Below are 142939 nucleotides of genomic sequence, written 5' to 3' on the forward strand. Positions count from 1 at the left end.
CAGATGGTAACTGAGGCCATGAAATTAAAAGACACTTGCTCCTTGGAAGAAAAGTTATGACCAACCTAGACAACATATTAAAAAGCAGAGACATTACTTTGCCAACAAAGGTCTGTCTAGTCAAGGCTATGGTTTTTCCAGTGGTCATGTATGGATGTGAGAGTTGGACTATAAGAAAGCTGAATGCTGAAGAAATCAATGTTTTTGAACTGTGGTGTTGGAAAAGACTCTTGAGAGTCCCTTGGACAGCAAGGAATCCAACCAGTCCATCCTAAAGGAAATCAGTCCTGAATACTCATTGGAAGGACTGATGCTGAAGCTGAAACTCCAATACTTTGGCCACCTGATGTGAACACACACTGGAAGACCCTGATGTTAGGGAAGATTGAAGATGGGAAGAGAAGGGGACGACAGAGAATGAGATGGTTGGATGGCATTACAGAATCGATGGACATGAGTTTGAGCAAGTGCTGGGAGTTGGTGATGGACAGGGAGGCCTGGCGTACTGTAGTCCATAGGGTCGCAGAGTTGGACACAACTGAGCAACTGAACGGAACTGAATAGATCAACACTCCCTTCTTGTAATGACCATGTATTGTACCCACTTTTACAGTCCTAAGGTCATTATAAATAATCTAAATTCATTTTTTGGCTGCACGGGTGTTCCCGGCTATGCACAGGCTTTCTCCAGTTGCAGTGAGCAGGGGCTACTCTTTTCGGTGTGCGGGCTTCTTGCTGCAGTGGCTTCTCTTGTGGAGTGCAGGCTCTAGGTACGTGTGCTTCGGTAGTCGCAGCAAGAGGGCTCAGCAGTTGAGGCTCGCAGGCCCTAGAACACGGGCTCAGTTGTAGCACACAGACTTAGTTGCCTTGCAGCTTATGGAATCTTCCTGGAGCATGGATTAAACCAGTGTCCCCTGCACTGGCAGGCAGATTTTCAACCACTGGACCACCAGGGAAGTTCCAGACATAAGTTTAAAGGATCTACTTAATTCCCTATAGGTAATGTAAAGGAGACGTAAAATGAAATTTATAATAAAAAATTTACCTTAATCTGTAAATCTCAAGCCTAACTATAAGAATAAAGACTTACTGAAGCAGTCAGATGCTCATGGCTGTATACAGATCCCCAGGAAGACAGGATCACAGAATGAAAAGGGTATAATACACTTGGAAGCCAAACACATGAGTACTGAGACACTCCATCAGGTCCAGTAAAAATGAACCAACTGCTGCACTTCAAACAAATGTTTGGAGACTCAAGCTGTTAATGACTAAGTACAAAAACTTAAATGTGGTTTGGTTTCAGGCACCCCAGCACATGAGATACAGAAAACCGCCTTTATGTGAAACATCACAGGTTGTCATATCAGCTTCTTTGATGACCACCCTTTCCCATTACTCTCAAGTTTGGGGACGGAAATACTATCAGTGGTGGCCATCTGGATCTGGGGGACTTTGACCGCCTCCCTCATGTTATCAACATAATGCCTCTCATCCAGAAAGTAAAGACGACCAACGAGGCCTCGAGGAAGCGGATGGCTTAGGGGTCAAAGACGGGCGCTACTACCAAGCTAACTGCTTCATACTGCAGTGTCTCCTTCCCGAACTCAGAGGGTTCCCTGCTGCTGTGGACACCTCTTCTGAACATTCATTGTTTTGATATGGAAAATACTCAAGCAGATTTCAGACCCAAGCCTGGCTGACATAGCAGGCCAGGTGGGAAACTGCAGAGCTCGGAGGGCAGGCCTCCTAGAGTCCAGCAGAGCCAAGAACTTCCAGCTGTTCCGACGATGCCTGGTGCCCCACCCCACCTTCTGCTTCTTTACGAAGTGGCTGCGTGGGTCTGGGAAACAGGCTGTGATGCATTGGGTGTCAGTTAAGAGCAAGAGGGGCCCTCAGAGGAATAAGCAAGCAGAAGGGTACTGAGGGTGAGTTTGGGGACTACCTAGAGAAGACAGCTGGGCACTCAAGTCCAGAGATCCAGGAGTCTTCGTTTCACCCCTGAACACCAGGGGACTCTGAATTTCTGAGCTTCCATTTTCTCACATGTAAAGTGAGGATGGCTCTAGCAATACTTACCTTACCAATCTCAGGAGACTGTTCAGTGGAGGGATTCGATGACTTACTGTAGATGAAGCCATTCTGTAGAGCACCTTGGGAGTGTTGTTCTTATGACTGTCACTACTATTCATAAGAACAGCAGACCCGTGGAGAAGGTGAACCTCGAGCCCCTGAGGGCCTGGGGCAGTCAAACAACAAGTGGGTGCACACTTCCTACAGATGAGTCACGTTTCCTAACCTGCTCCCTGGCAGGAAACATAAGGATCGATGACCACTTGCAAGAGCAAGTGACTGTTTTGGATCTAGAAGGAATAGGTGGAAAAACCTATAAGGCTGGGAGGTGTTTCTGAGAAATACTATGTTTCCAAAAATATCCCCAAAATGTGTTCCACTAAAAATTACCAAAAAGGACTGGATGCTGAGATGAGTGTGGGAACCGACTTCCTCCCCCAGGCCTTCTCTGAGATCTTAACAATGAACTTCCAGTGAGGATATGGGATGCAAGATGTGCCAGATTTATTTAACAACAGAACCTCCTTTCCACAGAGCATCTACCAAAGGGTTTCATGAAACATACTTTGGGAATTAAACCCTCCAGCTGGGCATGTAATATGGGGACATGGATTATAAGAAAGGAAACAAGAACACTTTGTTAACATTCAGTCAATGGTAGGCAGCTGCTGGACATTTTGGAAAAAGGAGAAATCTGTTTTTTACCATGGCACTGACACAGTATCACCTGTTCCCTGAACCCCCTAATTCCAGCCCCTCGAGATCCACCAGCTATGCAACCCCACATTTTACAGTCACATACATTAAATCTATGTTTATTTTTTGTTCTAAAATGTGCTTTTTCTCTCTTTAGTATCAGCCCAGGACCTCCACCTCCCCTTAAAAAAAAAGCCAACAAACACCACCACACGCACACATACACACACACCACCCTCCAACCAGGTGAAAATCCCCGGCGATTAGTCTATAACAAATATTGACACGAGGGGGAAAAAAAGCATGTTGAAATGTATTAGAATCAGAACCTGTACAAAAAAAAAAAAAAATTAAAATATAACCTGAAACTGTTCAAGTTCAGAAAGGCTACTAGTCAAGTCCTTTTCTCTTGCCAGGAGAATGCCATCATCAGAGGGCTCTGGGTCACCAGCCAGGGAGGGTGGGAAGAAAGAAACAGAAGCAGCAACAAATCCTTCACCAGAGGGACCACGACACACCATCCCCACCACAGATGCAGCCGGGAGGAATTAAAGACCTCGGGAGAGCGAATGTTGGCAGACAGCCTCTGTGGGCAGCCGGGGCCTTCACACCAAAGGCCAGTCTGAGTAGTCAAAAGGCAGCAGGGAGCGAAGCCAGCAGAGAACACCAAGCCAGAAGAGACTTCTGCCACCCAGCAGACCCATGGCAACCCAGCACTGGTGCTCAGATACCAGGGGTAAAGACAGCCCAGTGCTCCCAGCTAATGAGAGATTGGAGCTGGGCATTAAGAGGCTGAAAACCCGCAGGTTTAGTAAACACAGCCCAGCGTCGGCATCCCTCCATGGCCTGATCGGAGCTGCCAACAAGGGGTAAGGCAGGAGAGGGAAAAAGAAGCATTTTGATACCTGGCTACTAGAGAGCGCCCACACCTCTGTGGGTACTGTGTACAAGGGGCTGGAGAAGGAAGGCGCCCCCCTCACTCAGAGAGCACCCATCCCGGTGGGCCGGTTAAAGCTGCTTCCGGCTTATGAACAGCCTGACAAAATGACACGAAGCAAAAGGAAAACTGGGAGACAAGCCCTTAGACAGGAACGAGAACCTCCTGGAGGGAAGCTGGGCAGTGTCGGCCCTGTTGGGATGGCATCCATGGAGCCCCTGAGTCTGAAGGGAGCAACTGGGGACAGGGGCGGTGGGCTGGTGGGGAGGGACTTAACGGTTCTTCTGGAACAGTACCAACGAGGGGGGAGGCGCTGGTGAGGGGACGGGCAGGTCTGGAACTCACGGAAGGTGGAGAGGGGAGGAAGAAGGCCCTCGGTGTCCCCTCCCCACCTGACCCAGGCCTGGTGAGTGCCAGCTGCCCCAGCCTGCCCTAGTGGCGGCTGGAGACCAGACCTTTCACTTTGGACATCTTCTTAGTGGGCTGCCTCTGCTCGGCGTGAGGGGGACACTCTCGTTCGGCCAACTGCTGTTCCATCTCCTGAGCCGAGGAGGACGCGGTAGCTTTGAGGGTCTTCTTAATGTTGGTAACCTGGAGGGAGACAGAGAATTGGCGTGCTCAGCCCGTACGTGCCAGAAACTCACAAGTTGCTCCTGCAACAACGGGGGCCACTCAGCGAAGAAACCAGAGCCCTCTGCAAGACGACCTGAGATTATCTTCAGAAACCCACGCGAGGGGAGAATGAGCAGGGGCTACTCAGAGAAGATTATGTGGAAGTGAGTGGAGCAGAAAAGCGGAACGAATGACGCTTTCTTGGTTGAAAATGGGAAACAAGCCAAGTGGTAGTGGACCATTTGGCAAAAAGGTACAACAGAGCAGGTGAGAGAAAGCACTGACTAAAATGGCCACAGAAAAAGAAAGGGCGACACGAGATGCTATACTCAGCTGACCGCTTTCAGGTATGAAACCGCAGACTACTTTCACAAGAACTTTGGAATACAATTGCATGAGCCTTTATTTCGGCTTCCCTGGTGGCTCTGATGGTAAAGAATCAGCCTGCAATGCAGGAGACCTGGGTTCAATTCCTGGGTTGGGAAGATCCCCTGGAGAAGGGAATGGCAACCCACTCCAGTATTCTTGCCTGGAGAATTCCATGGACACAGGAGCCTGGTGTGCTGCATTCCGTGGGGTCCAAAGAACACGACTGAGCAACTAATATTTTCTTTCTTGAATAAGCAACTAGAAGGTAAACTTCAGCCAACTAAGTGACCAATGGCAAAAAATGTAGTCAAAGAAAAATGAAATCACAGTACTGTTTTCAGCAGACCTTTCTTAATGGATATTTAAGCACCTCCTCCTGAACATATCCTATACAGTAACATGGGTGTACTGTTCTATGAATGTTCTGCTAAGTCGCTTCAGTCGTGTCCAACTCTGTGCGACCCCGTAGACGGCAGCCCACCAGGCTCCCCGGTCCCTGGGATTCCCCAGGCAAGAACACTGGAGTGGGTTGCCATTTCCTTCTCCAATGAATGTTCTACCATTTCTTAATTAGTTCCTAGCTTGCTTTCCACTTATGTATGGTGCTTCAATGAACAGCCTTGGCATACTTTTGTGAACACCTGTGGAGCTTTCCAGATCAAAGGGTTTACACATTTTACTTTAGTAACTACTGCTATACTGCCTTCTGAAACATGACTGTACCAACTTGTCCTACAAACTATGAGCTCCTATGCCCATATTATACACATTTCCCAACGCCAGTTCTAAAGGATCATTCATACCTTTGCCCTTCAGCTAGCTGAGAATAATAATAAAGGGAAGAAAAACAGAAGAGGAAATATCAACTTTTTCCCCCAATCATTAGAAGGAAGAAAGAGGAGAAAGCTGGTGCAGAGAAAGGTGTATGCTTGTTAGTAAGAGTAAGCAGCTTCCCCTGTTTGGTGGCTTCTGTGTTCTCTGGGAAGAAGCCCTGGTTTCTTATAGAACAAGAAGGGAGCTATTACTGTCAACACTTCTCAACAGGCAGAGTATCAGGAGCTTGAGTAAGAGACAGTCCAAATGCAGAAAGGAAAGCAACATAAAAATTAGGTTCCTGGAGGAGAGCTGTCATCTGCGGAATGGGCCTAGACTAGACTGCAGGTCATTTTGTTTTTTGTTGTTCTGAGATGTAGGAACAGCCACGCCTCAACACTGCTGTCCCCTCAGTCATCTCAATGGCATTTCTAAGAGGAGCATCAACAGAGGACTGTGGACGGGGACAGTGGACACGGAGGGCCACCGAATCCAAGGCTGGGTGCATCCGGTGTCGGCCAGGCCCAGACATGCCATCTCAGGACCCCGGGCATCCCACGTTCCCGGGCTCACTGCTGCTCTGTTATCTCCTGTTCAGGAGAGTTACCTGGTGAGGTAGTGAGCAAAGAATGTGAAGCAAGTGGACAGCCTGCCACTCTTTCTCTTACTTCAAGGCGTATTTGATGGCCGTGGAGGAGAGATTAAGAAATGTGACTTCTCAGTTATCACTGCTTTATAAAACAATACTCCAAGTGCCTATTTACCTCTTCAGTTTCTTATAGAAACTTATCTCCCAATAAGCTGATATTTTGGGTGCTCAGTGACACTGGCATGCCACATGAAGAAATGAGACCTACCTCAAGGACAAATCTGGCTTGTTCTCCATTTCTGACATGCCACTCAAGACCTTGTACCATCCTTCCCTTCGCAACACATGCCCCCCATTCGAGCCACACCAAGTCCCCAGCCACACACGCAGGAGCAGTCATTTCCCTCTACCTGGCTACCTGTCCTGCACACCCTGTCATTCCAGCCTGGGCAAGCCTCCTCCTTCACTAGCCCCCTCCAACCCCACCTCTTCCACAAACCCACCCTGACCACTCGCCCACGCTGACCTGTCTCCCCTCAATTACACTGCCTGGCAGCGCCGCTCACTGTCAGATGGCGGCCTCCTACATGCTATGTCTCCTCTGTTTCAGGGGTTCACATCTAGCTTCCTACAGTGAGACTACACGCTGACAAAGCTGAGCCCTCCACAGTCGGGTAAACAAACCTAGGTGAAAAGAGGGCTTCCTGAAGAAATGAGGCCCTTTATCCTCACAAGGCCTCAGCTGGATGGGGTGGGGGTGGGAGTGGGGTCATGACATGGCTCACAGTGGGTCGTTATGCATATACCATGCTCAATCAGTTTGACTGTTGGCATTTAAAACACACGGAACTTACAAAGGAGACTGCTGAGCCAGTTACAGACTCTTAGAGTTGAAGGGAGAGTCAACCAGCTTTCTGTAATAACTCCCCAGGTCTAACCATAGACACCTCCTTTTAGAACCCAAGACTGGCCACTCAGGCAGGTCCGTCAATTAAGCCTGTCTCAGCTCCATGGAACAATCCTGAGAAGTCTAACTCTGCCTTCACAGAGCCACTCTTGAAACAATGACTGATATCCCGCAGGCTGGACCTCTTTGGCCTCAATGTCGTGCTGCCTTCTAATTTTCTTCCTTGAGCAGTCTGGCTTGCAGGCCAGAACCATCCCATTACCCCAGATGACCTAGAGTTTGTCAGGTCCCTCAGATTATGAGCGCCGGATTCTCACATGGGACTGCACGTGCTGACACAATCACAGCCTAGCTCTACTAGAGACTTTAGATACTCAGGTGAAAGGGGAATCGAGACAGCTCAGGGCAGGAAGACACCTTTGAGCTGTGGGGCCGAGCAAAGGCAGACAACATGAGTAGAGCGCATAGTGGGGAAAGGGCCACACAGAAAAAGGAGACCAGGGAGACGGCAAGAAGCCTCTCAGGAGGCACGGGAAGTACACGCTAACAGCCAACGAGCTCAAGGTCTGTCACTAACTCAGCTTCTGGAGGATTTTCCATATTGAAAGAAAAGAGTGTACTTTGTCCAGTTATGCTGTATTACCTACCTGACTGGAAAATGGCTTATCTTGTAAACGCAGCAAGAGCTATATATTGACGTTCCACAGAACATCAGACTTATAAGCACATTCAAATATGAAGAAGAATACATTCCAAAATCAAATATAAGTGATGAGGTACTTTGTGGAGGTGACCAATACCTCCCTCCAGAGCATTTGCTCAGGGATGACAAACAGTTCGTGACATCACTGCTTTATCTCCTGCAGGTATGCTGGCATTGTGACTAATTAGTTTGTGTTATTTCTGTGAAAGACTAAAATGAGAGAATATTCTTAGGCAGTTTGCATGGGACTGACTTCACTAAGAGGGAAAGCTCTTAAAGCTAATAGCCACCAGAAGTTTGCTGTTATAAGATTTGAGGGAAAAAAAACATGGAAGTTTTCCCCTCTGAGAACACCAATCTAACTTAAAAATAAATAAAGATCAACTTAGTTGAGAAGATGACTAAAAAAGTTAAGAGTAACAGAAGCATAAATACAAGCAGAATAGAACAAAATTACAACTTGGTGGTAGATCTGTTTTCAAGTCAACAAATACTTAGTGAGCTACATGCAGCAGCCAGGTCATGCATTTAGAAAAACTGACAAGGCTCTGGGCTTTGACCACGCTCCTACTCTTCTCAGAGTTGTCTGCTCTAGATTTCCTAGAAGAGTATCAAATTAGTGAAAAGTTAAAGTGTTAGTTGCTCAGTCATGTCCAACTCTTTGCGACCCCATGGACTGTGGCCCGCCAGGCTCCTCTGTCCATGGGATATTTCCCAGGCAAGAATACTGGAGAGGGCTTCCATGCCCTTTTCCACGGTATCCTCTCGGCCCAGGGATCAAACCCAGGTCTCCTGCATTACAAGCAGATTCTTCACTGTCTGAGACACCAGGAAAGACCAAATTAGAAGGCTGCCTTAATCGGTAGTGGAGGTGATCTTGGTTATTGTTGTCGATGTTCAATTGCTAAGTTGTGTCCAATTCTTTGTGACCCCATGGACTACAGCACGCCAGGCTTCCCTGTCCTCTGCTGCTGCTGCTGCTAAGTCGCTTCAGTCGTGTCCGACTCTGTGCGACCCCATAGATGGCAGCCCACCAGGCTCCGCTGTCCCTGGGATTCTCCAGGCAAGAACACTGGAGTGGGTTGCCTTTTCCTTCTCCAATGCGTGAAAGGTGAAAGGGAAGTCGCTCAGTTGTGTCCAACTCTTAGCGACCGCATGGACTGCAGCCCACCAGGCTCCTCCGTCCATGGGATTTTCCAGGCAAGAGTCCTCTGCTGCTACTGTTAAGTCACTTCAGTCATGTCCGACTCTGTGCGACCCCATAGACGGCAGCCCACTAGGCTCCTCCGTCCCTGGAATTCTCCAGGCAAGAATCCAGGCAAGTGGGTTGCCATTTCCTTCTCCAAAGAGTCCTCTAGTTGGCTCAAATTTCTTTCTCTTGGCACTTAAGCAAGCCCTTACTGCCACCTGGTGGCAGCATCAGGCCCTGCCAGCTGGAGCAGCTGTGTTTTCCAGTAGAGGACTGCTGACAGCCAAGTCCACACGTGCTGGCTCTCTCGTTTAATAACCGTACTTTAAGGAGTCCACACTGTTGTCTAAGTACTGGTCGGGCTTCCACATTAGGCAATCAGTGTCTTCTTTCATGAGATGCCATTTATTATGGAAATAAACTGGAGCCATTCAAAGTTCTACGACTAGTATCATTCATGTTGGCAAACCACCACAATCAAGCCCACCACCTGACACACAATTAGCAGCAGTCCAATCACCCTGGTTCGATTCCTGAGTTGGGAAGATCTGCTGGAGAAGGGATAGGCTACCCACTCCAGTATTCTTGGGCTTCCCTTGTGGCTCAGCTGGTAAAGAATCGCTTGCAAGGAGGGAGGGGGGTTCAGGATGGGGAACACGTGTATACCTGTGGCGGATTCATATTGATGTATGGCAAAACCAATACAATATTGTAAAGTAATTAACCTCCAATTAAAATAAATAAATTTATATTAAAAAAAAAAACAAAGAAAGAATCACCTGCAATGCAGGAGACCTGGATTCAATCCCTGGGTTGGGAAGATCCCCTGGAGAAGGGAAAGGCTATCCACTCCAGAATTCTGGCCTGGAGAATTCCATGGCCTGTATCACAGGGTCACAAAGAGTCGGACACGATTCAGTGACTTTCACTTCACTTCACTCCAACCACACTGGGGCAGCCGGCAGCTATCAGGCTCCTCCTGGGCGACCAACCAGGTTAAAGAGCGTTTCAGGTGATCCCAGGTCAAGTGAGCATTTTGCCTCTAAATCTCCTATTTCTGGGGTCTGATTTACAGGGAACAGTCAGTGAAGAGGAGAGAGGCTAGCCTTTGCTACTTCGCTCAGACATCAATCCCAGGTCAAAGAAGAAACTACAATCTTCAACAGGGGATCACAGAGCTCACTAGAGGAGCAGCAGGCTTACTTTCCTAATTGCTTCTGTCTTTGACTAATGCTAAATTGAATATAGATCACACTTCTCCTGCAAGAAGTAGGGTTAAAAATTTACAACAGGTGGAACATTCCCAAAGTAGGTGTGCCTGTGTAGTACACATGGGTGTTTGTGCACATAAATTCTCTCTGGTTTGTGAAAAGCAGACTTCAGCAGTTCACTGAAACAGGGTGTGCCTGAAATATACAATAATCATGTGAGCACTTATTATGCGTAAGGCACGGGGCAAAGAGCTGATCTTACAAAGATCAGGTTTTAATTTAAGTAAGACACAGGTTTTATTTTTAAGAAATACATACAACAGAGTAGGGGAAATCTTCAAATTTCACAAATCCCCCTTTGAAAGGCATGACCACCTATTTCTTATGTTCCTTACCTCTAACTCTGGGTTCCAGTCTGCCATACTCTAGGACACCTGACTTTTAAAATTCATTAAATATCATTAATGCCTCAAGCTCCATCATACCAGAACAGAACTTTCAGTGCTAAAATTCTGATCTTCAGGGCTCCAAACAAATTGGGAGATGACTCACACGGGTGTCCAGGCTACAGTCTCACAAATGCCCATTCACTCCAGGGCTGGAGCCTGCATCTCCCCAGAGGCTAAAAGTGTCCTGAATAACCAGGTGTCTAATACCACAATCACAAATTTTACCTTCACTTGTGTTTCATTCATCGAATCTTTTCCCTTTCTTCCTTGTTCAGGATAAAACATATGATGCATTTTCAAAGGTTATGACAAACACGCACAGATTAGAGAATAAAACGAACATAGCGTACCCACCACACAGCCGAGGAGCAGAGCAGCATTAGGCCTGGATGCCAGGTGCCTCAGCCCAGCCTCACCCCGCCATCCACCCAGCCTAGTAACCATCAACCTTCCATCCACCCTGAAGGCCATCCCTAAACTCGTTTCTTGTGCTCTGCAGCTGCAAAGTGTGTGTGAGCTGAGCAATTACAACATGCTGGTCTCCAAGCCCACTCACCCTCTGGCGACCAGGAATCAGAAAGGAGACGGAGAGCACCAAGCCCAGGGATGGGTCACACTGTCCTCTACCTGAGCACCTTGCCCAGGGCCTGCTCGTGAGCGCTTCATCTACGCCAAGATTCACGAGAAAAGGAACAGGGATACCTGGGAGTGGGGACAGACACCCCCTGCCTTACCTCGGCCTCTACTTGCTGCTGAGTTCGGCTGTGGTTCTCCTTGTACTGGTTGGCTCTCAGAACTTGCTGCTCGATGCCCAGCAGGACAGCCTCGCAGCCATCACACCTACACAGGAGAGAACCAGCCCTGAGCTGCAGAGAAGCCTGGGAGTCCACCAGTCTCCCAAATCTCCCTCCCCAACTCCATAGACGCTTGCTGGAACATTCCGTCTGCAGGGGCTCTTGCCCCTTCAATCCTGCCACAGGACAGGCTGTTACTAAATACATAAGACAAGGCATATGGAAACAAACACAGAGGATATGGAGCAGTTTCCTAAGAGTTTATTTTTGACCATGGCATGCAGAATGCAAGCTCTTAGTTCCCCAACCAGGGATCAAACCCGCGCCCCCAGCAGTGGGAGCACGGAGTCTTAACCACAGGACCACCAAGGAAGTCCCTGGGGTGGTTTCTTAGAATACAGCTTCAATTTCCAACCTATGTGTCCCACGGGAAAGTGGCACAGACCATGCAATTAAAGGAATTAGGAGAGACTGCACAGGTGGCAATGACTGATCAGTTTTCTCATCAGAAAAAATTATTTTCTAAAAGCATTCTATTTTGAAGATTGCCCTTTTTCTTAGAAGTGTGTTACTTCCTGGTTGCCACCCACCTCCTCATTATTTCATTTTCCACACTTTTTATTTTGAAAATTTTTAAATGTAAAAAAAAAACAGTTGGGAGAAGGAAATGGCAACCCACTCGAGTATTCTTGCCTGGAGAATCCCATAGACAGAGGAGCCTGGCAGGCTACAGTCCATGGGGTCGCAAGAGTCGGACACGAATTAGTGCACTGTCTCACCCCAGAGATCCTGCCACATATACCACAAAAACCAAACATCCCCCAGTGACCTTGGCCCCACTGCTCCAATCACTCCCAGGTGGGAATCCAGGCACATGTCCACAGAGGTCACAGACAACACACATACGGTTCTGTTATGTCCCATATATTATCCTTTCATGTCCCAAGGAAGACATTTTCTCTTAGAGATTTTCATTTAGTGTTATCTTTAAAAAATCTTGTGTTAAACTTGCCTCCATCTTTTCCTTGGGTAAGGACAACCCAGAAATGGCCCTTTTGTGTCTGTGATGTTGCCATTCACAGCTTTCTTGACAGGCCTAGTAAAATCTTGAGAACAGGGCTGCTGTATGCTGAATGTCAGACGGTAGCTCTTAGCTTTGCCTATCGTAGGGAGTTATGCTGTGCATTTTTATTGGTGTACCATGTTTGATTTGTCCCTAGTACCTTTGAAGTTTTTCTGAGAAATGAAATAATGCAACCTAAACTTATTAAAATACATTTTAAGCCTTAAAAAAAAAAACAGTTGAAGCTGTAGTACAGTAAATACCCACCTCCCCTCCATTTCAGAGTCAGTAGTTGTGAACATCCTGCCATACCTGTGGAACCACTCTACGTACCAGCTTTGTTTCAAATCTGATTCCAATGCCTAAAAACAAGGGGTAAGAATTCGTAGACACCCTGGGATGGGAGCTAGGAGAGCCCTGAGTGCAAATATGTTGACGCCAGATGTTGGAGGTGAAAACTGTGTCGGTCATCTCAAAGACAGAAACAGACAGCCAACTTCAGCAGGACTAGATACCGAAAGCTTCTCTTCCAGACCATGTTCATGTTAGGGGTATATTATAAGTTTCTTTCCCATCTATTCTGACTTAACAGTTTTACAATCTTTTGAAAGCTCCTGTATGTGTCACATGTTGTAAAGGGAAGATGTATGGAGTCACACCTAGGACGGAACCCTGGGTGAAGTGTGGGCAGCAACAGCCTGGGGGTCTGACAGGAGCTGCAGCGAGGGAAGCCTCTAGAAGGTCAAAGCCGGGCTGTACCTCCCCGATATGCACCTCCTGCGGCTAAGCCGGAGAGTCAGTCTGTTTAAAGACAGTTTTCACCCCCACCCCCACCCCTTGCCCAAAGTCTACCTGCCCTGTTTCATGATCTCAAACATGACATGAGCCCACCTGCAACTGTACTCTTCTCACCTCCAACTATACTCTCATCCTGGCCCTCCTTCACAACTCGGTTTTTAATAACTATAACAAATTCTTATAAAATGTGCAACAGCTTTCACAAGCATCCAATTCCATTAAAATAGTTTATGTGCAAATGTCCCACTCCTTTTTATATACCAGAATACGGTTATCAAATATTCTATACCTGGGTCTATGTCCCAATTTAGAATAACCCATTCCTTGTCTTCAATATCCCTCATGGGGTTTTACAACAATGGCACCCCACTCCAGTACTCTTGCCTGGAAAATCCCATGGACGGAGGAGCCTGGTAGGCTGCAATCCATGGGGTCGCTGAGTCGGACACAACTGAGCGACTTCATTTCACTTTTCACTTTCATGAATTGGAGAAGGCAATGGCAACCCACTCCAGTGTTCTTGCCTGGAGAATCCCAGGGACGGGGGAGCCTAGTGGGCTGCCGTCTGTGGGGTCACACAGAGTCGGACACGACTGAAGCAACTTAGCAGCAGTAGCAGCCCAATGTTACTGATGCTGAATATGGTTCTCTTATCCACAAAATCTTACTGACACAAATTCCCCAGCTTAGTTGAAGGCTGAGGGTGAGTCTGTGAAGCAATAGGATCAGTGTCAGGCTTAAAAGACTCCACCTACCAACCCTGGGCATTTCACAGCCTGCTGCTAAATAGCCCCCAGTTGCACAGGACAAGAACAATTTTACAACTATGACATTAGGCAGCCTGAAGTGATTCTTGCTGTCACACAGATATAGTCACAAATGCAGCTCACACCCTGCTTGCTATCCCAAGGTCCCAGCACCCAGGCAACCCCCGCTGATACCTGAAGACCACATTTCCCCAAACAGAAGCCCAAAGGCCAGGCTAGATATCCCCTTCCTAAAGGCGGGCGGCAGGGGGCAGTTGGCTTCCCTGGTGGCTCAGTGGTCAAGAATCCGCCTGCAGTGCAGGAGATGTGGGTTCGAGCCCTGGGTCAGGAAAATCCCCTGGAGAAGGAAATGGCAACCCACTCTAGGATTCTCATCTGGGAAATCCCATGGACAGAGGAGCCTGGCAGGCTACAGCCCTTGGGGTCACGAAAGAGTCAGACACAACCTAGCGACTAAACAACAACAAAGGTGGGGGTGCCCCCTTCTTGGAGCCTCACCATTCATGCAAGGTCTTGACAATATTATTGATATCTTTCTTTCGGATGTCACGGCCAATGCAGAAATCCACTTCCAGCAGCTGGTTTCGCTGGTCCAGCTTGCCCTGGATGATGTCAGTGTAGACTGCCTCAATGATGAGGTCCTCCAGTTCCCGGAGGTTCCGCATCTCCAGGTCCTTCAGCAGCACGGAGTAAGGGATACACTGTGCAGAAGGTATGCATCATACTTACAAAACCACTGGTAAACATTCAAGAAAATTCAAGTTATTACCCAGATAGCCAATGTCTGCCTCAGGGCTTTGGGAAGTGCGGTCCAGTGGTAATTATTAACATTTATAGTGCGGTGAGATCTGGGCTTCCCCAGTGGCTCAGCTGGTAAAGAATCTGCCTGCAATGCAGGAGGTCTGGGTTCCAATCCTGGGTTGGGAAGATCCCCTAAAGAGGGGAAAGGCTACCCACTCCAGTAATTCTGGTCTAGAGAATTCCATGGACTGTATAGTCCATGGGATCACAAAGAGTTGGACACGACTGAGTGACTTTCACTCATGGCAACAAGAGATGGATAAAAGAGCTGTGAGACCGGTGGGATCCAAACCAGACCCACAGTATCTAGGAATGCATTCTCCTCCATCCTCTGCCTAGTGGACGTTGCTCACCTTTCAGCTAAGAAGAGAGAAATACTCAGTATCTGGCACTGTGCTGCCTTCTGGAAGCTTGCAGAATTTGTGTAACATGCTAGGTCATCAAAAAACTCCAAACAATCTCAGACACCAGAGAGACAAACTGGCTGCTTGCCCAGCAGAGCAAAAATTTTAAAAACTTACAGGCTAACACACCCACCTACAGGTGGCCACTGGGTACTGCCGGCTCAGGGGTCATCCTGAAATTTACATTTGCTTTCTTAGTCTCTTACCCAACAAAGTCAACTCCCCAATAGTAGTCCTGTAATGGGCTGTACCAAAATTCTGCATGACTCCAAGGAAAATGGATATTTAAATACCCAGTTTTCTGCAATTCCTCTGACACATCACTATTTGCTTGAAAATTAACAGAGCAATCAAATCTGCAGAAACAGACAGGAGGAAGATGTATGCAGAGAATATGACAAACCTACCTGAGGGGTGTTCTATGACTAAAGGTCTGAAATCCAGAGTTGGTACATGGGCTTACAATGAGAGGTTGCAAAAATGAGGTAAAGAGTCACTACTACTCTTTGCTATACTTGAGAAGTCCATGACCAGGACAAAAGGAAAAAAAAAGTTCAGGTCCTCATTTCCTAACAAATTAGGCCTCCCACCTGTAATGCCCAGCTGAGAATCAGAAATCTGTGATTAGACCAGATAAAATAATATTAATAAGTGAAAACAACAATCCAAGAACAAATATACATCTTTCTGGCTCAATCACAGAAGGAAAATGCAAAAAGCAAACTTTTTCAAAGGCACATCTTCATGAAAACTTAAGACATTTAGGTTAGGATTGAGCAGAGAGCCAAAACCCAACTATAAATTGACTGAACCTGGATCTTCTTTGTTAATGGCTATGAGCAGATGGTTGCATGTCACCTAAACTGAGTGGGGCAAAGACCTCAGAGACACAATGGTGTGGTATTTTACAGGAGGTTAGGGTCAGAAGTTAGCATATAAGGCAAAAAATTCCAATCAGTATATTCAACCTTGAAAATCCCCAGAGGAAGGCAGCCTATTAAAAAATCAACCTCTCAGTAAGTCCAACATACAGGTTATTCCTCCAGCACAGAACAGTTCACTGTGTATTGAGTAACAGCTGAAGTGGTTAACTTGCCTTCAGATGCCTTGCTGTTTGAAAAATCTGCATCTTAAAACAGCAGTCTCCTTTAAGCATGGCAAATGCTTGAGCACGTGGGGTACCACGGCATGCCAGAGCTGAGACCTGCTGATTCACATCACTCCTGGGCATACTTTTCCTAAATGGAATCATAAGTAATTATCTACACTATTTTAACTGCTATCTTATTCTCTTTTGTCCTTTGCCAGACAAATTTTATGCATTTATGATGCAACTCTACCATGTGCAGCTGGGAGTTTCCACACTGATGCCAACGAGACACCTGCCTCGAGGTGAGGAAGAAGACAGGAAAGGGCTGGGGCCATACCTTCATCCTCGACGCCAAGCTCACGATGGTAAGGTGTTTCAGCTTGTTCTGCTGAGCTGTGCTCAGTTCTGGCAGGCTCTCCTTGTTGGCTGCTCAGTCCCACCCACCACAAAAATCAAGACACAAAACAAAATTAGGATTTCTTCACGGAATAAGCACACAAACTCCCCACATCAAACCTACTACTGAATCACTGTCATGACTCTGCACTTACTCATGAGGCAAATGTTCAATAAGCGCCTCCTGTCTTCACTCAAAGACCATGTGCTTCCAAAGAAGAAAAAAACTGTATCTCTACACCTAAGAAGCTGGGTCTCCTAAGAAGCCAGGCATGACTGCACAAAATGATATGAAAATTATCTTAATGAAATACTATTTTCAATGTCTTCCCAGAGTACCTGTTATGTGCAATGCACTATCTTAAGTGATTCAAGGGGAATAAGATGGGCCTTATCAGGGCTGCTGCACTCCACAACTCCAGAAGCACCAACCACCACCCACAGTTGGGCAATTCAATGGCCCTGGACTTGTCCTCAGTTGTCATCTGACATTTCAACAGCTACAAATGCAGGAGAACTACCAGAAGAAAGGTACAAGTTACCAGAAAACGACAAGAGGGTGAGAAGAAGAAAGGGAAAAAGAGAGCGCACAAGTGAGTGCAATCACACTGGGGAGATAGGAGAGAAAAAGAAAAAAAGGTGGAGCTTTGGATGACTGTGGAAGGACAGGCACAATGTGAGCAATGGCAATAATGAAAACAACTGCGATGGCAGCAGCCAAGGGAACAGACGGCAAGTTGTACTTAGTGCAAGTGCACACACAGATCCACACGTACACACACACAACCAGGGAGTCCTCACAACCACCCCACAAATCAGATTCCAAATGTCTTCGGTTCCTTACTCATAATTCTAGATTCCAACTGGTGAATCCAAACTGCCTTTTTTTCCCCTTGAGCACCCTGCTGAAATTCACGTGATGGCAATTCCTGACCTAAACTGAGTTAGGCTTTTTAATCCCATTTGTTGTCAACAGTCATTTGTTTTGCTGCAAAACTTGAATGCATGTGACTACTGGTTTTGCCCACATCTCTCAAGGGTGTTACATAAAAAAGTATATGCATCATACAACTTTTTAAAATCATATAACCTTTTTAGAATCCCTAAAATTCTAAATGATGAGACATCCAGCCCAAGAAGTGCAAATAAAGGATTGTGGACCTTTTTATTACTCCCCTCTGACAGATGAGGGGACTGAGGTACAGAAGATCACTTAATTTGCCAAAGGACACACAACTGGTGGAAGTGGAGACAGAGTATAAAAGCCAAGAATCCTGGTTCCAGAGTCTGTAAAATGCTGCTCTCTAGTGAGGACAGAAACAAAGGATTCACTCATTGGAACAAAGTGAAGGTCAGAAAAAACTAGCAAGTGGCAAACTGTCCAGTGTGATGGCAGCAAAGAGTTAAGTAAAAGTGACCAGGGAGAAAGAAAGTGAGAGAAAAAGCAGTCAGGGATACCACAGTGAAGACCTTGAGTCATACCACTGAAATAAACTGCCAGGTCTATGTCATACCACTAAAATAAACTAGGAAAGCCAGACAAAAAAGCCTTGAGTGGAATATGAGTTAGTGTATGGACATGCATGTACCTCATTCCTGACAGTTACAATGACGATGCTGTACAATAACTTACAATGACTCAAATGATCTAGAAAAGAGAACTAGGTAAGTAGATTATGGAGTATTAGATTATAGAATATTAAAAATGACTATAAAGACGTATAGTAAAGTAATGCTCAAAATTCTCCAAGCCAGGCTTCAGCAATATGTGAACTGTGAACTTCCTGATGTTCAAGCTGGTTTTAGAAAAGGCAGAGGAACCAGAGATCAAATTGCCAACATCCACTGGATCATGGAAAAAGCAAGAGAGTTCCAGAAAAACATCTATTTCTGCTGTGTGGATCACAATAAACTGTGGAAAATTCTTAAAGAGATGGGAATACCAGACCACCTGACCTGCCTCTTGAGAAATCTGTATGCAGGTCAGGAAGCAACAGTTAGAACTGGACATGGAACAATCAGGAAGCAACAGTTAGAACTGGACATGGAACCACAGACTGGTTCCAAATAGGAAAAGGAGTTCGTCAAGGCTGTATATTGTCACCCTGTTTATTTAACTTATATGCAGAGTACATCATGAGAAACGCTGGACTGGAAGAAACACAAGCTGGAATCAAGATTGCCAGGAGAAATATCAATAACCTCAGATATGCAGATGACACCATCCTTATGGCAGAAAGTGAAGAGGAACTCAAAAGCCTCTTGATGAAAGTTAAAGTGGAGAGTGAAAAAGTTGGCTTAAAGCTCAACATTCAGAAAACGAAGATCATGGCATCCGGTCCCACCACTTCATGGGAAATAGATGGGGAAACAGTGGAAACAGTGTCAGACTTTATTTTTCTGGGCTTCAAAATCACTACAGGTGATGACTGCAGCCATGAAATTAAAAGACACTTACTCCTTGGAAGGAAAGTTATGACCAACCTAGATAGCATATTAAAAAGCAGAGACATTACTTTGCCAACAAAGGTCCATCTAGTCAAGGCTATGGTTTTTCCTGTGGTCATGTATGGATGTGAGAGTTGGACTGTGAAGAAGGCTGAGCCCCGAAGAACTGATGCTTTGGAACTGTGGTGTTGGAGAAGAATCTTGAGAGTCCCTTGGACTGCAAGGAGATCCAACCAGTCCATTCTGAAGATCAGCCCTGGGATTTCTTTGGAAGGAATGATGCTAAAGCTGGAACTCCAGTACTTTGGCCACCTCATGTGAAGAGTTGACTCATTGGAAAAGACTCTGATGCTGGGAGGGATTGGGGGCAGGAGGAGAAGGGGACGACAGAGGATGAAATGGCTGGATGGCATCACTGACTCGATGGATGTGAGTCTGAGTGCACTCCGGGAGTTGGTGATGGACAGGGAAGCCTGGCGTGCTGCGATTCATGGGGTCGCAAAGAGTCGGACACGACTGAGCGACTGATCTGATCTGATAAAGGCGTAAAACAGGGATAAACGCCTATGAAATAAGTGAATAAAGCCAGATATAAAATTGTACACGTAATCTAATTACACCTACAGAAATCATAAGCACAAGGGAGAAAAAGCCCAGGACCATAAAATGAACAGTGGTTATGGGTGGTACAACTACAAGTGACTTTTTTCCCTATTTTCCAAACCTTCTTCAATATGGTGATGGTATTTAGATAATATTTAACACTTAAAGACTTTCCAAATGGTATTCTGACATTTCACAACACTCCAAGTGCTCTACCAATACCAGTCCTCAAGAACCTCATCTGAAAAAAAACAAGGGCTGTATTTATGGATGAGCATAAACACAGCCCCCTTTAACCCACTGGGAAATAAAAGGAGGGAACCAAGGTCATCATGGGATGTCACCTACAGAGCACAGTGAGATGAGAAACAGCCAGGTAAGTGCCCACCCCATTATACCCCAGACCTCAGTGAACCTCGGGAAGACAACACATCCAGGCAGAGTAACATAGTGGAGAGAAGTCTGGAGGATGTTACCAACTCACCTATGTAATCGGGGTATGTTCCATAGGCAAACAGATTCAGCAACTGCAAGTAAGCAGCGTTGGCTCCTTCTGCAAGCTGAGGAGGGAAAAAAGAAAACCGTTCACAGAGTGAGCTGTCTACCCATCACTGCAGCATTTGAGCAGAGGGCAGGTGATCACAGGCCTCAGTTCTGTACTGTGTTATTGCTTGGTCCCTGAGATCCCTCCCAACTCTGATTCTTTGAGAAAAAATAAATAAGGTTATTAAGGGCCCATATTTAAATTCTCTCTCTCAGGAATACACACTTTACACTCTACCCAGCTTGCCCAAGGAACTACTTTTGTCACACAGATGCGCATACATGCACACAAAGCAATAAGCACTGGGAGCAAGTGGAATTTTCTCAGCGTTCCCCACCATTGAAACAAGGACTGGAGCATCTTTGTCAACACCCCAGCTTGATGGGTACAGGGTAAGTCACCCTTAATCCAAACTGAAAAAAGTACAGGGGTGGCTCCAAGTTTCAAGGCCTACAAGTGGACTATGAATGCCAGAGATTAGCAAAGCCTAAGATTCGACAGCACAGCCCAGCTGGGACAGGAAACCAGGCTATCCGTCAGCCCCAAACAAAACTGTTCATTAAAATTGCCTGCTCCTCGCTAATTGGAGAAGGCAATGGCACCCCAATCCAGTACTCTTGCCTGGAAAATCCCATGGATGGAGGAGGCTGGTAGGCTGCAATCCATGGGGTCGCTAAGAGTCGGATACGACTGAGAGACTTCACTTTCACTTTTCACTTTCATGTATTAGAGAAGGAAATGGCAACCCACTCCAGTGTTCTTGCCTGGAGAATCCCAGGGACGGGGGAGCCTGGTGGGCTGCCGTCTATGGGGTCGCACAGAGTCGGACGTGACTGAAGCGACTTAGCAGCAGCAGCAGCAGCAGCTCCTCGCTAATACTAACTGCGGAAGAAAAAGGAAAGAGGTCCTGCTCTGCTCTGCTCTGCTGCCAGTCACCATAACTGTGTGCTTTCCCTACTTGCAAATATGACCTGTTACTCTCCCAATTTACCAAACTCAGGAAAGTCTAAACAGGAACCAATTGGCATTCTGTGGACACCGATAATAATACCACTCAACTTTAAAAGGTTCCAAAAACTACATCTATAATTTCTGACCACTGGAAGGCAACTAGCTTATTCCCAGCTCATAAATGGAAAGAAAATCAACTGTGGGAAGATAAAGGTGTTCTGCTGAGCATGCCAATGAGAACTCTGACATCCTAATACCCTGGCCTACTTTCTCAGATTATCAAGAATCTCCTGAGGTCCTGAATCAGAAGTGGATGAGACCATCAAATCTAGCCCCTACTTTTCAGATAGACAATTTCAAAACCAGCCATAAAAGACTATTTTCTCTAGGACAGACACTCCAAAATTTCTCCCACTGGCCCAAATCAGTAACATCTTTCTGACTTTAATTTTCATCCATCTCCTCTTACCCAAACTTCCATAAAAAACAACTACTTGTTTATATTCATTCAGGCTTTTCACAAACCTGGCCATCTCTTCTTTTGAAAGATGATGACCTATCAAACCACAAAAAGACATGGTGGAAATTTAAATGCAATATTACTAAGTGAAAGAAGCCAATCTGAAAAGGCTACATATGTATGTTTCCAACTACATGACATTCTGAGAAAAGTAAAAACATCAGTGGTTGTCAGGGATTACAGGGGAGGAAGAGAATCTTGTGGGCAGTGAAACGCTCTCCCTGATACTGTAATGATGGATACATGTCATCAAACACTTCTCTAAATCCACGGCTTTCCAGGTGGTGCCATGGTAAAGAATCCACCTGCCAATGGAGGGGACACAAGAGACATGGGTTCAATCCCTAGGTCAGGAAGATCCCCTGGAGGAGGGCATGACAACCCACTCCAGAGAAGCCTGATGGGCTATAGTCCATGGGGTCTCAAAGAGTCAGACACGCCTGAGCACACACACACACACACACACACACACACACACACACAGAACCCATGGACTGCACAACACCAAGTGTGAACCCTAACAGAAACTCTGGTCTCTGGGTGATGATCATGCATCAGTGACATTCCACACTGGTGGGGGACATTGGTAACGGGGCAGGCCATGCATGCATGAGAGCAAGGGATATGTTAGAACTCTCTGCACCTCCCTCTCAATTTTGCTGTAAATCTAAAACTGATCTAAAACAATTAAGTCTTTAAAAAAAAAAAAAAAGAACTTAAATTTTCTTAAATTTTCCTCACAGGATTCCTTTTCTATCTCTGGTAATTAAATTTTTACTGAAAGTCTATGGTGTGTCAGGGTACATAAGAAGCTCTAAGAAAACAACAGTGGGCAGAACAGACCTTACCCTCACAGAGCTTACAGTCCAGCAAGCCAGTCTGATGTTAAATAAAAATTTACAATTAAAAAAAAAGTGGGTCTTTCTGTTTTCAACTGTTGCAGGGACAGGAACTGATGCCACACCCATACATCTGCACGGGATGATCCAGCGGAACTGCTCGAGCTTCTTAATCAAGAGGAATGAGCACATGTACAACCCAAGTCCAGTAACCTGAAGACCCAACTCCTTTTGCTACAACGGGCTAACAGCAGGGCTATAAGCATGAAGCCAGCAGCCAATGGCAAAGGCATGTGTCCTACTGTCATGAACTGAAGAACTGGCCAGCAAAAGTCAGTCACCCTACTTATGTGGACCACCATCGACAAGAAAGCCCGGGCAACTCTAAGTAGCATCATGCACCTGATCCTCAAGAACAAGGACCACCCAGACCTGCACATGGCAGCCTTCAGCAGAGCAGGAGTGACACTGGGCAACCAGGAAAGAGCTCTGACAGTGTAGAGGAAGCCAGCCTCCCACTCCAAGAGCTCCGGGTGTAATAAAGTATGTAATACAATAAAGTATGTAATAAAGATGTCACCAGACTTTTAAATCAATCAACATAAAAGCATTAATCAATAAATATGAAAATATCCTAGGTGGAAAACAGAGGTGGAAAAGTATGGGATCCTTTACAGCTCTGTTCCACCTGGTTATTCACATTTTTAAGATACAACAACCAAAGGTGATACCCAAGGGTTTAATAACCACTACCAAACAAACAAGCAAACAAAGCAAAAAGGACTACTTCCCAGCTTTTCATGTCATATTGTTTTTACACATCTTTAGCACTCAACTGCCTTTTTCACGGAAATAAAATATTCTTTATCCATGCCCATCTCATGCTCAATAACAAATACCTCCTGCTACGTATGTGCCTGACCAATCTTCAATGTCCATATTTACACCGGAGGCTTTTTGTCCCTAAGAATGACTGGAACTACCAGTAACATCATTCATGCTGATACTATACTTTTCTAATTTATCAGGTTCAACTGGATTTTTCCCCTATCTTTCAAATTACTACCACTTCCCTGGTGACTCAGACAGTAAAGAATCTGTCTGCAGTGCAGGAGACCTGGGTTCGATCCCTGGGTCAGGAAGACAGGAAGATCCCTTGGCAAAGGGAATGGCAACCCACTCTAGTATTCTTGCCTGGAGAATTCCATGGACAGAGGAGCCTAGCAGGCTACAGTCCACAGGGTCACAAAAAGTCAGATACGACTGAGCAACTAACACTACTACTAATCTCAATTTACTCCAAATTCAGATGAAAATACTGACCAGAAGGAGCCCAGAATTTCATCCCCACTCACTTCCCCTGCCTTACCAATTTCCATCGCTTGCTCAAAAATAGCACCTCATAGGTCCACAATGCTTCAGCACCAATAATCCCTGGAAGCCTGGAGAATCTCAGGAAGGTTTAAAACAAAGAAGATATTGTCTGAAAACTGCCCTTACCTCCTGCACGTTGGCCAGCTCCAGCAGTTCTCCGAAGACATATACTCCAGGAGCCTCCAAAACTTGGCTTATGAGAGCAGTGAGAGCTGAACCACTGGTACCTTTGGCTAGTAAGATAAACTGTTCCAGGAGGTTACTTGAGGGCTTCTGTTCACCTGCCATTCTCTGGCCTTGAGATCTGTCCAAAAGAAAAGCGTTTCAGTCATTTTTCCTCCTCCTTTGCAAAATCTATGCTTATTTCATGCTGGATCAGACATCAGAATAGTTTTGCAGTATTCAAAAAGAAAAAACAGGTCCTGAGTCCAGATCTCACTTTGTGACATGGTAGGGTCTAACCTGGAGTTACAGGGATTTGGTCCTTATTCTGAGGTTTGAAACATTTAATAAAAGCCACTTTATTCCATCTGACCCTTCCCAAAAGGCAGCACCTTCGAAGCCCTTAAACCTAACCAGGACCTGAAGAAACACACAGGAGTATCTCAGTAGCTGTCTTATATTCACCTCATTTTTAGACTCTGGTTAAGAAGCAGAGAATCTTGTCAAAACACAGAGGCATCAGTTGTAAGCAAAAGCAATCAGTTATAGCTTCCATTGTGTCATTAGAATCCCACCTACAACCAGATACAGATAAGGAAAAATAAAAGGCAGACAAAAAAGACGATGCATTTAATCAACAAAATCACTGACTGAATAGAAAAGGGGAGAGGAGGATCATCTTGAAAGATAAAGAGCAACATATTCAAACTAAGAAAATACACGCACACATGCTCTTTAAGTCCATGTGGAAAATCCCTTTATTTGGCCTCCTACCGGTATGTGACATTTCACAAAATACGACTTCAGAATTTGTAGAAAACCTCCAGAAAACAATAAAAAGATTTGAGGAAACAATGAAGATACAGTATAGCCATCCTGAAGACATTAGGACAGAAGGGTTCCTCGATTGTAAAATCTACTGACTACAAGCTGAGTGTATGTGAACATACACACATTGTATATCTACTCTACAGGAATCCTACATAAGAAAAGATCACTTCTCTAAGAATGATATATCCTGGGCAGTGTAACAAAATGAAGGAGTAGAAGAGGGAAGAAGAGAACAAACCGAAAAAGGATAGCTTGGTGCAAGAGAAACTAAGTTTTCCTTTGCAGGCAGGCACCAAGAGCTGCAGTCCTTTCACAGTATTACAGGAACAAGTATGTCGTTTCACCAGGGTTACTTAAGAAGGTCTTGTTGGAAACAGAAAACAATGAAGTGCTAAATAAAAGGAATAAAGGTTGCTAAGGGAAGGGGAAACTGGAGGGAGAAGAGGAGAGGGTATGAGGGAGATGTCGAGGGAAGGTGATGTGTTCGGAGAGGAAAAAAACAAAAACCTCCCTTCCAAGTGGAGATGTGTGAGGACACTAAATGATAGGGCATGGAGAAGGGGTAAAAACATGGACACAACTTCGGTCCCTCAAAAAAAATCTCGGCCTAAAAAGCAAACCCCGTGGGGGCAAAGAGATAATAAGGAGGTGCTGATAACCGCTTTCCTCTGGAGTGGGAGGGCCCAAGGAGGCGGCTAGGAACTCAGGGGAGAATTCCCGTCCTGCGGGGGGCGCTATTTTCATGGACCGCAGAGGGGCAAAGTCGGAGCCTTTGCGGGTGGGGAAGCGAGAGCAAGCACGGTGCGGACGCTAAGGGTCGCGGGCTGGGGTGGGCTTTAGGGCGGGCGGCGTGTACCGCGCAGGGCCGCGGGTGCAGGGTGAGGAGCGGAGGGGCGCGCTCCGGGGCGGGGGCGGGGCGGTGTAGCCGCGGGCTTTTCCCACGGCTGGCGCTAGGCCTGACCGCCCAGCCGCGACTGGCGCGCCGGGCCCCACCCTCTCGCCGGCCCCTACCTGTCCTCGGCCGCCTCTCTGTCCTCTCGGTCGCTGGCTTGGCCTCCCGGCGCCTGCCTGTAGGTTGTCAAGCGTCCATGATCGGCCCGGCGTCCGACGCTTTTCTGCCTCCGCCGACCCGTTGCCCTTGCGGCTCCCCCGGAAGCCTCCCGCCGCTACACTCGAGTTCCGCCCACACTCGGTTCCTCTGTCGCGTTCGCAGCCTCGGAGCTCCAGTGAGGCCTCCACCAGAGAAAGGGGGTCCGAGCCGGCTGGGGTGGGGGTCCTGAGGAGAGGAATGCAGCCTAGACAGGACTGGGGGCCCAAACCATTGCCATCAGCAGCTTTGAGCCCTAAATCCATTCTCCCTGCAGAACTGTGGCTACCCATGGGGTACAGAGCATCTTTGCGCCGAATGCTGTACACCGTCTGGTTGAATTCTTAAAACAACTCCAGGCCTGTAACATTATTCCCATTTTTTCAGATCCAAAGGCCAGTGTGTCGAAGTCTGCTTTGAAACCCAGGCTCTCTGAAGCCAAAGACCATGTTCTTCACCTCTATTCAGGAAATGTTTAAAAATAAGTAAAAGATGGGTTGAACCAACCATGATTCTGTGACCAAAATGATATTTGTGGTGTTGCATCTGGTATTTACCAACGCCCCTGGAAGATAGCTAGGAATGCCACGCAACTGAACACCTAAGCTGGCTCCTTTAACGTGTACACCAGACTAAGATCTTGAAAATGAGAAGGGGAAAACAAAACAAAACCCTATTTACATTTCGTGAATTCAAGTGCAGAAATCAGACAGCGGCAAAGGTGTGGAGCACCAACACATTCATTTTGAAAATTTCTTTAGTGCCTATTATGTTCTAGAAGGTTCTATGAAGATAAAGTTCTTGCCCTCAAAAAGCTTCAATTTGTTAAGTGCTATGAGAGAGAGAGATGACACCACTTTGGAAGCACAGAAGAGAATGCACTGGGGAAGAGAAAGTGGGCATCTTATGGGCAAGAGCTGAAAAGAAAAAAGGTCTGCACTATGTAGCGTATACTGATGCAAAAAAGAAACCCAGAGTGACTGGAGCCCAGGGTGAGAGATGGGGGCTGCAGAGCCAGCATCAGGTCATCTTGTGTTCTTGGAAACCACATGCAAGGCACTATACCCATAAAAACCTAAATACAGCAAAGTTCCTACCTGGGAGAGTTCATGGTTCTGGGGGAGACAGGCCTGTCTGGCCAGGACAGATGGTGCCACAGGTATCCCAGAAGTACAGCCAAGGCTCTCCTGACTGTGCCCTGGGGAGAGGTGATTCAAGGCAGCCTTCTAGAGGAAATGAGGCTTGAGTTGAGCCTGAAAGAATGAGCAAGCAAATCAGAAAGAGGACAAGCCATGTAAAAGAGTTTTTCTTTTATCTTAGAGGCACTGGGGAGCTACTAAAGGTTTTTAAGCTGTGGAGAGGTCTGAATAATTGCCATTTTGGACACTAGCTGCTATAGGAATGGACTGGATATGGAGAAAACTAGAGGCTGGGAAACCCTTGAGGTGACTGATGGATTCCGGTTAAGAGATTGTGAGATCTTGAACAAAGGTGGCAGCAGTTGGGCTTGAAATAGAAAGGTCCTTGTTGGAGATGTTTAGACCATAGACTCTATCCTGGCAACCAGTTGAATGCAGGGATAGAGACGGAAGATATCACCCAGGATTCTGGCTGGGGAGGCCAGAGCTGTCTGGAGGTGGTGGTAAGTGAACAGGGCTGAGGAGGAAAAGGGACAAATTTGGTGTTGGAAAGAGGACTAATAAGTCTTGTTTAAGTTCATAAATATTCTGGCTGTGCCTCTGCTTCCTCCAGAATAATGTTCATATTTGAAGGCTCAGGATGCCTCCCCCACCCCACCCAGCTTTGTCTCACTGCCCTCCCCTCATCAGAGCTCAAACTCCATGCCGTCCCAACACAACAGGACTCAGATCTTGCCTCTGACACCAGGGCCTAGGCTCAGACTTGCTCTCTCTTCCTTTGTGCAGTGCTCTTCCCTCATATTTGTCTGCTAAAATTCCACCAACTATGTAGGCAAAGAGTTAAACAATTAAAAAAAGTACTAATCATGAAAAGGGAACACTGAACTATGACCCTTCATTAAAATTAAGAATTGCCCTTTCTCAAAAGACACCAGTACAAGACTAAAGGGACAGGACACAGACTTGGAAAAGATATTTGTAAAGCGTGTATCAGACAAGGAACTCTGTATCTAGACCATATAAAGAACTACAAATCAACAAGAAGATAATCAGCCCAATTAAAAAAGTGGACAAAAGACTTGAACAAACACTTCACAAAAGAGGATAGCAAACAGTCAACAAGCATATGACAAGGATTCAACACCAAAGACAATGTAAACAAAAACATAATGGGATACCACTTTTAGTCAAAATGGCTAGGATTTTTAAAAACTGACACCACTCTCTATTGCCAAGGATAAGAGTCAGCCAGAACTCTCTTATGTTGCTGTTTAAGGTGAAAATTGGTACAAATATTTTGGAAAACTGGCAATATCTACTATTGCTGATCACACACCCTCCAGACAAGCCAGAAACTTCTCTCCTAGAAATAAGTGCACGAGTCCACAAAAAGAACCGTTTAAGAATGTTCACTGCAGCTCTGTTAATAAAAGCCAAAAATTGGTAAATGAAAACCTAAATGTCCATGAACAGTAGAGAAGATAAACAGTGCTACATACCTACAATGGAATACTACTTAGCAATTAAAAAGTAAAAATAAAAAACTTAGCTACTGCCACATACAGCATAGATGAATCTCACAAAAATACTGAACAAGAAAAGCCAGACTTATACTGTACATAGTGTATGATTACATAGGAATTCAAGGGACTTCCCTGGTAGTCCAGTGGTTAAGAATCCACCCTCCAATGCAGAAGACATAAGTTCAGTCCTTGGTCTGGGAACTAAGATCCCACAAGCCGTGGAGAAATAGGGCCCGTGCACCACAACTACTGAGCCTGCCAGCCCTAGAGCCCATGCTCTGCAACAAGAGAAACCACCACGATAAGAAGCCAGGGCTCTGCAACCAGCCAGTAGCCCCCACTCGCCTAAACTAGAGAAAGCCAGCGTGCAGCAACACAGAACCAGATCAGCCAAAAATAAAGAAATAATACATAAATAAATTAAATTCAAGGACAGGCAAAACTGTTCTATGGTAATAGAAGTCAGAAGAGTGATTATCAGGACGGAAGGATGACTGGGAAGGGGCAAAGGGGTGCTACAAACATTCTCTATCTGGATTTAGGGGTTCATGACACAAGTGTATACGTAGGCAAAAATTGTGCCCTTGCTGTATGTGTTATATTTCATTAACAAAAACAATTTACAGATAAAGATTTTAACGTAGACCCCTGCCACCTCCTCCATCAAGTTTTGCCAACTGAATGTATCTTTCCATGGGGGCCTCTGTAGCATTCTAATGTCCTTTCTTTTGTACCATGCCTACCATTTCATCTTGAATTCCAGTGGAATCTCTTTATTTCCCTAACTACATGGTTATCTTCCTGGTGGTAGTGACCATGTCTTTCACCTTCTACCAACAAAGTCTGGCAAGTAACAGAAACTGAAAAAGGTGTTTGTTGAATTACATGGAAGGAAAAATCAGGTGGGTGCCCAGAGGGGCAAAAGAAGTAAAGGAAGAGGAAGGAAGGCCTAGAAAAAGAGTATAAGATCGCTAAAGAAACTTTAGCTTAAACTACAGTATTTATCTAGTTTCTGAAATCATATTAAAGCTTTACTGTCTGAGCTACCAGGGAAGCCCTTGAACACAGAACAAATCAAAACACCAAGTCTTACCTAGACTGAGGATAAACAAACACTGCACTCCTTCACTTGTAGGAAAGTCACCAAATAAATGTTCACCTAATATCCACTGAAGAAAAACGCACAACCTAAAACTTGCAAGTTATGTTTTATACAGGGACCTTACTGAGGACTATAGCCCAGGAGACAGCCTCATATAGCCCTGAGGAACTGCTCCAAATATGTAAGGGAGGAGCCAGGATATATAGCAGTTTTTGCTGAAAGAGAGCTTGTAGTTGAACATCAAAAGATTACTGCCAATTAACAAGAAACAGAGAACTCAAATGGATGATTTCTGTGGTTTTCTATGCTTGGGAAGATGCAACTGTCTGGGCTCATTGACATCATTCCTTAGATATGTATCTTAATTATCTAGGGCAAGTTCCTATTTTTCTCCATCCTGAATCCTCCTCTGGGCCCATCTTCAGCGGTGGCTTCAGTGGCTGACGGCTTGACAGTGGGCAACGTTTGTTGTTGTTTACTGAAATGTCAGGCAACATTTTTTTGTCCACAGTATCCTCTGGGTGTTTCAACCTTGATAGGAAAACTTCACCAAGGAGAGGAACATCGCATAGCCATGTTGCTAAAAATAATCACTACCCTAGTGTACTGCAAAAAGCCCAGACTGCAGGAGTCTTAGAGCTGAATTCTAACTCTGCCCCAACTTTCTGTGACCCCGACAATCTCTCTGCCTCTCTGGGCCTCAGTTTCTTCATACGTAAAATAATAGAGGTTGGATTAGCAAATCCTCTGAATTCTGACTGTATTGATAGTCTGAGTACACAACCTTTACATCTCTTGGTCCACCGCAGGAGCACACCAGAAATCCCTGCGAAATACCTAACCGGCTCCCCAGGCCAACAAACAAGCACGACTTGAAGGAGTCATTCTATTACATTCTCTTTCATGATTTAATCAGTGTTTGTGTTTGTTGTTTCAGCCTTACCATGATGTGCAGGAGATTTCTGGGTTCCATGTAAATAGAAGTTACCTGTCTGTGGGCTGTCATCTTTTGAGGCTGAAGAGGATCTTCCCGCCTGGTTTCAACCCCTGGGATTCAGAAACCACCAAGCCTACAAGCAGATTTATGGATTTGCGCACACTTTGCGGCACACTGGAATCGAAGTTAGAGGAACTGAGTGCGGAGAATGCTGGGATTTGTAGTCCCTGGGCTTTCTGTTGCGTGCTGGGATCTGTGGTCTCCCCTGGCGCCCCCTGGAATGCTGGGAAGTGTAGTCTCTACCACATCGCACAGGGCAACCTGCTGTCATCTCAAAGCCCTGCTGTACCCAGCCGCAGGAGAGCCTCTGCAAATCTGAAGCAAACTCTCCTCTGGGACAAACTCTAGGCAACCACGCCGAATGAAAATTTTGTCCTACGGGACTTCCCCGTGAGGGCCCTTCCCATTGACGCTCTTCGTCCCCCTGCGAAGCCGCTGGGTGTTTCTATTGGTCGATAAAGATGCCAATCGCCGAGGAGGGCTTTCTATTGGCTTCAGGGCGGGCGCTCAGAGGCTAGAGGGAAGGAGAAGGGATAAGGAGCGGGAGCTGAGGGGAGGGAGAGGCTGGTTTGGGTCTGGCCGCTGCCGCTGTTCGCCCGAGGTCTTCAGGCCGGGCTGCGGCTCCGTCCTCAGTTCCTGGGCACCGTCTGCGAGGCTCCTCCAGGCCAGCGTGAGAGAGCCACAGGCGGCGGCCGCCGCATCATGTCAGCCAAGGACGAGCGTGCCAGGGAGATCCTGAGGGGCTTCAAACTGTATCCGCCCGGGAGCGGGGCGGGGCCGGGAGGGCTCGGGAGGCGGCCGCTCGCTGAGGAGAAGGACCGGGGGCGGGGGCCGCGCCAGGTGGGCATCCGGGGAGAGGGTGGCGGGAAAGGAGGACAGGAACGGCGTCCGGGGGCCCCCGGCTGGACCCGGCGCGGGAGGCGGGGAAAGGGGCGTCCGGAGGAAAGGAGGGGACGTTGATGGGAGCCCTGTGGGTAGAGGCAGAGGAGCCGCCGAATGGGACTGGGAGAGACTCCAGGCGTCGGAAACCGGAGTCTGGGAGGCGCGCTTGGGTCCGAGAAGGGAGGCAGGGAAGGGGCTGCGGCCCGTAGGGGAGGGCCGAGGGACCTCGGTGGGCTGGCCTCGAAGCCCAGCAGCCTCTGGCGGGAAGCCCACCGGGCAGCAGGGGGAAAGTGACTTGGAGCGAGTGACCTTGTGTGGGACAAATACAGATGCTGGTGTTGAACTCTCTCAATGCGAGTGGGGTTCTCGCATCCCACTCCGCACCCCCCAACCCCACCCCACCCTCTACTCCCCTTCTTGTTTCCACAACTTCTCTTCCTCACTTGTGGCTCCTTCCAGGGCTGGAGCGGAGGAAGGTTAGGAGTGAGAAATCCGAGATGGACCTCACCTTAACTCTTGGCTCTTGGAGGCGTTGGACGGTCGCTGCTTCTCCCTCAGCTCCTCAGTTGTCTTTCCAGCGAAATGAGGACCCTAGATGTGTGCGTGAGATGCCTTGAGGCGTTTTGGTTTTGCACTGGGACTCCTGGCGAAGGTGTGTCTGCTCGCACGAGTTTGTGTGATTAAGGCGTAGACACGCTGGAACTGTCCAGCAATTATTTGATTACGTTGGGGACACGGTAGGGTTTAGTAGGGTGTAGAAATCATTGTCTCGGGCCTGTTGTGATGCTGCGGATACTACCTTCTCCCCTTACCCTAGTGAAACTGTGTTTGAATGCAGTGTTCATCTGTGACCATTTGATGCACATGGAAAAAGTGCAATCTTGTCCGTTCCAATCTCACATTTTCCTGCTGACCTTAATCTCTTCTTACATCCTATGTTTACAATATGGAACATTCTTCAGTTCGTCTCTTAATGAACTTTAAGAACAGTTCGTCTCTTAAGTCATTCCTGTAGGGCTCCTCCCCTGGAGATTTACTCAAGCAGTGTTCTCTGAGCTGACTGTGTATTTCCACAGTGTCCATTTCACCCCTGCAAATTTTCATTGCCTTGTCATAATCAGAAACCAAGTTGGTAGTTTTAGAACCCAACAGCAAAAAAGTTTAACAGGAAGTTTTGAAGGTGCAAATTAAGTTTTTCAAAGGGGAACTGACCTGCTATGCTTTTTTTTAAGGGAAGGCAGTATCACCTAAGCTTACTGCCATTTATGATAAACTTTCAGTACTTTTATGCAGTGAAGTTTCCTAACAGCCTCTTTTATATATTAATAGCTTCATGTACCTTCCCCTGTTTCTCTTGCTAATAGTGCCTATAGATAGGAATGGCTGAAGTGTTACAAAAGCTGACACGGATTTTATTTTTCCCTTAAGTAATTTATATTGTTACTTTACATTTATGCTGTAAACGGTAAACTGAAGACTATGAAGAATTGAGAGATTTCAGAAGCCATGTTTTTATCTGATTGGAGTTAACATGTTGCTGAAAATAAGAAAGGGTCTTTTTAATGGCTTTGAACAAACCAAAAAGGGAAAGTTTGAGCTTCTCACCTTCAGCCTTGGTTCTTGAATGTTGTTCAAGAGAAACTTTGGCTCTTGAGAAAGAGGCAAAGGACAAATATGGAAAAGAATATAAAGTAGAACGAAACAGGCTTTCAGGGAAAATTTGACCAGGGCTGATTAAATCACGTGGGGAGCAGCCACTGAGAAAAGTTAGCATGGAGACAGCAGAATATCATCTTCTGGTAGCTTTTATTCATATCCGAGAATTAAGAGAGAAAAGGAAAGAGTTCTAGGATTTCTTACTACCTTCAGGGAAAAATAAAATTAATGTTTTAATAAGAAACTACCTGTTATCCACCTTTTATTGGATAAATTGTTCTGAGTATCTTTTTTTTGTAAGAAGAGTCATTTCTACAAAAAGAAATCACCATTTTATTCTCCTGCCAACAATATTGATAGTACTCATTTTCCACATTGACTGTGTTGGTCAAGATTTCTTTTTGTCAGTTTGAACAGTAGATGACATCTTGTGTTAACTTGTGTTTCCCTGATACTGCTATCTCTGGAGAGGTAACAGCATAGTGGTTAAGAGATATACTGGCTTGAGAGCTTTACTGTCTGCAATGGAATTCCAGCTCAGGTTGTGTGTCCCTGAGGAGCTTCTTTTAACTGCTGCTACAATTTCCTCAGCAGTTAAAAAAGGATAAAAATAGTATCTTATCTCCTAGAGTTATTGTGAGCATTAAATGAGTTGATATCTAAAGCATTTAGCCAAGCACTTGATGCCTATAAGCACATTGTATTAGCTATTATCGTTGTCATTGTTATTATTATTATAAGTCACAAAATCTTCTGTTTGGCCATTTCTTTTTCTTCTATGGATTGTTTGTTGATTTTGTTTTTGCCCATTTTACTATGGAATTGCGTATTTTTCTTATTGCTTTGTAGGTGTTCTTTATTGTAATATCAATCCTTTGTGTACATTACATACTGCCAATGTTTTCTCTCGACATTTTACTTTTTTTTTTGTTGAACAGAAGTTCAATACTATAACTTTAAATTCATCAATATTTTTCATGTGACTTTTGAATTTTGTGTCTTGTTTAAGAAGACCTTCCTTATCTTACTGTTAATAAATATCCTCCTATGTTTTTTCTCTTTTCAATGTTTAGCTCTTTAATCCACCTGAAATGTATTTATACATATGGTATGGGGTGGAAATCTAACTTCCTCTGCTATTTGGATAGACCGTTGTCCACTACCATTTACTAAGTAGTTAGGCAATCCTTTCCCCACTGTTTTGAAAGCTATCTTTGTCGTGTACTGCTGCTGCTGTTGTGTTCTAAGTCTCCATAAGACCTGGGTGTATTTTTTGAATATTTCTGTTTCACTGATCCATTTACCTCTTCCGATTCCTTTCCTGTATGCATTGGTTTAATATAGTTTTATAGCGTGACTTAGTATAGTTTACAGTAGGATTGGTATGTCACAGAGTTATGTGTTTGTTTTAAGTCATATAAGTTCCTTATAAATATTCATGTACTGTTTATACAAACAGAACTTTGCCCATGTGCTCATAATAGGTATTCAATAAGCATGAATAACATACTTCATAAATCAGGCATAGTCTTTGTGTCTGAGAGAATCCAACATGAACTTTATATTTGTCATAAGTTTTTTCAAAAATGAAATATTAAAAAAATTTTTTTGGCTGCTCAGGCTTGCGGAATCTCAGTTCCTGAGCCAGGGATCGAACCCATATACCCTGCAGTAGAAGCTCAGAGCCCTTAACCAGTGGACCACCAGGGAATTCCCAAGATTTCTTTTTCACATCACTTCCACACCACCTGCTTTTAGCTCATACACGTTAGAAACTAAAGTTGTGAATAAAATATGACTTGGGGAACAAATGTGATTCTCCTGCAAGGTTTTGATTGTGAGTATTTAAGTAGCTAATATGGAGATTTTGTTTGTGAATTCTGCATTCCGTATTTTATTCATTCAATAAATGTCTGTTGGGCAATTTCTGAACAGGGCACTGTGCACTTAAAGGACATAAAAATGTATGAGTCACAAACCCTTCAGAAGTCTAACCATTTTTGTGTCTGTTTAGAAGGGATATCTTATAAAGCAATGCATTTTTTAAAATAGTATTTAATTTTTCTTTTACAGACTCCAGCTACCTAGATATGACCTTTGTTAATATTTTAATATAGTCTTCTAGTATAGCTAATGTTTATTGTATTTCCTCTTATTAAATGGAATCATAAGTATTATTTTGAAACTTTTTAAACTGAATGAATTTATCGTGTTCATAATTTTTGAAGATAGGTATTAATACTTTGAATTGCAGCCAGTGACATAGATTTGTCACAGAAAGCCTTATACTAGTTTTGTAGTGTAGGCTGTAATGCACTGTTCTGCCTATCAGATTATTTTTTCCTCAACATAAATCTATAATTTTATTAAGTTAATATCAAGAAACTGACACACTGCCAGAAGAAAGAATTATGCTTTTATGATCTCATTATTTTTAATCCGTCTGGAATTTGTTTTGGTATAAGGTATGAAGCAGTGATTTAATTTTATAAAGATTGCTGCTGCTGCTGCTGCTGCTAAGTCACTTCAGTCGTGTCCGACTCTGTGCGACCCCATAGACGGCAGCCCACCAGGCTCCCCCGTCCGTGGGATTCTCCAGGCAAGAACACTGGAGTGGGTTGCCATTGCCTTCTCCAATGCATGAAAGTGAAAAGTGAAAGTGAAGTCTCTCAGTTGTGTCCGACTCCTAGCGACCCCATGGACTGTAGCCCACCAGGCTCCTCCATCCATGGGATTTTCCAGGCAAGAGTACTGGAATGGGGTGCCATTGCCTTCTCCGTATAAAGATTGCTAATTGTCTTTATTTCTTCATTTCCTTATACTCCAAATATTAATATAATATCCAGAATATAAGTGACTGCCTACAAATCAATAAGATAAATACTTAATTCAAAATGGGCAAAGAATATGAAAAACAGTTCACAGAAGAAAAATGCAAATGACTAATGAATAGATTCAGAGATACACAACCTTCTTAAAACAACAAGGGACTTGCCTGGGGTTCCAGTGGCTGAGACTTCTGTTCCCAGTATAGGGAGTATTCCTCGATCTCTGGTTGAGGAACTAAGATCCCACATGCCTCGTGGTGTGACCAAAAAAAAAAAATTTTCCTAATTAGTTGACAAAAACTTAAAAGATTGATAATAGTCAGTGTTGGCAACTATTGGGGGAAAAGGGGTGCTTTGTTTGCTCTGTGTGCGTGTGTGTCTGTGTAAGACCTTATGGAAAGTGATTGGTATCTATCAAAAGTGTATATGTAGCTGCAGCAAAGCACAGAGCAGTCTTTGGAGCATGGACTATAGATTCAGATTTTATTGCCTCTACTAGTGTGACCATGGGCAGAGCCCTCAACTCTGAACCTCAGTATCCATTTCATTTCTTTAGAGGGTTGTTAAGAGGATTAGATGAGACTTCATATAAAGTGATTAGTACAGTGCCTGGCTCATAGTAAGTAATAAATGTTAAGTGATATATTATTTGCTTTATTAATACTTATTATTATTAACAGTAATAGTAATGTTAATATTACTGTAAGTGAAAAAAGTGAAAGTGTTAGTCGCTCAATCATGTTCAGCTCTTTGTGACCCCAGGAACTGTAGCTCCTCCGTCCGTGGAATTTTCCAGGCAAGAATACTGCAGTGGATAGGCATTCCCTTCTCCAGGGGATCTTTCCAACCCAGGAATCAAACCCAGGTCTCCTCCATTGCAGGCGTATTCTTTGCCATCTGAGCCACCAGGGAAAGCCACTTATTTTTCTGAGGTATAACCAATGACTTCATGCTATCATTCTTTCTCACTGAACAGCTATAATATTTGTTTTGCTTCTTTGAAGAAATGGTTCAGTTAAGTAGCATCAATGTATACCTAGTATTTATCTTGTTTTCTAGCAACTAATCACATTCCAATTTATGGCAGTAAGCAGAAAAAGAACTAGTTTGACTCAGAGGTTTCTGAAAGCAACTTTCACTTATGTTGTTGCATTTCCTCTCTATAGTTTGCTCCTGGATCCCCCACCTTCTCTTTCTCAGAGCACTTTGATCTTTGACTTTACTTCCAGTCAAAAATAATTGGTTTTGCATCATCTATTCACTTAGATTTCCTTGTTAAGAGTAGTAGACTGTTGAACTTTTCTTGAATGTCAGTATTGCCTAAGAGATACCTTGACCAAGTGTTAAAAGTGAGTCCGGAGTTTATAATTCCTAAAATATACCAAGGGAACATTTCAGGCAAAGATGGGCTCCATAAAGGACAGAAATGGTATGGACCTAACAGAAGCAGAAGATATTAAGAAGAGGTGGCAAGAATACACAGAAGAACTGTACAAAAAAAGATCTTCATGACCCAGATAATCACGATGGTGTGATCACTCATCTAGAGCCAGACATCCTGGAATGTGAAGTCAAGTGGGCCTTAGAAAGCATCACTACAAACAAAGCTAGTGGAGGTGATGGAATTCCAGTGGAGCTATTTCAAATCCTGAAAGATGATGCTGTGAAAGTGCTGCATTCAATATGCCAACAAATTTGGAAAATTCAGCCGTGGCCACAGGACTGGAAAAGGTCAGTTTTCATTCCAGTCCAAAGAAAGGCAATGCCAAAGAATGCTCAAAGTACCGTACAATTGCAGTCATCTCACATGCTAGTAAAGTAATGCTCAAAATTCTCCAAGCCAGGCTTCAGCAATACATGAACCGTGAACTTCCTGATGTTCAAGCTGGTTTTAGAAAAGGCAGAGGAACCAGAGATCAAATTGCCAACATCCGCTGGATCATGGAAAAAGCAAGAGAGTTCCAGAAAAACATCTATTTCTGCTTTATTGACTATGCCAAAGCCTTTGACTGTGTGGATCACAATAAACTGTGGAAAATTGTGAAAGAGATGGGAATACCAGAGCACCTGACCTGCCTCTTGAGAAACCTGTATGCAGGCCAGGAAGCAATAGTTAAAACTGGACATGGAACAACAGACTGGTTCCAAATAGGAAAAGGAGTACATCAAGGCTGTATATTGTCACCCTGCTTATTTAACTTATACGCAGAGTACATCATGAGAAATGCTGGGCTGGAAGAAACAGAAGCTGGAATCAAGATTACCAGGAAAAATATCAATAACCTCAGATATGCAGATGACACCACCCTTATGGCAGAAAGTGAAGAGGAACTCAAAAGCCTCTTGATGAAAGTGAAAGTGGAGAGTGAAAAAGTTGGCTTAAAGCTCAACATTCAGAAAACGAAGATCATGGCATCTGGTCCCATCACTTCATGGGAAATAGATGGGAAACAGTGGAAACAGTGGCAGACTTTATTTTGGGGGGCTCCAAAATCACTACAGGTGGTGACTGCAGCCATGAGATTAAAAGACGCTTACTCCTTGGAAGGAAAGTTATGACCAACCTAGATAGCATATTGAAAAGCAGAGACATTACTTTGCCAACAAAGGACAATCTAGTCAAGGCTATGGTTTTTCCTGTGGTCATGTATGGATGTGAGAGTTGGACTGTGAAGAAGGCTGAGCCCCGAAGAATTGATGCTTTGGAACTGTGGTGTTGGAGAAGAATCTTGAGAGTCCCTTGGACTGCAAGGAGATCCAACCAGTCCATTCTGAAGGAGATCAGCCCTGGGATTTCTTTAGAAGGAATGATGCTAAAGCTGAAACTCCAGTACTTTGGCCACCTTGTGCAAAGAGTTGACTCATTGGAAAAGTCTCTGATGCTGGGAGGGATTGGGGGCAGGAGGAGAGGGGGACGACAGGGGATGAGATGGCTGGATGGCATCACTGACTCGATGGACGTGAGTCCGAGTGAACTCTGGGAGTTGGTGATGGACAGGGAAGCCTGGCGTGCTGCGATTCATGGGGTCGCAAAGAGTCGGACACGACTGAGCGACTGAACTGAACTGGAAATATAGTTTTAATCTTATAAACCCCAAATTTGGGGAAAGTAAAACACACCACCCATACAGCCTGTGAACACACAGACTTTTTAAAAATATTGATTGATTTTATGTATCTGGCTGCTCAAAGTCTCAGTTGCAGCTTGCAGAATCTTTTTTATTTGGCATGTGGAATCTAGTTCCCTGACCAGGGATCGAACCTGGGCCCTGTCTTAGGAGCACAGAGTCTTAGCCACTGGACCACCAGGGAAGTCCCCAAACAGATTGTTTTGATCATAGATCATAGACTTCATGGAGATTGTGATTGGTAGTTTGTTCTCCAGAACCTTCCTGCGTGGGCTTGGAGAAGTTATTGCTATCCTGAATTGATTAAATGATGATAACATCCTATTGTTTTTGTTATTTAGGATTTTTAAACAGGAATTGCTGCTTTTGCATTTGGGGGAGGAATTTAGAACTTAAATTCTTCAGACCTTCTAAATTTCTTTCCAGGATTATATTTATAGTGAAATATAGTATTGACTCAGAGAAGGCAATGGCACCCCACTCCAGTACTCTTGCCTGGAAAATCCCATGGATGGAGGAGCCTGGAAGGCTGCAGTCCATGGGGTCGCTGAGGGTCGGACACGACTGAGCAACTTCACTTTCACTTTTCACTTTCATGCATTGGAGAAGGAAATGGCAACCCACTCCAGTGTTCTTGCCTGGAGAATCCCAGAGAAGGGGGAGCCTGGTGGGCTGCCTTCTATGGGGTCACACAGAGTCGGACACGACTGAAGTGACTTAGCAGCAGCAGCATAGTATTGACTTCTGGAAAAATGGAACAGAATATGGTAAAACTGCCATGGAAAATTCCAGTTGTATCATCATTGTATTTGATAGAAGACTAGCAGTGGTGCTGAGGTTTGCCAGCTCTAGGTTCTTATTAGGCTTGACCTCACTTTTGCCTCACAGGCATCACTTGTCAGGACTCTGCGTCCCCAAATCACCATGTTAGAGGAGGACTTGACTTCTAAAAGTATGGACCTGTCCCTATTCCTGAGCTTTGGCATCAGAGGGAGATGCTATAAAAGGCAAGGCCATCTTGTCTAATAAAATCTGACTGTTCCAACCATTGCTTGAATGCATAAAACTCAAATTATCAAGATTTTAGGAGCAACATTCTTCTTTTGCTTTTCACCTGCTGATAATTTTGAAGTTGAGAGGAAAAGCAAATATATTTTCTTAAGTCAAATATCCATAAAGATCTCAATGGATTGGACTAAAGAAGCACACTGTTTATAGAGGAATTTGCTTAGACTGCAGTGAGGATGTGGGGACACAGCGAAGTGGAGCTGGTCCAGAGGAGAGACGCTTGAAAAATGTCAGCACAATAATTGGAGAACTGAGGAAGATTAATCTGAAGATTAATTGGGCAAAGGATATGAGTGTTGTAAAGTTTTAAAAAACTGTTCTAAAGAGTTAAAATTGAATGTATTCTTTGTGGCTCTCAGAGGACACAAGGTTAGCAGTTATAAGGGACAGAGGTTAGCCCAGTTGTTTTTTGTCTTGGAGGATTTTGCGGGGTGGGCCTCTGTGCAGCAGGCAGGATCTAGTTCCTTGACCAGGAATCAAACCCGTACCCCCTGCAGTAGAAGCAGAGTCTTAACCACAGGACCACCAGGGAAGTCCCAGCCCAGTTTTAATAATTAGAGTTACCTGAAGAGAAAAATTTTTTCCAGAAAATATTTTAAGCAGCAGATGGATGCCTATCCATCAACAGTATTGCAGAAGGGAATTATATATGCATCAGACAAGATATTAGAGTAGATGGTTTCTAAAAGGTCTCAAATCCTTTCAACACTGCAGTTCTTTGATTTGGTGACAAACTTTCTTAGTTAACAAGGACTCTTCAGCAGCTTATTTCTATTGAGATATGTACTATACCTAAAATAGGCAAAACACTTTTTTGTCATTTGACATAATGAAAGCATGATGTCGTTTCCTTTTTGTTTTTCAGACAACTCTTTAGGAACTCAGTATTGTTAATGTGTTTTGTTTAGTGTATTGTGGATCCACTGATTCAAAGTTATGGAGAGCAATTTTTGCCTCTGAATTTGGACTAAACATAAGTAGCTCTAATATAAAAAACACTTTATATATAGCCACAAGAAGAAAGAGGATAGTCTAATAATATCTCACATTCTTGTAGTCTTTTTCAGTTTTTCAAAGCCCTTTGATGTATTATTACATTATTATTATATACAACTCTATGCAATATTAACCTCACTTTATTGACAAGAAAAGTAAGGATTGACAAGGTTGTCACTAAGATAAAGGCAGAATCTTAACTTAAACCTTGGCTTGTCTTTCTACAAACTACTATTTTCTATAGCATATCATGATGCCTCTCTGGAGAATTTATTTTTGTTGCTATATTATCGGATGGCATCACTGACTTGATGGACGTGAGTCTGAGTGAACTCCGGGAGTTGGTGAGGGACAGGAAGGCCTGGCGCGCTGTGATTCATGGGGTCGCAAAGAGTCGGAAACGACTGAGCGACTGATCTGATCTGATCTGATCGGTTTTCAGTTTGAAATTTTTCCTCAAAAAAAAAAAGAAAAGAAAATTTTCCCCAGTGGTCAAGTCACAGATTTATTTTTCAGTTGGAAATTATTCTCTTCTGTTGTGATCCTACCCCCTATATTCTTTGTTTTTCCTCAATTCTCAGATACAGAGGGCTAAGGGAGAATTTCCTAACAATTAGAGTTAGCTGGGGGGGAAAAAAGATGTTTTTCAGAAAAAGACATTTCCCCCACAGACTGGGGGCCTTGAACAACAGAAGTTTATTTCTCACAGTTCTAGAGGCTTGGAAGTCCAAGATCAAGATAGTGACTGATTTGGTCCCTAGCTTCCAGCTGGCCACCTTCTCCCTGAGTCCTCACGTGGTGGAGAGAGAGGAGATGGGCAAATCGTAGGAGAGTCATGACTCTACCATGTGTGGCACCACTGCCTGGCCGACAGTTCTACTTGGAAAGGATGATTCGTAGACAGGTCACTGCCAAATAAACTTTTTTAAGTGACTAAATCTGAGAATCTAGCCTGATCACTTAACTTCACAGAATAGAAATTAAGAGATTTAAATTAAATGTCTTTTGCTTTTGAGCCACTTTCTGTGAGAAGGATAAAGGCAGAGGAACTCTGGCCTTAGGGCTCCTGCTTACTGGTGGTTCATTCAGACATTTGTTGGCAGGGTCTGTAAGTGCCAGGTAATTTACTAAACCCAAGAGATGTAGAATAATAAGCCAGTTTGTGTATCCAAAGAGCTTTTATGAGGGAGGGAGAGACCGAGACGGAGATGATAACAAGCAGAATACAAAGCAATAAGTGCCTAATAGTTTGAAGTACTGAGGAACCTCAGAATACTGTGGAACCTGAGGCTGGAGGCGTTCTAGAAGACTTCAGAATTGTCATTTGAATCAGGTCTTGGATGATGAGTAGGTGTTGAGCAGTTTAATTTTAAAGATACAAGACAGTAACATAGAGGAGGAAAGTGATGGCATGGAAAATGAGGAAAGAGAGGATTTCAGAGGGGAGTTGGGGTCAAAAATGAGAAAGAGGGCTTCCCTGGTGGCACAGTGATCCCCGGTCTGAGAAGATTCCACATGCCACGGACCAACTGAGCCAGTGCAACACAACTACTGAGTCCATGCTCTAGAGCCCAGGAGCCGCAAGTACTGAAGCCCGTGAGCTCTAGAGCCCACATGCCACAGCTACTGAGCCCAGGTGCTGCAACTACTGAGCCCTCCTGCCTAGAGCCCAAACCCCCACAGTGCCCTGAACAGATTAAACAGGGTGGCATAACTACTTCTTTAAACCTCATTCTCTTATGGAACCTGCAAAATTTGCAAGCTGCAGTAAAATCCTTTATTAAAATGCTGAATTAAAAAAGAGAAGCCACCACAATAAGCTTACACACTGCTACGAAAAGTAGCTCCTGCTCACTGCAACTTCAGAAAGCCCACTCACAACAACAAAGACCTTGCACAGCCATAAATAAATAAATTAAAAAAGAATGAGAAAGGATGAGGATCAAAAACAAGTCCTTGAGATTGCTGGAAATTTCATTCACTCATTGCATATTTGAGACTCTACTGAAAGTTCCATGATCCTTTCTTGGTGATCTTTTTGAGAATAGTAGCTATTTGGGGAAACAAATTAACTACCAAGATTTAAAAAGTGGATAATAGGGGAGGAAATAAATTCAGCAAGAATAGATTACTTTTCCAAGAAATCTGGTGACTTGAGAAAGCAGAGATTAGGGAAGTAGCTTGAGTAGGCAGAGAGATTTTATTAAAGAGTGGAAGTCACTTATTAAAACTTATCCAACTTTATGCAAGTTGCTTAACACTTATGAGACAAGGATAATGCTTGTTCCATCTGCCTCATAGAGATACGAAATTTGAGTGGAATAATATTTGTCACCTCACTTTAAAAACGGTAGCTCTATAGATGCATTGTGCTTACTATTACACTGTTAAATTATTTATCTTTGCTTTAAATTTCAGGATTGCTTTCTATTTTTCAAATTTTAGGTTCCATGTTTCAGGGTGTTGATAAAACCAGAGCCTTAGTGATCCTTTTTTTTTAACTCCAGATTAGACATCTGAAGCCTTTTTCACAATTCTGGAGGATAATTATGGCTGCTGGAGTGATGAAATAAGCCCCCTCCTTGGCACGTATGTCCCATTTGAAAGCCAAAATCATCTTTGGTTTTCCTTTTTTTTTTTTTTTTTTTAAGGGTTATAACTTGAGGAAGTTGATTTTTCAATATGGTAGCATTTTTAAAGCTAGGTAAAATTTGGGATCTCTAAATGTGGATTTCAATAGGATTTAAGGTAATATTCCTGTTCCTCTGAATAATGTATAAGAAACAGCTGCTGATCCTTTTGGGAAAGTACCCTGTGTTGTCTCTTCCTCCATCAGGAGGTTTTGGGAAGCAGGTAAAAATGCGAAGTGAGTCTCTGTGAATCTCTTTGGTTGTGTCTCTTCTAGCTTGTTTCTGAGCAGTTTCAGACACATAACCACACATATATCAGTAGAAGAATACACCTACTAGAAAAAGAAAGGTTTGTTTCATTGTTGTCTTTGCTAGTGAGAAGGCTGTGTTATGTTTCAAATACTGATCTTTTTCTCATTATAAATTACTTGCCTCCACTCTTTTCCCAGGCCAGTTTGAATTTTGATTACGCACTTTCCAAGCATAGTACCTCTGCCAGGCCAGAGTATTATTTCACTGGGATATCACCACTGATCACAGTGTGCATATTATGTTTCAAGGATACTGATAGCAAGTTTCTCAGGGATCCACTTATATTTTCTCACCTTGTCCCCATGCATAAGAGAAATACCACATGGAAAAATCACTGGGAACTTATTGGGCAAAGAAAAATGTTGTTGTTCAGTCGCCAAGTCATGTCCAACTCTTTGCAACTCCATGGACTGCAGGAAACCAGGCTTCCCTGTCCCTCACCATCTCTTGGAGTTTAAATGTCCATCAATTAGAACTGGTTCTTTAAACATACTAAAAAATAGGACACTCTCTATAACCAATGCTAGGGCAGAAGGAGCCTAGAAGTAGGGTTTTGGTATTTAAAATTAATGAAAGGCAGGGGGAGTTCTCTGGCTAAGACTCCATGCTCCCAAAGCAGGGGGCCCGGTTTCCATTCCTGGTAAGGGAATTAGATCCCATATGCTACAACTAAAAGAGCCTACATGCCACAACTAAGACCCAGTGCAGCCAAATAAATAATTTTTTAAAGGATTGCTGAATGAATACCTTATTTAAAAAAAAAAAAAAAGAATGATAATGGGAATAAGAGAAGGAAGTGAATTCATAAAGTGAACTAGGAAGAGAGGGTTCTAGAGGGGAGAGATCATAAAGGCAGAGTGTTAAAGTACAGAGAATGAGAACAAAAAGAAAAAGCTACAACCAAAAATGAGGAAAGCAGAGCAAAGAAAGGCACTCCTATGATGAAAATGCTCAGAATACCACTAAATAGAAACTCCCTTTGTTTACTGCTGGTCATTGCAGCTGCTTCCACCCCAGAGGAATGAGAAGGGGGAGGTTTTTCCTCATGCCTGTGACCTTGGTGTTGAAGCTTTGCCTCCTATTGCTCAGGTCAGCCATAGTAGACGTTAGCATATGTCATTTGTGCTTAGTCAGCCGTTTTGCCTGACAATTCAACTTACCTTGAAATTCCTCCAGACTATGGGTAATGAGCCGCATTCCCATGTATAATTTACTCTGCCAAGTGATGAATTCAACTTAATACAGAATGGGCTTTTCATTCTAATGTGTTTTCATGTACAGTTTGGCTTAGTGAAGAAACTGTTCTCCCTAAGGAGAATGGGGTTTTGGGGTCTGTCTGTTGCCTTTTGTTTTTTGCTGAGCTCCGTCTCTAAGCTGGCCTTTCCATAGCCTATTGAACCCTGAATGAGCAGCTCTACTTGTTTGGCTTCTAGGCACTTTTCAGCGAGCCTTGCTTTCTGATTGCTCAGCCTGAACAAGAATCTAATCAACCCCTCTAACTTGCTCTCTGATGTTCAGTGTGGTTCAACACGTATTTGAAAGGCAATTATGTGCTGAGCACAGAGAAGAGAAGGGTAAATAATACAGTGCCAATGGAATTTGACTCACAGACTTATATTCATGGTACATTCTGATAAGTAATGTGATCCAAGTTTAAACAAGTGTCCAAGTGCGCTGAAGAGGGATAAAAGCTTTCCCTCAGGGTGTGTCAGGGACCACGGTCAGAGAGGTTGACAGCAACACTTGAGTCCTTAAGAAGAGTACTGGATGGGGGGATACATACTCTAGGCGGAGTGGAGCAGTAGTCTGCTAAACACTCAAGCAGAAGAAAATAATGTCTTTGGGAAGTATAGCAATTAGGGGTAGCTGGAGGGTAGGCTGTGCCTAGGAACTAAGGTAGGAGGTTACTGGAGAGTGGAAAGGATGGCTGAGACTAGACTCAGTGTCTCCCTCCCTCCAGTAAGCCTTGACTGACCCTCTTAGCTTCACTCCAGGCTTTCAGCAGTTCATCATACCTATTACCCTCCTGGCTGCCTGTTGGTTTCCTGTTCTGTGTTAAATTGTCCTTTCTACTTGACCTGCCTTCTTATCTCACCCTTCTCCATTGTTCTTTTAGCCTATTATTAACTTATAACCTTTAAAAAGAGGGTCAGTATTCCCCAAACCTATTTACAAAGGTTGAACTTTATATCAAGTTCCTTAGAAATGTGTGTGTCTGAGGATGGAAAGATTTTTTTTTTTAACGCTCACATGGGATTAATTATGCCCATGTCAAGCAAGAGCCAAGGTCTTATCTTTCTATCCTCTCGAATAGGGGTCCCCAACCTCTGGATCTAATGCCCGATGATCTGGGGTGGAGATGATGTAATAATAATAGAAATCAAATGCACAGTAAATGTAATGCGCTGAAATCATCCTGAAATCATCCCTTACCCCAATCCAGGGAAAAATTATCTTCCACAAATCCAGTCCCTGGTGCCAGAAAGGTTAGGGACTGCAGCTTTAGATCAATGCTACTTAAACTATTACTGGTAACAAGCCAGATTTTTACTTCTAATCCTTTATAGACTAGTGTTTTCATAAAATAAATAAAAATGAGTTATTAGAAAGATGACATACAAAATGTCAAAAATTTTATTATTAGAATCAACATTCAAATTACTCTGCCAAATTCCTGTTAAACTTTTTAGACCCTTGTCGTAGACAGGTAACCAATGCATTCACAAACCAGCACCAGTCTGTGGACCACTTTTTGAGTAACATGGCTGTAGAATCCCCAGTACAATTTGTGCCTGATACACAGTCGAACTTCAGTGCATGTTTAAAGAGTAAGTATGTGAATGAGATGCTTAGCAAGATTATAGTAGTAGAAAAGGGAAAATGAACAATGGCAGCTCTCTTTGGAGAGTTGAAGGGAAATAATTTAGTGAGAAAGAGTACCGTAGCAGTGTTACCCTCCATGTAAAACAAGCTTTCTGTCATCACTTTCTGAACATTGTTCCTTTGGCTCTCTAGGCAAATACTAGTAAATCACCTGTGTGAATTTATGAGAAATACTAGTTTTGATCTTGACAAAAATATAAAAGTTACTGTGAATGTCTATAGAGAACTGTCAACCTGCTTATCTGAACTAATTTTCAGGAGCAAAGCTACAGTTGGCAAGGATTGATTCAGATAGTAACCCTGCTCTTTCAGTCACAGTATCCTCCATGTCATAATATGGACCATACTGCCAAATGCTTTCCCTGCCTGAGATTTTCTTGTTTCCTTTTGCATCTTTTCGAAGATTAGCTGAGTAAGGTAAGAAGTCTTTATATTAAAAACTTTATAATAAACAAGCTTTCTGTGTCAGGTAAGATAACTTCAGATTGCTTATTACACTACAGATTTTCAGTTCCTTAAAGCAAGTTGTAAGGTCTTGAATTCCTTTCAGTAAGAAATTCCTGCTATTGTTCAGAGGATAAAAAAGCAGGAGGTGTACTCTGATATTTGAACTCACAGCTGCATTTCAAGGAGATCATTAATCTAAGATATTTAATTAACTGAATGCAGCTTATAACAGGGGACTTCTGCTGTCATAAGTAGATTCTTGTTTCCATTGTGGATCAGTAAAACCAACCCTCCGTATTCATGGGTTCCACATCCAGGGATTCAACCAACTGCATTATCAGAAATATTTAGGGGACTTCCCTGGTGGCGCAGTGGTTAGGACTCCACCCTTCCAGTGAGGGGGCATGGGTATGATCCCTGGTTGGGGAACTAGAATCTTACATGCCCAGTGGTGTAGTTAAATTTTAAAAAATATATATAGTCAAGAAAAAAAATTCCAGAAAGTTTCCAAAAAGCAAAACTTGAATTTGCCGTGCCAGCAACTATTTACATAGCATTTACATTGTATTATATATTATAAATATTCTAGAGATTATTTAAAGTATAGGGAGAATGTACCTAAGTTGTATGCAAATACTATACCATTTTATAAAGAAAGGACTTGGGCATCCACAGATTATGATGTGAGGGGGTCCTACAACCAGTCCCCCACAGATACCTGAGGGTACAGCTGTACAGCATCAATAACTCAATCCATAGTCCTTACTCTCTACTAACCATATCCCAAGAGAACATTGTTAGGTGGAGCAAAAGGACCATTTTTGTGAAATGTTTGAGGTCTGCCTGCCTTTATCATCCTCTCATCAGTTTCCTCAGCTCTTCTAGCACTGGAAGCCTATCCTCATAAAGATACCCAGGATCTTGCAGCTGCCTGAAGTCACTTCTTTTCAAGAACACGTAGTACGGACAGGCCTCACCTGAATGCGAGCTGTGTTGACTACCTGAGTACCTTTCTCATGAGTTCCTAAGAAAGGTGTTTAACTTCTGAGATCAGTACTGTTTCCTGTGAGTGTCATTATCAAGTGAGATAAGATTGAAAAATAGAAAAGAGAGGGGCTCTTAGGACAGTGCTTAACTGGTATATTGAATGTAGGTACTCAGATAGTAGTTCTTTCCCCTGCCTCTTTCTTTGAAAGACCAGCTTTAAGCAATTAATGTAGCCAAACGTCAAATAAGGCTGGAAATACTATTTGCCTTTTCCCTGGTAAGTTTGCAGTTATCAAGTTGAATAAGACTGCTAGGAAACTGGCTTCTCAGGTGGCTTAGTGGTAAAGAATTCACCTGCTAAGACAGGAGACGTGGGTTCCATCCCTGGGTGGGGAAGACCCTCTAGAGAAGGAAATGGCAACCCACTCCAGTATTCTTGCCTGGGAAATTTCCACAGACAGAGGAGCCAGGCGGGCTACAGCCGAGAGGTCCCAAAGAGTTGAACGTGACTGAACACGAATGCATGCTAGAAAGCTAGCTCTTAGAAATGCAAAAAAGTTAGGACTTTCTTTATCTGTCTGCACTGGTAATGAATCATTGATTAAGAATTATTGATCTTCATCACCACTGTTTAGCTAATACCTTCAGTGGGGTTTCCCTTAGCCTTTGGAGATTTTTACAGAAACTCAGTAGAAAGTCAAGAACCTCAATCTGAGACAGATTTCTTTTTTCCTAGTCCTAACTGGACTAGATTATCCAGCAACCCCCCTTACCATTTGAATGTGGAGGAGACCAACCCCTCAACTAGTAGTAGATCTCTTATCTGGACATTGTTGTGGCTTTCTTGATTTTATAGAGTTAGAGTGGTTCAGTAATTTCTGGAAAGCTTGCCTAAGCTAAAAGAAATTATGTCTATAGTCACATAGTATGTCCTCTTTGTAAATATGTCTTTTGCTCATCAAGAATATATAAAAGATCAAGAATCAGGGACCCCAAAGGTAAATGAGTTCTGACCCATGGAATACACCAGCAGCATAATCTGAGCTGACATGCCACAACACCATACAGCATCCTGTATTCTACAGTGTTTGAAGTACCTTTCCAGCCTCGTGTCCCAGAAGAACTGCTTATCCTGTACCACAAACTTAGACATCATAACTTACCTTCTGTCCCCCAGCCTTGAGTATAGTTTCTCCCTGGTACAGACTTAGCACACAGGAGGGCTGTTTATGTCATATAAATGTTAAGAGAATAGATATTGCAATCAGGCACTCAAAAACCAGCATTATGACATACTGGCTTCATGACCTTTGAGCATGGTACTTGCCATCCCTAAACCAGATTTCTTATCCATACAAGGACTGTAATAATCATGCCTATTTCATAGGGTTGTGCAGATTAACTTAGATGTGGATAAAGCACTTAGCCAACATCTGGCACTCAACACATGTTAACCATCACCATCACACAGTAAGTAAGTGCTGAATATACAGATCAGTGGAACCGTTATGGTTGGGTATGATTCTGCCAAAGATTCTTACATCCAAGAGATGTGTAACATGAATCATATGACATCAGAATTCTTTTCATTACTTGGTAAAGTCTTCCCCTTTAGTTTCTTCCTCTTTAGTTTATTTGAACAGAACTTTACTCAGACATGGCCGAGCTGATAAGCAATATCTGATAAAGTGTACCAGCTGATTCAAATAATTTTCCAGATAATTTTATGCAAAAGTTTTCCTATTTTATTGTTTTTAGAAGTTATTTTGAAGGACAGTCTGGTGATTTATGAAAACTTATGTTTTCTATTTATGAATACTTACATTGTTTGTCATTCTACAAATTAGGCTAAACTTCTAATTTTCAGGAGGAAAAAAAACCTTTTTTGTTCCATCTCCATTGAAATTTAGAAATCTGAAGTAGAGTGTTGCTAAGAAGCTTCATGCATGCTGAGTCACTTCATTCATGTCCGACTCTTTGCAACCCCATGGACTGTAGCCCACCAGGCTCCTCTGTCCATGGGATTCACCAGGCAAGAATACTGGGGTGGGTTGCCATTTCCTACTCCAGAGGATCTTCCCAACCTAAGGATCAAACCCCCTTCTCTTATATCTCCTGCATTGGCAGGCAGATTCTTTACCACTAATGCCACCTGGGAAGCCCCAAGAAGCTTTGTAAGACCCCATGTTTGAGCATCTCAGTGTTCTTTCTGCACACAGTGAGAAGCGTTTGGGCAAATAGTCCACTGTTTGTTGTTGGTTTCTTAAGTGCTGCCAGGAGAGACTTATACTCCTGGGGTCTCTTCTTAGGTCCCAGGAGTGGGTTGATGGAGGATGGTTAGTAATCTGCACCAACTTCAGTTTATTAGCTGTACTGCTTCCCAAACATGTTTTTGGCAGTGAAATATTCTACAAATCTCCTTGTAGTGTTTCTCCATCCATTTCCAGCACAGCAGCCAAAGATTTTATTTTTCCCATAACAATTCTTTAGACAGTTGATTTTTTTTTCTTACACTGCCCACCTTTCTTTGTCTTCATTATCTCTTGTCCTTCTTTGTGCACACAAACTATATAAGCTCTAGCGACTGTTTTCCCCTGAAAAATGTAGTTATTCCAAACTTTCACTTCCCTAAAATCTTATTTTTTAGAAACATCTTTTAACTCCCCGTATCAGTTCTTTGTCCATCGTGGTAGACTGCCCTCCCTGCCTGGTGGCATAGAGCATGGGCTTCAGTGGCTGTAAGTGTTTCTTTCCATTTAAGAGTTTTCCTTCCCAGAACCCTGTAGCTACTCAGACCTCGGCCTTTGAGCCAATGCTGAATCTCAAGTCCTACCCCAGCCCTACTGAGCCAGAATTTAGATTTTGACAAGATTTCCACATGATCTATATATATGCACATGAAAGTTTAAGAAAGCACTGCTGTAAATCACGTTTTGCTCAAAGCAGGGAAAGCTGTCAAGTGGTGGTTCTCAACCCTGGTGTTCAGTGGAATCACCTGGGGAACTCTGAAAAATACTAATGCCTAGGTCCCATCTCCTGAGATTCTGATTTAATTGGTCTGTGGGAGTGGTCCAGACATTGGGAATTTTCAGTATTCCCCTAGGCGATTCTAATATGCAACCAAGGTTGAAAACCACTCATGTGCATGAATCTTATAATTTACCCTGCTGCTACTGCTGCTAAGTCGAATCAGTCGTGTCCGACTCTGTGCGACCCCAGAGATGGCAGCCCACCAGGCTCTCCCGTCCCTGGGATTCTCCAGGCAAGAACACTGGAGTGGGTTGCCATTGCCTTCTCCAATGCATGAAAGCGAAAAGTGAAAGTGAAGTCGCTCAGTCGTGTCTGACTCTTAGCGACCCCATGGACTGCAGCCTACCAGGCTCCTCCGTCCATGGGATTTTCCAGGAAAGAGTACTGGAGTGGAGTGCCATTGCCTTCTCTGAATTTACCCTATTTTCCTAGAATATCATTATATGTTAATCTGTGCAAGACTAATGACTAAGAAAAAGATTAAGTTTTTCACAATTACATTTATTGGGAGGACATATATATATAGACAGAAAAAATTGGAAATACTGACACAAATATTAAGTGGTAATCTTTGGTTTATAGGAATACAACTATTGTTTTTTGTCCTCTATTTTCCAAATTTTCTATAATAGCCATGAATCCTTTTGGTAAAAAATCCTCACATATATATATACTTTTTAATAAATGTGATCACATTATATGTGTTTTGTAAACTTCTTAATTTTAAAATTTTATCTTTTTTCACACACAAATAAATAACATTTCCTCATACCATTAAATATCATTTAAATAGGCATAATTGTTTAAAGTGAATCTTGACCCAGGATGACTGTATTTTTACTTAAAAGATACATTTATATACTGACTAGAATCTTTGAGAGACTAACTCCTGGAGAAACCTATAGTGTTTGGAAGCTTTCCTTGTCCACAGAAGGAACTGTGTTTAAATGGAGACGTCAGAACTGCAGTGAGGTCAGGTCAGACCTTCCCAGAGGCTTTTGCAGCTGTCATCAATTGAGTACCAGCATTTTTTGAGCACTTAACACAGAAAACTTGACTTTACCATCCCAGAAGATGCTGCCCCCTAGGGAATCCTTAATGCTATTTGGCTTGCAGCCTACATGTCCTGTTGAAGGACATTATACTTCTGAATTTTCTCTGCAAATCCTTTTTGGTTTAGTTGGAATTGTGCTTCAATACAACAAATGCCTCTCACAGTTTGAGTCTCCTCTACATTACTGTGTACATTATGGTATGTAAAGCTAGAATATCCTTTGAGCAAAATCTTGAAAACATCAACGGTGTATTATAGTGGGCCAGGCTGTGTTGTAATTAAAGAAATTCAAGTACCTCCTTTTTCCCAAACTTGGGAATAAATACCAGTCCTCCCCCAACTTCAAAAGAAAAAATAAGTGATTTGCCTATTCTTCTTGACTGTTCTATTCTTGACCCAGTCCAGTTGCACTATATGGGAAAGGAATAATTTTGCTGATAGTGTCTTTACAGTTGGAAGAAAGGAGATACATTCTATAGTTGGGGAACCTTTTAAAAGATGTACAGTAGCTTTGTGGGAGAAAAATTCTTATTTTTTTACTCCATTTAACCTTTTCTATACCAGAATCTATATATAAAAGTTTCAAAAATGTACGGTCTTTAATTTCAGAGAAATAGGCTTAATGTTTTATTTGCATATTTGTGGTTCTAACTGAGCTTTTAAACTTAGCTTTTCTTCTGAAGAGAAAAATTTCACAACACTTCACAACCTAAAGACTTCAGGAGTTATACCTACTAAGATCATGAGGGAATTTATGTTCCTTTGAGTAGTATTTGATCTGAGTTTGTGCCTTAACCTGAGACAGTAGTGCTATCAACCTGGGCTATCTTGCCTAGTTATGCAAATCAGGAAGAGAGGAGACACCTGGGTATGGCACAGTATCGAAAGATGATACAGGTTAGTGAGTGGCTATTCAGCTTTAGAGGCATGTTTTAGTCACTGATACTTATCTTATCTCACAAGACCTGATCATAAGCAAGCCAAAGATGGTACTTTGTACAAGTCTTCATTATAGATAGTCATTCTCACATTGCATTGTAATTATTCTTTTACCTAATAGTTTTCCCTACCTGGAGGAGCACTCCAGAGAACATGCACACAGTCATGTCTTATTAGTCACGGTGTGTGCTAGCCTAACACTCATAAATGTTCAGTAAAGTTAGACAAATGAAATGTCCAATTCAGCCATGTTGTAATACAGAACCCTTTGGCCATATTCAAATGTAAATTCAATTGATTTCTTTCTTTTTTCCCAACAATTATAGGTTGATCATTACTTAACACCAGTGTTTAACAACTGTACAGTAGATGATCGTTCTGGAGTTCTGGACATTCTGGAAGGAAAATAAAGGGGAAATGATTTAGGAAAACTTCTATCTAAAATTATATCAAAATTTGGGGATTAGCTTTTCAGACCATATTTATATTCAGACTGGTATTGTGTTTTGGAGGACATGCATGTACTATACTATCTGTCATTGCTGCTGCTGCTGCTAAGTCGTTTTAGTCGTGTCCGACTCTGTGCAACCCCATAGACGGCAGCCCACCAGGCTCCCGCGTCCCTGGGATTCTCCAGGCAAGAATACTGGAGTGGGTTGCCATTTCCTCCTCCAATGCATGAAAGTGAAAAGTGAAAGTGAAGTTGCTCAGTTGTGTCCGACTCGTAGCGACCCCATGGACTGCAGCCTTCCAGGCTCCTCCATCCATGGGATTTTCTAGGCAAGAGTACTGGAGTGGGGTGCCATTGCCTTCTCCGTATCTGTCATTATAGTGCCTTAATTCTTAAATAAGATATGAAAACACAAGGAAAGATTATTTCCTGATATTAGTATATTAAGTAAATTAAACGGTTGAGACACACATTTGACTTTTGGATGCATCGCAAAGTTATTGCCCAAAAGCATTACTTTGACTTCTTAACCATTAGTCAAAAGCATTATTTTGACTTCTTAGCCATTAGTCAAACTCTGTAGTAGTCAGCTTGGAATCTGTACATTTCTGAGTAATTGTTTTTGAGGGGTTTTTTTGGCTGCACTACACAGCCTATGGGATCTTAGTTTCCCAACCAGGGATTGAACCTAGGGCCACAGCAGTAAAAGTGCCGAGTCCTGACCACTGGACCACAAGGGAACTCCCCGTGTAATTGTTTTTTTGATTTTTAAAAAATGAAATATAGGATTGAAATTAGTATAGAATATATATTATACTGTATATTAAACTATGTTTCAATATGGACCAAACTGCTATTTAAAATTAGTTCCGAACACTTTTCGTAAGAGAAAATTCAACAAGAAAAAATTGTATTTACTAAAAGAATATTGTATACAAAAGAGCAGTTTCTTTATAAACTTAGAAAGTGGCCTGGGTTCTAATCTGTCTATACCTTTCACTAGATGTGAGGCTTTAAATGTCTGTTACTATTTCTGAGGCTGTTTCTTCATCTTTAAAATGGGGGTGATACTTGCTTTGAGAGGATCAGCTGAGATAAAATGTGTAAAAGTGATTTATAAACTTTAAGATTCTATGCAAATGAATGATGGATTTCATTGATTGCCTTAGTAAATCTGATAGCCTAATTCTGTATCTTTTTTTTAATTAGAACAATGATTTAGAAAATATTAGGGTGGAAGGTGTGTTTGGCATGAGAAATAACTACTACTAAGCTCTTCCTATATCTAAAGAGTCCATGTGCAGACCAGACCTTTTTTGTCATTTATTAATATCAATAAAACTGCAACCAAAAAAAGAAGGGGGAACAGTTTGTGGTAGACTCTCCCTCTTGTGTTTTCTAAATTTTTTCTAGTTTTACTGAGATAGAATTGACATATAATGTGTTTTTAAAATTGAAATATAGTTGATTTGCAAAGTTGTGTTAATTTCAGGTGTATAGCAAAGTTGTGCAGAGATCAGTTCAGTTCAGTCGCTCAGTCGTGTCCGACTCTTTGCGAGAGATATTCAGAGATGGATATTCTTTTTTAGATTCTTCTTCATTATAGGTTATTACCAGATATTGAATATAGTTCCCTGTACTATACAGTAGGTCTTTATCTTTTTTATATATGAAATAAAGTGTTAGTCGCTTAGTTGTGTCCTACTCTTTTCGACCCCATGGACTTTAGCCTGCCAGGCTCCTCTGTCCATATGATTTCCCAAGCAAGAATACTGGGGTGGGTTGCCATGCCCTCCTCCAGGGTATCTTCCCACCAGGGATCAAACCGGAGTCTCCTGCATTGCAGGCAGATTCTTTACCATCTGAGCCACGAGGGAAGCCCAGGGATTAACATACACACACTACAATATAATGTGGCTCAGACAGCTGCAGTCCCTGGGGTCTCAGAGTCAGACTCAACTGAGCCACTAACACTTTCACTTTTCATGTTATCCCAAACTTCCAGTTTATCCCTCCCCACCACAGTGTGTTTTTTAAAAATTTGTTTTTCAGAATAGATCCAGACTAAGGATGTTTTTAATTTCCAGTCCTACAGCTTTCCTTTTCACATACTTACCAAGTGTTTTTCTGATTCTTTTGTGGATTTTTGTTTTTGAAATATTTCCTGACCTTTTCATTAATGTTGAAGCCTTTTTCTTGATATCCCTGTAATCCTTTTTATTTATTTTTTTTAGTGTGGTGATTTTTTTTAATATAAATTTATTTACCTGTAATTCTTTTTAAAATACACATTTAACAGCTTCATTGAGATATAGTTCACCCATTTATAATGTACAGTTCAGTGGGTTTTATTCTATTCACAATGTTATGTAGCCATCATCAGTCACTTTGGGAACATTTCATCACCTTTTTAAAAGAAACCCTGTTTCCTCTAGCAGTCATTCTTCATTTCCTCTACCCTCCCATCCCAGCTGTAGGAAACCACTAATCTACCTTCTGCCTCTATAGATTTCACTATTCTGGATATTTCATATAAATGGAATCAAGGAATTTGGGGGCTTTTGTGACTGATTTCTTTCACTTAATGTTTTCAAGGTTCATCCATGCAATAGCGTATATTAGTGTCTAATTCCATTTCAATTCCAGATAATAGTTCATAGTGTGGATGTACCACATTTTATTTATCCATTCATCAGTTGAACATTTGGGTTGTCTTCACTTTTTTTTTTTTTAGTTATTAAGACTAATATTGCTATCAACATTCATGTACAAGTTTTTGTGTGAACATGTGTTCTCATTTCTCTTGGACATATACCTAGGAGCAGAATAGCTGGGCTATAAGGTAACTCTGTTTAACCTTCTGAGTAACTGCCAGACTCTTTGAAAAGTTGCTCCATTTTACATTTCCACCAGCAGTGTATGAGGGTTCTAGTTTCTCTACATGGTTTTGAACACATGTCTTCCTACGAATACTCCTCCTAGAGGATGTAAAGTAATATCTCAGTGTGGTTTTAATCTGCATTTCCCTGGTGACTAATGATGTTGAGTATCTTTTCATATGCTTTTGACCATTTCTGTATCTTCTTTGGAGAAATGTCTATTCAGATTCTTGACCATTTTTTATTTATTTTTTTGTTGCACATCACTCCTTTATTTTATACTGATCTGGAAAAAAGACATTTTTAGTACAGTTATGCTCAAATGAATACTGGGCCCAAGTGCTGGGCCAAGCAACTGGAACATGATTCAGAAGTCAGGCACAGTGAGAGACACACTTGGACATGATCAAGAGGCATTCCGCTGCCACAAAACAGTAAGGCAGGGGAGGGATTCTAAAACACAGCAGGATGAACTCCTACACCTTAGACGTCAGGAGCTTATCCCATGATAGTGTAAGGAATGACTTATTTGCTGATGACCACATGTGGGAATATTTCAACCTCCACTAAAAACCCCAGAAGGGTTTTGTTTTGTTTGTTTTTTGTGTATTTATATATATATATATATATATATATTTTTTTTTTTTTTAAGTAAATGCAACACAAAAACATTCAGGATTGATCCAGCCTTTTAGAGTCAGGGAGGAATATTTGATTGAGTCACCATGCAGGTTACATTCATCTTCCACTGGAATGATTAGAGCCCCGAGTCACCTAACAACAGTGCCCGGCTGGCCTCTGGGGACACGAACAGGCTCTTACTTCTCATTGGTCACACCTCAGCATGGTTTTCTCCCTGTTCCCTACTCAAGCAGCTCCTTAGTAATAAACCACCATCAAACCCCCCCAGTGATGACCTCTCAACACTTGGATAAGTCTTCCCTCAGCTTGGACTGAGGACCATGCCCCAGACGTGCCATTCTGACTAGACTGTATGAAGGGAGTGGGTGCAAGAGATAAAATGGCTAATGTGGAATTGGGAGCCGCTGGTCCCCACCTGCAGGTACAACTTACGATGCCTACAGATGTCATCAGTGGGACATGTGCCAGGGAGAGGTGCAGAGGAATAGGGTAGGCCAGGGCAGGGGAGGAAGGTAATCCTTGGGAAAGTAATCTGCTGCTTGCCCTCACTTCTTGGCCTTGCCCTGGGCAGCCACAGCCTCCATGGCTTTACGCACAGTCTCCTCATCCCCCAGGAACTGCATGGGCTTGATGGGCTTAAAGTTCTTGTCCAATTCATAGACCATGGGAATGGCAGTTGGCAGGTTCAGCTCCATGATAGCCTCTTCAGAGAGACCCTCCAGATGCTTGACGATGCCCCTAAGGCTGTTGCCATGGGCTGCAATTAGTACCCGTTTCCCCTCCTTGATCTGGGGGACAATTTCTTCATTCCAAAAGGGCAGAGCTCTGGCAATTGTGTCCTTCAGACTCTCACAGGAGGGCAGCTGGTCTTCAGTGATGTCTGCATACCTGTGATCCTTACTGATGTTGCTGTAGAAGGGATGGTCAGGCTCCATGGAGGTGGCCGGACATGATAGGAGCACCTCCAGAGCTTTACCTGGGCCTCACCATGCTTGGCAGCAGTTTCTGCCTTATTGAGGCCAGTCAGACCCCAGTAGTGTCGCTCATTAAGGCGCCAAGTCCTCACCACTGGCAGCCACATTTGGTCAGTGGCATCCAGCACTGTCCAGAGGGTCCAGATTGCTCTCTTCTGCACTGAGGTGAAGCAGATGTCAAACTCATAGCCAGCATCTCTCAGCGCCTGCCCGCCTCGCTTCACCTCCTCGTGCCTGGCTGGGCTCAGGTCGTGTCGTACCAGCCGCTGAAACAGTTCTCCAGGTTCCATGTGCTCTCACCGTGCCGGATCAGCACCAGCTTGTAGGCAGCCATGGCTGCGGTTCGGGATGCGGCCTGACCATTTTTTAATTGGGTTATTTGTCTTATTGAGTTGTAAGAGTTTTTTATATATTCTGGATACAGTTTGCTCCTCAGATCCGTGATCTGCAAATATTTTCTCCCACTATGTGAGTTGTTTTTCCATTTTCTTAATGGTGTCCTTTGGAGCATAAGAGTTTTTAACTTTGATGAAATCCAGTTTATTTCTTTTTTTTCTTTTGTCATCATGTTTTTCTAGTCTGTCATATCTAAGAAGGGTTTTAACTAACCCAAGGTCACAAAGAGTTATTCCTGTATTGCTCCTAAGAGTTTTGTAATTTTAGCTCTTACATGTGGAGCTATGATCCACTTTAAGTTAATTTTTATGTATGATGTGAATGTTGGGGGTCCAGCTTTATCTTTTTGCATGTAGATAGCCCATTGTCCCTGCACCATCTGTTGAAAAAACTATTCTTTCTCCCATTGAATTGTCTTGGCAGCCTTGTCAGACATCAGGTGACCATAAATGTGAGGTTTATTTATGGACTCTCAGTTCTTCCATTGATCTATATGTCTGTCCTTATGCCAGTACCACACCGTCTGATTACTGTAGCTTTATAGCAAGTTTTGAAATCAGAAAGTGTGATTTGGCCAACTTTGTTTCTCTCTCAAGGCTGTTTGAATTCTCTGAGTCTCTTGATTTCCATATGAATTTTAGGATCATTTTGTCAATTTCAGCCCAAAAAAAGCCAGCTGGGATTTTATTAAGTTGAATTTGTAAAGCAGTTTGGGAAATATCATTATCTTAATCCCTCCAGTCCTCATAATTCTCTTCTGACATGTAGGAGAGAAGCATTGTAAAGAAAAAAGTTCTTTGCCCTCTTTCCACAAGTAAAGACCCTCTGTTGATAAGTGGGTAAATGAAGGGAGAGACCTTAAAACTCCTGTTGGTCATCCACCAATCTCAGTCTCCCAACTCAGGAAGTTACTGACACTGAGCCTTAGAGAATCCATGCCCAGGGTGTCTGTCCAGAGGCTGGCAGTGGGCAGCTCCCCTACTGATAGGAATGTATATCTATTCCTTCTGACCTCTAAAGTACCCTTGATAGTTAAGAGACAGTAGAGCGGGGGAGACATGTTTATTTCTTAAGTAGATGAACTTGTTTTATGGCTGTTGGTTTCTTTTGTTTGCTTGTTTTAAAGAAGTTCTTTCACCTTTATCAGGCAAAACAGTTTGAGAGTTAGCAAGATAAAATTTGCAGGTTTCACTCAGAGGCAGTGCTTTCTCATGGTCTGGAAACTGTAGGCTCCTGAAGAGGCCTAATGTGTGATGATTCTACTGGCAATCAGTTTGTAAACATAATTACCATGTCAGTTAATACAGTGGTTCATTTTTATGTTCGTTCAGTTCTTACCAAACAAATCTAGTTGTATGTACTGGCACTCTCATGTAATAGATCAGAATAAATAATACACAGTTGTGGGGTCTGTCCTTCTTTTGTCCTTTAGGGTTTTGTCTTTCTGACTCTTTAAGACTTACACTCTTTTATGTTGCCTTTGGGAAAGGTTGGCCTCTTCTGTACTCAGAAGGCTTGGTTCTTTCTATTAAGAGCCTCTCTTTCTCCTCAGAAAGACAGGGAAGACAGGGTGCTTCTTGTTGATGGAAACCTGGTTTTTGTTCTGATGACTTATGGCATGATTTCTCATGCCAGAAATGATCTTCCTCTCTTCTTATAACAAAACATGGGGCTTCTCGTGTGCTTTCTTTCTTAAAGTCAAAGGGTCAGAGCAGTCGCTGGAGGAAAGCGCAGGCTCTGGCTGTTTGGGGAGCGAAGCTGAAGCCAGATCTGGTGACAGTGCTCAGTTCTCCTTGGGAGGAATCTCCCGATGAGGGAAGATCAGACCTGACTCATTAGGACTGTCCAGCGATCATTCATGGAAATCGTAGACAGTTTTCAACCTTAAAAATAGATCAATCAAAAGAAAATCACCTGCTTCTTCCTTCCAGCTGTTTAATATTAGGTTCGGTTTTTAATATCTCCAAACTTTTTCCCATCCAGAAAGTGAAGTGATGGAAGTAACAGTACCTAACATGTCGTTTTGTGTACATAAAGCATCTAACACAGGGCTTTACGTCCAGTGTTAATGAGTATAAAAATCTAAATGTAAGAGAGAAAATAGCAGTGCACACAAGCACCAAATCATAAGAAAAACTTTATACTCAGAGAAAAGAAATGTATTTTGGACAGTAATAATGAGTACTGTCTAGTGAACTTCCGGGCATTACTACTGATCTCCTGTGCTCCAGGCACTGTGTTAGTTTTACATACATAGTTCTCATTGAATCTTCACAAGAATCGTACAAATATTTATTACATTTTGGAGTTGAGGCAAACTAAGCCTTAAGGAAGCCGCTTCCCCTGTGGCTCTGACGGTAAAGAATCTGTCTGCAATGAGGGAGACCTGGGTTCAATCCCTGGGTCAGGAAGATCCTCTGGAGAAGGAAATGGCAGCCCACTCCAGTATTCTTGCCTGGAAAATCACATGGACAGAGAACACTGGTGGGCTACAGTCCATGGGGCCACAAAGAGTTGGACATGACTGAAGCAACTTAGCATGCAAACCTAAAGAAAGTGACCCCAAGGTCACAAAACTATTAAATAATGGTGCCGTGATTATCACCGGGGCTGTGAGACTCCACTCTTGTGCTTTAAGCATATTGTATACTCGTGGGAGAAGAGGGGATGAAACTGAATGTGAAAGAATGCTAGACCATGGAGAAGTAAAAAGGAAAGGGTCTTTTGAGTGTGAAATCAGACTTAGGAAAAACATAAAAAAGGCTTTGGGGGGATGGTGGCACATACAAGGACAGGTCTGTGATGGAACCAGTTTGGCTGGAGCAGGTGTTTTTGAAGGGAACCGGAGACTGCTCGTGGTGTGTCTATGCTTGACCCAGTGACAGCAGAAAGCTCTGAGAGGTTTATGAGCAGGGAGGAGACAAGATCCAAGTGATATTTTAGAAACAATAGTCTGCCAGTAGTGTGCAGATTGGATAGAGGGGAAAAAAGGTGAAACTGCATTTTAATGGAAGAAAATAGCAGAACTTGGTGACTGACTGGAAAGGAAGGTCAAGAGAGGTCAGGAAGGTCAATGCCCAAAGAAACAAAGCCCTTTGGGCAAGTTTAGTACCAAAATAATTTTGTCAAAAGTTGGAAACCTTGAGAACAGGCTATAAATGACTCCATAAACTTCCTGTACCCTCCCAAAGCGCAGGCTCCTCCAGGCACCAGTCCATTCTGGTGGTCTCACCCTCTTGCCTTTTACTCCACCCAATTCTCCCCAACACCACCCCATCAGAAAACCCTTTTCTGCTCTAAACACGGTCTCCTCCCTCCAGGAGCACTTCCTGGAGCCCTCCCCTTCCCTGAAACCTGGTCCTCCCTCAAGGAGGCACCTCTCCCTCGGGGTCCCAGGGAGGCAGCTCTTTCTCTGTCTCCTCCTGTGAGGGCCAGGCTGGGCTGGGGGAGTGTGACAGGTGAAAACTTGCATTTCCTGCATGTTTTTGCCTACTGTTCTTTTGAGCCATTTTGTCTTTTTCTCATGTAAGTGCTCCTTCTGTGGTAAAGACATTGTCCCTTTGCCTGTCATATTTTTCTAGTTTTTCATTTGACTTAACTTTGTTTATGATGATTTTGAGGTATAAAGTGTTCTATGGTTTGACTTTTGAGATACTTCTTAAATTAAGTAATAGAGATACATTCTTCTTGTAAAAACTTAAAACAGTTTGAAAAACCTAGTCTGTTTCAATCTCTGTCCCCAGAGCACTCTGTCTAGTGCTCTCCCCCTCCTGCTGAAACCGCTTGGGTTTTATTCTGGAATTTGTACACACTTTATTCTTTTATGTTTTTTTTTTTCTTTTGCATTTCTTTTTAGAGAGGCATTCTTTATCCTTAGGTTACATATTCATCTGTATTTTCTTTATATGTAATTATTGAGGTCAATTGCAGTGTATTATAGTAAACAATATGAGATAATTAACCATTTTTCTTCAATAATTTGGAATTTAGCATATGGTATAGAACGAAGCAGGGCTTCCCTGGTGGCTCAGACAGTAAATTTGCCTGCAATACAGGAGACCCGGGTTCGATCCTTGGGTTGAGAAGGTCTGCTGGAGAAGGAAATGGCAACCCACTCCAGTATTATTGCGTGGGAAATCCCATGGACAGAGGAACCTGGTGGACTACAGTCCATGGGGTTGCAAAGAGTCAGACACGACTGAGCATGCTCATAGAGTCTTAAATGTCTTAGAAACTAATACTAGTGTAATATACACATGGGTGTCTATTTTTTAATTTTCAAATTCCATTTTGGAATAATTTTAGGCCACAAGAAGTTGTGAAAATAGAAAGTGAGTCTTCATGTACCTTTTATCTAATGTCCCTCAATGATAACATCTTACATAGCTATACTACATTATCAAAACCGGGAAAGAGACATTGGTACAGTACTATTAACCACTGTTTTTCCTGGGTCACATACCTTCTAGGATTACCCTGAGAGTCCACTTGGTGAATAACCATGCAAAACAGTCATGGAAGTAGCTGCTTTTCAGCTATCTTATTTACAGTCAGACTCCACAGTGTGTATTAAAAGAAATAAGAAGTGGAGTAAAGAAACCGAGGATATCAAGGAAGCTAGTGGACATTCTGGTCAAAGCCAGCTCTACACAATTTCCTTTTTTTCCTTCCTCTGACAGACTTTTCCATGTTCCCCAAGTAGCCAACCAAACATTTCATAGAATAGCAGATTTCTTGTCCTGTTTGGTAACAATACATCTTTCTTCAGCTTTACCCTGTTTCCAGGCGAGGAGCCAGGAGTCAGGTTTGTCAGGGCAGCAGAGGGAATCCATAACTTCTGCTGTTGTTACAAGTTAGAAGCAAACCCTGTTGCCCTCCCCTGTGGCTGAGACAAAGGAAAATAATGTGACAAGGACGAATTGACAGCGGCCACCTCTGCCAGCAAACGCTAGAACAGCCGAGAATTTCAGGTTACCTTGGTTGAGTAAACTTAGGGCTGCCCCGGACGTTGTTTCTCATGCAGATAATTTGGTCTTGGCACTTGCTTGAGGTCATATTGAAAGAAAATGAAAGTATTGGTCACTTAGTCATGTATGATTCTTTGCAACCCCATGAACTGTAGCCCACCAGGCTCCTCTGTCCCTGGGATTCTCCAGGCCAGAATACTGGAGTGAGTTGCCATTCCCTTCTCCAGGAGATCTTCCCAACCCAGGGACAGAACCCAGGTCTCCCACACTGCAGGCAGAGTCTTTACTATCTGAGCCACCAGGGAAGCCAAGCATAAGCTTATTATAAGGTGCCATTGATGTGATAATGATGCACTTCAGGTTCTTAGGCTTAGGGGAAAAAAAGGAAAAAAAATGTCACTTTATGAAGACATCAAAGATATCTTTTTCTAAGAGAGAGGCCTTGTGTGGTAGGGAAAGATACATTACAGTGATGTGACAAATTAAGTTCTGGCTTTTTAGGGGGTTCAGATCTGAAATATGATTGTATCTAACTGGGGTATAATCTTCAGAAGCTGTTAACTAACATGACTGGCATTTTTTCCTATCACAATAAAGACTTACCATGGATGTGCCCTGCCTGAAGAAATCACAGTAAACAGAAATTTGCTTTTAGAGATTTGCTAGTTAATCTCAAATTAGGGCTTTAAACATTAATTTACAGAAAATTTTCTCCATTTATGAGATAACTTATTTGGTACTTTTAAAACTCCTACAGAGCAATTTAAACCATGTAATTTACCAAAAAAACAAAAACAAAACCCAAACAAAAACCACGCTTCATTTTTACACAACTGTTCTAAACTGCTAACATTAAATTCACCTGCATAAAAAAGCAGGGGCACTCTCCCCCTCTCACTCCCTCTCTCCCATTTTTCTCTCCCCCTTCTCCCCGCTCCTTCCCTCCTTCCCCCTCTTCATATCTATCTATATCTTTGTCTCTCTTCTCTCCCTCTTTTCTCTCTCAATCTCTCTCTCCTGTTACACAAAGGAATATCACAGGATCTTAAGTATGGTACCTCATTCTAGTTAAATGTGTGCATTCAAATGACCAACAGGCAGACATTTATTTTTACAAACTAGCAAATCTCTAAAAATAGTATGAAAATATAAAAAATACTCTTCTATTTATAATAATAATAGTCCATTTAAAAATGATCCCTTTGTCTTCCGTCAAATTTCAAGCTAATAAAGCTAGTGATTTTTGTTTTCTCTGGCATAGTTTAGGAATGTGCCCCTGTTTTGATTTTGGTAGCATCTGTAAGAGACTACATTTTCGAAAGTTTATAATTCTAAACTATAATTAAAATGGAAGAAAAGGATTATGTCTAGAAATTGATTAGGATTCCAAGTCCGGAGTAAACAAGAACTGTACAATAACTTTAAGATACCTGTTAATAGTGAAGTGAAAGTCACTCAGATGGAATTCTCCAGGCCAGAATACTGGAGTGGGTAGCCTTTCCCTTCTCCAGGGTATGTTCCCAACCTAGGGATCAAACCCAGGTCTCCTGCATTGCAGGTGGATTCTTCACCAGCTGAGCCACCAGGGAAGAATATGTGTCATGAAAAAAAGTGCAAAGTAGAATAAGAATAAAATACTAATTAAGAAATTAGTCCCTTTTAAAGCCTTAATTCAGGCATTATCCTAAAAGAAAAATCCTTTCTAAGAAAACATACTCTATGAAAACTAATGTTGACTGTCCTTATACAGAGTACCCTAGACTTAATAATTTGGAAGCAAAATCTTGTTCATTCTACTTAGCCCTATTACCCCACCCCACCCCCCAATTTTTTTTTTTTTTTTTGCTAATTACTTTTGGCACACTGGAAAGTTACTGATTGATGTGATGCAAAAGCCACGATAGCCAAAGATTTCCATTTTTTGCTATCAACTCAATGAGTGGGAATACCTCTGCCCTCAGTAAGTACATAAACCAAATTAGGGAAAATTTGTAACTAGTACACAAAACAGCTGCTAAAAGCCTGTGAATGTTCAGAATAAAAGGAATAATGAGGAGCAAGTACTAGAAAATCAGACAGAGGAAGACAAAAATAAGCATTCAGGAGAGCCATTTGGCAAGCAGAGGCTCATTTTTAAATCTTGATTCGTTCAGAGATGGTGGATTATAGTGTCTGTCTTAGCCAGGAGATACACACATGTAACGCGATTATTCTGCCCCTCTTTTTAAAGTAGCCTGCACACCACTGCCATTATGAAGCCAGTGACTCCAGAACTGACCGGGGCAGAAGCTGCTGCAAAGGTTAATCTGATCAAATTCAATAGATCCTCCTGGAATCCTCTCTATCCGCAGAAGTTACCATATATTAGAGCAGTGAGGGAGCCGGGGCCAAGTCTTCACTACTGAGAAAAGCTTCCAGAGAAAGAAATTCAGGTGACCTAGGGTATGAAAAATTAGGCCTCTTCTTTGGTGAAGAATTAGGAAGTGATTCTTATTGAAGTTATTTGTGCTTTTGTTTTTAAATAATATACAGATTAAAATGTTTTCAAATAGTATAAAAGGTTATACAGTGAAAACTAAAACTTTTGCAGTTAAAAGCTGAACTGTGTTTTCTTTAAAAAAATCAGATGGAGGAATACGTTATGTATTAAAAGAAAAGCCTCTAGAAGATCTAAATGGGAGGGATAAGACAATGACAGAAGAAATGAGGATTTCTGGCAGTTTGCAGTTTTGGTCAGAGAAGGAAGAGACTTATGTAAAGGCTTCTGGATTTTTCATCATATCACACCTTTCCCAATCCTACATTATAAAAAAGATCCCCATATTTCCCTTTGTATTTTTCTCCTTCCTTCCTTTCTTTCTTTTTTAACTTTGATCTGTCTGAAGTACATTTTAATAGAAGGAGTGAAGTAGAGATTTAATTTTTTCTATATGACCACCCTTTTGTCCTAACACTATTTATTCAATAGTCCCATCTTTTTTTGCCACTGATTTTAAATGTTTCTGTTAATACATTCAGTTCAGTTCAGTCACTCAGTCATGTCCGACTCTTTGTGACCCCATGGACTGTAGCACGCCAGGCTTCCCTGTCCATCACCAACTCTTGGAGTTTGTGCAAACTCATGTCCATCAAGTCAGTGATGCCATCCAACCATTTCATCCTTTGTTGTCCCCTTCTCCTCCTGCCTTCAGTCTTTCCCAACATCAGGGTCTTTTCAAATGAGTCAGCTCTTTGTATCAGGTGGCCAAAGTATTGGAGTTTCAGCTTCAACATCAGTCCTTCCAATGAATATTCTGAACTGATTTCCTTTAGGATGGCCTGGTTGGATCTCCTTGCAGTCCAAGGGACTCTCAAGAGTCTTCTCCAACACCACAGTTTAAAAGCATCAATTCTTTGGCGCTCAGCTGTCTTTATAGTCCAACTCTCACATCCAAACATGACTAATGGAAAAACCATAGTTTTGACTAAACAAACCTTTGTTGGCAAAGTAATGTCTCTGCTTTTTAATATGCTGTCTAGGTTTATCATAGCTTTTCTTCCAAGGAGCAAGCATCTTTTAATATTATGGCCGCAGTCACCATCTGCAGTGATTTTGGAGCCCCCCATAATAAAGTCTGTCACTGTTTCCATTGTTTCCCCATCTATTTGCCATGAAGTGATGGGACCAGATGCCATGATCTTCGTTTTCTGAATGTTGAGTTTTAAGCCAACTTTTTCACTCTCTTTCACTTTTATCAAGAGGTTCTTTAGTTCTTCTTCACTTTCTGCCCTAAGTGTGGTGTCATCTGCATATCTGGGATTATTGATATTTCTCCCGCCAATCTTGATTCCAGCTTGTGCTTCATCCAGCCCAGCATTTCTCATGATGTACTCAGCATATAAGTTAAATAAACAGGGCGACAGTATATAGCCTTGACATACTCCTTTCCCAATTTGGAACCAGTCTGTTCCATGTCCAGTTCTAACTGTTGCTTCTTGACCTGCATACAGATTTCTCAGGAGGCAGGTCAGGTGGTCTGGTATTCCCATCTCTTTAAGAATTTTCCCATCTCTTTAAAAATACTCTTTAAGAATTTTAATATGTACTGAATTCCATGTGATTTTTTTCTCTTCCATTGATCTGTCTAGTCATATTCAACACTATTTTAGTTGTTATAACTTTATAAGTTTTAATATCTGTAAGGATATCTTTCTTGTTACTTTTTTCTTGTTATTCTTCAGGATTTTACTGATGATTCTCGTACTTTCCATATGAATTTTAAGATCAGTTTTCGGGTTTTTAAAAAATCCTATAGTTTACATTTATCTGAATTGCATTAAATTTATGGATGAATCTATGGCATTAATTTTTTCCATCCAAAATTAGGGTATGCTTTTCCATTTATTTAATATTTCTTTTGTGTCCCTCAGTAGCATTTAGAGTTTTTTTCTGATAGAGCTTGAGCCGAGCAGCCTTACTTTTATTGTTATTTACAGTAACTTTTCTTTTGATTCTTTTCAGTTTTCCAGATAAATAACCATATCACTGGCACATAATGATTATTTTATTTTCTCTTTTCCAATTTTTATATTTCCTATTTCTTTCTCTTATAATTGTGTTGTCTAGTACCTCCAGAATACAGTAAATAATAGTGGTGCTAGAAGATGTCTCTGCCCTACTTATGACTTTAAAGGGAATGTTTCTAGTGTTTACCCAGTAAGTGTGAATCATAGCTTGTTTTACATAAATATCTTTATTTCTCCTTACTCAGCTTTTTTTGGGGGAATGAGGTAAAGTAGAAAAGGATAGCTTTATTGCTTTGCCAAGCAAAGGGAGCCACAGTGGGCTGATAGCCTCAAAGTAAGTGTCCCTTACTTAACGTTTCTTTCTTTTTTTTTTTAAAGGGAAATAATCTTTAATTTGTAAATCTCTTACATGAGTCGAGAATAAAAAAGAACCAACAGTTTCTAAAAGTGAAATAGATAATATTGGAATATTTAAAGTTTACTGAGTGGAACTTTTTTTTTTAAGTGGAGTATAGTTGATTTGCTTACTGAGTGGAACTTCTTTTTTTTTTTTTTTTTAAGTGGAGTATAGTTGATTTGCAATGTTGTAGTAGTTTCTGCTGTACAGCAAAGTGAATCAGTTACATATAGTCATATAGCCATTCCTTTTTATTTTTTTATTTTAGGTTTGTTTTTTTTTTTTTTTGCCACATCTCACAGCTTTTGGGATCTCGGTTCCCCAATCAGGAATTGAACCCGGGCCACAGCTGGGCAAGCCTGGAATCCTAACCACTAGGCAATGAGGAAACTCCCTCTCCACTCTTTTTTAGATTCTCTTCTCATGTAGGCCATTACAGAGTACTGAGTATAGAGTTCCCTGTGCTATACAATAGGTCCTTACTAGTTGTGTATTTTATATATAGCAGTGTGTGTGTGTCAATCTGGGTCTCCTGATTTACCCCTCCACCCCCCTCTTTTCCCCCTTGTTAACCATAAGTTTGTTTTCTGCACTTGTGACTCTGTTTTGTAAATAAGTACATTTATACTCCACATTTCTTGACTCATTCTCTCCCTGAATACAAAATATTTCTTTTCATCCATTGTTAAAAACTTGTATTTGTTCTTCCGTTGCCTAATAGTCATCCTTAATTGCATCATCCAAAGACAGTAAAACTCAGGATGTGGACGAATAAGCTAAAAATAAGGGAAACCTGAATTAATGGTTGAAAGAATTAAAAGCTCTGTTCTACCTGTGAATCAGTTTCCTGAGCAATCAGCTTCACCTAGAGTAGAAGCCAGTGACTGAAACTGGAATTGCCATTGGCTTGAGCAGTTTGGTGTGTCTAGAAGTGCTGAAGACTTAAGAGTTTTTCTGGGTCTTTTTAAAAATAAGTTTTTTGGAACTCCCATTAAGAAAAAACCATGGTAGTTTTAAAAATTGTAAGAGAAGAGTGGATTTTAATCTTTGAAGGAAAAGAAAAGAAATTTGCTCCCTGTCATGGAGAGGCAGTGAGAATAGTGGAAGAATTTTAAGCTTCAGAGTCTGACCATCATTCCAAATCCTGGGCTGCTGCCTCTTGCCTGTGCAGCTTTGGTTAGGATACTGAGCAGCTCTGCTTTATGGCTTTTTTCTTAGTCTCATCACATGATGAGAAACTGCTGTTCTTTGGTACAAGTTTTGCTCTATAGCATTTATGGCATTATATGAAAATGGCATAAATGAGTGTTTAAGCCACAAAGAGTGTTTCCTTCTCTCAGTAATGGAAGTAAAGACTAGTCACACTTGATATATTTTAGGGAGATTTTCTTGGGATGATTGGGGGCCTTTGCTCTACATTTGGTACATCTGGGACAATTATAGCCGGCCTCTGCCAATGATAATTACTGTGTCTTTGTTACTCTGCTTCTCTGTCATGATTGCCTCCACAAGGGTCCTCTGAGCTAAAGACCGGTTTCTTCCCGTCTCCTTTTGTCAGCTTGTCTGGTGTGGCCTTGTGGTAATCATAACACTTGATTGGTTCCCAAAAAGCAGCTCAACTCTCTTGATCTTTCTGGCTCCTCTCATGAGAGACTTCAGACAAGTACCCAAGCTGACCAGAGAGCACAGAGGTGCGTGTGCATGCAGGCTAGATTGCTTCATTTGTGTCTGACTCTTTGCAACCCTATGGACCATAGCCTGGCAGGCTTCTCTGTCCATAGGGTTCTCTAGGTAAGAATACTGAAGTGGATTGCCATGCCCTCCTCCAGAGGATCTTCCAGACCCAGGGATCGAACCTGCATCTCTTATGTCCCTTGTATTGGCAAGCGGGTTCTTTACCACTAGTGCCATCTGGGAGGCCCCTGGAGGTGTATGGGCCATAGTATACTCACTGTGCCTAGATAAGAATGGGGTACAGGAAGGGATCAAAAGGGATATGAAGCAGAAAGGAGACTGAGCAGAAAGAGAGATGCTGGGGCACAATGTAAAGAACTTTAAATACCAAGCTAAAAAATTAGGACCAGTGAAAATCTTTTGAAAAATTTTTTTGAAGAAGTAATGATATGATCCACCTTGTACTTTAGAAGTGTAACTCTAGTCATAGATTGTAAAGGCTACACAAATGGTACTTCAACTTTATTGCACATAAGAATTGCTTTTAAAATGAAGCATCATGGTCAACAAAAGCAATTAGGCTTTGTTGAAAGGTTCTCCTGAAGACCTAAGGCAAGACATTTTAGAACTAAGACCCCAAAAAGATGTCCTTTTCACCTGAAGAGATTCTGATTAAGACTGAGATGAGGCCTTGGGAACAGTGTTTTTAACAAGATCATCAAACCACACTATAAAAAAACAATGGACTGCAGATTGAAGGAGAGAAATTAGTTGGCATACTATTGTATCAATAATATACAGGAGAAAAATACCATCAAGAGAAAAAAGCTAGCTTCTGAGGAGGCCTCTATTTCTGCTGTGAAAGTACAGTAGAAGAAAAAAAAAGAAAGATCATTTTCTTGAGAATGAAGAAGAGATAAAGACCTTTTTGAAAAAAAGAAATCACAACAGAATGGGAATTTTTCCAAAGAAAATTAGAGATACGTCAAGGCTGTATTTCTGTCAAAGATGGGCCCTGATAAAGGACATAAACGCAGAGGACCTAACAGCGAAGCATTAGATATTACAAGCTGCAAGAATAACAGAAGAACTGCTGGGAAAAATATCTTCATGAACCTCAGATAATCACAGATGGTGTGATCACTCATCTAGCAGAATGTGAAGTCAAGTGGGCTTAAAAGCATCACTACAAACAAAGCTAGTGGAAGATGAGACTTAAAAGTTATTTCAAATCAACAAAGATGATGCTGTGAAGATCAATATGCATCAAATTTCCCAAAACTCAGCCGTGGGAAATAGGACTGGAAAAGGTCAGTTTTCATTTTTGGGCAAAAAAGGCAATGCAGATGGTGAACTACAGCCAAATTGATTCTCACACGCTTGTAAAGGAATGCTCAGAATTCTCCAACCTAGGCTGCAATTGAACAGTGAACATTAGTTGTTCAACAAGAGAAAAGGCAGAGGTTTTTCAGAAATCAAATTAAACATGATCATTGAAAAAGCAAGAGAGTTCCAGAAAAACATCTATTTCTTTTGCAAAGCCTTTGACTGTGTGGATCGATCCAACCAGTCCATTCTGAAGGAGATAAGCCCTGGGATTTCTTTGGAAGGAATGATGCTAAAGCTGAAACTCCAGTACTTTGGCCACCTCATTTAAGAGTTGACTCATTGGAAAAGACTCTGATGCTGGGAGGGATTGGGGGCAGGAGGAGAAGGGGACGACAGAGGATGAGATGGCTGGATGGCATCACTGACTCGATGGATGTGAGTCTGAGTAAACTCCGGGAGTTGGTGATGGACAGGGAGGCCTGGCGTGCTGCAATTCATGGGGTCACAAAGAGTCGGACACGACTGAGCGACTGAACTGAACTGAACTGATACTCTTAAACGGGCTTCCCAGGTAGCACAGTGGTAAAGAATCCACCTGCCAATGCAGGAGACCCAAGAGATGATCCCTGGGCTCGATCCCTGGGTCAGGAAGATACCCTGGAGTAGGAAATGGCAACCTGCTCCAGTATTCTTGCCTGGAAAATTCCATGGACAGAGGAGCCTGGTGGGCTATAGTCCTTGAGGTCACAAAGAGACACAACTGAGCAACTAAGCACACATATGTACATTTAAACAGATGAAGGTGGGAAAAGAAATGCTGATTAATATATGAGCAACAAAAAGGACAGCAAGAGATTTTCTAGGAATTATAAGGTTTTGAGTGGATAAACCAAAATCAAACATTAATTCATATAACTAACTTGTAATTTTTCCCTTGTTGAAGATTATATAGCATTTTAAGATAATGTGCTTTTATTAGAGAATGTGAAATAGCTCAGAAGACGTTGCTTCCTTTTTTTTTCTTTTTCCAGTCCTGAATAATTATGATATAATAATGTCATACTTTTGTATCAAGTTTGTGTGTGTGCTCAGTCTTGTCTGACTCTTTGTGACCCCCATGGACTGTGGCCTCCAGGCTCCTCTGTCCATGCAGTTTTCCGGGCAAGAATACTGGAGCAGGTTATCATTTCCTACTCCAGGGGTTCTTCCCGACCCAGAGACTGAACCCACATCTCTTGTGTCTCCTGCATTGGCATGTGGATTCTTTATCATGGTGCCTTCTGGGAAGCCCTGTATCAAGTTTATCAGTTTATAAACCATTTTTATAGGTATTTCATATAATCCTGCAGTAACCTTAAGGGTTAAAGTATTATCAGTAGTTGACAAACTAAAACTTGGGCAGGATAAATGACTTAATCTAAGATCACACAAATATTATATGGTAGAAATTGGACTCTCATCCAGGTGTTCTGCTCCAAACCAATTTTGTTTTCCTCTGTCTCAGCTTTTCCTTGTTACTGTATACTAATATACCCTGTGGTGTCTGTCTTCCCCTCTACAATCCAAATGAATCCCTGAGACTTAACAGGTGAACATCTTAAATATTTTTTTTTAAATATTTACTTACTTGTATTATTTATTTGGCTGAGCCAAGTCTTAGCTGAGGCATGCAAACTCTTAGTTGCAGCGTGTGGGATCTAGTCCTTGACCAGGGATGGAACACAGGCCCTCTTCATTGAGACAGCTGAGTCTTAGCCACTGGAGCACCAAGGAAATCCCGTCTTAAATATTTTTAAACAAATTGCTTAGTGTTGAAATATTTTCATGTAGATAGATCATTTAGGTATCAGAGCACAGTTATTTGATAATAAAACCAACTGAACTGATATAAATAAATAATTTGATTTTAAAATAAATAGGAAAAAAGACAAATCTCCATTGCAGAGTTCCAGATAATTCATCTAGTTATTCTTCCCACTGGGACATGGAGTATAACTCCCCACCCCTTAATTCATGCTGCATACAGTGACTTATTTCTAAGAGTACAATATGGAAAGAAGGGGAAATGATTGTGTACAATGGAGAAGGCTAACAAATACTACCTCAGCCAGGCAATTGAGGTCAGCATCAACAGTGATAAGTCATGTTGACATTATGTACCCTTGACATGATATGATGGAAATGGCCCTTTACTTCAGTGGTCTTCCTCCTCAAAACCCACAACTCCAGTCTAATCATAAGAAAAAACATCAGACAAACCCCAGTTGATGGACATCCAGGAAATACCTAACCAGTTCTCAACACTGTCAAGGTCACCAAAAACAAGGAAGGTCTGAGAAATTCTCACAGCCAAGAAGAGTTTCAAGGGATTTCCCTGGTGGTCCAGTGGTTAAGACTCGGTGTTCCCAATGCAGGGGACACCAGTTCAATCCCTGGATGGGGAACTAAGATCCTGCATGCTACATAGTGGCACAACCAAAATAAATAAATAAAAGTTATTGTTTAAAAAAAAAGAACTTCAGGAGACACGACAACTAAATGTAATGTGGATTCCTGAATGGGATCCTGGGACAGAAAAAGGACATTGCATAAAAACTAAGGAAATCTGAAGAAACTATGAAGTGAAGTGGAAGTCGCTCAGTCATGTCTGACTCTGCGACCCCATGGACTATACGGTCTGTGGAATTCTCCAGGCCAGAATACTGGAGTGGGTAGCCTTTCCCTTCTCCAGTGAATCTTCCCAATCCAGGGATTGAACCCAGGACTTTAATTAATGTTAATGTATCAGTGTTGGTTCATAAGTTGCAGCAAACATAAGATGTTTATATAAAGGGAAACTGGTGTTGGGTATATGAGAACTCTACTATCTTACAGCTTTTCTGTAAGTCTAAAACTAAAATTTAAAGTTTATTTTTTTAAAAAAAAGGGCTAGAATAGAATAACACTTGATAAGCCAATTCCCTTCTTGGTGAATTGCTGTGAATTGAAATCTTATGTATCTTCCATCCTTAGATTGGTATCAGGGTTGCAGTTAATATCATTAGAGAATTATCTCAGTATCATTGCAGATTATCCAGCTTGAGTATGAATTATCTTTAAGGAAGTGAGTAAATTTTTTGGTTTTAAGTAAAGAAAACCCACAAAATTATCAGAATAATGCCTAAATATATGGTGACCCTGAGTATAAGGCAATTTCTTATCTTTCCAATGAAAAAATATTTTAAAAAGGGATGTGGATGAAATATTTTTGCATACATATTTAAGATCATAATTTTAATAAAATAATATTAATTTAGAACTATTATTTCCCTCCACCTGTCACTTTTTTTTTTTTTTAGTTCTACCAGTTTATTGCTACCAACACATCTCCCTCCACCCTGATGCACACATGGTCAATCATGTAACCCCATGGACTGCAACCCACCAGGCTCCTCTGTCCATGGACTTTTCCAGGCAAGAATACTGGAGTGGGTCACCTGTCACTTTTTATGAAACAACATTGCCTAGATTTTTTTCACATGTGACTTTGATGTCAGTCTTCGGCACACAGTAGGTTGTCAGTAAGCTTTTATTGAATGAATGATAGTTTGAAATCAGATATATGGGGAGCCCTGCATCAGTCTGGGAGGATCCATTGAAGGTTTTTTACCAAGAGAGCAACACACAAAGGTGGAGGGGTATTTAGCCTTTTTTTCAGGGGAGATGAAGATACCACAAATCCTCTGCTTCTGGGAAGCCAGCTGTGGCCAGGTGTTGGCCTTGGGGCAAGAAGAAACCTTGACCCAGGAGTCAGGCAGATCTGATTTTAGAAACTGCTGGAAACCGAGTGGTCCCAGGTGTCTTTGAGGAGGTGGCACTGAAGCCAGGACCTGAGGGTGTGAAGAGTCAGGACAAAAGCAGGGAGAAGAGACTGTGGGAGCAGAACATAGCAACTGGGGGACCCTGGAAACTACACAAAGGACTTTTTTTTTTCCTAAGTGCAAAGGAAAAAATGGGGATTGACATCTGATTTACAGTTCTAAAAAACCACTTCCATCTGTGAGAATGGGTTTGAGGAGGAGGCAAGAATGGAAACAGAACTTCCCTGGTGGTCCAGTGGTTAAGAATCTGCCTGCCAGTGCAGGGGACACGGGTTCAATCCCTGATCTGGGAAGATTCCACATGTTCTGGGGCAACTAAGCCCATGTGCCACAGCTGCTGAAGCCCTTGCACCTAGAGCCTGTGCTGTGCAACAAGAGAAACCACTGCAATGAAAAGCCCGAGCACCACAATGAAGAGTAGTTCCCATTCACCGCAAGTAAAGAAAGCCCACACAAAGCAATGAAGACTCTGTGTGGCAAAAAATAAATTTATAAAAAGGAGACTGGAAGCAAGGAGGCCAGGTTGGAAATGATAAGCAATAATAGTGATAATAATAATAGCTAACACATGGCTAACTAAATGCCCAGGCACTTTTTAAGCTCTTGTATGAACCAACTCACTTAAGTGTACCTCCCAGTAAGCAACTCTTTCATTCTTGAAAATACCACAGTTGTTTTTTTTTTTAATATAGTTGCTGGACAATATTAGATAAGTTGCAGATGTATAATATATTGTAATTCACAATTTTTAAAGGTTATACTCCATTTATGAAAGTGTTAGTTGCTGACTCGTGTCCAGCTCTTTGCAACCAACCCCGTGGACGGTAGCCCACCAGGCTCCTCTGTCCATGGGATTCTCCAGGCAAGAATACTGGAGTGGTAGCCATTCCTGTCTCCAGGGGACCTTCTTGACCCAGGTCTCCTGCATTGCAGGCAGGTTCTTTACCATCTGAGCCACCAGGGAAGCTATACTCCATTTATAGTTACTATAAAATATGGCTGTATTCCCCATGTTGTTCAATATATCCTTGTAGCTTATTTTATAGCTAATAGTTTGTACTTCCTCTTCATGTACTCTTGTATTGCCCCTCAACATACCCTCTCGCCACTGGTAACCACAGTTTGGATAATAAATTCCAGAAAACTATGAATCAGCCAATTCAGAGGGGCTTAATGGTTGGATTGCTGTTTCCTTCTCCACCCATCAATTTCAAACCATTCTGTGAAAGTCATTAACCAAAACGCTCTATGGTGCAATATTAAAGTAGAAAAAACTAGAACTGACCTCTCAACTTGCCGAACCTCTTCCTCTCTGTTCCCTTCTGTCCTCACCCTATCTCTTGGTTCTGAGTTTATATGGGCTTTTTTTTTCCTTCTTTAGCTCTCTCCCTCGAGTCCCTTTTCCTGTTCTTGTGTGTTCTGTGTTTCTTTCCTCTTTCCCCTCTTTGCCTTCCTCATTCCCTCTCTATTACCTTGCCTTGCCTTAATGTCCCTCATTTTTCCCTCCCTTAACTGGCCAGTGAGATACTGGCATGTCCAGTAAGTCTGTTCTGTTCAGCATATTAATGTTGTTAATACAATGTATATTATATATACAGTATAATAATGAATGTTCATCTTATTCAGTAATTAATCAAAAATTAATGTTTACTATTTCCATTTAAAACTAATTAAGACCCACAAGACTCAATGTACTCTTCCAAAATGCTTCTATAGATGATTGTTATGAAGTATTTTAAGTCTTTGTATCCCAGTTCCTGAACTGACATCTCTAGGAGAAATTTACCTAGTACCCTGTTCATGTCCAGTATTCTTGCCTGGAGAATCCCATGGACAGAGGAGCCTGGCAGGCTACAGTCCACGGGATCGCAGGAGTTGGACACGACCTAGCAACTAAACCACTACCACAACCACTCATCTAACTGGTTTCTTCCAACCCCCACACGCTCCCTTCCCACTCCACTACCACCTCTGCACCTCCACTGCCTTCTGTACCTCAGGACTGTCCCCAGCTCCTACATTGGACTGCATCTAATTCATACCAGACCATGTCTGTTCTTTAAAACATCAGAGGACTTATGCAACTGTCACGTTGAACCAAACGTCTCATTCTTCCATAGTTTCTCTTAGTTTATTTCCTCTGTTAACTTTCGTAAAGCCTGATACATTACAAACTATTGCTTTTGTTCTGAAGCTTCTTTTTAAGATGCTTTTATTTTACATGTGAGAGTGCATCTCCTTTTGGGTGCCTGGTTCCAAATATAGAGGTACCAGGGACAACCCCTCTTCCCCAGCAGAGGCTTCCCTTAGTAAAGGAGCGTTCCTCTGTGCTCATCTCATATATAAATCACCAGGGAGCTTTTAAATGAGAAAAGACCTGGCTGACCCAGAAGGTGGTATTTATAAATAGTCCTCCAGCCCCCGCTCCTTAAAGCTTGTCCACCTAATCCTCTTCTCTCAAGATAGGAAGTGACTTGAACTTTGAGCCTTAAAACTCACATTCTTTTTTCTTTTAAAAATCTCGTTGGCAAAAAGCTGTTAAAAAATGTTTTCAGCCAGATGATGATCGGTCATAAGAGCTTATCTTTCATTTCCAACATTTTTAGGCAAATATGCTTCTTCTTTTGTGGACCAGCTTTTCTCATTGTTATTATTTTAAGACACTTTCCTCAATCATTTTTATTTCTTTTTACTGATAGGGTATCATGGATTTGTATTTTTATGATTTAGAAAGCTGTTCCCAAATGACTCCACAGGAGATGTGGGTTCGATCCCTGGGTCAAGACAGTCCCCTGGAGGAGGAAATGGCAACCCACTCCAGTATTCTTGCCTGGGGAATCCCATGGACAGAGGAGCCTGGTGGGCTATAGTCAATGGGATCGCAAAGAGTCAGACATGACTTAGTGTCTGACTAACAACAACAACAAAAATGACTGCATCTCTATAATGAGCTAAGAGCCTTTCTTTTCACCCCTAAAATCACAGAACTTGGAGGGTCTCTAAGTAACCTTCACCCCAGTATCTTTGAATGGAGCTCTGTTTGTATTTCTCTGATTTTGTGTTGTATGTGTGGGGGTGTGTGTATGTATGTGCTCAATTGCTTAGTCTTGTTCGACTCTTTGCGACCCCTTGGACTGTGGCCCACCAGGCTGCTCTGTCCATGGGATTCCCCAGGCAAGAATAATGGAGCGGGTTGCCATTTCCTCCTCCAGAGGATCTTCCCAACCCAGGGATCAAACCCATGTCTCCTGCATTGGCAGATGGATTCTTTACCTCTCTGCTACCTGGGAAGCTTTTTGTATTATTTATTGGGGCTAAAATGTCACAGGTTTAGGATTATGAAATGAACATATGATATAGACACTAGTAAATAATATTCCAGATTAGGGTACATACAGGAAATGCCTAATTGTTGAAGTGGCCGAAGATACTTTTTTTTTTTTTTACTATATTTTCCCCAATATTAATTAAATCCTTAATCTGATTATTTATAAAGAGAAGAGATGTTTACATTAAGGAATTAAGCTATATGTTTTTAGCAGCCTCTCTGCCTTATAAAATGGAGGAAACAAATTCACTATCTACTAACTATCAGACAGAATAATTTAAGGCTATTTTCTTTTTATCCCCTGACAGATTGAAGAGTATGTCGTGGTCCCAGGCTTTTGTTTGCTGACCTGGGTCAGGGACAGTAATGCTTTTTCTAGAAGCTACTAGGTCTGATCCATCTGTTGCTTTGTGAGGAGAACTCCTTCCCCAAGGCTTTTCTTATAGTAGTTTTGCTAGAATGTCCTACTTGCATTGTGAGCCTGGAAATTTAGAAGTAATTTTAGTTCTCTTATTTAAGAAAGGCTGGTGTCCATTGTGGCTATATTAGTACATAAGAGACTATCTGCAGGAAAAGAATGAAAAGCATGTACACTGCAGGTTGAATGAGTACTGTGTCTTCTGAAAACCTTGGGCTTAAATGTCTAAGGCAGTTCTGTTTAGATCTGAGTTCAGTATGGACTTGCTAGAGCAGTAGTGCCTGTTTTATTTCTCCAGTTGGGGAAGCTTTCTCTTAATACACGGAGACTCTAGAATGGGTAAGTATATGTATGTTGTTGTTCAGTCGCAGATTTGTGTCCGACTCTTTGCAACCCCCATGAACACCAGGCTTCCCTGTCCTTCACTGTCTCACAGAGTTTGCTCAAACTCATGTCCATTGAGTCGGTGATGCCATCCAACCATCTCATCCTCTGTCACCCCCTTCTCCTCCTGCCCTTATTCTTTACCAGCATCAGGGTCTTTTCCAATGAGTCGGCTCTTCGTTTCAGCATCAGTCCTTCCAGTGAATACTCATGACTGATTTCCTTTAGGATGGACAGGTTGGATCTCCTTGCTGTCCAAGGGACTCTCAAGAGTCTTCTCCAGCACCACAATTTGAAAGCATCATTTCTTTGATACTCAGCCTTCTTTATGGTCCAACTCTTACATGTGTACATGAATACTGGAAAAACCATAGCTTTGACTCTATGGACCTTTGTTGGCAAAGTGATGTCTCTGCTTTTTAATATGCTATCTAGGTTTGTCATAGCTTTCCTTCCAAGGAGCAAACATCTTTTAATTCCGTGGCTGCAGTCACCATCCACAGTGATTTTGGAGCCCAAGAAAAGAAAATCTGTCACCATTTACACTTTTTAGGATATGGCCTAAGCAAGTGTGGATACGTTTAACTTGCTTTTAGATTCAGTTGCTAAAATTAAAAAGTGGAATGTAGAAATATGAAAGAGGTGAGAAAACCACGTAGGTGCAACAGAGCAACTGTATCAAGAGATATAATGAGGTTGCAGGAGAATTTGTTAGGATTTCGCACACTGAGAGGAGAGGAGCACAACCAACACAACTTCAAAGCAGTGGTGGGTGCATGTCCAAGGACAGTGCCCAAGCAGGTCAAAGGCATGGGAGGTTTAGGTACCAATCACATTTGGGGCACACTACTGGATAACCCTTGGTTCTCTTTTGTGACCTTTTTTATATAGCAGCAAAACTTAGAGTCTCTCCAGAGGGTTAAATGTGGAACTATTCCATACATAATGATGCTCATCAACTGTGTTGTTCAGAGTTCTGCACTGCAAACTACCCAACCCATGGAAAAGACTCTCAGAGGCTTTCTGCTGCTTCAGAACTGACTGGCAGTCAGAGGGACAAGGGACACACTTCAGGAAGCATCAGGTTGGCACAACCTGCTGCCCTACCCTGAGGAACTGCTGGCTTTTACTCAAATCTTTGTGTGACAACAGCTTCAGGGCCCCGGGTGTCCCAGCCTAGGTCATATGCTTGCCCCCAGCTGCACCGTGACTAGGAGAGAAGAAGCTGAATCCTAGTTGCTATAGTGCAAAGCACTCACTGCCTCCCACAGGGGAAAGGAGGCTGCAGGGTGCTGGTTGGGAAGAAGGTTTGGTTGCTAGACAGCCGGGGGTGGGGGGGGGAGACATATAAACTATCAACTGTATTTGTCTGGAGCTCAGTCTCTTTACAAATATTAACAATCTTTTTCAGGCTCAGCCGTGCATGAAGAATATTAATTTTCTTTTCCTTTAATGCTTTGTTCATTGTTTTTAAAAACAAAAACAAACAAAAAAAACTTGGGACTGTCTTTTTTAAACTTAGTCTTTATTTTTATCAGAGTTGTATGTATACTTCACATAGAGTCATAGTTCTCCCTGGTTTCTAAAGACGAAGAGCATTTCATTGCTCACACTGCGATTTTCTACTCCCTGCTGCTGCTGCTAAGTCACTTCAGTCGTGTCCGACTCTGCGACCCCATAGACAGGAGCCCACCAGGCTTCCCCGTCCCTGGGATTGATTCTCCAGGCAAGAACTCCAGAAAACTATTTTCACTTCTTTCTAACTGATTTATTTGGTGTTTATCTTGATATTTCCAAATAGTGCACTGTGGTTATATCTTAATGTTTCCCTTTTAAACATTATTTATCGACTTTCCATGATGAAAATGAGTTTTTTTCTGTCTCAATACTTTACTCTTAGTCACACACACATTCTCTTCTTTTCCCATCCTCCCAGGATAATTGTGTTGAACCTATGATCTGTGTTTTTATCATCACTTTTTCAGCACTGCGATGAAGCTGTGTAGTATGCTGTGACTACTCCTTTCTCCAGTACTACATTTAATTTTTCCCTGATGCTAATAATTGTTTTTTTTAATTTGCTTAAATTTTCTATACTTCTCACTAATTTGACCCCCAAACCTCCCCTAATTGAATCAACCCTCTTTTCATATAAACACATCAGATATATGAATTTCATCTTTTTGTTTTTGTTGTTTTTAATTTCATCTTCTTAAACGTCTCCATGAGTGTTATGGCTTGCTCTTGTCTGGACCCTGAACCAGTCGCCCTCCAGGCCTGTTAAGGAGCTCTTGTCTTGGGGTCTCCTTCACCATCACTCTGAGGACCCCTTTGCTGTTTCTTGTTTTAGATCTCTTGCTTCCTGGATTCCATGTTATCCTCTTCCTTGGTCTTCCCTGTCATTTTGAAGGAGTGTGTTACTATTAGTTTCTTGAGAAAGTAAAGGTTTATTAGTTTTAGGAATCATTTCTTTAAGAATTTTAAAGGCACTGCTCCATTTTTTTCTGTCCTCCAGAGTCCCTGTTGAAAAGTCTTATGCGTTCTGATTTTGACCTTTTCGGTAACAACTCATTTTCCTTCTGGAAGCTTGTCTTTTAACCTTGATGTTCTGCAAGTTCACAGTGATGCGATTCAGGCCCTTGCTGGACCTTTTCAATCTGGGACATTTTCTTGAATTCATTTTTTTGATGACTTCCTCTCCTTGTTTTTTTCTCTTCTTTCTCAAAGTTATATTAGCTAGATGTTGGGCCTCTTGTACTGGCGTCCAGTTTTTGTATCTTTACTCTCATTTTCTATCCTTTTGCCTTTTTTTCTTTCTAAGAGTATCTCTCAACTTTGTCTTTCATCCCAGGGGACTGGGGCAGTCCCAGGGGCAGGGTCCCAGTTCTCACAGCTTATTGTCCCTGACCTGACAATAGAAGGGAACAGCAGAGGTCATTTTGGTCTTGGAAGCTGACTTCTTTGGAATGCAGCCTTCAGTTAAGCTCTTCATGTGTTCAGCTCGATGGCTAACTTCCATCTCTGTCTATGTTGTACTCCTTCATGTTGACTCAAAGAGATGCCACCTGAGACAGTCATCTGTAAATGCTGGAGATGTAGGGTCACTGTTTCTGTGTCTCTGTCTTGGGAATGGGCTGTTTACTGTTAAAGTGATGTTTGTGAAGCCATTGCCTTGAGGCCCAGAATAACCAGGCATGTTAAAGTAGACCAGGGATGAGGTGCTTGAAGTTCAGGTTCGGGATGTTTCAGACTGAGGCACCTGTGAACATTCAGTCATTTTATGTGTTCCAGATGTATTTTTATGTGTCACATGTATGTACATATATGCATGTATCTCTCAGGAAGTAGGGAACTGGAAATGAGGGTATTATATAACCTCAAAATGGTGGTAAAGAACCTACCTGCCAATGCAGGAGATGCGGGAGATGTGCTTTTGATCCCTGGGTTGGGAGGAAGGCAGGGGGAACCCACTCCAGTATTCTTGCCTGGAGAATTCCATGGACAAAGGAGGCTGTCAGGCTAAGATCCATAGGGTGGCAAAGAGTTGACCGTGACTGAAGTGACTTAGCATGCACGCAGGCTAAAAATTAGGTAAGAGACATTTGCCTACTTGCAATGAATTGTAATAGAAATGTGATCTTCCCACGTCATTGGGAAACTTGTTTTCTGCTCAGGCCCTCAGAGAATCGTAGATCGTTGGGGTGAGGACTAAGTGAGTCCCCATTGGGTTTTTCTACATAGCAAACAGATGGTATGGCAAGCTTGACGCCTCTCCCCTCTTGCTGCCTAGGCTAGGCTTGTCCTGAGAACATCCCACAGCAGTTTGATATCATCCCCGTGACCTTTGGGTGTCCTGTGCCCAGCTTGAGGAGGCCAAGGTCTACTTAGCAGCTCTTCCTGCTCCCAGGTTAATGGACTTGATAGATCCCTTGTCCCTGCCTTCCCACTTCTCCTGCAGGAAACAACAGCTAGGAAATTTGTAAGTGTAAAGACTGCTGAGCCCATGTGACCTCCTTAGGCTCCCTGCTGGTCTCTGCCTGCCAGCCTCCCAGATTGATATCTCAGCTTTGACTTTAATGGTCTCAATGGCACCCCACTCCAGTACTCTCGCCTGGAAAATCCATGGACGGAGGAGCCTGGTGGGCTGCAGTCCATGGGGTCGCTAAGAGTCGGACATGACTGAGCAATTTCACTTTCACTTTTCACGTTCATGCGTTGGAGGAGGAAATGGCAACCCACTCCAGTGTTCTTGCCTGGAGAATCCCAGGGACAGAGGAGCCTGGTAGGAGGCCGTCTATGGGGTCGCACAGAGTCGGACACGACTGAAGCGACTTAGCAGCAGCAGCAGCAGGCTAGGGGAACAGCCTAACCCAGACAGCCCATTGGCTTCCTTTGCAGCAGCTACTTAACTCGGACAGAGCCGAGGGGACTCCCTTTTGCCTGTGGTTATGATGTCCTTCACGGACCAGGCTCCAGCAAGGAGGACAGACAAATTCCAATCTCAGACCCTGGCTTTCCTGAGATTGAGGCCCGGGGCTTACCATTTGGAATACAAAGTGAAGGGTTTTTTGTACCATTTTTTAAAAATATAAACTTGATAATTTTATTGCCAATTTAAAAATAAATGACTTTATATTGATTGTGAAGGGGTAGGAAGGCTACTTGAGGAAACTCTTTGGCAGTAGTTAGGACTCTATGCTTTCACTGCTGGGCCCAAGTTCAATCCCTAGTCAGGGAACTAAAATCCTAGAAGCTAAGTGGCACAGCCAAAAAAAAGCATTGCTTGAAAGGTCTGGATTTGTTAGTAACGCTTGTGGACAGTGATTTTCACTGTAGGGCTATCTCCATGAGTCATGTCCTGGGATTTTTCTCATACCTATTTCTTCAGGTCTTTTTATCTCAGCTGGTCAGTTTCTGTTGGAAAATTTAAAATTTTGCACTGTTCATTTTCTACCTCTTTCTTGCAATTGCTAGACGTGTACCATCTGTGAGCTCTCATGTTGCAGATAAAAATATCTCCCCTGGGTCTCTGCATCTTCCTTTAGATGTCTTCTGCACTCTCTTCCACATTTATATTTGCTTTCTTGGCACTTAGCAGTCAGGCCAGCTTGCTGAGAAGTAAACAGGAGTCAATAGGAGCACATTTGAGACACCTGGAGGACGAAGTAGGCGGCTTTAGGGTCTTCTTTTTCCTTAATATACTTGATCAGAAATTGGATGAACCTTCGGGATGCTGAGACAGGGAAGATACTTTGGCAAGGAACAGAAGACCTGTCAGTCCCTGGCGTGGAGCACGAAGGTACTTTCCACCCTTTTCTGCACAGGGCTGACGACGCAGAGCAGGCCTGGGGAGTCAGGGAGCTGAGTTGACACAGCACCACCACTGGACAGGCCTCTACAGGCACAGCACGTCCATCCACGTGATGCTGAGATTTCTAGTGCCTTCTCCTACTTCCCAAAACCAACTCTGTGCTGAAATTTTAGCATTAAAACTTACCCAAAGATATAAAGTAAGATCTTGATTTTTTATCATCCTGAAATAAAAGAAAAACCAAGGGGTTAAAACCGACAGGACAGACTAGAAAGAAGGCTCCCATTCAGCCTCCTTCCTGATAAGAGGGGCTGGGTAAGGCCTTTCGGTGCACTAAATCTGGTGTTCCTTGAAGATCTTTCAGTCAGATGCATTGGACCAGTTTGGGACCTCTGCCTTTAATCAAAAAGTATAACTCTGTTACCGAGGCATTCTCTGAGATTTAGCATAGATAAGATATGCTCTAAATCATCTCTAAGAAGCTCCCAGAAATGGTTTCAGTATTTCTTTTTCTTTACCAGCCCGTGTTCCCAAGAAAATCCTCAAATGCAAGGCAGTGTCTCGAGAACTGAACTTCTCTTCAGCAGAGCAAATGGAAAAATTCCGCCTGGAACAAAAAGTCTACTTCAAAGGGCAATGTCTGGAAGGTATTCTGCTGCCTACATGCCTCGTATCTGGGCTTAGGGTGACAGGGGCAGAAGTCAAGACTCAGGGAACTAAAGCCCTGCTTTGATAACATCCATTTTGCAACTCAGCTTGGATAGGGTTCCTACACCCTGGGAGATTGGGAGCTTGGGCAAAAAGCAGAAACAAAGCTGGCAACTGTGAGGGGCTCTGAGCCCAGTGAGAGGATTACCGACCCTGGAGGGCCTGGGGGTGGTGCTGGCTTTTCACTGATGTGGTCACGAGGAAGCTGCTGGTTAGGCCCTGGTACAGTGCTCTCTATACTGTCACATACAGATTCCACTGGCAAGGGCACCCTGCAGTGAGTTTTCTTCACCATGTGTAAGAGTATAAAAGTGCACTCTGTGTCTTAGATCTGAAGTAACAAGTGAAAAGGCCTGTTCTGTGCCTCTGTGTATAATTTACATCTAGCCTACTTATAAGAAAATGCTGCTGGTCCTAGTGCTTTAGATCTCAGAGCATAGGAGCAGACCTCTGGTGTGGTTCAGGGGGCTTCCATGTCCTTTCTTGTGGCCTCTGGCCTGGGAGGTTTCTGATGGCTTCATTGGTGGTTCCTGGGGTAGGAAATGGCAACCCACTCCAGTACTCTTGCCTGGAAAATCCCATGGATGGAGGAGCCTGGTAGGCTGCAGTCCATGGAGTCGCTAAGAGTCGGGCACGACTGAGCGACTTCACTTTCACTTTCATGCATTGGAGAAGGAAATAGCAACCCGCTCCAGTGTTCTTGCCTGGAGAATCCCAGGGACGGTGGAGCCTGATGGGCTGCCATCTATGGAGTCGCAAAGAGTCAGATACAACTGAAGCAACTTAGCAGCAGGGGTAGGAAAAGGCTTGCTCAAAAGGATAGGGACACAGAGCCCAGAGACTCTGCCCAGGGCTCCAGCTCACCCACTTTTCCTTCTTCCTTCAGAATGGTTCTTCGAGTTTGGCTTTGTGATCCCTAACTCAACAAACACCTGGCAGTCCCTGATAGAGGCCGCGCCCGAGTCCCAGATGATGCCAGCCAGCGTGCTAACGTGAGTGATCGGGCCGCAGGGACGGTGGAGGTGTTCTGAAGCAGCAAGTCCAGGCACATGGGACGCATGGTTCCGTTCAGCAGGCAGGCAACCTAGGTTGAGAACAGGGGTAAGAGTATCCAGGGTATCCAAGGTTACAGCTTACTGGCTTCAGTCACATGAAAAGACAGTATGATAGAGTGGAAAGAATTAAAAACTTCAGACTAGACCTTTAGACTAAATTCCTGATTAACCCTGACTAGTGAGGGCAATGGCACCCCACTCCAGTACTCTTGCCTGGAGAATCCCACGGACGGAGGGACCTGGTGGGCTATAGTCCATGGGGTCGCTAAGGGTCGGACGCAACTGAGTGACTTCACTTTCACTTTTCACTTTCATGCATTGGAGAAGGAAATGGCAACCCACTCCAGTGTTCTTGCCTGGAGAATCCCAGGGACAGTGAGTGGGGCCTGGTGCGCTGCCGTCTATGGGGTCGCACAGAGTCGGAGACGACTGAAGCAACTTAGCAGGAGAAGCAGCAGCAGCAGTGTAACCTTGGCTATGTACTTTATTTCTCTGGGCCTTACTCTCTTCTCTAAACGGAGAATTAATAATCCTGTCTCACAGAGGTAGAGTAAGGATAAAATGAGATCGTATGGAAGAAAACTAGCACATAACATAAATTAAATCTATGCTAATTTGCTCCCTTTCCTGACTATCAAACTCCTGATACTATGTACTTCATTTGACCCTCAGCAGAATCTGGAAAAGTCCTAATTCTGTTTTAGAGGATAATGTTTGATTGTAGTTTTTCAGAGACTCACTTACCATTTTTATAAATTTGCTTCCTGCTCAAAGAATAGTTTGTCCTTTGTCCCCCAAATCAGTCAGTCACTGCCCACCTACCATTTTCTCTTGGGAAAAGATTTTAGTCTTTTAAAGGTTTTAGAAGTATTGCCTGGTAGCAGATCATGTACACAGATAGATAATTGTGTGATATTGGATCACCTCTTTAAACAGGTCCTTTATGAAAACCACATTGAATTTGTAAATAGAGGTTTTTTTATTTTATATCTTGGATAGATTTTTATTTACATAATAGTATAAACTATAAAATACTATATATAATAGTATAAACTAAAATAATATAAATTTATATTTAATCAGTCAGATTTTGAGTTCCTTATTTACCCATTTTTTTATAATTAATTACCAGCAAAAATGCATCTGGTAGATATTAACTACCCTGGGAAAGTACAGTGTCATAAGTAGATGGGCATTTTTTAGATTTTGTTAACCCTTACTTGACTTCTTGGCCAGGCCTGATTTCTTTCAGGTGCTAACACCAGCAAGTCTATGATAATATATTCAGGTTATTTAAGTTGTCTTACTTTTTAGAACCCCAGAATAGCACCACTCTTGCTTTTAACTCAGTTCAAGAGGAGTTTGATTTGGAAACACTGACATACCCACCAAGAATGAAATTGTACACTGCGTACAATACAGGTGTATCGTTTGGGGTTATTGAGCCGTAAGCCACAGAAACTGACTCTGGCTTATAGGACAGAGTTGAAAGGGTAGGGCTCAGACCTGAGCAGTCAGAGGATGCAGGTGGCAGGAATCATGGATTCCTCAAGGAGCAGCCATGGGAAGGATTTTGCTCAGAGGAGAGATTCTGATTGGTTCAAATTATATCCTGTGCCTGCCTTTTTGTCAGTCAAGGGAGGGGCCACTTGACTGACCATGGACTGGAGATAGGGGTTCCCCCAAGAGAAGAACAGAGTGTTGTTACCCAAAGTGAGGAGAAAGATGCAGGACAGGCCAACCCACAGCTTCCACCAGAGTGAGTTTTATAAGAAAAGATACCACCCCTGCGGTCTCAGGTTTTCATGTGAATCAGAAAGTCGTATTTATAGGCACCTCTGCATGCAGAGCACTCAGAGGGCCTTGGGTGTACTGTGGGTTAAGACATGCTCCCTCTTATAATTTCTAAACTTGAAGAAGATGAACCTCATCACATAAATTAAAAGGTCATGTGAGATGTCTAATCCCATGTGATCTTAATATCCCCAAGCCAAGGTTATATAGGTGAGTGCATGTCCACGGGCCCAGTAGACCTAGATTGAAACTACTTTGTGGAAATGAAATCTGTTGCTAACACGCTCACTCTTCTGCCCTCTCTTCTGACTTACAGTGGAAATGTTATCATAGAGACAAAGTTTTTTGATGACGATCTTCTCGTAAGCACATCCAGAGTGAGGCTTTTCTACGTTTGAGAGAAGAATGTGTGTGCATTTCAAGAATTCATTTTTTTAGGGGGATGGAGGAAACTGTTTACTTTTTTCCTCTACACCTTTGATTTTTGGCACTTTCACCCCTGATTCCTTCTACGGCAAAACCCACCTGCAGCCACCAGGGGACCAGCTCTGTGTAGGTAACCAGATGGCTTTTTTCTCTCAAGCCACCATCTTCCGTTGACCAGAGTATAAACTCCCAGTCCCAGACCAGGGCAGAGGGCATGCCTCGACTCCTTCCTGGAGTAGCCCCAGGGACAGACACACACCACGAGCTGTTCCCATCACCCTCCCTGCCTCCTCCTTGGGCCCTGCAGGCAACACATCTTCTTTTGGCCCCTGGTTTTGGAAAACTTCATGTTCCTGACCCACATTTAGTTTTTTCCTACTGTTTCTATTTCATACATTCTCATACATTTAACTTGTAAAATAGACTGATATTATTATTATTACATAATTAATTAAAACATGTTAATTAAAATATTCCTACGTCTTTAGCATGACACTTCTTTCATTTCTCCTTTTTTTGGAATGTGAACCTGGCTCCATGATGGGAAGAAAGACATTTATCAGACTGTAGGATCACAGCTCTGTTTTGCTCCAGAGAGAACTGATAGATCTTGCAGTTCCTGAGTGCTTCAGTCACTGCTTTCCAAGAACGTACAACACACTTGAGCAAGACCCATGACCTTGACATTTGTCTTTTAGATGTGGTATTTAGTGGCTGTCTTCAACATACATGTGCCCTCCATTTGTCTATTGTTTTTAACTTTTCCCCTTCTTTTATAATGTGCATTTGTTCAAGAGGTTTCCAGAGAGGTTGGAGGTCCTAAGTTGGTCGAGTAAGGACTCTTACCTTCCTAAACGAGACACTAGAAGTTACAAAATGAAGAAAAGGTCTCCCTAAACTCACCTGGAGAACAGTGATGAGGAAGTACCTGGATGAGGAGGGATACTGGGAGACGTTGAAAACCGCAATCAGAGGGAGCCCGTGTAGGGGAGCAGAAGTTATATTTGCAGTGCTTTTAAGTATGACAATGGAAAGAAAACTAAAATGGGTTCTTCTGGAGACTTCCTTGGTGGTTCAGGGGTTAAGCATCTGCCTTGCAATGTAAGGGACTCAGGTTTGATCCCTGATTGGGAGCTAAGATCCCACATGCTAAGCAGGGTGGCCAAAAGAGTTTAAAAAAAAAAACCACACACACACAGAGAACAACAAGAAAGGGTTCTTTTTTATGAACTTACCTGTGAACTATCAGTAGCCTTCACTGTCCTTTATAAAATACCAGCAATGAAAAGTCTTCTGGTTCTGGGACTACCCTGGAGGCCCAGGGATTAAGACCTCATCTTCCAATGTACATGCCTTCTCACATGCCTCACTACCAAGAAAACAAACTTAAAAGAGAAGCAATATTGTAACAAATTCAATAAAGGACTTCAAAAAATGGTCTACATCCAAAAAAAAAAATTTTTTAAGCAAATTTTTCTGGTTCCTAAAGTAGTAAGGTCTGAGGCCAGAGGAGGGAAAATACACTGAGTGGGCCCTCTTGGTGGAGCCCCTGCTCCTAGATCCCTGCTCTCCTTCCATCTGTTACCGCAAAGGGCCTGTTTGCATCTGTGGGTGGGAGAAGCAGAACATTTTTAGTACTGTATCTCCATCTTTCAGTGATGACTCCATTCTTAGATCTGTTATCTTCAAAACCTAATTTTTAAATACCAAAGGTTGAATTAAAAAAAAAAAGATAAAAGTGAGTCAAGCTTTTCTTTTTCTTTCCAAAAATGCCTTGTCTTTTCTCAGCATCAACCTGTCTCTTTCCTTTTTCCTGGACTGAGTCTTCTCCCCAGAATCCCCCCGGGGAAGGCTCTTGGGCCTGGACACATCCTGATGGAGAAAAGACTTCCCAAGGGGCTTCTCCACCTGCTTAGACTTCCTTCACTGCCCTGCCCCACTCACCCACCCAGCTAGCACTGCTCTGCTAGCTGCTCTGAGAAAAACAAAAAGAACCATGGCCCAGTCCTTCTTAGAAGCTTGCCATCTCTCCAAGGTACATGTGCTCAGGAAATATTGAACATGTGCAAAGAACTGATGCTTTTTTACTGTGGTGCTCGAGAAGACTCTTGAGAGTTCCTTGGAGAGCAAGGAGATCAAATGAGTCAATCCTGAAGGAAATCAAGCCTGAATACTCAATGGAAGGACTAATGCTGAAGCTGAAGCTCCAATACTTTGGCCACCTGATGAGAAGAGCGAACTCATTGGAAAAAACACTGATGCTGGGAAATATTGAAGGCAAAAGGAGAAGGGGATGACAGAGGATGAGATGGTTGGATGGCATTACCGACTCAATGGACATGGGTTTGAGCAAACTGCAGGAGATAGTAGAAGACAGGGAAGCCTGCCCTGCTGCAGTCCATGGGGTTGCAAAGAGACGTGACTGAGTGACTGAACAACAGCAGCAAATCATGAAACAAACAAGGAAGAAAAGTGTGTGCTTTGGGAACAATGCCAATCAAGGAGTTCCAAGCACGGGTGGGACTTGAACTGATGGGGAGAATGGCTGAATACTATGGTGGGAGGAAAAGGGAGGTGGTACAGGCCAGGCAGAAAGAGAGGACACGGGACCTGCAGGGACCAGGATCCTTGGTGGGTTCAGGTCAGCCCCTGTAGGGTGAGTGCTCGTCCAAATGCCTGAAAATCTGTGTGGGGTTGGGGGTGGATATATTAAAGATCACAAAATGTTATTGGAAGGAGATGCATTCAGATCAGACCTGGCACAGTGTACAGCCACTGTTTCTCTAACATTTATGGACATCTGCCCATCCCCAGGAATGATGACTTAGCGGGTATCAGGCCCAGATACCTGCCTATGGAAGCACCCCGGCTGATTCTGCTACAGGTGGTCTGTGGAACAATCTTTGAAATACAGCACTGTCCCTGTTTTTCAACAGGGATACAGATACAACCCAGTATTTCCCTGACAGTGCTGGCTGGGTGGGTGAGTGGAGCAGGGCAGTGAAGGAAGTCTAAGCAGGTGGAGAAGCCTCACCTGGGAAGTCCTTTCTCCATCAGGATGTGTCCAGGCCCGAGAGCCTTCCCTGGGTGGATGCTAGGGAGAAGACAGTCCAGGAAAAAGGAAGGAAACAGGTTGATGCTGAGAAAAGGCATTTTTGGAAAGCAAAATAAAAGCTTGACCCACTTTCACATTTTTTTTAAATCCAAAATACTGGCATTCAGTGAGTATTAGAGACATAATATGTCCACTGGTGACCATAAGATAAACTGAGATCTCCAAGCAGCATGCTTAAGGAACAAAGGCAGTCCCAGTTCTGACTTGTGCAAGTGGCCTATTCTGACCTGTGCAAGTTCTGACCTGTCCAGTTGCTTGGGGCCATCCAGAGGAACTTTGTCATCTTTAGAGGAGGACAAGAGCCCGAGGCAGCAACTTAAGAGACTCTTTCAAACACAGACTTCTATTTAGAAAGTTTTGGTTAAGGTTTCCTGTGTGATGTGAGTCAACTGTCTCGTCCACCTTCCCATCTGTGTTACGGGCCAGAGTGCTGGGTGGTTTTTGTGATGGGGCATGTGGTGAAGCCCTGAGTCTGGCCCCAGGCGGGCGTGGGAGTTGGAGGACGCGCAGTCTGGCAGAGGGGATCTGGCCCATTCAGGCCACACTGTGTACCAGTTAGAGAGCACAGGTCTGCATTTCCGAGTGTCGTCTCCAGTTGAGCAGTTATAAATGCCTGCCACGAGAAAAGGACAGGGTGGGCATTCAAAGGAAGAGATGACACACAGTGCAGAAAAAATCAGGAAAGCCCTCTCTTCTCTGGATCCTTCAACTCTCAGCCGACAAAACATGTTCAAGTTACCCTAAAAAAAAGATGAATTAAAAAAAAAAAGGCTTTCCTTCAGTCCTGCATAGAGTTCAGCTCCTGCTTCATCCTTTTCTTTCTCCACAGAGTCAAGTTCCCCAGAATTATCTCCTCACACTCTTTGCACTCCTGCCTCTCATTTACTGCTTGACCCTCTGCTGTCTCACCTGGCCTGTGGCCACCTCTTCTGAGGCATCAGAGAACTCCACTGAGCCCCTGCCCCCGTCAAGCCCTTCTTGCTTTTTACCTGCTGGGGTCCTGGGAGCCCCTTTCCTGAGTGTTTGCTCCTTGTTACTTTGCAGGCTCTTCATTTTCTTCCAGCTGCCCTGTCCCTAAAATGTTGGTAAATTTGGGATTTTTTTGTTGTTGTTGTTAGTTAGTATATATTGAAAACATGTCAAATTCTTTAAGCATTATACATTCACTCCACACATACTTATTGAGCACTTTTTATGTGCCAGACACTGTTTTAAGTGATGGAGACACTTGCTGGACAAGATGAGCAAAGTCCCTACCATGAAAGCCTAATGAGAAGAGACAGAAAGCAGATAATTTCAGATGGTAATCAGTTTGCTCTGAAGAAAACACAGCAGTGCAGTGGCAGCATGTCTGAAATGAGGAGGTGAAAAAAACGGAAAGAAGTCAGCATTCAGCCCTTGACCCCGAAACAAGGATTGACAAGCTCCCGCAGTAAGCCAGCAGTCTGGAAAGCCAGGTTTGACTCAAACAGAAAGATTTTTTACACTCTTTTAACCTGTCATCAACAAAGTAAGAACCAGATGTGCCAAGCTTGATACTACAAAGACCTCCGGGTGTGATGGGGAAAGCACTGCCCTGTGGGAGGAGTGACCGCCTGCCCCTTCCACCTGGTGAAGGATGGAGAGGAGGGTGAGGAGAAAGCAGGGCACAGACTCCCACGCTGACATCCTTGCTCTCCATCCCTCAGGCCTGGAGGGGATGGCTGTATAGAAACATCTGCCTGGGACTTTCCTGGTGGCTCAGCCGTTGAATCTGCCTGCCAATGCAACTCCTGCAGGTTTGACCCCTGATCTGGGAAGATCCCACACGCCACAGAGTAACTAAGCCTGTGCACCACAGCTACCAAGTCTGTGCTCCTGAGCCCGAGTGCTGCAACTAGAAGCCGGCGAGCTCAAGAGAGGCCATGCTCGGCAACAAGAGGAGTCACTGCAGTGAGAAGCCCACGCACACCGCAACTAGAGAGGAGCCCCGGCTCGCGGAGACTCGAGAAACACCTGCACAGCAACAAAAGACCCAGCACAGCCAAATAAATAATTATTTTTTTTAATCTGCCCAGGTGTGGGGGATGATGGGGCCTTCTGGAAGTCAGTAGGGAGGGTGGGCTGCCCGCCATCCAGTAGACGGGAGCCTGTTGACTCAGCTTCCATAAGCATCTCCCCCATCGTGTCCTCTATCTCCACCACCCCTGCTAAAGTTCCTATAACCATCTGGGGCCTGTCCAGCCAGCGGCATGCCTGCCCCCAACCCCCATTTATCCTTCACACCACAACCAGAGAGCGCCCCAGGGCGCGCATATGCTCACCAATCCCTGTGTACTGGCGAGTTTATTTTTAGAATTTCTGGCTAGTGACCTGACACTCGTTTTAGCGCCTTCCATAAACGCACCGTTAAAATGGCCCTCAAAGTGAAAACATAAAGCCGCTTAGCAGCTCCTTCAGGTGCTTTTATTTGGTATGAAACTGAGCAGCTTTGACTATGGCTTTGAAGAACCTGATAAATGCAATGCAGTGGAGTGAGAAGCAGAAATATAGTAAATATCAGGTTGGCCAAAAAGTCTGTTTGGGCTTTTCCATGGCAGCATACCAAAAACCCAAACGAACTTTCTGGCCAACCCAATACATTTGTTTCCCAATCTGTACACTGAGGCACCCCAGGGCACTACAGTGAGTCCACAGGGGTGGCACAGGATCTTTTAGTTTTTAAAAGCAATGTAATGGTCCAGGACATCTGTTACACACTGCTGAAAATCATTGTGAAAAGGAAATGAGGGGTGTGGTCCAATCTAACTCCAGGTTGAAAAAGCTGTGCCGGGTGCCACAGGCACACACACTCCATTCGTAAGTCCTTGTGATTATAAATGAAATAAAAATATTTTTGCTCTCTATTTATGTGGCTTTTCTTTTTCCAAAATAATATGGCTAGTAAGCAGGACATTATAATACTGAATAAGTTGTTTGGACCTAACTACTTAATAAAGAGAATTGTTATTTGTTTCAGTCTAGTTGCACTGTGAAAAACATTTCTGAGACACAAAGATTTCTGTGAACAGAGAGCATTTGCAGCTCTCTGATAAAACCTTTAGTTTAAAATTATGTCTTTCAGAGGATTGGAAACATACTTAAACACACAAATATCACCATCACTGGCAGCAGTACCAACAAATGGGTATTGAGCACCCAGCTCCGAGCTCTGAAACAGCTGCGTGTTTCCATGCAATGCTTTTAAAGTCTTGCAGTTATTTGGAGGAAATGTATTCAAAGTTAAAAAAATAGCATTTACTCAATTTTTTTAGAATGATTTCTTAGGTGACTTGATTTATGCAAATCAACCCCCAACAGCTCTTCTCAATTATAAGGGAATAAGGAAAATTATTGTCACCTTGAATGTTTCAGGTATATTATAATTATTGCTTTTGTGTTGGGATAAAATGTGTATTCTGAGCTATCAATATGCCATCTGCGTGGTACACAGGACACCCCTGTATAATAAAGGTGTACGTGATTGGTCTACCTGTTTAGAGAAAAAGAATTTCATTCCACTGCTTTGTGCTATTATTACAGACGTTGATCATGGTCATTTCTTTTCGTTCCTGGTACATTTTCAGTCATACATATTGGTTACTGGGGACCACAACCCTTGGCTACAACTGGAATCCACCTCATCTCTTCCAGCAGACTGTCTACGAAGTGTTACTCTCTTTTAATTGACTTGTATTCAGCAACCATCTATAATGTATTTGGTAGAATTAGGCTAAGGTTTTTCTTGGAGGGTTTGTGCATGCGTGCATGCATGCTCAGTCCCTCAGTCACGTCAGACTCTTGGCAACCCTTTGGACTGTAGACCACTAGGCTCCTCTGTCCATGGAACTTTCCAGGCAAAAATACTGGACTGGGTTGCCACTTCCTACTCCAGGGGATCTTCCTGACCAAGGTATCAAACGTGCATCTCTTGTGTCTCCTGCAATGGCAGGCCAATTCTTTACCACTGCACCACCTGGGAAGCTCTTGGAGGGTTCACATTTACTTAAAAGTAGATGTTTCGTGATACTGAAATGGTTTTATGACCAATAGTGATCCTCAGTGTTTCCAGGATCTCAAATAGTATCATTATGACCCAGAATTCTGGTAGCTCCATTGTGGATTTGGTGATGTTCTGGAGGACACACAATTATTTGCAGAGGAAAATCTTGCCTCTGCTCACAAACACCTCCTTGACCTACCTGGAAGGCCAGTAGCCACTGGGAGTACCCATCTGAAAAATGTCATTGCATAACAAGAGACTACCATTTAAAAGTCAAGTCTGTTATTTTGGCAGGACTCCCACCCTCTCCCCAAGCAGAACAGGAAAATAATAGAAAGCCCACCCACCTAATAATGGGACCTCTTAAGTGCCAAGGTCAGTAAAATGTTTTTTCTTTAAAATGGATTCAGGGACCTCCCTGGTGGTCCAGTGGTTAAGACTGCACTTCCAATGCAAGGGGCACAGGTTTGATCCCTAGTTGAGGAACTAAGATCCCACATGCCAAAAATGAATAAATAAAATAAATATAAATTTTAAAATGGGTCAGACCACACTGGTCTCCAAGGAAAGGAAGGAGCTTCTCCTGGGGAGAGACACTCACTAGTAGGTTGATGAGTAGAGCAGCTCACCAGGGACAATGTTGACAAAGGGTAGAAGCCACTGTCACTCCCCCCTGGGACAAGGAACACCCTCCCTCCCCCCACTCCCACCATTCTTCAGCCTCTTTGAGGATGGGTGACTGCCCAGCAGGCCAAGCCCCGGGCTCCAGTAGAAACCACGAGAGTCAGATCTGGGACATTGTGGGGAGACTGGCAAGTAGGATGAGAGGGGGTAGAGATTTTTCTAGGATGCAGAATGGCATTGCAGGTGAATTTCTATCACAAAAAAAGTATGTACCTATTTTGTGAATCTTGATATTTTGGGTCAAATGCTTTCTAGAGCATTTCTAGAAGGGTCTGTACCAGTTCCCCTTTTGTTATCCCCCTAATCTACTGATAGGTCACCTCCCAGGCTGTGTTAACAAGGGCCACTGTTGTGGGCACAGGGGCCCAGGCCGCCTGTGGAACCAGTTCCCAAGGGAATCCTTTCCCATCATCTGCTTGGTTCAGCAAATATTCCCTGAGCCCTAGAGATGGTCCTTGTGCAAGAGCAGCTTTTTCAGGACATGAATGTCCTTCAACATGTTAATAGACTTACTATGAAAAAAATACAGGTCAGATAAACTTGGGAAGAGCTGCATGTTAAACCTTATTTCTGGAGACTCCTTGGTAATAAGACCCCATGAGTTCTGTGGAAAGAAGACACTTGGACACTGGTTAGCCTAGCAGTTCTGCACACAGGGGATCTCACCTCTCAGGCCCAACTTGAAGCAGAGAGACAGTTGGGAGGCACCAGGAGGCATAAAGACAGAGAGTCTCACCTTTCACCTCTGGCCTTCAAGAGCAATCAAGTTAGTTCAGTGAGACTTAGACTGTGAAGCACAGGTGGGAATGCTGGAAGTTCAGTGAGTTGCTGGGAAATCAGAGAACCAGAGAGTCCTGGGACTAGAGATGAGGGAAAGGGGGTCTCCAGGCGGGTGATACATGAGGGGCAGCTCAGATGACCCGGGCCCTCTCTCCCCAGTGCCCACCCCCAGTTGAGAATGAATCCAGCAGTATTCTGCCATCCTGCTGAGAGCTAGGCCATGAGCATCACAGCCTCTTCTGAGGCTGATTCACCTCCCTCTGTTCCCTCTCAACCTGGAAACCTCACCAGAGAAGCAATCCCCCACACCTCCATGCTCCTCCTCCTTCAGGCTGTCTTTGTTCATGGAAGCCTGGTTGGCCTTGGAGACCAGAGCCTGGAGCCCTGTATTCACCTGTTGACTGGTATGACTCAGAGACCACAGAAAACCCAACGTGAACCAGCCTAAGCTAGGAAGAAATTTACTGACATGTATAATTAACAAGTCAAAAGATTGTTCTAGCTTCAGGCATGGCTAGACTCAGGGGCTCGAGCAATGTCATCAGAAAACTCAGGGTTCCTCTGCCTTTTGGCTCAACTCTGCTGCTATCCATGTGGGCTGCAGCCTCAGCTTCTTACTCAGCTGCCCAAGTTCAATGCCCAAGGCTCAGAATCAAATTTGTTCTCTTCCCAGCAACTCAGGCAAAAATCTCAGGTCTCACTCTGATTGGATCAACTTGAGCCAATCTGTTTAGCCAGAGGGGGCTTCCAGGCACTGATTGACCAGGACCAAACCACATCCTTCCTGTGAGGCTTGATTAAGATTGGGAGAGGGGAAATTATCCAGGAGGCAGACTGGACAGTTTCAGGAGATTATTGCCAAGAGAACAGTAAAGATTGCTGGTCGCAAAAACAACAGATGTCCCCAGTACCTTCTGGAATCCTCACTAGCATCTGCTTCCTTCAAGGGATTTGCTTGCTGCCAAGAGCCTCACAGCTGGGCCCCAGCATGGTGCATGTGAAATGAGCTTGTCTCAAATGACCACCTGGCACTTCATGTTGCTATGGGCAGCAGCCTTGATGGAAAGCTCCCGAGGGCACATACACCCTTCTAACTGGGTTCTTGGCTCTGCCCAGAACTTCGTGGAATCCCACAACAGTCAGTGGCTGCGAGGCCATCTCCATAAATAATGCACATATCATTCACCCAGTATATAAGGTCAATGTCCCAGGCGGTTTTAGAATGTTTTACCTCTATTTCCTTGTTTGAGCCTTCATCAGCTCTCTGAGCTCAGACCAAACCCTGTGGGCATAGACTGAGGTCTCCATAGGCTGAGTATAGCTCCTTGCCTACAAAGTGTTGAAGTTGGGAGGGACAAGCAGCCACACAGCAGAACTGGACCAACTCAAGTAAAGCTGTTACTGGGGTTTTCATCCTCACAAAACAACTTCCACTAGGAGAGACCAGAGTAGCCAGGGACCTGAGGCAAGCAGGGCTGGCTCAGGCTGCATCCAAGACACGGGAGGCCACAGGGGAGACTGGGCATCAGGGTCCTGGAAGGACTGGGACCTGGGAGGCCTTTGGGCCCTTGGGCCAGCAACGGAGCTGTGGAGAGGTGACCCCAGATCCTGGACCTTGGGCCTGGGGCAGCCTGGAAGGGAGGCAGAGTTCCAGGGAGTACAGCTGGGAACTCCCGCCCCCCACCCCCAAATCCAATCAGTTGAGGCCCTAGAGCCTCATCAGAGCAGCAGCCACTGTGTGGAGTCCTACAATAGGGCCCAGAGATGGCCAAAAGCTGTGCCTGCCCTAGGAGGACGCTCTGTACACCATGCATTTCAACAGAACTAAACAAGAGAGAGGGCTTCCCTGGTATTCAGCCGGTAAATAATCTGCCTGCAGTGCAGGAGACCCCGGGTTCGATTCCTGGGTCGGGAAGATTCCCTGGAGAAGGGAAGGGCGATGGACAGAGGAGCCTTGGTGGGCTACAGTTTACAGGGTCGCAAAGAGTCAGATATGACTGAGCGACTAACACTTTAAAACAAGAGGGAGTTTGAAACAAGAGGGTCCAGAATCCAGGGGACTCCCATGACTCCAGAGGAGCCAACCCTGGCCTCAGCTCTGGCTCTGGGAGGCCTGCGGTCTCCACTCCAGGAAAACAAGGATCAGAACCCTGAGATGGACCAGAGGGAAGGCTTGGGAAATGACCACCGACTTTCATGTCTGACTGGAGTTACAGCAACAGAGAGGGAGGAAGATCTTGTTTTTGGCCAAGCCTGCGTTTGCTAGGGGCCAGGGCCCAGAATGGCTCTTTCCTGGAAGGTGCTGAACGCAGGAGAGCTACATGCAGTTTCTCTATGTCCACCAGGGGGCGCCCATTCCCCACAAATCTTCCAACTTGGGGTTCCTGAGAATCCTGTCCTTCCCCTTGGAGAGAACTTGAATAGGATCCAGGTGACCCTGTATCCCGAGGACACGTCGCAGGCACTGATAAATTGTGTACTAAACTCAGGACTACAGAGAAGTGGGTTCTGCCAAAGGTAGCAGGGTCTGTTCCAGACCAAACCTTTGGAGGGGTGAGCAGTACGGATGGGAAAATTAGTGTGGAGAGCTCACAGTGCAGACTTAAGACCCTAGGAAAGGCAGCTCTGGGCCATGGCACACGCCTCTTGCTAGTGTTGCCTTCAGGCAGAGTAGGAGATGGAGGCCCAGCTGGGCTCAGTTATTTGCCCCACATTAACCACCCTTATAGCAGAAAGTGAAGAAGAACTAAAGGGCCTCTTGATGAAAGTGAAAAAGGAGAGTGAAAAAGTTGGCTTAAAGCTCAATATTCAGAAAACTAATATCATGGCATCTGGTCCCATCACTTCATGGTAAATAGATGGGGAAACAGTGGAAACAGTGGCAGACTTAATTTTTGGGGGCTCCAAAATCACTGCAGATGGTGATTGCAGCCACGAAATTAAAAGACGCTTACTCCTTGGAAGGAAAGTTATGGCCAACCTAGATACTGTATTCAAAAGCAGAGACATTACTTTGCCAACAAAGTTCCATCTAGTCAAGGCTGTGGTTTTTCCTGTGGTCATGCATGGATGTGAGAGTTGGACTGTGAAGAAAGCTAAGCGCCGAAGAATAGATGCTTTTGAATTGTGATGTTGGAGAAGACTCTTGAGAGTCCTCACACCAAACACGAGGCTCCGCTGTGGACCCCTCACACCCCACACACGACGCTCTGCTGTGGACTCCCCCAAACCCCACACACACACGAGGCTCCGCTGTGGACCCCTCACACCACACACGAGGCTCCCCTCTGGACCCCTCACACCACACACACGAGGCTACGCTGTGGACCCCTCACACCACACACGAGGCTTCTCTGTGGACCCGCCACACCACACACACACACGAGGCTCCGCTGTGGACCCCTCACACCACACACGAGGCTCCTCTGTGGACCGCTCACACCAAACAAGAGGCTCCGCTGTGGACCCCTCACACCACACACACAAGGCTCCGCTGTGGACCCCTCACACCACACACACACACGAGGCTCCGCTGTGGACCCCTTACAACAAACACAAGTCTCCGCTGTGGACCCCTCACACCACACACGAGGCTCCGCTGTGGACCCCCCACACCACACACACACACGAGGCTCCTCTGTGGACCCCTCACACCACACACGAGGCTCCGCTGTGGACCCCCACACCACACACACACACACACAGGCTCCGCTGTGGACCCCTCACACCAAACACGAGGCGCTGCTGTGGACCCCTCACACCACACACAAGGCTCCTCTGTGGACCCTTCACACCACACACGAGGCTCTCTGTGGACCCCTCACACCACACACACACACGAGGCTCCGCTGTGGACACCTCACACCACACACGAGGCTCCGCTGTGGACCCCTCACACCACACACGAGGCTCCGCTGAGGACCCCTCACACCACACACGAGGCTCCGCTGGGACCCCTCACACCACACACGAGGCTCCGCTGGGGACCCCTCACACCACACACACGAGGCTCCGCTGTGGACCCCTCACACCACACACGAGGCTCCCTCTCGGACCCTCACAGCACACACCCCTCCACTGTGGACCCCTCACACACACACGAGGCTCTCCTCTGGCCCCTCACTGTGGACCCCTCACACCACACACAGGCTCCTCTGGGACCCCACCACACACACACACGGGCTCCGCTGTGGACCCCTCACACCACACACGAGGCTCCCCTGTGGACCCCTCACACCACACACACGAGGCTCCACTGTGGACCCCTCACACCACACACACTCCGCTGGGACCCCTCCACCATACAGGGCTCCGCTGGACCCCTCACACCACACACACAGGCTCCGCTGTGGACCCCTCACACCACACACTCCGCTGGGACCCCTCACACCACTCCTCAGTGGACCCCTCACACCACACACAGGGCTCCTCTGTGGACCCCCCACCACACACACACACACGAGGCTCCGCTGTGGACCCCTCACACCACACACACAGAGGCTCCTCTGTGGACCCCTCACCACACACACACAGGCTCCGCTGTGGACCCCTCACACCACACACACACAAGGCTCCGCTGTGGACCCCTCACACCACACCCCTCACACACACACAGGCTCCGCTGTGGACCCCTCACACCACATACACACGAGGCTCCGCTGTGGACCCCTCACACCACACACGAGGCTCCGCTGTGGACCCCCACACCACACACACACACGAGGCTCCTCTGTGGACCCCTCACACCACACACGAGGCTCCGCTGTGGACCCCTCACACCACACACACACGAGGCTCCGCTGTGGACCCCTCACACACCACTCCGCTGTGGACCCTCACACACAAACCGGCTCTGCTGTGGACCCCACACACACAAGGCACCCTTCACACACACGAGGCTCCGCTGTGGACCCCTCACACCACACACACAAGAGGCTCCGCTGTGGACCCCTCACACCACACACACAAGGCTCCGCTGTGTGGACCCTCACACCACAACACACACACGAGGCTCCGCTGTGGACCCCTCACACCACACACACACCACACACGAGGCTCCGCTGTGGACCCCTCACACCACACACAGGCTCCGCTGTGGACCCCTCACACCACACACACACGTGGCTCACACTGTGTGGACCCCTCACACCACACACACGAGGCTCCGCTGTGGACCCCTCACACCACACACACTAGGCTCCGCTGTGGACCCCTCACACCACACACACAAGGCTCCGCTGTGGACCCCTCACACCACACACGAGGCTCCGCTGTGGACCCCTCACACACACACACACGAGGCTCCGCTGTGGACCCCTCACACCACACACACACCACATCAGCTCCGCTGTGGACCCCTCACACCACACACACGAGGCTCCGCTGTGGACCCCTCACACCACACACACACACGGCTCCGCTGTGGACCCCTCACACCACACACACACGAGGCTCCGCTGTGGACCCCTCACACACACACACACGAGGCTCCGCTGTGGACCCCTCACACACACACGACTCTCTGTGGACCCCACACACACACACACACGAGGCTCCGCTGTGGACCCCTCACACCACACACACGAGGCTCCGCTGTGGACCCCTCACACCACACACGAGGCTCCGCTGTGGACCCCTCACACCACACACACAGGCTCCGCTGTGGGACCCCTCACACCACACACACACGAGGCTCCGCTGTGGACCCCTCACACCACACACACAAGGCTCCGCTGTGGACCCCTCACACCACACACGAGGCTCCGCTGTGGACCCCCCACACCACACACACACACGAGGCTCCGCTGTGGACCCCTCACACCACACACACGAGGCTCCGCTGTGGACCCCTCACACCACACACGGGGCTCCGCTGTGGACCCCTCACACCACACACACACTCCTCTGTGGACCCCACACCACACACACACGAGGCTCCGCTGTGGACCCCTCACACCACACACACGAGGCTCCGCTGTGGACCCCTCACACCACACACACGAGGCTCCGCTGTGGACCCCTCACACCACACACGAGGCTCCGCTGTGGACCCCTCACACCACACACACGAGGCTCCGCTGTGGACCCCTCACACCACACACACTCCAGGGCTCCGCTGTGGACCCCTCACACCACACACGAGGCTCCTCTGTGGACCCCCCACACCACACACACACACGAGGCTCCGCTGTGGACCCCTCACACCACACCCCTCACACCACACACGAGGCTCCGCTGTGGACCCCTCACACACACACACGCTCCTCTGGGACCCCTCTGTGGACCCTCACACCCACACACAGGCTCCGCTGTGGACCCCTCACCACCACACACACACGAGGCTCCGCTGTGGACCCTCACACCACACACACACCGCTGTGGACCCTCCGCTGTGGACCCCTCACTGTGGACTCCCTGTGGACCCTCACCACCAACCCCTCACACAAGGCTCCGCTGTGGACCCCTCACACCACACACACAGGCTCCGCTGTGGACCCCTCACACCACACACACAGGCTCCGCTGTGGACCCCTCACACCACACACGGGCTCCGCTGTGGACCCCTCACACCACACACACACGGGCTCCGCTGTGGACCCCTCACACCACACACGAGGCTCCCTGTGGACCCCTCACACCACACACACGAGGCTCCACTGTGGACCCCTCACACCACACACGAGGCTCCGCTGTGGACCCCTCACACCACACACACACGAGGCTCCGCTGTGGACCCCTCACACCACACACAAGGCTCCGCTGTGGACCCCTCACACCACACACACGAGGCTCCGCTGTGGACCCCTCACACACACACACACAAGGCTCCGCTGTGGACCCCTCACACCACACACACACACACGCTCCGCTGTGGACCCCACACCACACACCACACCCCTCACACACACACGAGGCTCCGCTGTGGACCCCTCACACCACACACACGAGGCTCCGCTGTGGACCCCTCACACCACACACGAGGCTCAAACAGTGGACCCCTCACCCTTCACACCACACACACGAGGCTCCGCTGTGGACCCTCACACCACACACACACGGGGCTCGCTGGACCCCCCCCCCTCACACCCCTCACACACACACACACGAGGCTCCGCTGTGGACCCCTCACACCACACACACACGAGGCTCCTCTGTGGACCCCTCACACCACACACACAAGGCTCCGCTGTGGACCCCTCACACCACACACACACACGAGGCTCCGCTGTGGACCCCTCACCCCTCACCACACACACAGGGCTCCGCTGTGGACCCTCACACACACACACACTCCGCTGTGGACCCCTCACACCACACACGAGGCTCCTCTGTGGACCCCACACCACACACACACACGAGGCTCCGCTGTGGACCCCCACACACACACACACGAGGCTCCGCTGGGACCCTCACACCACACACCCCTCCGCTGGACCCCTCACACACACACACACACGAGGCTCCGCTGTGGACCCCACACCACACACCACACACCACACACTAGGCTCCGCTGTGGACCCCTCACCACACACGAGGCTCCTCTGTGGACCCCTCACACCACACACGAGGCTCCGCTGTGGACCCCTCACACCACACACACGAGGCTCCGCTGTGGACCCCTCACACACCACACACGAGGCTCCGCTGTGGACCCCTCACACCACACACGAGGCTCCGCTGTGGACCCCTCACACCACACACCAGGCTCCGCTGTGGACCCCTCACACCACACACACAGGCTCCCCTGTGGACCCCTCACACCACACACACGAGGCTCCCCTGTGGACCCCTCACACCACACACACGAGGCTCCGCTCTGGACCCCACACCACACCACACACAGGCACCGCGGCCCCTCCACTCCGCTGGGACCCCTCACACCACCCACACACCACAGGCTCCGGCTCCGCTGTGGACCCCTCACACCACACACGAGGCTCCGCTGTGGACCCCTCACACCACACACACGAGGCTCCCCTCTGGACCCCTCACACCACACACACGAGGCTCTCCTCTGGACCCCTCACACCACACACACGAGGCTCTGCTGTGGACCCTCACACCACACACAGGCTCCTGGACCCCTCACACCACACACCCACACCACACACACACACGGCTCCGCTGTGGACCCCTCACACCACACACGAGGCTCCGCTGTGGACCCCTCACACCACACACACGAGGCTCCCCTCTGGACCCCTCACACCACACACACGAGGCTCCACTGTGGACCCCTCACACCACACACACCCCTCACACCACACACACGAGGCTCCGCTGTGGACCCCACACCACACACACTCCGGCTCCGCTGTGGACCCCTCACACCACACACACACACACGAGGCTCCGCTGTGGACCCCTCACACCACACTCTCCTCTGGCCCCTCACACCACTGGGACCCCTCACACCACACACACGAGGCTCTCCCCTGTGGACCCCTCACACCACACAGGAGGCTCCGCACCACACACACGTGGCTCCCCTCACACCTCACACCACACACGAGGCTCCCCTCTGGACCCCTCACACCACACACACGAGGCTCCGCTGTGGACCCCTCACACCACACACACGAGGCTCCACTGTGGACCCCTCACACCACACACACACGAGGCTCCGCTGTGGACCCCTCACACCACACACACGCTCCACTGTGGACCCTCACACCACACACGAGGCTCCGCTGTGGACCCCTCACACCACACACACGAGGCTCCACTGTGGACCCCTCACACTGAGGCTCCCTCACCCCTCACCACACACACACGAGGCTCCTCTGTGGACCCCCACACCACACACACTCCACTGTGGCTCCGCTGGGACCCCTCACACCACACACGAGGCTCCGCTGTGGACCCCACACCACCACACAGGGCTCCTCTGTGGACCCCACACCACACACACACACACACGAGGCTCCGCTGTGGACCCCTCACACCACTCACCCCTCACACCACACGAGGCTCCCCTCTGGACCCCTCACACCACACACACTAGGCTCTGCTGTGGACACCTCACACCACACACACGAGGCTCAGCTGTGGACCCTCACACCACACACGAGGCTCAGCTGTTGACACCCCACGCCACACACACACGGGGCTCAGCTGTGGTCCCCTCACACCACACACACAGGTCTCCTCTGTGGACCCCTCACACCACACACGAGGCTCTGCCTTGGAGTCGTCACACCACACAGGAGGCTCTGCTGTGGACCCCTCACACCACACACACACGGCTCCTGTGTGCACCCCCACAAAGACACACATGAATCGCCTCTCTGGACCCCCCCCACTACCACACACAAGGCTCCTCTGTAGACCCCTCCCACCACACATATGAGGCTCATCTGTAGACCTTAGGTTCTTAAAAGGGCTCCTCACCTGTCTGAAAATTCCGAGCAGCTCACCTATCATCCCTTACTGTGCTGAAGGGGCAGGGTGTCTCTCCCCCAACCAAGGTATTTATTTTGGAGATCGGAATTTTGAGTTAAGTGCAAGTTTGGTAAGGAATCTGCCTGCAATGCAGGAGACCCAGGTTCAATCCCTGGGTCCAGAAGGTCCCCTAGACAAGAAAATGGCAATCTACTCCAGTATTCTTACCTGGGAAATCCCATGGACAGAGGAGCCTGGCAGGCTACAATCTACAGGGTCCCAATGGTCAGACATGACTTAGCTCTTAGTGACTGAACCTAGGCTGCATTAGTATCCTGGAATGTATGTCCTAAGGGACCAGAAGGTGCCACATGCCACCACCAGGGGGAGCCATTCAGTGGCCAGGATAATCTAGTGAGGCCTTTGAGGTGAAGGGCACAGCTAGCAGCTGTCCCATAGGGAGGTAGCATCTCTGGGATCTTTGGCCCTGAGTGCATACTTGGGCCTGGACCACCCCCTACCCCACCTCCTGGATCCAGAGGGCAGACCTGCATGTAGCCTGTTTCCCCAGCGTATAGAGGTGTCAGCACCTTTCCAATGAAACTAGGTTAAACAACTTCAGTGAAGATGCTCTCACTACAATCCTAGGAAGGGATGAAGCTGGTAAGTGGCTCCCCCTTCAGCCCATAGCTCTATAGTGCTCCCATCACATCCCCATTAGCCAGTTGCAGCTCAGTCCTTGACTACAGGATGGCCACCCACCAGACCCTGGTGCCAAGGGGCACACCCCCCCAACTGAGGTCTCCAACCCACTGTCCCCAGGAAGGACAGCAGGGTCAGAGTTCAAGATCCTCCCCTCTTCTTGCCCCTGCACCTCTGGAGAAAGCCTAAAGAAACCAAAACAGAAAAACCAGGCCTGAGACAGCTTTGTTAGAACAACTCAGCAAAATAAAATTCCGGTTTATTGTTGGACAACATTGTTTCACACATACATCAAACAGGCCAAAAAAATAAACAGCAACTTCATAGACAAAAAAAGGAAAAAAAAGAAACCTTTTATCTTTGGCCTTTTTAACCATCTCATACAAACCAACTACTTATAGTACAGCTAAGTACATACACAAAAAAAGTTACTGGAATGCTCGGAATAAGATTGTTTTTTTTTGTTGTTGTTTTTGCTTTTTTTACAAGGTTTTTTTTCTCCTTTGAGATTATAATGAACATGGTCACACCACAAGTAAAGTCAGAGTAGGACAGAGAACGCTCCGAAGGCTGGTTTGGTCATCCGAGATCATTAAAAATGGCTGACCCCTAACAATATGTACAAAAATATAAAATGTAAATAAAAAATACAAACAAATTTTCCTTTTTAAAGTACTTTAAGAAAAAAAGCAGGGCCTTAGAAGTTTTGGTTCTTTTTTCCTCCCCTGTTGCAAATTCACGTTGTGGTTTTGGTTGGGTGGTGGAGAGCGCTGTCGTCTGTGGGTGGCGCTGCCCGCCAGGGGCGGGCGGGCGGGACTCTCTACTCGAAGGTGACCACGTTTATAGATTCTGAGACGGGAAGTGGAGGGTGAATAGGTCACGGCGGCCTTTTTTTTTTTAAGTTTAACTTTTCCTTTTTTGCTGTCTAGTCATCTTCATCAGTCTTCTGCTTCTTGGTATCCACATCGTCATCCTGGGAAGGGAAGGATTGTCAAGGCCTCTTCCAATCCCCTGGGCCCGCCCACCCACTGGCTGAACTCCCGCTGGCAGAACTAAAACCAGGCATGCACTGTTCCAGAGGGCCCCTGTTCCCACTCCAGCTCAAGAGAAGGACCATACACTGCATCTTATAACCACTTAAGTTCCATCAGCCCCTCCAGTGTTAGTGTCTCAGATCCTAGCCCTCTCGCCCAACTCAAGCCAGACCAGACCCACCTCGTCATCTTCAGCTGCCCGTTTGCCCGTAGCTGCCTCAGCCTCCTCATCTTCATCTCCGTCCTCTTCCTCACCTGGTGAGAACAAAGCCCAAGTAAACCGCTCTGCCTTCCTCAACTAACCAGGCACAGTGGGTCCTGGGACTCTCCCACTCAGTGGTAGCCAACAACGGGGTGGTGGGGGGTGGGTGGACACAATGACAGGAAAACTGCAGCTCCTTGGGCAATCTCCAGTAAGAGAGTAACCAGGGTTGAGTGCCGCTGAGCCATCTCTGCTGCCTGACAAACTGGGCAGTCGCTGCACCCACACTGCCCATCACGGGCAGCTTGTCGTCAGAGGTAAGAAGACCCAAGTGAAACCAGAGAAGCCCCACCAACCAACTGATCGGGGCATGGAGGGCACTCTCCAGTGGGCGTTGAGCATGGTGCTGGGGGCACAGCCCCACAGTCACTGGCCTAAAGTGAGAAAGATGCCGGCTCTGCGGCTTCAAGCCCAGTTGGAAGTGGTCCCTTGGACCCACCCCCCGCCCCAGGAAGACCCCAGTCCCTCCCCATCTGCTAGGAAAGACCAGAAGGTACTAGAGGAACAAAGCTACTCACCGTCACCTTCCTCCTCCTCCTCCTCTTCCTCCCCACCTTCCTCCTCTTCTTCGTCTACCTCATTGTCTGCCTCCTGCTCCCCGTTTTCCTCATTCTCCTCGACAGAAAGCAGAACAGCTTGTTGATGAGGACAGAACATCACTCTGCCCCCAACGTCCCTTCTTCCAGACCCTGCCCTGGGCTTCTACAGACCAGACCCCCGGAGAGATGCCCCCTGAAGTTCTAGCCAGAGATCCCAGTACAGAACTGGCCAAGGCCTTGGCCCCCCCGCCCCACCCTTGATTAAGCCCAAAGTCTTAAGTAAGAAGTCCAGGCCAGGAGCTGCTGGGGGTCATGACCACAGCAGACACTCACAGCATTCCCATTTGCAGGTGCCTCTCTCCCATTCTCCGCCTCCTCCACAACTTCCTTCTTCTCCTTTAAGTCCTTCAAAAAGGAAAAGGGAACCAGTAAGTCTTCTGAGTAGCCTAGGGCTGGCAAAGGGGCCCAGACCTACAGGTAGGAGGGATTCAGTGCCAATCCTGATGTCCCAAATTACAAGCTCAAAGTTACAGGTGGGAGAGAGCAAAGAATACTGAGTGTCTGTGGCCGGGATCTCATCCTACTTCTCTACCCTTAAAAACACACACATTTTAAAAAATGGATCCAGAACAGCGGTTCCCACCGCACCTTTACTCATGCTTCTTAGGAAAGAAGTCATGTAGCACCACAGACCGAAACCTGTCTGGCCGGGCAGACGAGCCCGGGAACACTTCACTCACACTCTCTCATCACAGACTTGTTTCCAACCAGAGAGCTCCGCCTCTCACAAATCCTTCTTGGAAGACAGCAGGTATGTGCCATAAATAAATAAGGCAATGGGGGAGGGCCCTGACACTGCGGGAGGATTCCCGTGGGTGGACTAGCCTGGGAAGGGAATGGGAGGGAACTAACTGGCAAAACTGGGGAAGCCGCTTCTCCAGCCAGAGGCCCCGCAGCCGAGCTCGAGCTCGGAGCCCACGATCTGGCAAGCGCAGGGCTTTCTTTGAAGGTACCAGAATCCCACCGATCCCTCCGTAAGCCACAGCCATCCCAGAAGGAGGCAGACCACAGCCCTGGACATGGGCGCGGGCTCAGGCGACAACACTCCTGGGCCCGAGTGAGGCCTTGCTGCACTCAGACGCGCAGTCCCTGAAATGTGGCAGTTGGGAGCACCAAAATGTCCCTCCGTGGCTCTCTCGCCCGTCCGAGGGCCAGCTCGGTGTCCGTCAGGCCGCGCCTCGCCCGAGCCCCAAGGGGCAGCGCCGCCGCGGGTACCCCGCAGCCCCGTAATTATTTCCACCCAGTGCGGCACACTCTGCCGCCAACACAAACAGGCTTCGAGCAGCCAGGGAACCGGAGGCTGCTCGGGCGCCTTCCGGTGAAGGGCGCCGGGGCACCTGCCGGCCCCATCCTCCTGGTGCTGCTCCCTGTCCGACACAGCGCGGACCCCGGCACCGCCCGCTCCCGCCCCCTGGCGGCCGGAGCCCCGGGGAGTTGTGGGGGCGGGGAGGTCGTGGCGCGCAGGCGCGCACCCCCGCCCGGCGGGCTTTGCGCGCGGGCCTCTGCACGCACCGCGCGCGCGGAGCACGTGGCCCCGGGGCCTCCGAGTGCGCCCCTGACCCTGGAGACCTGGCGCTCGCTGGCTGCACCGGCACCGCCGGGCGCGCGCCAGTTGGTCTCCAGTCTTTCCGGGCCTCTGGGCGCCCCCGCCGCCTCCCCTCGCAGGCCTAGATGCGCGCGCCTACGTCTCTGTATTTGGCGGGCAAAGTCCCGCGGGAGGCCGCCCCGAAGTCCGCGGGGCTTTAGCAGTCCCGCAGCCGGAGGCCGTCGGAGACGCATTCAACAGGGGCACTTAGGGCTCCTAGCGGGAAATCACCTTGGGGGAAAAGCGAACGCCCGCGCTGGGAAGGGCTGACCCTCTCCTTCAAACTAGTTCCCTAGCTGGGCCCAGAGAGAACCGGAGGGAGCCCCGGCGGAGATCCGTGTCCCAAGCCCTGCTCCTCTCGTGGAGTCGCCCCTGGGAAAGAACCAGGGGTGACGGCAGGGGCACAGGAGTTAAGGAGACGCCAAGGTGACTCGCGCCTGTCTCCGCAGGGGCACGAATAAGGACCAAAGGATTAAAAAAAAGCGGTTCCTCCTCAAAGTGCCGTGCTCCCGCCGAGGGCGGAGACACTCCCCAGGGCAGGGAGCGGGACCGACGCGGCGCGCAGGAGCGGAGCTGCGCCAAACGCGCAGGATCTCAAAACCGAGGGCAGTGAAGCCGCATCACCGGGCCTCAACAGCCCCTGGCGCGCGGCTCGGTCCACAAGAAGGTAGTCGTGGCCGCAGCTTTTGTTCGCCCGCGCAGTGCCCGAAGCAGCCGCACACTTGGTGCCCCCGGGCAGCCGCGGGGGGCGCCCATCGTCGCCCCGGCGCGCCGATCCTTCACTTTTCGTTTCCTCCCCTCCAGCGCGTGGGCTCGCCTCCTCCTCAGCGATGCCTGGTACCGCTGGTGAATTACTGAGGCTGGGCGGCTGCTCCCGGCACACTCCTCCACACCCCGGGAAACCCACCTTCCCTCCCCGAGGGCAGCCAGGGCGGAGGAGACCTTCACACCTCCGCGGGAAGACAACCGACACCGCGGCCCCGCCGCCCCGCTCCGCCTTATCGGAGCCTAGTCCAGATAAACCTCTTCGGATCCAGTATAAGGCGCGAAAAGTCGGCCGCCCGGCGCCTAACAAAGAGCAGCGCCGCGGATGGGCGCTCGCCACGGAGCCGCCACTTCCCGCAGCCGGCCCGCGCCCGCACACGCTGGCCCCCCCAACCCCGGCACTTCCGATTCCAAAAGCGCTCCAGTTTCAAAGTTACCTCAGCGCGCCCCGTGGGCCGACGACCCCCCAGCCAGGTCCCTATCCTCCGGCCGCGACTCCGAAGAGTCACAAACAAGTTTCGGGAGCCCGTGCGGCAGCCTCCCCTCGAGCCTGTCGGCCTCCGCACTCGCATCTCCGGGTCCCTGAGGGCCCTCAGGTCACTCCCGGATGGGCATCACGTTTGCCCACGGCGCTTCCCGCCCCCTCCCCCGCACGCGCACAAAGAGTGGGCTACCTAGTACCCTAGGCCGGGAGCGGGCGGGCTCCGCAGCGAATGGGAGTAACAGCGGGCTCGGGGCAGAGCCGGGTGCGGCGCGCCAAACACCGCTCCGGCAGTGGCGGCGCGCGGACCCCAAAAGGGCGGGCGGGCGGCGTCTAACCTCACCTTGGTGGTGATCTCGGAGCTGGTGTCCACGGCCGCGTCTGACATGATGGGGCACTCCGGTGATCCGATGCAACGGACTGAGAAGAAAAGCGGGAGTTCGAGGACTCTGGCGGTAAAGCTGCCGGAGCCCGCGGCGGCGGAGATGGCGCGCGGCGGAGGTGGCTGCGGCGATCAGGGAAGCCGGAGACGGGAACAATGCAAAGATGGCTTTTCAGAGCAGCCAGTGGGGAACTCACGCGGCGCCAGAACCTTTAATATAGATTAGTGGGCGGCGCTCGGCCTCCTTTGCCCGAACGCCATTGGCTGCGGGCAGGGAGCGGGCGCTCGCTCATTGGCTCGATTCCGAACAATGGGCAAGCATGCTTAAAGCGGCAGTGCCTTGGTGCGTCCGTGCTGCGCAGTCGCCGGCAGCCCTGTCATTCGGGGTCTGAGTTTGCCGGGTCTCGGCGGCACCGACGCCGCTGGGGGAGGGGCGCGCGCTCGCATTCAGGGCGCGCGCTCCCGCCGCTGTTTTGCTCGGTGCTGCTGACGCAGAAAGCCAAAGCGCGGCAAAGCTGCCCGCCCAGCCCCCACCTTCCCCCCACTCCGTCCTCACCCCTCCCCGCGCTTGCTCGGAAGGACGGGGGAAGGGAACAGAAGGAGGCGGCTGGCCCACACGACGGCTGCCAGCGAGGGGGAGGGGCAGGCCGGGTGCTGGGCTGTGCTCGCCCCGGGCGGTACCCTACGTAGTGCCCGGGGATGCTCACTCCTCCACCCCCGCGCCTTGGCACATTCCACCACGAATTTTCCCAGCGCAAGTCGGTGGAAAACCCCACGACGAGCGATGAGGGCGTGAGGCCGAGGCCCGCGTACCTGGGCCACCCCCTACGTCCTCTATCCGCGTCCAGTTCTGGGTGCCCCGAGTCTTTGGGGAGGTGACCCCTTCGCCCCCTACCCAGCCTAGGCGCCCGCCGCCAAAGCCAGCCGACGAGTGGGCTTCGTGCCAAGCATTCACATTGGGGGTATTCGTGCATCGAGGGGACTCGAGGGCCGGCATGGGCTCCGTCGTCGAGCTGAACAGCCCACGGGCGTCGCAACACACAGCGGGTGCCCGCACTTCGGGGTTCTGATTTGCGCCTGCCCCGAGCGGTCACTGCCGTCGCGACAGCTACTGAGATGCTTCCAGGACCCGGCCTTCGAGTCTGTCGCTCTCCCGCCCCACTTAAAGCTCTGTGAAGGGCACTTGAACATTTCCTTGCTAGGTTATTCGAGGGGAAGTAATGGTCCCTCAGATCGGGTGGGCTAGTCCTTGGGGGCTCCTTGAAGTTTTGGGCGCCATTTAGGGAACACGCGGAGTCCGAAAAGGGGAACCATCCGGCCGCCACACTCAAGATGGCGCTGGGCTCGGCGAGCGTGGCGTGACGTGGCGACCCAACCCACTCGGACGATCCAAAAACCGTAGGCCACCCTCTTCTTATCGCCGTTGCACTTGGCTGTCGAACTGAGACACCGGCTTTGTGGCAGGAAAGATCGAATTGAGTGCAAAGACGTTCGAGAGAAAAAATACCTGTGCCACACACAAGATGGCGACAGATAGTGTTCATCCTCGTGTTGCCAGAAGGGGGCGCCCGACACGGAAGGCGGGACTCGGGAGAAACGAGCGCACACTGGCTGAGAGTGGCGGGCGAACACAAAGTTGACGCTTTGCGTCCTGCCATTGGCAGGTTCCTCTGTCTGTCTCTTGGGGGCCGCCGATTTGGGAATGGAGAAAACCCGGAGTCTGGGATCGGGGAGGAGGGACGATTGCCAAGTCCAGTAGGGCTTGAAGTCGGGGGGCGAGAAGAGAGACTGAGTGGGTCGCCCTTCTCTTTTATTTAAATCAAGGACCCGTGGTCCTGTTTCCACCGCGAGACCCCCGTTAACTAAGCTCAGCGCGCACTCGCATGGCTGCCCCCACCTCGGGCCACAGACTCCGCTGCCCAGCCGGGAGCAGGCGCGGAGTGCCGGGGCGCCACTCGGGTCGGGGTCCCCTCCCATTGCCCCTGTCGCTCGCTTGTCAGGCTCGCATCCCCGTTTACATCTGACTTTCTGGCCGCTGGCCTGTGGGGGCTTTCCCGAGCGAGTTTGTCCTTTGGGGAAAAGAGAAGCCCGGACTCCCTGTCTTCTGGCAGAAGGGAACGTGGGGCAGGTGCTGGACAGGACAGGGCACCGCGCCACCTCCCGCTGCCTGGCGGTCGCCATCCTGTCCTGGGTACGCAACCGCGGAGGTGGGGCGCCCGCCGGGTCCCCGCCCTGCCCCAGGGCGCCCCGATGGCTGGAGGTGCGATTCTCCCCCAGGGCGGGCGCCTGCCAAACCAAAGGACTGGCAAGTGGTGTCCCCCGGGGCCACGCGTCCCAACCTTTTTGTTCACTCCGCTCCCGCCAGCCGTCAGTTGCCTTTGCTGAGACGGAGACCGGGGCCGCCCTTCGCCCCAGAATAGGAAGGGTCTCCTTGGCAGCTGCGGCGGCGACCCTTCCTTTGTATCACGTTATCCCGAGAGGTGGAGGGATTGTGCGGCTCCTACCTGGGGTACAAGAGAGCCTCCTGCGGCGCGACCCTTAAACTCTCGTTACCCTGGAAGGGATTGTTTTGTCCACGAAACGCGGATGCATTGAGAGTTTGCTCTGTGCCGCATTTGAGCGACTGAGTCTTCTTCCCTATCTGGATAGTGGCCTTGGGCAGTCGTCTCTTGTGTCCACGGCTGAAAACTGGTCACGATTGTTCTGGATTCTGACCTTAGTGAACGGGGGAGGGGAGTCGAGGGGAGGGGGCAGATCCTGGGAGGAACTGGGTGAATGTGAATTTCCCTCGAAGAACTGCTTTGCCTGACGCTGTCCCTGTGCAGCTGGCTTGGCTAGGTGGGTAAGTAAGGCTCATGCCCACCTGGTTCTGGAACCAGCGTTCCCTTCACTGAGCACACACTGGGTGCCTGCTGTGTAGGTGGCAGTTAGCCTCTGGCTCATGCTTCAAGCATTTTTAGGTATTCTCCGCACTTTCCAAAGTAGGTAGGACAATTATAGGGTTGGATTTTATGAAACTGATGTTTTTTTGAATGTCAAAACCAACTGAAAATCGGCAGATTTATAGGTTCAATCTCTAATATGCTATCACTCTCCTTTTTAACAGGTCAGGAAAGCGGACCAAGGGATTATAGCAAGGAACTTGGGATAACCAAGTGAATCAGTGACCAAGTTGAGGCTAAAACCTTAGAGTGGAGGAATCTTTGTTGTTAAATGAGCCCTGAATCAGCTATGGCCTTGAACCTCCTTCCTGCCGTAGGCATGTGGTATTTGAAGGCATGTGGTATTTGACACCTCGTAAGTGAAGGCGTTATTTAGGCTAATGGAGAGCCTCATTCCAGGACTTCCCTGATGGTCCAGTGATTAGGAATCCTCCTGCCATGGGTTCAATCCCTGGTCTGGGAAGCTCTCATGTGGAGAAACTAAGCCCAGGTGCCACAACTACTGAGCCAGTGCTCTGGAGCCCACCAGCCGCAACAGCTGAAGCGCATGTGCCTAGCACCCATGCTGTGGAGCCCCCACTTGCTGCCGCCATAGAAAGCCTGAGTGCAGCAGTGAGGACTCAGCACAGCCAAAAAGAGAAAAAGCCCCGTATCTCCAGTGACAGGCAACCCCTCACCTCCTTTGCTCTTTCTGAACAGGTTGTTATCCCCTTCCCCTGTCACTTTGACTCACTGGTGCCTCTCTGCCCTTTGCTGCTTCTGTGACCTTTCAACACCCCACCCCCACCCCCAGGACAAACTGGTAATGCCTTGGGAGCCCACATGTCCTGTCCCTGGTCGTTTACAGCCTGAGGCGCACTGGCTTAGGTTAGAGCTACTTTAAGCCAGGGGACCCAATTGGCCTCCAGGCTAGTTTTGGTTTTAGGGAATTTGCACGAGGGACACCTCTGTATGGCCTGCACACTCTCAGCTGGACGACAGGCCTTTCTCTGCTGGCCTGGGGCACACATTTTTTTCAGTTGCCTCACCCTGTAGGCACTTAAGTTTGCAATTCTTGCTCCAAAGCCATTTCAACATATTCCTAATTGGTCATCTCACAATTTTGATACCCAACAGACCAGAAAGAATATAAATGCTAGTAAAGCTGCCTAGGTTCAAATCCCAGCTCTGCCATATGCTCTCCGTGTGAATTTGGGAGAGTTATCTTCCCACCTTTGAAAAATGGAGATGACAAGAATAGTATCTACCTTCCACGGGTTCTGGTGGGAACTGAACGAGTTCATATGCAGAAAGTGCTTAAAAATAGGGTCTGGCACAACCAGGAAAGCTGTCAGTGTTCTCAGGATTCCACTTTCCAGCTGCCATCTGTACCTAAGTGGGTTGGCTTCACAGTTTTCGCAGGACTCTGGACAAAGGAACAATGTCTTCAGCAAATTCTTCCTATACTTGGTGGGAAGGGAGGGCACCAGCCGAGCTGAGTTTCTGGAAGCCTGTGACTCGGTGCCTGACATCCTCAGCAGCCCCTCTGGCCTCAGAGGAAGGACAGAGTCTGAGAGGAACAAGCCTCCAAAAGAACCGCCTTTAGAAACCCAGGAGTTTAGGGCTGTGGTTTCCTTGCCCAGGCATCAGGGCCTGGGGAGCTGCCAGGGCCCTTTCAACTCTCCCGCCCTGCCGAGCCCGGATGGGATTGTGTAAGAGCCGCCCTCCACACGCCTGCTCTCTCGTGCAGCACGCCTGGGCCTGCCCGTCCTCCCGGGGAGCCGGGCCAGAAGGCCCTGGTACCCACACAGGTCTGGCCACCCAAAGGCTCCTGCCTGGTTGGGAGAGGGAGGGGGATATCTCTTGAAGTTCAAGGCCTAATCCCAAACTGATGCCAGACTGGAGTTCTGGGGAGGCTTGGGGCGAGGGGTGTGTGCTGTGTACACGACCCTGGCCACCCCCTGAGCACACATGCCCTGGTGTCTCCAGGGATCTTCTGCCGGCCTGTACCATTTCCCAGGCCTTCTTCCCTGTATCCTTGTGTCTGTGTGTGTGTCTGTGTGAGCGTGCCTCCCTGCATAGCCCAAGCAGGTGTTTTGCTTAAGCTCTGGGTACCGTTTGTGAGTGCATGGGCCTAGCATCCCAGTGGCAGGTGAAGGTGCTGGCTAGGGGAGAACATGTGTGGGCGCACAGCCTGTTGCCCTGGCTGCAAAAGCAGGGCATCTGGAGAAAGGTTAATCAGGTATGTGACCGCGAGAAGGCATTTAAGGGGGCATCTCCGCACCTGGCCCCACTTGGAAACCCAGCAAGACAGGAACCAAAAGCGGGCCCCAGCTGAGGACCTCGGTGGTCTGGGCCAGGCCAGAAATCCCAACCTGGTTAAACTTGAAGCTAGGAGAGGCCGGCTTTTTGACATCTTGAAGGTTCCTCTTCCCTCTTTCTGTTAAACTCAAATGGGTCTTTTCTACCTTTCCGTCACCCCTGGCAGAGGAGCCACCCTCAGTCTCGATTAGAGGGGAGAAGATATGAGGGATGGAGGACACACCACCAGCTCCCCTTCTCACAGCCAAGGGGAGTGCAGGCAAGGTGATTGATTGGATGGTTCCGGGGCTCAGAACACTCAGTGGTGCAACCAGGAAACGCCTGGACACGCTGGATGGCTGGTTACCCTGGTCTGGTCCTTACTCGTGTGCTGGTAACTATGGCATTCCTGCAGAAATCTGAGACACTGTCAGGAAGAAGGGACCTGCAGCGCTCAGTCCAAGAACAGCTTCCAGCTCTGATGCTGCCTCTCTGCGATGGAGAAGCCAGGGTGGCTCCGGGAGCATTTGGTTTGCATGTGACAGAGCAGAAGAATGAAGAAGCTTAGCAGAGATCACAGAGCCAGTGGGTGACACCGGGATCGGGCCTCCCGCACCCTCCTGGGAGGGCTCGCAGCTGTGCCGTGCAGCGCATAGGAATCCGTTGGTTTCCAGATCCAGGTGGGAACGAGGGGAGGAGATTTCAGCCTCCTTTAAAGCAATGTTCTCTCCTCCAAGAGGTTTTCTGAGGATTTCACAGGGGAAAAAAAGTGAGGCTCGGACAATTCTACAGGAAGTCTCAAAACAGGATGAAAGGTTACTCCAGAGAGCAAACCTCCCCAGGGAAGGGAAAGAGGAGCACCCTTTCTAAGGAAGTGCAAGCTCCATGGGCATTTAGAGCCTGAGAGGAAAGTCACAGCTCATCCACCTGAACCAAGAGCCCTAGGCCTCCTCAGCTGCAGTGCGTTCTTAACTTACAGTGTTGTGGCCAAGCCTAGAATTGTGACTGTGTACTGGCTCTTGGCAGCTTTCTCCAGGACAGGCCAGTCTCTCTTGCCACTTAGGTGCTTCAAGAGTGTTACTTTGAAAGCGTGGGCTAGACACCTCCCCATCCACCTGGCTGCTGGCAAGGCCTCGGTTTTCCCAATCGCTAAGTGGAGGGAAGAACATAGCCCAGGTTCCAGGGAGGGAACAGCACGGCTGTCAGTACCCCTCCATCCTGAGTCATTCACGGGGCCACATCAAAGTCCTTGGCCAAGACAGTGTTGAGACCCACCCCCCACCTCTACCCCCTGCAAAGTACCTATCACTGAGGGAGTAACCAGTCTCCTCTCGGGCCATATGTGATAGGTTGGAGGTTTCCTCAATGAAGACTTTTAGGACGATAAAATGTATTCCAGAATGTTCTTCAAAGTCACCACTATAATTAAACAAGGGGCAGCCATGATGGAAGTAAAATGTGTTCTGAATACCTGTAGAAAAGATAAAAGGAAATCAGAAATTAATGATTAATGTTAATAAGTGAGCCTGCATGAAATGAGTGTCGAGCGTTAGTCGCTCAGTCGTGTCTGACTCTTTGCGACCCTATGAACTGTAGCCTGCCAGGCTCCTCTGTCCATGGGATTCTCCAGGCGAGAACACTGGAGTGGGTTGCCATGCCCGCCTCAGGGGATCTTCCTGAGCCAGGGGTTGAACCCATGTCTCTTGCGTTGGCAGGTAGGTTCTTTACCACTAGTGCCACCTGGGAAGCCCCACTTGAATTGAAATGGCTCTCAAAGCAGGCAAGGACCAGCGTTAAGAAACATCCATAGCTGAGAACCCCAGCTCCTGGTTACTGGAAGCTTTCAGCTTCATGCAAGCCTGGCACCTGGCAGTGGTTGGGGTCCTCCATGATTCCTCGCTTCAGTCCTACCTCTCTTCCTCATGGAGCCACTGGTAGGAGTTGGGGCATGCCAGGGACTGGAGGATGCCTAGGACGAGGAGTGCCTAGGCTTGAGTGACGCTGGTTCTAAGCAAATTTCTTTATCCTCCCCACCTGGTTCCCATCATCTGGGCTGAAATGAGAGAGGATCTCTGGGCATACGTGCAGGCTGGGGCTGGCAGGGGCAGGTCTGGTTGTATCCCCCCATTCGGCGTGGCCCTGTGTTCTGCACATCTGGCTATACTTTATCAAGAAGTGACCATTCTATTTCTCTGAATCAATTGCCATTGGGCCTGACGTTCCACTGAGCCAGCCCTGATCCCAGGTGTGAACACCAACTCCGTGCCAGAGAAGAGAAAACTTGAACGTGCTTCCGACAGTTACGGCAGCACCTCTGCAGATGGAGAGAATGGGAAAGAGCCTCTTTTTACAGGTGGGGTTGCTGGGATCCAGAGCAGGAAACTGATTTGCCAGCAGAGTAGCCCCTAGCCAGGAAGAGAACCCCTTGGCCCCAGCTGCCAGGGCTCCATGCCACCCACCCTCCCTCTCAATGAGCAGTGGGGGCCCTGGCAGAGGCTGGCTCTGAAAACTCAAAGGCCCAGGGCAGAGGTGCTTCCTGGAGCAAATCAGGCTTGGCAAGAGGCTAAGGTCAGGGAAAGAAGTAAGGGAGAGAGCAAAGGCGAGGGAGCCTGGGCAGCTCCACCAGGGAAACCAGCCAGGTAGGCACATGAACACGAGGGTGAGGCAGGAGGGTCAGAGGGGAGAGGGTGCCTCTGAAAGCCGCCTTGCCCCAAACAAGCAGAGACATTCCAAACGTGCCCTTCCACAAGTGGGGCCTGGCTACCGGGCTAGAACCCTGAACACTCGCCCCAGCAGGGGCACAGCAAGGGACAGAGCTACACGGTGTAAGCAATAGAGTGGGCGGTGAGACAGGCAGCTCCTGTTTACTGAACAAAGTCTGGGTCAGTCATGACTCTGGACTCCAGACCCACGTTAACCCATTCAGTGCTAGGTGGTGAGCTACCCACACTCATGGGAGTCAACCCTGTGCCATTCACTGGAAGGACTGATGCTGAAGCCGAAGCCTGATACTTTGGCCACCTGATGCAAAGAGCTGACTCACTGGAAAAGACCCTGATGCTGGGAAAGACTGAAGGCTGGAGGAAAAGGGGACAACAGAGGACGAGATGGATGGTATCACCGACTCAATGGACATGAGTTTGAGCAAACTCTGGGAGATCGTGATGGACAGGGAAGCCTGGCATGCTGCAGTCTGTGGGGCTACAAAGAGTCGGACACAACTGAGCAACTGAACAACAATATGAGAGAGGAAACAGAGGCACAGAGTGGGTGGATGTTGCCCAGGGTACCTGGCAGAGCTGGGTTTTAAACCAGGTGTAGCTCCTGCTTTCAAAGGGAAAAGCTGCTGGTCACAAGCAATCCTGCCCCCACCAGCCTGTGCCCACCCCTACCCCCTCCAAAGGCACGGACAGGGTCTTGGACTTTCCTCTGTCGATTGGTAAGGAGTTTATTTTCACCAGCTGAGGGGCTCGTCCTCCAGTAGATAGATGCCTTTCAGGTTGCAGAAGGAGCAGAGAATTCTCCCCAGATGGGTGATTTCTGGTTGCGAGGCAGGATTCCTTCTGGCAGGATATTATGACCCGGAAGAACAGCATTTTGCAACTGTTTGTGGCCAAGGACTCACCTAAGTTAGCCTACTGAAAACTAAATACTCCCGGGCTGTTGCATTGAGCTTTTTCGTGGCATCAGTAGACAGTTGGCAACAACACCTTGAACATTTCTCCAGGCTACCATTGACTGTGGCCTTGCTCTGGGCTGTGGAAGCCCAACGTTGCCCAATGTTCCTTTATAGTGACCCACAGGACAAATTCCTTTCAGGCCCCCACACCAGCAGGGCAGTGTAGCCTGGTGATTAGAAGCACAAACTCCAGGTCCCCCTGCTGTCCTCCTGTTGAGGGTGAGTGGGGGCAGGAGCCCATCAGAGCAGGGTTCTTTGCCTGCCTCTGTGGCTTAGCATGTGAATCCTTGGGCAAGGTGAAACCTCCATAAGTTTCAGTTTTCTCACCTGTAAAATGGGAATAAATAACACCCTCCTGAGACATCTCCTGGGGAATTCCCTGGTAGTCCGGTAGTTAGGACTCCGTGCTTTCACTGCCCAGGTTCGATCCCTGGTCAGGGAACTGAGGTTCTGCCTACCACATGGGGCAGTCAAAAAAAAAAGACTTCTTCCAAATAACTTGCTTTAGTTTTTCTTTATAGACCCTCTGTGTCTTGTAACTAAGCACATTTCCCTCCCTGTCTGGGCTGCCAGAGGCCCAGCACCCACCTTGAGGGCACTCTCCAGTTCCAGATCACGCTGAGGTGGATGGGATCAACCCTATCCCCTCTTACTTCCTACCTTGTTTTCCCTTAACCCAACCTCTTCAGTCATTTTTTTTTTCCTGTTGGCCTTTTGGTATTTCTATGAACTTCAGGACACGGGTCCCTGACCTCCGGGCCTTGTACTGGTTTACTTCCTGTCAGACCAGCAGCGGCATTAGATTGGAAATAAAAGTGCCCAATAAATGTAATGCACCGGAATCATCTCGAAACCATCCCGGTCCATAGAAAAATTGTCTTCCACGAAATCGGTTGTTGTTCAGTCGCTCTTTTGCAACTCCATGGACTGTATCCCGCCAGGCTCCTCTGTCCATGGGATTTCCCAGGCAAGAATACTGGAGCGGGTTGCCATTTCCTTCTCCAGAGGATCTTCCCAGACCAGGGATCGAACCGGTAGTCTCCTGCATTGGCAGGCAGATTCTTTACCGCTGAGCCAGCAGGGAAGGCCCACAAAATTGGTCCCTGGTGCTAAAAAGATTGGGGACCACTGCTTTAGAACTAAGGCCTAAATTAATTATCGTGGTAAAAAGACTGCAGCCCTTTATACCAAAGCACTTCCTCGCAGGTTATATGCTGTTTAAGCCTCAGGCCAATCCAGGTAGGTGCCCCATTTTACAGGAGAGGAAATGGAGGCCCCCGGAGGGAACTGGCAGGGTGGACACCGGTCATTCCACGCCACCTGAGCCATCCACCACCAGTCTCCCCGGACTCCTGCCCTGGCTCCGTAAGTGGCCACCCCCTACCTACTTTCCCAGCCCTTTCCAGAATCCCTCACCTGCCCCCAAGCAGCTGAGTGATTCTGCCCCTCCCTCACATTTCCCTCCCATCCCACTCCATTTCCCTGTTATCATTCTCTTGACTTTGTGGGGACTTTCCAAGAAATGGTAAAATCCACTGCATTAAGGATGATTGAAAAATCTGCCTCTGCTCTCTATGGCCCCCTCTATGGTGCTTCCACCAGATAGTTCAGCTTTGGCTCTGTCCTCAACAGGGAACGGATGGCCTGAGTGCTGGCACACTGCTCAGGACAAGAAGGTGTGGTCCAACCCTCCCAGGAACAAGCCCCAGGAGGGCAGAACACGGGGGCCACTGACTGCCTCTCCACCTCTTTCTTGGGACTTGTCAACCTGGGTGTCTCCCCGGCTGAACCCCAGCTGGTCCCTCAGGGGACCCCGCAGCACGTTGGAAAGAGCCACTACCCAGCCTAGCGCCCCTTCATTCCCTGAACTGGCTTCCTGGGGAAGGCCACAGGCTCCCAAGGGGCTCACAAGTTTCCAGTGCAATGGGGACCCTCTTCAAATTCCAAGCTGCCATCTGAGGCTCAGAGCCTTTGAGTCCAGCTGAGTTTTGAAGCCCCAGATGTGCCCGTGCAGGCCTAGAGCTGAGCTAGGGTCAGATGGAGAGAACTAAAGTGATTGTGGAATACGGGGAGGGAGACTGGAGCTCTTGCAGGACACTGGGCAGCAGTCATTTTGTTCACATCTGAATAGGAAAGCAGCCTACAACTTAGAGCTTGTTGTGTGTGTGCTCAGTCATGTCCAACACTTTGTGACCCTGTGGACTGTAGCCCGCCAGGCTCCTCTCCTCAAAATTCCTTGCCAGGAATTTTCCAGGCAAGAATCCTGGACAGGATTGCCATTTTCTTCTCAGGGGAATCTTCCTGACCCAGGGATGAAACTCGCATCTCTGGAGTCTCTTGCATTGGCAGGCGCATTCTTTCCCAGCCAAGCCACCAGGGAAGCCCCTTTATTATTACTTGGTGGTAATTTCTCTTCTCCGCACACACAGCTCACGATGGTTGCCTTTCAAGGCACTGGGGCGGTGTGGTTGGTGGTATTAGCCCCAAGGTGACCCAGCTCCACCCTGAAGGCTCTGATCCCTGCCCACGGATCCACCTCCCAGGGGACCTCAGTCCTCATCTGTCCACAGTGGCTGTGCCCGTGTGTACGTCATCCAGGAGCCACAGGGGCCAGCAGGAAAGGCCAGGAAGTGTCGCAGCCTGAAACCCCAGAAATAGGGTCAGGGAGCCCCAACCCTGGTGGCTTCCTTGTGGGCTCTCCATTGATGGGGCGGCCTTGCCAATCAGGACAGAAGCACACAGTGAAAGTGACAGCTGGGGGCAGGCCTGGTGCTGGCCTGGACACCCTTGGCGGACAGGCACACGGCCGGCGCGCAGCAGCCACACCCCTGGCCTTGGCCCAGCTTCCTTCTCTGGACCAGGCCCCATTCCAGTCCTCCCACCTCCTGATTATGGGTGTGCACGTGCCTTGGAAGTGCAACTGTGAACATATAGCCATGTCTGGCAACAGGTTTCGTTACTGTGAGCCAGACATGTGTGTTCACGCATGCGCGAATATGAGTGCGTGCTTGCCATGTTTGCAGTCATGTTGGCGCCCCTCCCATCTAGGGGTTGGCGCACAGAGCCGCTCTCTGCAGGTACACAGGTGTTTGCTTTAGTTTCCTTTGTATTTCTCTGTATTTTCGAGCATTCCCAAGTGTTAGCATCCACACACAGGCTCCCTCCCTGGTCACCGCCCACTGAGGGAGGCAGGCACAGTCTGGAAAGTATACAATGAGTGTAACAAGGGCCACAACAGGGAGAACCCGGGGAGAGAGCAGACAAGTTCTGCTGAGCAGTCAGGGAGGGCTTCCCAGAGGAGGCATCTTCCGAACTGGACTCAAAGATGAGGAGGCTGCTCTGGGTGGATTGGGGGCCTCCCCTGCTGATCGCTCCTCCCTGCCGCATCCCCTTTACACGGGCTCTGCTTTGCTGTCGCCACCTTCCATTCTCACCTCTCTTTGCTCATGGGCACAGTCCATGTACCTCCCTCGGGCCTGTTTTCTGACCAAAACAACAGCACACAAGCAAATCAAACAAACAGCTAATAAAACAGTCTATCTGGGTGAGACTGGAAGCAATGGAAGCATTGCTTCCTGTTCCAATGGAAGCATTTCATTTGGCCCAGTCTTTTTCTAGAAGTTTCTGAGTCACCTAAACCTAAGAACAGAAAGGGTTTGTGACACTAAGTTGGTTCCACATCTCACTCTGGGAGGTATGACCCCTAAATAAGCCCCCTTTGGGGGTCACCTGGTCTTAGCCTAAACGCCTACCTGCACCCACAGGTGAGCATACAATCCTGCCTGGACACCCTCACACCTGGTGAAATGCCCCCTCCCCACCAGCGGTCAGATCTCAGACAGCCTCCATGTCTTCTGCCAGGCTCCCTGTGCCTCCCGCCCCTGCCCAGAACTGGGGATACAGTGACCTGAGGACACAGTGGCCTGGGGACTGCCAGCGCCACAGCCTGGGGAGGAGTGAGCTCTGCCTTCTTGCTCACTGTGAGGTCTTAGAGAAGTTCATTAACTTCTCTGAGCCTGTTTCTTTTTGTAAAGGTGGGAGGGGGGGTGCAGGAAGAGTTAGAGTTTGTAAACTGCTCTGCAGATGCTATTTATTATGATTAAACCATTTGAGAGCAATTATAGAGCAACCATCAAGGATTATAGAACAATACAGGGGAAATTGCCCACATATGTGCTAGGGAGGCCCCCAGGAAGAACACTTGGAGTGAGTCCGCGGTGGCTGTCTGGGTGGTATCTCGATGCCCTGTGTTCCCTGCACAAGATAAAATGCATCTAATCCTCAGAGCCAGCCTGGGGGACGGCAAGCCCCGCATGACCACGGGGAACGGCTGGCTCAAAGGAGTGATCATCCAGCTCCTGGACAACCGGCTGGCCCCGGAATTCAGGTCTCTGGCCATGAAATGTGGACGCTCTCCAATCGGCAGCTGCAGGAAGAAGGTTTTCAAGCTGGAGAGATTTGACAAGATGTGAGTCACAAGTGTTGATGAAGAGAAGTTGCTTCTGTGTGGGGAGGGCCTCCACTCATTCATTCAGCAGCACCGGCCTCTTAACACCTGGCTCCTGCTGAGTAAATGAAAGTGCGGAGGGTGGTCATCAAGAGGACGCGTGTGGGCTCCTGAGGGCTTCTATGGCAGAGACCAAGGTTGTGTCTTCCCCACCCACCTTAGTTCTAAGAAGGGCAGGGGGGGGCCTGGCCTGAGGGCCCCTGGCAGGAACTGGTCCCAGGCAGCTAGCTACCAGGAACCTCCTATGCATAGACTGAGCTTCTGTTTTTCATCAAGACCAGTTAAGTGGATCCCAGGGCTTCGGTTGAAGGGGGTCAGGAAGGCACAGAGGGAGGAGGGAAAAGGATGAGGGGGCCTCCCTCCGGTCACTCAAGGTACCCAGGGGACAAAGGGAGCAGGAGACAGAGCCTGGTGGGGCAGGCCAGGTTGGCGGAAGCTGGGCGCAGGTCCAAGGCCACCAGGCCTGTGTGTGGGAGGGGCTGGTGGATGGAGGCAAGCGCCACGGAGCCAGCGGGAGCAGCCCAATGAACAGGATGACAGGGGCAGATGGACAGGCAGCCTTGGCTGCTCTGGGTACCAGCCCTGTGCTCCGGCCCCCAGTCAGGCCGCTGGGCTGGGGGCAGGGATGCTGCTGGCCTCTATGTTGAATGAATCACTGGCCGGTGCCAGGAGCCTGCAGGCCTCAGCGCTCACTCCCTGAGGACCAGCTAATTCACTTGGAGTGAGGCCGGCCGTTAATGACCAGAGTAGCCTCCTGGGCCCTGCCGAGCCCCACGCACGGCTGACCACTGAGCAAGGGGCCAGGCTGAGGGCGAGGGCAGGAATGCCCACCTCTGCCATAGGCTTGGCCAGGGCTCCCCATCTGCCTGCATGAGGGCAGCAATGCCCCTGAGGGCGGGTGGACCCTCTCCCTGGGCGAGCCTGAGTCTGGAGGTGGAGAGGAGGTGCAGATACCCACTCCCGAGCCACAGAGAGACTAATTATGGTGGACAACTGGAAAGGGGGTGGGGAGGAGTAGAAGGCGGGAGCCAGCCGAGCCCTCCCTCCTGAACAAGGAGGAAAAACCCGGGTTGAGAGCCCAGCCCTGCATCCCGGAGAAACCAACCACTTGAAAAACATGGCCTGGTGTCTTGCCAGGCTCTCCCTGACACACGCAGTTTGCTGATGGCACAGGTGCAGCGTCCCCAGGCTGCCCCATCCTGGGCAGGTCCCAGGGTTTAGTGAGCACGTACTGAGGGGTTCTCTGCTGGGGTCCAAACCTTGTCCAGGGGCTCAGTCAGGAAAGGGGTCAGCACCCAGGAATCACCACAGGGTCAGGAGCCAGCTTCCACTCACTGTGCGCCAGGCCCCACACCAGGTCTCCACCGAGTTGTGTATCCTCACATCCACCTGCAAGGTAGAGAATGTCATTTTTTACAATGACATTTTACAGATGTCATTGTAAAAAATGGAAGCCCATTTTACAGATGGGAAAACTGAGGCTCAGAAGGGTCACGCACTCACCCAAGGCCCAGAACTTAGCAGCAGAGGCAGGTCTTAAATGACTCCGTTGTATATAATCTCTGCCTAGCACAGCTCCAGGATTCCAGGTTTCAGGGTGAGAGGAGAGGGAGGCCCCCAGGCTTCTGTTCTTTAGGAATCAAAGTCCTCACTGGAGGCTCCTTGGGGCCAGAAGAGCTGGACACTGGCAGAAGGGAAGGATGGAAGGCTTGCCTCTGGGATTCTTGCTCTTGTTTCAATGTTCCTGGGTGGCCCTCTCCCAGGGGAGAACACTTAACAAACTTTCAGGGAGACAAGGGGGTAGGGGGCAGGGCTGCAGGCCTGTGAGGCAGTGGGCTTGCGGGGGCCCTGGGGGCCGCATGGTTCTGCCTGACCGGCAGTGGGCGATGATGAGCTGGCTCTCCCTCCCTGTGGTCGTGGCGGTCCGTGTGCTGGACTCGGTCATCTCCGGGACCAAGACGAAAGCGCAGGATCGGCACCTGGAGGACTCTGTGGCTGGGTGCTTCCCCGGCGCGGCGGCCTCTTTCCGGGTGGGGGAACAAAGGGGACCTAGCTTGGGAGGGCGGAGGGTGGGTGGCACCCGCGAGCGCTCCCTCCCGCCAGGGCTGGGCCCGGACGGAAGGGGCCTCGGGCGCCCCCTGCCGGCCTGGGGGCTCCGGGAGGAAGGCAGGGGCAGCTGGGGAGCCTAGATTAGCAGTCCCTCCTCCCCGCGCTGAGGCCTGGCAGGGTTGGGCACTGGTGGGTCCTTGTGTGTGCAAGTATGTTGTGTGTGTGCAAGTGTACCTATGTGTCTGTGAGGGTATGCGTTATGTGAGTGGGTCTTGGGTGCACGTGTCCGCAGATGTGTCTATGGGTGCATTTGTGTCTGTATGTGTGCATGCATATGTAGGTGTATGCATATCTGGCTGCGTAGCAATGTGTCAGTGTGTGTGCACACGTGTTTGTACTCGTTTGTGTGTGCAGGTGTGTTTGAGTGCCTGTGTCTGTGTGGGTGCCTCTTGGCACACATCTGTCTCCCCGGGCTCAGGGACAGGTGAATGGGGTCTGGCTTGCTCTGAAGCAGTTGCATGTTCTGAAAGCACCCTGGCTAGGTGGTCCCTGGAGTGGGCAGCTCACGTGGCCATCAGCGAAAGGCTTCCGGGGGGGCAGAGTTGGCCACTGGCCACTCTAATGTTTATTTGCTGCCTATGAGGGGAAAGAGAGGAAGAGAACTGCTTTTGTCCCTAAGCAGTTCTGCCTGTGAGTAATTATAATCTATCATGATAATTAAGGTGATAAGGACACTGGAGGTGCCTGCAAAATGCAGGGAGAGTGTGGGAGGGCCACAACTGGCCTGGAGAAATCCTAGAAGTCTCTGTGGGGGAGGCAAGCTGAGCTGAGGCTTGAGGGGTAGGGGAAAGCCTGAAAACAGGCAGGCAAGGTGGGTGGGGAGCCCAGTGGGCTCTGAGCACAGAGGGCAGAGAATCAGAGAGGGAGTGGGGGCATGCCAGGCGAGTGGAAGCTGTGGTTGGTGAGGGGGAGCAAAGCCTGAGACGTGGGCCAGGCACAGGTGCCCTGATTCTGCCTGGTGCTGGAAGGTCACTGACGGAGTCTAGGCAGGGCTGAAACCATCCATTATGAGGCCAGAGGGGGGCCCTCTGCCTTCTGCCAACACCTGGGAGGGAAGGTCCAAGGTGTTTCCTTCTGGGCTGTGCGGGCCCTGAGTCAGGCGCCCCGCCTACCTGCCACGTGGAAGCCTCTCAAGGCAAGGATGCCTGGGGTTCCCTCGCTGACCCCAGATGCTCAGACGTGGGCCCTGGAGCCCGAGGATCATCCTTCTTCTCCTGCCAGCCCAGTGATGCCCACGTTGCCCCAGCTGCAGCAGCCTCTGGGCGCCTCTTTTGCCATCAATGCCTCCTCTGTGGCCTGGGCCTGGGAGGGTGGGCCGGGTAAGGCTTTGGGCCCCAGCCAGCCTGGTCCCCTCTCGGGGTGGCACCGGGCTGGCCTTCTCAGCACTGGCCTAGGGGTCTTAAGCGGGCCTTCTCCATCCTGAGGATGCAACCCCTGAACACGCATTCATTCAGGCTTGGCAAAATGGGCGCCTGAGCACACACTGGGGATGGGAGAGCTTCCTCTCTGCACTCCAACAGCCTTCAAGGTCCAGCCCCACTCACCACCTGGACCATTGTGGGGTGCTGGCTTCCTGACCCTGCCCCACTTTTTCCCTGTGGCACCCAGGCTTCTGCAGGCCACTGCGCCAGCAACCCTGTTCTTGCCCAGGCCGAACTTGGGCTCAGGGACACATCATGCACTTCTGAGCCCCACCCCCCAGCCCATCAACCTTCTCCCTGTGCGCCCACTACCCCCCACCCCCAGGAGGGGAAGTGAGCCATGGTGTGCGCCTCTGACCTCGCAGAGGCCACCTGTGACTCAGGAGCCCGAGCCCCATTCAAGCCACTCCTCCTCCCACTAGGGACAACAGTTCACCTTCAGGAGCAGTCGCACGCCTTCCATCATCCAACCCTCCTGACCAACCTGCCAGGGAGGCCTCATAGCACCCCCAAATTACAGCTGTGGGAGCTGAGCCCCAGAGAGGCTCACGATGGGGACTGGGAGCCAGGCCCTCGTGACCCCAGGACCCCCGGTGTTATCCCTACACCAGGACCATGACTCCCCTGCGCCCAGACCCACCTGGCCACCGCCTCTCGCTGGACTGTGGCCAAGGTCTCCCCATGGCCCCGTCTGTCTCATTGCTTCTTCCTCAGCATCCTCTGTCATTCCCACGGACCTCAGGAAAAACACCCCTTATTCGCCTTGGAATTCAAGCCTCCTGCTCACTGTCTCCTGTGCCCCTCCCAGTCCCACTGCCCAGCCTTTGTCCAGCTGTCCCAACTCCCTGGACTGCCCTCCTTCCCTCCCATGACACCCAGTCCCCCTCCAGCCTTGAGAGAAGAAGAGTCAATGGCTGAGAAGGAGCCCACAGGGTCAGGTCTCTCTCCAGATGTGTCCAGCCCAGGGCTCAGGTTCGACAAAGGGGGAGGTTCCCGCCACCCTCCCCCCACACCCCCCCCCCCGCCCCGAGGCTGCCCCCTGCAGAGCATGGCCCTCCACTCCTTAGAGTCTGGCCTGCAGAAGCCCAAAGCCCCAGGAGGTGCACTGTGCTGGATCCTGCCCCTCGGTCTCAGAGCTAACCCTCTTCTGGAGCAGGTGTTAACAGGGCACTCAGGCACGGGGTGGGGGCGGAGGAGGGTAGGGCATGGGAGCTGCCCTCCCCACCTAGTGCTGCCTCTCCCAGCCCCTGGGAACCTGTTGCTAGGCTGGTGCGCGCTCCTTCACAGGCTCAGCCTGTCAGCTGCACCCACAGCCCCCATGGCAGGAGCCAGCTGTGGAAGAGGGGAGCTCTTTGCCCCGGGGAGATGCTGAAGGGCCCGCCAGACCCTGGGGGCTGGGAAGATGGGCACAGGTAGAGCAGGGCCCTTCCATGACCCTCCCAGCAGGCGTGACTGGAGTGGGGGTCCCACTCCTGACACCCAGGGTCCCAGCTGGTCTTCCTCAGGCCTTGTTTATCTGCCCCCTGTCTGATGGGCGACCCAGGGGCCCTCTGGCATGACTGGGGGCCAGGGGCCGGGGTGGGGGGAGCTGACAGACTTCCAGCCTTCCCCCTCAGCCCTGGTCTGTCGCTCTGCCCCTGTGGGAGGCCCCAGGGTCAGCGGACTCTTCTCGGCCTCCTATCTGGGAGCCTTGTCTCTTCTCCAAGCTCTGGGCCCTCCAAGCTCCACTCAGGGCCTCCGTTCTGGCCGGGAGCTCAGAGGCAGGGAGTCTGGGCTGGCTCTGAGTCCTCGGGCACCCTTGGGCCCCCCTGGGTCCCAGCCCTTCCTGTGGGCTTCCCCAGGACTGCTCTCAGGACGAGTACAGCCCGAGCGGGCGGATTTGAGCCTTGGGCTGAAGGGCCAGATCCCCCGCCCTAGGCTCTTCCTGCTCTCCCCTGCCGGCCGCAGTCCTAGGGGCAGATGTACAGCTGGGTGCAAGCAGGGAGGGCCCAGGGTTGGGGGCAGTGGAGGGAGGGGCTCAGTGATCCTGGGCAGACTCTTCAGCTGGCAGAGGCTCCTGCCAAGACAGTTCCCGCCCCACCCCCGCCCCTCCACTCATTATCTACTTGGGGTTTGTGTGCAAACAGCAGCTGGTCTCTTTTGTCAGCTTCTCCTCCTCTCCTCCCCCCCCCGCCCCCCCCTCCACCGCGCCCCTTTCCCTCCTCGCCCAGGCCTCCCAACTGGCTCTTTCAGCCCAGGCTCTGCCCTGCCCCCAGGTGACTTAGAAGCTCAAGCTCTGGGGAGCACCTGGGGTCGGGGTGGGGGTGGGCAGCCCCTGCCCATTCTTGGCCCTGAGTCCTATGTTCTTATCTGGCCCTTCAAAGAGATGGTATTAAACCCATCTGGGACATGAGAGCCAGAGAGGGTGAGTCACAAAGCCAAAGTCACAGAGCAGGCAAGTGCAGAGCCATAACCCAGACCCAGGCGTGCCTGTGTGCAGAACCTGTTTGCTGAGCTAGTTCTACTTCACAGTTTTCACTGTTCCTCTGACCGCCCCGCGCCTGGCATCACTCCTCTGCGGGAGCCCTGGGAAGGTGGACCCACTCCCAACCGCCTTGCTGTGTCAAGGGCTATCAACTGAAGTACTCGTGTGCCTGTGGCTGAGACGGAAAGGCAGGCAGGGCCAGATGGCAAGGCCCTACCAGTTACACCTAGGAGTTGGACCTGGATGCTGAGACCAGGGGGAGGAGAAATCTTGTAAGCAGTGGGCCCTGCAGAACTAGGGAGGCAGAGAGCAAGAGGCCAATTAGAAGAGATAGTAAAAAGGACAGGAGTATGGGCCAAGGAAGACACTGGCCCTGGGAAAGTGGGGACAGCCAGACCTGGGAGCCAAAGATATGGTCAGAGTGGGTGGTGAGCAAGCAGGTGGGGGTGGGGATGACACCTGGGTCACACCTGGGCAGTGATGAAGACGTGAGTCCTTTACAGGCATAGGAGCAGGTGTGGCTGGATGAAGACCTTTAGTTTACCACATCTGGGTTTGAGGTGCTGAGTGATGTCCAGGTGGAGGTCTCCAGAGGACCCAGGAGACAGATCCAGGCTGGGCAGATGGAGGTCTGGGAATGGATGAGCTCATGGAGGAAATAAGGGAAGAAGGGGACTGAGGATGGAGTCCTGAGCAGAAGGCCAGGAGGTCTCGGGAGGGGACTGAGAGGAGGGGAGGAAGAGCAAGAGGAACGTCCACTGGATTTGGGAACTCAGAAGAGGCAGGGACTCTGGGAGGGCAAAGCCATGGCATGGCAGGGCAGTCTGTGTGGGTGATCAGGCACTCACTCTGTTCTTTGCAGATTTTAGCTTTTTTAATCCCTTCAGCAGGCCTGGGATAACAAGCCTCCATTTCAAGTGGAACCAAGAATAGGTCTGAAGGTCTATGTGACCCCCCCAAGTATTTGAGATGAGGACTCGGTGCTGCCAAGTCTAAGTCCCTTGGTGGTTGATGCAGATCCCAGACTAGAGGGGATCATGTGACAGATGAGTGATGAGGGCAGAGGAGGGAGGAATCTGCTGCCCTCACAGGCGTCACAGAGGCTGCGACCCCAAGGCAGGTCCGGAGGGAAGACTCCTTGCTCATCAGGTGCAGGTATCCCAGGTGGTAAAGAATCCCCCTGCCAGCACAGGAGACACGGGTTTGATCCCTGGTCCAACAAGAACCCCTGGAGAAGGGAATGCAACCCACTCCAGTATTCTTCGCCTGGGAAATCCCATGGACAGAGGGGCCTGGCCGGCTACAGACCATGGGGGTCACAAAGAGTCCCACACAACTTAGCAACTAAACAACAACAATGTGAAAGGCAGCAGACAAGGAAGCAGCCTGAGCAAAGGCAAGGAAGCGTGAGAGAGCGAGGAAAACCGCGGCCCAGGAAGGAAAGGTGGGGCCTCAGCTGGACCACTGCCCAGTCCTGATGCTCACTCGGAGCCCCCCGCCCATGGTCCAAGTCCAGTCTCTCGGAAGAGCTTTTCTGGGGCTTTGGCCAGGCCATCTAGGGACATGAGAGTGGGCAAGGCCTGTGCCGGTGGCCGGACCCGGAGTGCCCCTGGGGCAGGCAGGGCGGACCCGGCACACACGCGCGTGCACACACCGGGTACATGGGCACGTGCATGCCGCTGGGTCCGCTCGGGCCGGAAGTCGCAAGGCCAGAGGCCGGGGTCCGGGAGCCGGGCCGCCGGGGCGAGCTGGAACAAAGGACGCGGCGGGGCGGGGGCGGCCGGGCCGGGCCGCGATTGGCTGCCGGCCGCTGAGGGGAGGCCGGGTCGGGCGGTGATTGGCCGCGGCTTCAGAGGGCCCCTTGCGGCCGAAACCCGAGCCCCAAACTGTGGCCCGGGACCGCCCGCACCTCGCCATCTGCGCCGAGGGCGGGACGCAGGCGGGGGTCGGGTTCCTGCCCAACACCCCCAGGCTGGTCCTCCGCATAGTCTCGCAATCTATGCGCCCAACCCCACCCCCCACCCCAACCCAGCGCCCAACTGGGCGCGGGGTTCCCCGGGACCCAGGCAGGGTAGGGCGGTCTGGGCCACCGCCCCGCAGGGACGCCCAGAGGGCCGGGTCTGCAGCACAGAGGCCGGGGTGCCCAAGTGGAAAGGGGCTAGGGCCCAGGAAGCTGTCCCTTCCGAGAGGCTGGCCGGCGCCTGTATTTGCACTGGGAAAAGGGTCAGAGGACACTCCCGAAAGGACGGGCTAGGGAAAAAACGAGTTGAGGAGGCCGCGAACTGCAGGATGGCTCAGAGGAGGGTTGTTTGGATGACCTGAGACCCGAGTACCCAAGCCCAGCGGCTTGGGGAGTCGCTGGGGCTGACGGCGGTGCCAGGAAGCCAGACAGGGTCCTGGCAGGGCTCGCAGCACAGGAGGGGGTTAATTGAGCTCACTGCCAGCCAGTCCACCGCTAGGTGCTTAAGGATTTAGGATGAAGGGCCTTCTCTACTCCAGCCCTCTTTCCCAGCTGCCTGGGAGGTGAGAGAGAAGGGGTGGAGCGAGGCACCCGGGCCACCAATCACAGCCTCCGCTCCTCTTTGAATCTGGCCTGGCGGGCTCAGGCTGCCCGGCGCCAGGTGTGCTGGCGCCCTCTTTGTCCCTACTTGCCGGCCCAGGCATGTCCCACTCCACCCCCCACCCTTTGGGAGATTCTGTGCGCCACCCAGCTGCTTCCCCTGTCTGGGACTGAAACGACCTTGCTTCTGCCGAGGACCCTGGCGACTCCAGACCAGGCCCCCCTCTCCCATTCCTTCTCAGCTCTGCACACAGGCCTTGGTGGCTCAGACAGTAAAGAATCCTCCTGCAAAGCAGGAAACCTGGGTCAGGAAGATCCCCCGGAGAAGGAAAGGGCTACCCACTCCAGTACTCTTGTCTGGAGAATTTCATAGACAGAGGAGCCTGGCGGCTTACAGTCCGTGGGGTCGCAAAGAATCGGGCACAACTGAGCGACTAACACTCCCAGCCCTTTTCAGCGCCACACATGGTCACAGCTGCCTCCACCTCCCTAAGATGTCCACCAAGGGTCCAATAGTTCTGGGAGTGGAGGGGGTAAAAGCCCATGATTTGCAACAAAAGTCCTGGTAGAGGGACCCAGGGCAGGCCCCTTACCTCCAAGGTGGCTCCCTCAGTTGTGAAACCTATATAATAAGGGCCTAACTCCAGGTTGCTCTGAGGATTAAATGAGAGCTTGTAGAGGAGGGGGCTTTGTGAGGCTGAAGCCTCAACATTAAGGAGGGGAGGGGGACGTTTTCTCACTGTCCCAATGCTGCAGACGGTCGGTGGGATGCCTGCGTCCTGCCCTGTGGGCAAGGGCCAGGGTGCTAGGTAGTATGGGAGAGACGGGTGCAGTGCCAGCCCATTGAGCCCAGAGCCCCATAGTCCCTTGCTGTCATACCATCCCCAGCTCTCTCGGAAACATGGGGCACAGGGATCTGGGGCTGCTTCTCTTTTGTCTTCAGCCCCAAGTGTAAGGAGCCCTCTCCTAGGGGACGGTCAGAAGGCAGGTGGGAGCCCCACACTCCCCTACCCTCTCCCAACTCTGCTTCCCCAGCCACTGCTTTCTGCCCCCTCCTTCCTCCAACCCTGGCTTGAAATTGGGCACCAAGACCTGCAGGCTGCTTCCCTCACATCTCTCAAATCTGTCTTCTCTCCACCCTCCACTGCCCTCCTGGTCCTAGCTGGGACCTTGGTCTTACCTGACCAGTCCCCCTCCCACCAGGCTCGCCCACCCTACAGCCAGCATGAGACTCAAATTTTTAGGCCTCATCTCGTCCCTACTAAAATTCTCTCTCCCCAGGAAGCCCTGACTGGATCTACCAGGGAGTTCTAGTAACTGAGTAAACGCACACTCTGGGACCAGCCTGCTTAGGATTGCCTCCTTGTGAGCTGGGCCTTGTTTTCCCCATCTGTAAAATGGACATGATGATAACAACTGGGCAGTGTTCCAAGTGTTTTGCACATAATCATATTGATCCCTTTACTCCTCACAACAATTTTATTCAGTAAGTGCTAGCTTTACTGCACCCACAATAAAAGTAGAATAATGGAGTACCTATTTCATACAGTTATGGATTAAATGAGTTGATGCATATAAAAATTTCAAAGAGTTTGAAACACTGCTGGTGCTCAGTACAATCAATCAATCTGTTATTTTTGACCCAGCCTCTCTTGCCAACACCTTCCCCATCTAACCTCCAGTCCTGCCTCTTCACTTACCCTATCCATCCACTCCCCACCCACCCACGCCTCAGCCTTTCTTCTCTGGGTCCTATCATCTGGTACAGAATGAGTGCTTAAGACTATTTAAGAATGAATGAAAAAGGTTTTGGAAGGAGGCTAGGCTGAAAAGGATTAGTCAGTGCTCGTGCGCCCCCTGGTGGTCATTCTGGGCACTCACGCCTTGGCCCATCCTTTAAAACAAATAGGAAGGCAGAAAGTAGTCTCAAAACCCGGGATGGTGGGAGGCCATGACTGAGGACAGACTGCGACCTAGGGGGTTGATCCCAGGGCTTAGGCACAAATTTATACGTGGTCCCAGAGATTCACAGCCCCTAGCCAGCTTGACCTTTTTTCCTCTGAGAGTTCTGTGTGTGTGTGTGTGTGTGTCTGTACACTTGTCAGCGTGAGCTACACTATGTGCCCAAGAGGCCAAGAGTTCAGCTGTGTCTGCAGAGAACCGATGGTGGCAGAGGTTCTATCTTCAGAAGATGTGTGAGCGGGGCGTGTGTGACCAAGCCAGTATTCATGTGTGTGTCCCCTGCTTGTGTGTGGCTGTCACCAAAGCCTGTCAGGATTACAACTCTAGGCCTCAGTTGGCACTGAGCCGAGGGCAGACTGCAGCCAGTCACTGGAACTTTCTGGACATCAGTGTCCTGCATGGTGTCCAGGGGTGTATGTTCTAGAAAGACTAATACCCAAGCTCCGATCTGTCCTGCACACAAGCAGCTCCTGGGTCACCCTGGGCCTCTGTGTACACCTGGGCAGGAAGCTGACTTAACTCTCCCTTTCTCTCATATTTGTGTATTCACCGTGCTTGTATAACTGGCCTGTTACAGTGCCACTTACTTCTGCTGAGCGCCTGCTGGGTGTGCTCCTGGTGTGGGAAGGAGCTGTACACCCTCACTCATGAGCACACTCATACCTCTCCTCGTTACCTTGCCAGGTCGTCTTCCTGTGCATAGGCCAGCTTGCATAAGAGCAAGGAATTTGGAGTCAGGCATGTTTGAGTTCAAATTCAGGCTTCCCCTAGCTGGGTGATTTTAAACAAGGGATTTAAATTCACTGAGCCTCAGTTTCCTCATCTGCTACATTTGGATAATAACAACCATTTCCTATGTTGTTGTGAGAAGTAAAGAAACACTGCTGGTGCTCAGTACAATCAATGAAGGATAGAAGACCTGGAACATGGTGAAAGGCAGACCAAAGGCGCGTGATAAATGGCGATGATTACCGGTTCCAGTGTACTTTTGGCTTCTAGCTGGGATTCCCGTCCCCGTGTCCTGTGACCCATGACAAAGCAGGGTGTAAGTCCAGACCCTGCAGACAGTCCTTCACCCGTGTCTGGAATGGCTGTCAGCAATTGCCCGCAGCCCAGCTAAGGGTAGTTTACACCTGGACCACACACAGTGCTTGTTTCCTACAGCGGTGAGCACACATCCAGGTGACCTGAGTTTCCAAACCTCAGACTGGAACACCTGGTCTGACCGGGCAGATGTATTTATCAGGCTAAAGGGACAAGATATCTGAAGGGAGTCCTTGCACACTCCCCAGCTTCAGGCCTTGGCACGTTTGGCCACCTGGGGGAGCCCTGTGTTCCCTCTGGTCAGAAGGCATTGGAGGGGGTTATTTGTGAAGAGGGAAGGGGTGCCGGCTGCTTTGGGGGCCGAGGAAAGTCCAGGAACGGAGTAGGGAGCTAGGTGCCCTAGGAAGCATCTCTTCCAGGAGCCAGGCCAGGGGGTTAACCTGTCTGCTGCCAGCCTCCACCCCTTAGGCTCCAGGGACCTCCGGGTTCATGGTGGGCGAGGCTGGGGGGATTTGACCTCCTTGGGAGCAGTGGCAGCCAAGGGGAGAACAAGGTATCCTGGATCATTGCCGCTCCTAAAATGGCTCAGGAATGAGTGACACAGAGAGTGTGAGAGTGCGGGTGTGACTTCTCAGATGGCTGGGAGCCCCAAGTCAGCCAGACTACCTGACCTGACCACCCTGGGGAGGCCTCAGTGAACCTTCACCTGGTTATCTGGCCCGTGGCTGTCCCCGAGCGTATCTGCGCCGGGCTCCAGGCGCCAGCAGGCAGAGCTCAGAGTTCTCTCTGAGCCGCAGCCGCCCTGGGCTGGCCCCTGACGGAGGGAAGGTCAGTGCTTCCAGACCCTCGCGGGACCTGGCGGGTCACCTCTGTATTGTCCTCCCCACTTGACAGCTGAGGAGACCGGGGCACAGAGGAAGAAGGAACCGCTCAAGGCCACCCAGCTGGTAGGCCAGGAAGCCTCTTGGTACCCCGGGTGTCTGATGTCAGTGCCCGGGTCCCCGCCCCCCCAACCTTCTGCCGCTCTTGGGGGAGAACTCTGATCCAGGCACAACCTTCTGCCACTCTTGGGGGAGAACTCTGACCCAGGCAGACAGAGGGACCTGCCGGGGTGGACAGGAAGGACGGGGGGAGAGGAGGGAAGAGAAGCCCAGCAAGGGGGACACAGTGCTGCGGAGATCCGCCTCTGAATTGGCCCTGGGGTGGCCACGGGCTAAGGAATGAGGAAGGCAGGAGGAAGTGGAGGTGGGTGTGGACATCTCTTTCTGGAGGGTGGCTGTGGGGGAAGGAAGCCAAGGAACAGGTGGGCTCAGGGCACTCCCATGAACAGGGGAGGGACTTGGTGGCTTCGGTATTGGGGGAGGGGGCTGTCATTGAGGATCCATGTGGAGTCAGGTGCCCAGTGGGGTGGGGCAGGGAAGGGAGCCAGCACAGTAGCAGGGTCACTTCTGCTTCCTCATTGGGGACAGGGGTTCCAGCTGCTGGCAGGTGACAGAAGCAGGAAGGGGGGTGCCCTCTGGGGAGGGGCTCTCTTTTCTCTGGGACCTGGAGGGTGGGGGCGGGGGAGGGAGCCTGGCTTCCCAGCTAGGGACAGTCAGAGGCCAGAGCCCCAAGGGGACAGGGCCCCGAGACCCGCCCTCCAGTCTGTAACCGTCCCCGTGCCTTCCTTTTCCCCCTGAGGCCCTCGCTCAGCTCTTCAGGGGGACTCCAACTCCTCCCAAGAACCGAGGCTCATCGATTTGGATGGAAAAGAAGAGTTTCAATAAAATGGGGACCTCCAGAGCCCGAAAGTGAAAGTGAGGTCCCTCAGCCGGGTCCGTGGACTGTAGCCTACCAGTCTCCTCCGTCCCAGGGATTCTCCAGGCAAGAATACTGGAGTGGGTTGCCATTTCCTTCTCCAGTCCAGGGCCTGAAAGGGCTTTGAAAAGGCCAGGTGGTCTAGGTTCAAGGTTGTCTGCGGTGCCCTGCATTAGGCAGGGGAAGGAAGGAGGTGGGGGAGGACCCTCCTTTTCTGGCCTCCTTCCTGCCCCTCCTCACAAATTCCCAGGGGCTTGTGCTGTGCAGAGGTCTTGAAACCCATCTCTTCCTCAATGCACTCAGCACCCATCCGTGACCCCTGGGAGCCCGTTCCCAGAGGAGGGCGGGTGGCCTGGGGGACCCTGCGTGCTGGTGCTCAGAAGGCCCTCCCTGTAGCCGGTTCTGCTCCCTGAGCCCGCAGCCTGGGGAGCAGATGGCCCCGGCTCTCCCTCCCAGATGGCTCTTCCCTGAATCCCAGGGGGCTCTTTGGCTCCTCCTTGTGTTCTACCCAGTCTTCCCCTCCCACTTTGGGAAGCAACGAGCTGAAAAGAGACAACATCTGGGTCTCCCCAGGTGGCCCAGCTGCCTGACTGGCCGGCAGCCTTAGCAACCACCCTGCTTCCCAGTGCCCGTGTCACAGAACCACCCCCCTCCCCTGGTCTCAAGTGAATGCCTAGCATCCTTGGAGGCAGGGGTCCTGAGCTTGGTGCTAGAGACCCCTGCCCAAAGCCACAACTGTCCCTGTTATAGTAGGTGACCAGCCAGCTCCTCAAAGACCTTTGCCATATGAGTCCCCAGACTCAGAGGGCCAACTCAGCCCCAGGCTGAAAGACATTCTTCTCTGAACCTGGGGGAGGGGGACAGATGCCACCCACAGTGTGTGGGATGACACCAGACACAAATGACTGCAGAAGGGGCAGAATGCTGTGTGTCTCATTAGACCAGGCACCGAGGGTCCTGGGCTTAGGTAGTGGAGAGATGATCAATGCCACCGTGACCCCAGGAGCCCAGCCCACTTCCCTCGGCGAGGACACAGAGAGGTCACGGGCACTCTCTGAGGCATCTGGGTCTCCCTGGGTCTTGTCAGAAGGGAAGGAACAAACACTGATTTACATACTGGGCTCTCATTTGCATTTCACCCAGGCTCTGGCCTTGACCTTCTCCACCCGGCTCCTTCACAACTAGGCAAGGCTCACAGGGCCCACTCTCTGAGAATCACAATTACATACTGGCCAGCAGAGCTAGGATCCAGGGACTGAGGGCCAGTGAGCAGAGTGACCTTCCTGAGGTCATCTAGCCAGTTAGGGTCAGGGCTGGACCTTGACCCTCGCCCAGAAAACCCATCCAGGATCCTCCCCCAGCACCTGCGGCCTCGCGGCCTGCGTTAGATGGACCACAACAGGTTCCAGGGGCTCTATCAGGCTCTCTCAAGCATGAGGCAGGACCGGAGCTCTGGGCAGCGCCCACCTGCAAAACCACACCACTCTCAGCAGCCAGGGAGGGAGACACCAGCCTGCACCGGGAGTCAGCAGTGCAGAGAGGCTGACAGAGTGCCAGTGTCAATGCATCCAGTGTATCGTAGCTGCGTGGAGGGTGGTGGGGGTAAGGAGGGGTCTGGGTGAGCCCTGGCTCTCCCGGGCATGTCTGGGCGCCCCCGGCTAAGCCCTGTGGTGTAGGGACTGAGCAGGTGTCCTCCTGGAGGTGAGCCAGCTGCCCCAGTGCCCACCCTCTGCCCTCCGCTGTGACAGGAGTTGGATTCTGCTGGAGGAGAGGGGCCTCTCCCGAGCCTTCCTTCCTTTCTCAGACTCTTCCTTTCTGTTGCCCTGCACTGACCTTGTGGTTTTCTAGGGCTTCCTCTCTGTCACAAGGATCCTGCAGTGGGTGTCAGCAGGAGCAGTGATCCTGCCCGGCCCGCCCCCTTTGCCCTTGCGCCCCTCCCCCACTGACCAGGCCGGCCGAGCCCGGCCCACTGCCCCATGAGCTCCGCCACCTGCACCCTCAGGCACTTGCTGACCTGGGGTGCACCCTCCCTAGCTGACAGCCATTCTAGAGGGTGGACACTCAGGTGGCATAAAGCCCCTTCTGAGGAGAAAAACCTCTTTGCATAGAGCCCCCCTCATCCTTCCTTCCAGGACCTTGTAGACCTTTACCCACCTTCCATCTAGAAGTTCAGGCCAGGCCTGGTCCCAAGCTGACTCCCAGTCCACCTGCAGCCGCCTCGGGGCCAGAGCCTCCTCTCATCACCCTTCATCAGATCCACAAACTGGGGGCAGGGTGCGGGATTCTGACCTGGCCCCAAACTGCAGAGGGGGCAGGGAGGAGCAGGTGTCCAAGATGGGGACAATGACCGAGGATTGCTCTCCACCTCCTAGCTATCAAGGAGTCAGACAACAAACACATATGAACCCCGAGCAGTGTGTTCACAGCTACCCTGCACCTGCTCAGCTTTGTGGGAGAACAGAGCTGAGCCACAGCGTCCGGAAGCCCCAGGGCCCCAAGGGGCTCCCACCAACCGTGGTCAGGGACTTGCTGAATACCTGAACACGGGTCTTAGGTTGGGGTCTTGGGGAGAGAAGTGTGCTGAGCCAAAGTCACACCTTGACATCTTCTTTGCCCAAGCCAGAGTCTTGGCCCCGTGAACAGGTCTTTGGGCTCAGTTGTGTCCGATTCTTTGCGATCCTCTGGACTGTAGGCCACCAGGTTCCTCTGTCCATGGGATACTTCAGGCAAGAATACTGGAGTGGGTTGCCATGCTCTCCTCAAGAAGTTATTCCTGACCCAGGGATTGAACCCGTGTCTCGAGTCTCCTGCATTGCAGGTGAATTTACCACTGAGCCACCGGGGAAGCCCGTGAACAGGTCCTACCCAGGAGCATTTGGGCTGCCAGTCCCCAGTCCAGCCTCCTGAGATGCCAACTGTAACCACAGGCCCTTCCCAGGGCACAGCAGCATTGCCACATGCAAAATGGAGCCCTCTCTTTGTTAAAATTGTAAAAGTTAAAGTTACAGCGGTGCCATACAAGGGACCAGTCTCGGGCTCAGACAGATGCAACCGCAGCAGGATGTTAAAAATAAGGCCTGGCAGGGTCAGGCCTCATGGATGATAGCACAGAGCACATGGTGAGAGAGACCAGCCCCACTCCACCTCTGTGCCGCTCACCGCAGGGTCCTCTGCTGAGAAGAAACGCTGCCACCCAGATGCAGCAGTGGGGTGGGAAGGATGAAGAATGTTCTGGAAACCAGGGTTCATATGGGATGGGGAGG

The 142939-nt window shown here is 47.8% G+C and overlaps 3 protein-coding genes, 1 long non-coding RNA gene, 1 other non-coding gene and 1 pseudogene across 11 annotated transcripts; 1 reads left to right on the top strand and 5 right to left on the bottom strand.

The window, feature by feature from the left end:
- Window positions 1-2555: 2555 nt before the first annotated feature.
- Window positions 2556-30911, bottom strand: COPS7B (COP9 signalosome subunit 7B). Its single transcript, XM_005906405.3, has 9 exons — window positions 30773-30911; window positions 27118-27273; window positions 25945-26209; window positions 24067-24244; window positions 20197-20272; window positions 16603-16691; window positions 14469-14671; window positions 11283-11388; window positions 2556-4297 (listed from the first exon to the last, which is right to left on the bottom strand). The coding sequence occupies exons 4-9, from the start codon at window positions 24226-24228 to the stop codon at window positions 4139-4141; spliced, it is 795 nt and encodes a 264-aa protein (XP_005906467.2). The 5' UTR covers window positions 24229-24244; window positions 25945-26209; window positions 27118-27273; window positions 30773-30911; the 3' UTR covers window positions 2556-4138.
- Window positions 30912-31296: 385 nt separating this feature from the next.
- PDE6D (phosphodiesterase 6D) lies at window positions 31297-95717 on the top strand. 3 transcript variants are annotated; one of them, XM_070385182.1, is made up of 5 exons: window positions 31297-31533; window positions 85037-85125; window positions 85659-85784; window positions 86732-86837; window positions 93924-95717. In XM_070385182.1, exons 1-5 carry the CDS (start codon window positions 31484-31486, stop codon window positions 94024-94026), a joined length of 474 nt encoding a protein of 157 aa, XP_070241283.1. In that variant the 5' UTR covers window positions 31297-31483; the 3' UTR covers window positions 94027-95717. The 3 variants fall into 3 exon arrangements, with proteins under 3 accessions (XP_070241283.1, XP_070241300.1, XP_005906470.2); XM_070385199.1 differs by lacking the exon at window positions 93924-95717 and adding an exon at window positions 93439-93915; XM_005906408.3 differs by lacking the exon at window positions 93924-95717 and adding an exon at window positions 89011-89613.
- TRNAK-UUU (transfer RNA lysine (anticodon UUU)) lies at window positions 54740-54812 on the bottom strand. The gene has a single exon. It is a non-coding gene; the product is annotated as a tRNA-Lys (tRNA).
- Window positions 57886-58901, bottom strand: LOC138989922 (phosphoglycerate mutase 1 pseudogene; annotated as a pseudogene).
- A 12310-nt stretch (window positions 95718-108027) lies between the features above and the next one.
- PTMA (prothymosin alpha) lies at window positions 108028-113112 on the bottom strand. Of its 2 annotated transcripts, none has more exons than XM_005887030.3 (5): window positions 112873-113112; window positions 109972-110043; window positions 109618-109711; window positions 109019-109092; window positions 108028-108776 (listed from the first exon to the last, which is right to left on the bottom strand). In XM_005887030.3, the coding sequence occupies exons 1-5, from the start codon at window positions 112915-112917 to the stop codon at window positions 108729-108731; spliced, it is 333 nt and encodes a 110-aa protein (XP_005887092.2). In that variant the 5' UTR covers window positions 112918-113112; the 3' UTR covers window positions 108028-108728. The 2 variants fall into 2 exon arrangements, with proteins under 2 accessions (XP_005887092.2, XP_014332326.2); XM_014476840.2 differs by having other exon boundaries at window positions 109618-109714.
- Window positions 113113-125796: 12684 nt separating this feature from the next.
- On the bottom strand, window positions 125797-128445 carry LOC106700645 (uncharacterized). 4 transcript variants are annotated; one of them, XR_011466121.1, is made up of 3 exons: window positions 127823-128445; window positions 127579-127708; window positions 125797-126374 (listed from the first exon to the last, which is right to left on the bottom strand). It is a non-coding gene; the product is annotated as an uncharacterized lncRNA (long non-coding RNA). The 4 variants fall into 4 exon arrangements; XR_001351314.2 differs by having other exon boundaries at window positions 125797-126377; XR_011466120.1 differs by having other exon boundaries at window positions 127552-127708.
- Window positions 128446-142939: the final 14494 nt, after the last annotated feature.

Source organism: Bos mutus, chromosome 2, assembly GCF_027580195.1.
Source record: "Bos mutus isolate GX-2022 chromosome 2, NWIPB_WYAK_1.1, whole genome shotgun sequence".
Taxonomy (NCBI): domain Eukaryota; kingdom Metazoa; phylum Chordata; class Mammalia; order Artiodactyla; family Bovidae; genus Bos; species Bos mutus.

Coding starts and splice junctions, on each gene's coding strand:
- PDE6D (XM_070385182.1), top strand. CDS start 31,484: ATGTCAGCCAAGGACGAGCGTGCCAGGGAGATCCTGAGGGGCTTCAAA. Junction 85,126..85,658: donor CCCTGGCGTGGAGCACGAAG/GTACTTTCCACC, acceptor TTTCTTTACCAG/CCCGTGTTCCCAAGAAAATC. Junction 86,838..93,923: donor ATGCCAGCCAGCGTGCTAAC/GTGAGTGATCGG, acceptor TCCATCCCTCAG/GCCTGGAGGGGATGGCTGTA.
- PTMA (XM_014476840.2), bottom strand. CDS start 112,917: ATGTCAGACGCGGCCGTGGACACCAGCTCCGAGATCACCACCAAG. Junction 110,044..112,872: donor GCTCCGAGATCACCACCAAG/GTGAGGTTAGAC, acceptor TCCTTTTTGAAG/GACTTAAAGGAGAAGAAGGA. Junction 108,777..109,018: donor GGGCAGCTGAAGATGACGAG/GTGGGTCTGGTC, acceptor TTCCCTTCCCAG/GATGACGATGTGGATACCAA.
- COPS7B (XM_005906405.3), bottom strand. CDS start 24,228: ATGGCAGGTGAACAGAAGCCCTCAAGTAACCTCCTGGAACAGTTTATC. Junction 16,692..20,196: donor AACATACCCCGATTACATAG/GTGAGTTGGTAA, acceptor GGGACTGAGCAG/CCAACAAGGAGAGCCTGCCA. Junction 11,389..14,468: donor GTCAAGACCTTGCATGAATG/GTGAGGCTCCAA, acceptor TCTCCTGTGTAG/GTGTGATGGCTGCGAGGCTG.